The sequence below is a fragment of the Pimephales promelas genome, chromosome 15 (genome assembly GCF_988280905.1).
Source record: "Pimephales promelas chromosome 15, fPimPro1.hap1.1, whole genome shotgun sequence".
Taxonomy (NCBI): Eukaryota; Metazoa; Chordata; class Actinopteri; order Cypriniformes; family Leuciscidae; genus Pimephales; species Pimephales promelas.
This window is the reverse complement of record NC_142783.1, coordinates 30,217,171-30,361,349: the sequence shown is the minus strand read 5'-3', so window position 1 is coordinate 30,361,349 and position 144,179 is coordinate 30,217,171. Positions and strand designations below refer to the sequence as shown.

Genomic DNA, 144,179 nt, shown 5'->3' with positions numbered 1-144,179 from the left:
GTTGACTTATGAATTCGCACATGGTTTGTCTTAAAGGACAAGTTCAGTGTTTTACAATTAAAGCCCTGTTTTAAGATAGTTTCTGATGAAATAGAATGGTTAACAATATTTTTTAGACAGATGTTCCTGTCCTGAGAATTTTCGGATTCTGTGGTAGCACCCCCCCCCCCCCCACACACACACCAACGCATTCTCATCCTTTAACGTCATATAGAGCGCTATATGACAAAACGGCGCTATACTACGCTAAAGGCACCCGTTATCGTTAATATAACACGTGCTGTGAGGGCTAAGTTTAGGTGTGGGGTAGGGTGTACGTGTCATATTCACGCTAAAGGATTTATAACGTCTTGGGTTCGCGTGTTATATTAACGATAACGGGTGCCATGTGCGTAGTATAGCGCCGTTTTGTCATATAGCGCTCTATATGACGTTAAAGGATGAGAACGGGCTGCACACACACACCTCTACAATGGAAGCATACGTGCACAGGCACAATCCTTCATAAAACGCATAAAACTTTAGTTTACAAAGACGTGAAACTCACCGAGTGGTCTGGGGAGTTCACTGATATGCTCACACAAAAATTGCTGCAAAAGGTTGCGCTATCACAGAAACTAAAAATTCTCGGGATAGCAGCATCTGTCTAAAAAACAATCTTAACCATTCTATTTCATCAGAGACGATCTTAAAACAGGGCTTTAATTGTAAAATACCAAACTTGTCCTTTAAAACCAACCCGATCTCACGGGAATTCGTACGAATTTTACGAAGTGGCTAATTCGTAACAATTTGTACGACCTCACTCGTACGAATTAGTAAGAATTAGCTAAATCGTACATATTTTACGAATTAGCCAATTCGTATGAATTCGTACGAATGACCTACCCCTGACCCCGCCCCTAAACATAACCGTCACATGGGTTTAGACAAATCGTACAAATTTGTACGAGTGAGGTCGTATGAATTAGTACGAATTAGCCACTTTTGAATCACTCGTACGAATTCGTACGAATTGGTCGTGAGATAGGGTAGTTTAAAACATATTAAAACACTACATATACATAGACATTCAAACAACATTAAAAGCTTGATTTCCATCCCAGGTTGACTTTAAATAAAAAAATATGTAGTTATCTAGGCAACCAAGAGAGGTAGTGAGAAGGAGAGGTAGTGCAAGTAGTTCCAACTGTAGTGCGCTTCGGTTCTGTGTTTACTTTTCGGTACTTTACAGTATTCTAACCGGAGCAAAGTAAAATTCCTCCGCTGCTGAGAAACTAGTTCCTGTAAATTCAATTCAATTCAATTTTTATTTATATAGCACCATTACAACACCCAGAAAGGTGCACAAAGCACTTTCCATAAAACACATAAAAAGACAACAGTATATACAAATTGAAAGATAAAGCTAATCAAAGCAGTTAACAAAATAACTAACACAACCACTAAAAACAAAGCAAATTCTCGGGAAAAAAAAACAAAGCAAATTCTCAAATTCTCTGTAAATGTACTGTGATAATTGAGATGCAAGAGTAGTTTGACTTTTTACATTATTCTCGTAACGGACATTTACATCGATAGTCTGACGTTATAATTTATTTGCTTTTGGTGTACTGTGGAGTGGGTAAAACTGTTTTTAATGGCAGGCTAGCAGTTACCGTTAGCACCGGCGAACTATGCAACTGGAACGACTGCATGATTTTTTTTTTTAACTGTATCCACTGATAAATAACACTAAGGGTAACTTGGAAATGAGGCCCGATGTCCAAAATCCTGAACTACCCCTTTAATTTGTTTTATTCCTTTTCTGCTGACAAGCTAATAGGGGCCTAGCACCTTTAAAGCACTTTTTTTTTTCTTCAAAAAAGGAAAATCATCCACGTCTCTGTGGTTCACTGGTTTTGGATGCATTGTGTGACTGCATTACTTAGGCCATTTGCTCACTGGACTCAACTGTGCCAGACTAAGATACAATGTTTATTCATGCAGTCACACGTCTTTGGCCTTTCACCTGTGTATATCTGTTGAATATGAAAATGTGCTCACCCTCTGAGCACCCCCGCCGCCACACACACATGTGCAGACACAGGGACACTGAAGGACAGCAAAAAAAAACTGCCCACACACAAACACAGAAATTTACTCTGCTTTTTTGCCCAGCATCAGTGAAATGGAAAAATATGGATTCTTTGGTAGATTTTGGTAGATTGGCATGAAACGGAAGATACAATAGTCTTCTTCCCCTTTGTGACATATACAAGTGAAACGGCTTCTTGTACAAGAAAAAAAAATTGTGGGGGTGAGACTTGATTTAGTCCAGTGGGAATTGACTGGATGGTTGTGGTTTGCTATTGGTTGATCTCATGTGATTGACAGGTTGTTCCGCCCTCTCGCCAGTAAACACATCATCAGAGAAGAGAAAAGATGTCACTGCAATAGGGAGGGGACATATTTTGATTAAAGATTATGAAAAAAAAATGATGTGCCTGGATGTATAATTTATAAAAAAAAAAAAAATAGTGACATATTCCATAAAAAGAGTCAATTTTAATTTCATTGTAACTTTGAAAGAATAGTTCAAAACTACTATCCAAAAATAAAAAAAGGTGAATATTTGAAGTACAGTACACTAAGGGCCAGATTTACCAACAGCTTGCTCCAGCATAAACTCTCTTTTGCCATTAAATTACCTACTGTCAGGATTTACTAAAGACACTCAGTAAAGAATTGGCACTGAAAAGGCATGTACAGGGTTACCTTATTGCGTATGCATTTGTAAGAGTTTCCCTTTCAGATGCAAAATTTATGGGAGGAGAATATTTAAATGAATTGTGCAAGGTGATTTACTAAGGTGTGCGCTATAGTCAGCTTACTGGTATTTGTGGCATTATTTACCGCCCAAAAAAGCATGTCTGAAACCTGTTCAGATTAGGGCTTTGTGTTAAAGGTGGCAGGTGTAGTGAAAAGAGCAGTGTGCACACCTCGCTCTCTGTGTCCCCATGATTGCAGTGATAATATCTGGACTGACTGTTCTAAGCACAGCTGCTGGGTGGTCATCAGAAGCAGCTGCCCTAGTGGATCAAGGGTGCAGGTGGCACTGGGCACCAGTAAGTGCCAATGTCTGGATCCGAGTCCAGCAGGTTTGGGTCAAAAGACAAGCTGATTGTTTTCCAGGGGGAAGAACTACTGGCCATATCTGTACAGCCACATCAAGAACACTAATCCAAAGACTGTGTGGCTTCCAGTAACAGTCTTTCTTCCACGGCATTGAAAAACGAATAGAATTCATCAGTGGTTCTCGGCTGGAGGGTCGTGGCAAGCTAGGGGCCCTCAGCAAACTTCCAAGGGAGCCTTAAGATTAATTAAAATGGTTTAAAATAAGACAAAACAAGCTTAAAAATAGGTAAAGCAACGATAGATATTTCAAGACATTTTTAAATTCACCCTCAGACATTTGGAGACTTTTCAGTCTTTGGAGAGTGGAGGTTTGAAGAGAAAGGCTGCATCCGAAATCACATACTCTCTTGAGTGGGGACTTATTTCGAATAAGTAATTAAGTCACGGCCACTAAAAAAGTATGTCCTATACGAGTGTGTGGAGTATGAATGTAATCTGGACGTATTACATTTGCCATGTTGTAATTATCATGTGACCTACCTGCGCTTCTCTCGCACACACACTTACACACACTAATCACCACCAACCCTTTCAGTAGATTTTCCCAACTGACTTGGAATACTGCATCTTTATATTTGCCTGTCCGTATGTATTTATCTGTCTTTTCGTTTTCCAATAGGTCGGTTATTGTCCAAGCATTAATTTGCTCATTTGTACATCAGTGACCATCTGTCTATTATCTGCATTTGTTTTGGTTTTTTTGGGTTTTTTTTGTTTTGTTTTTTTCTCTTGTTGTCCTGTTCGGTAGTGTCTACCTGTTTATCGTTTGTATATGTCTGTCCTCCTCCTGCCCATCTACGTCCAGTCTAATTCTGTCATTCAAAGCATTATGGTTGGATGTGGTTTTAGCTGAAGTAATCACTGTTTGTACTTAGTACATAATAAAAAATTTTAAAAAAGATGCGTCGCTTCACTGCCATTCACAAGTCCTCTCCCGTGGCCTGATGGGAGAGTAACGTATGCACACTTCAGAATCTCGTCGGAAGTAGTAGGTCATCATGGGTACATTTTGTCTTCTCTTTAGGAGTACTGTGAATTCAGACATCCTTCCTTTGTCACTTATTGTTTTTCGCCTGCTATTTAGTAGGGAAGTATGCGATTTCAGATGCAGCCAAAGTGTTTTAAGTTATGTAGTGAACCAGTATAAATTGGCTAAATGGCTAAAAATGAATTAAATTCCCCACAAAAAAAAAAAAAGTTTTTGTAATGAATATCTTTAAGCGCTTTAGCATCTCAACAGATTTTCTGTCCAATCAAACGCTCTAGATTTGGAAGCGCCCCGCCCCCTAGACTAAAGCTGCGCTTGCGGTCACACAATTACTATTTTCTATGATCCTTTAGAGTCCTTCTTTAACATCAACATCAATTTCCACAATGTTACGCATTTTCTACTGAAACTGGATATTCAGGGGTAAAAATCATCAGTAATTGACTGCCGATGAATTACTCCCAATAAGATCAGGAATGTGTATTAATAAAGATTTAATGCTGATTTTAAAGAAGATGATTACAGGAAAGTAAAGAGAGAATACAAAAGAGTCATTAATTTCCCATAGTAAAGTACATTGGCTATCTCTGCCTCTACAGCTGAGGACATTCAAGGTCATGAGAAACGAGACAAACTCATCTGTATGTGCACGTTTGTGTATACGTTCATATATTTATGCCTCATGGCACGTTAATACCTCAGACATCATCAATTTCCTCCCCAGACACAACTCGTCTCAGGCAAGCCGATTAAATCGAATTCAAATCAAATTATCTCCACCCCCAAAATGATCAAGTGTGTGAAAGTCCAAGCGCTGAGTCAGCCGCTTCCCAGAGCTCCGGACAGGAAGACTTTGATCCAGCGCTTTCACACAGTCTCAGAGAGAAAACAGGGCAAATAATCTCTCTCAAATCAGACAATGACTGCTAATGCATTTAGGGAAACAAGCAAGGAAAGTCATGAGGATATTTAAATTCTTATTTAAAATGCAGCAGCTCCAGATAGATTGAGCTATGTGAATGAAGTTAAGAGGATTACAGGTTGTTTGGTGAAACTCGAGGCTGGCGAGAAGAGATAAAGCAAGAGAAGGGTGGACACAGGTGTTGCTGTTTGGCTCACCGCTCGGAAATCTGTTCATCCAGCTCGGAATTTCACTTTGCACTACGGTTACGGATTGGAAGGTTATTCTTTTCTTATCATTTATTCTTATCACTGTGAACGTTTTTTTTTTTTTTATTCTTGCAGGTTAAGATACAGAATGTTATTCAGAATATAGAATGTAATGTTTCTAAGCATCCATTATGACATCATTCAGCCATTAATTTGGTCATCCACTTTTACATTTATTCATTTAGCTTTTAGCCAAAGCGACTTAAAAATGAGGAATACAGCGAGCGATTCATCGCAGAGAGGCAGTAAACACGAGAAGGCGATACAAAGTTTAAGGAATAGAGAGCGGGGGTTTGTCAGGGATTCTGCATTCTGGATAGAGTTGGGAAGATCATTCCTCCAGTAAGGAACAGTGAACAAAAACGTTCTGGAAAGTGATTGTGTGTCTCTCTGTAAAGGTGCCAGGAGGCGTTGCTTACTGACTCTCTTATACCTCGTTTCCACCAAAAGAGAACTGGTTCGGAACTGGTTCTGGTTTCAACTTGCGAACCTTCTCAGAACCTGTTTGGTTTTCCATTGACTATAAAGTCCAAAGAACAACGTAAGCATGACATGGTAAAAGCATGGTAAATGAACGGTTCTAGTCCAGCAAAGAGTTGGAGCCGCTTTGGAACCAATTTTCCTGGCCGAGAACCGGTTCTTTGGCTGTCAAAACACAAAGAACTAATTCGCGAGTTGCTTGGCAGCGGTTTCGAACCGGCTCTCAAAATGCTTTTGTGGAAAAGGGTGTTACTGACCTCAGGCCTCTAGAGGAGGCGAAGACTCGTGAGAGCGAGTTAGGAGAGCACAGAGCCTGTGGATATGCAAGCATCTAACCATTAACCATTGATCCATCCATTTGTTCATTCTAGCTATCCATTCGTTTGTTCATTTATTCATCTCACCTCCATCTTCCAATTAATTCCAATCCATCTATCCACTCATCCATCAATCCAACCATCCATATACACTTATTCCCTCCAGCTTCAGTTTAATCACTCACTCAAAGAATCAATCCAATCATCCATCCAACTATCCATTCATATTCATTAATAAAATCACCTAAGTTTTGTTTGTTCATTCATTCATTCAACTATCCATTTGTTTGTTTGCTTGTTTCTTCATTAATTTATTCAGCTATTCCGTCAGTTATTCCATCTTCCAATTAGTCAACAACTCAAAATCCATCCATAGTCATCTATCCATCCATACATCCATCCATGGAAGTGAGATTGATTGATCTCTTATTGAATTATTTACATGATTGATCTATTATCTACAGTAATTATATGATTAGCAATCGTATAACATGATGTGAAGTTGTATATTCACACTAGACATTGATCAAGATGTTACTGTGCAAAAATCAGGGAAAATATGATGGATAAAAAGTAAATACAAACTATTAAATGGACATAACAATATATATAAAAAACAATATAATCTTGTTAACTTGCAGCTAAATCTCTCAAACAAAACTTTTATTATAGTATAGTATAGTGTATAGTATAGTATAGTATATATTTCACTGCATGTCAAATCCAGAAAAGGGTTCTTCTAACACCAGTAGCGTGACTGAGATGTAGGAGTCTAATGCCTGTGGATCTTGTCTTGATGGTTAGATGGTTGTCTCCCCCTTGTGGTCATCAGTCTGAAAGGGAAGCATATTTAGGATAATTGCAGAATATTTGAAGAATATCCTTTATTTTGACAGAGTTCAAAAATCCCTTAATTCTGTTCTCTGTTTCTTCAGTCAGTGTCTGTTCTCTTATCGTAAAAAAAATTCTCATTAATTTCAACTCATCTGTCTTGCGTTCTTACACAAATGTTCATTCTCTCTCTCTTTCTCTCTCTCCAAGTTTGTCCTTTTTCTTCAAAGCTGCTGATGTGCGCATAATGAATAACATTCATCAAAGTCATAATCGCTTTCATTTGAGTTAATTCACAGTGCCACGCAATCTCTCTTCCACCAAACTAGAAGTAAAACAGATCAAATCCAAACCAACCATGGCCATACATTACTTCATTTTCACAAAGCAAAATAATAAGTATTTCTGGCTGAGAGCATGTGGTTGCATTTGTATGTTTTTTTTAATAAATAGGAATGTGGAATGTTTGAAGAATATTGGATCTGGGATTTATAAAAAATAGGTTGTGTTAGTGCAATGCCATTCTTCTTTTTTGCCTACCTGCCTGATTATAGGACGTGTTCCCAGTTCCGGTTGACCTCATTTCTGCAGGCTAACAATCTTTTAATGGATGTGAATTATAGAAAAGTGATCATGTGTTATGTGTATGGCATGTGTATTAAAGAGAGTCTAGATTTAAATTGATTTAAAGTGCTTCCTGAACAATGCTAGGAAGACTATTGGGTTTGTGAGAAATAAATCCATCCATACATACATACGTACATACTGTACATCCATCCATCCATCCATCCATACATCCATCCATCCATCCATCCTTCCACCCATGCATCCATCCATCCATCCACCCATCCATACATCCATACACCCATCCACACATCCATCCATCCATACACCCACCCATCCATCCATCCATCCATACATACATACATATATACATACACACACTCATCCATCCATACATCCATCCACCCATCCATACACCCATCCGTACATCCATCCATCCATACACCCACCCATCCATCCATCCATCCATACACCCATCCGTACACCCATCCGTACATCCATCCATCCATACACCCACCCATACATACATACATACATACATAGTTACATACATATACACACACACACACCCGTCTATCCACCCATCCACCCATCCATCCATCCATCCACCCATCCATCCATCCATCCATACAACCATCCATACATCCATACATACATACTGTACATCCATCCATCCATCCATCCATCCAATGTGGAAATGGGCTTCTACAGAAATGTATGAAGGTGTTCCACTTTCCTTATCTCTGTTATTTATTTAGTTTGCAGTCAGAAGGATATATTGACGAGATTGTTTCAAACCTATGGGTTTTTACCCGGGGCCTTCACTCCATTGTGCAAATTCTGTTTGTATACCACCATTAAGTAGACATATTTTTGAGTTTCATTGAGCGAATGCAAGACACTGGTGCTGAGACAGCATCTGGGAGTTGTAAGTAGACCATGATATGGTTTATCACACAATAACCATGTTGCAATTGTTGCCTGACCCGGCCTCATTCCTCGGATCTGTTCCGTCATTGGTGGAATCGAGCGCATTCAATAAAATAATCTCCGCCATCTCAGCACAAAGCTTGGGAGACAATTCGGCAAACATGAATTTTTAATCAAGAGGAGTTCCTTCTCCCAGTTTCTGACCTTCAGCCTGAGCAAATTCTTTTCAATAATTCATCATTTTCAGTGTCCCACCCCCCCCAGCTGAATACATAGGCACGCTTACACACATTCAGTTTTTCACATTTAAACTGGGATAATAGGTGTATTGTTTCATTATTGTTGGAGTGTGTGTGTGTGATTTTTTTTTTTTTTTTTGCAATTATATTTCTGGCTATATTTACACCTATGGTCTTTGTTGCTTTCCTCATTTTATTCAGTGGATTGACTAAGTATTGCAACTTTTTAAAACTAAAACTAAAGTTATAGTATTTTTTTTTTTTTACTTGATGTTCCCCCTTTAATAATTGTGCATTAAACAGTTGTCTAACCAAAATGCCACACTGTATCTGGTGCTTATAACTGCATGTCTGTTTCATCTTCAATTTCACACCTGAGTGGGTCCTTACCCGGGGTGAAACACTCTCTCTACCCATACTGCATCTGTGTATTCTGCCTTTTTACAGATCTACAGAATCCATGGAATGCAGTGAGCAAAAATGTGTGTTTACTTATAAAAAGTCTGACGAGTCACTAAGGTTGAATACAATTACTTAATTTTCTTTTGTAAGGTTTGCACAGAGTTTTTTTAAACCAGTTCAGTGGATAAAATTGGCTTACCAAGAAGTATGAGTCAATGTAACTTGATCGCCTAAAGTTAAATCTATTTTACTCATTTTACATATTTTACTCATTTTAGTACGTTTTACCAAGTTAACAAGTTATTTGGACATACAATAAAGTTCTTTAAATAGGCAATTTTCATTTAAACTCATTAAAGGGTGGTGTTTATCCACTCTGCCTACAATTTATAAACTCAATTTAAAAACTAAATCTTTAATTTTTTAAAAAAGAAAAAGAAATCTTGGCTGAAAAGAAAAGCATGTTCTATCTAGCTGCAGTCAGGGTATTGAATCACAGTCACTAACAGGTCTGTGTGTTGGTTACGCTGTGTGGTTGCTAGGGTATTCTGAGGGGGGGTGGGGGTGGATTTGCTTGGTGATTGATTTCTTAGTGATAGAGTGATGTTCGGGTTGGTCCCTAAATGTAAGTGTCATCCAACAATAAACATAAATCTGATTTGCACAACTTCGCCTAACAAGGTGTGCGATTTCATTTATATGCAGTATGAGCGAGAGTAACCTCTAATAACAGAGATTACATCTTTGATTCATAACCTAGACAATCAGAAAAACGTAACCCAGGAGGCTTCCTGGATCTCGGGATTAATGGCTCAGACGTTGATAATGTCTCTGCATGCTGTGCCGTTTCGAATCTTCTCAGTCCTCTCTGGGATCTGCTGTTTCTGCTCTTTGTTTGTTTAACTCATCTTAATGTGAAGCAAATGAATAATGTACTTTCCTTCAGAGTTCCATTGAATGACAAATGAACCCTTTTATAAAAGTTTTCTGCATTTAAGTCCCTTTTACCTTTACCTTATTCAAGGGGGGAAAGATGGTTAGAGGATGGAGATTTTTCAAATTACATTCAAGCCGATGTCAGACTGTTGTTGAGTGTCTGTCAGCCTGTTTTTTTTTTTTTTTGTTTTGTTTTTTGCGGTGTGTTCTGCACCATTGGCACTTGTCAGTGCCCCATTGGCGGCTTTTCAGCCAGTTGAGCATGTTAAATCGGCGGTGAAATCCGTCCGTGAGAGAGACCACTTTGATTAGTCAACTAGTTCAGGGCGAGAAGAAAAACTGTTGTGAAAGAAAGCTACAAAACGTGGAGGTAAGTAAATACTCCTTCGTTTACAGGTTGCGTCCCAATGACGCACAATACACTGTGCAGTTTACACTATGTACTTATACTCATACGTGTAATCTATGAATTTTGTCATTCAACATCTCAGTCTGATATCCCCTCCCCAGTTGAGCATGAAGCATGAAGTGCCAAACAATTCACACTTTGTTTTTTCAGTTAATTACATGCATCATCTAGATATTTAAAGTGTACTTTTTAATTTAGAATTTTCAGGGAACACACTGTAAAAAATAAAACCGTAACTTTCACAGCAGTGATGAGTCACATGATCAATCAAAGCTCACCACAAGCAGTCTTCATTAAACACCATCATGGTAACACACATGAAATTTAAAAAATGCAATAAATATTAATTTAACAACATTAAATGTAACATAAAACCCTAATGTACATAACTGATTACGTAGAACAAAAAAAAAAAAAGAAAACTATGAGGAACCATAGTTATTTTAACAAAAATACATCAAATGTGAAGTGTCACGCAGGGAATTGTGGGAATGTCAATTTACGTTTTTTCACTGTAAATTATACAATGAGTTGTTCTTTGTCACTTTCAAAAACTGTAAATTTAACGATATTTTACAGTTAAATTATATCACAGTTATTTACCGTATATAGTACGGAAACTTTAACCAATTAACAGTTTTACACTGTAGCATTTTTACCGTTAAAATCACGATTATTTTTTTACAGTGTACTTGCACTTATACAACTAAACATCATAGAATAGTGCATAAGCACGCAAGTTGGGATGCTCTGTATATCTTCGAGTTTCACTTTTTGAATGACAAATGCAGGCTACTGCCACCTGCTGGTATGGAGAGTTATTTCCACAAGCCTTCAGGTGCAAAACCTACATGCTAGTTAGCCGTTGACTGTGGTCTTTATTGTGTTCAAGCTTAACTTTTTTGACCAGATACTTGGTGAACCACAGTTGGCTTTCGTTGCTGCTTTTATTTGATGTCGGTTTGGTTTGTCTGGACCTGTCCCAGAGACACCAATATGTACAAATTTTACATCAAAATATCCAAAAACCACTTGCACAGTGTTATATTTCTTTCAATTGTGTGCTTCCATTATCCTAAGCGTTTGCATGAATTTGTAAATTCAAAGAAATTCACAATTTTAAAAAGTCTTGCCAATAATACTGCCAGCAACACACACATTAAAGTACTCTTCACACAATCCATTATGAAGCAGCTTAGAAACAGATACTTCTGATGGAGCTCCTCATTTGTGATCTTTTCCAATGCTTTTGGCACATAAGGCCACTTGCCACTGGTTCCATTTAATGTGTTCACATCGATGAGTCTTATGCATGCTCTTGTTATTGATGGGAAACAAGATATTTCAATGGCTCTAGCATAATCGCCTCTACGAACATTTTGTGTATTGAAACAAAAGACTTGGCACACTTGTCTATCCATCATTCAGGTCTGCATTTGTGAAATTCATTAATATTGATAAAGAGCTGTCAAACTCATGATTCCTCTTTGAGTAAAGGTTGTGCTCTATGAAATCTCGTCTGTCAGTTATCTTTACCTGGTATAAATGTGGTTTATCCACTAAAGCACATTCCTGTCACAGTTGTCGTGTTTGGGAAGACCTCATGAGCAGTGGTGTGAATGGAATAGTATGGGCCCCCAAAAAATAAAATAAATAAATGAATAAAAACGTAATATTCCCACACACCCTTGTCAGATAGGTGTCATTTGTAAAATGTATCATAAATGTATTCCTATCGTAAACTAATGCAGTAAAATTATGCTACCTTCTATTATACTTAATTTGATTAAATTCTAAATATTTTCTTCAAAATTATGGACAAAAAAGAGGAAATTTCCATTTAAGATATATCCAGCTGCAGACCCGCAGCACCAGCAATCTCAGAACTGAGGGTTATTGTGGAATTATTATTATTATTGCATTATAGTTATTTTTGCATGAATCTAAGGCCTGAGAGTGAGTTCCTCATTTCATACATTGTATAAATGTATACAGGATTGTCATGATAAAATGGGCCTAGGGGTGAATCGGTCATGTTGTATACATTTTTATTGTTTCTTTTAAAACAATGCCGAATTTTCTCTCTCTTTTATAGCTTTTTGACATTATTTTACATAAAGAAAAATGCATCCTGCACATGTTCTTGTGAAATAAAGTATATTTTATATAAAATGCCAATCATTTTCAAGCATTATTTGGACCTACATTAATGACAGTTACAAAAATTCTTGTTAAACAAGTGTTTGAAGCTGCTTTTGGTTTCCACAGATAGCATAGTTGTGTTCGTGAACTAAAGACTGTTATTAGGCCTATATCATTTTAGTGATATTATTATTATTATTATTACATATACGTTCTTTGATACAGCGACAGGTGTGTATGGAAGAGAAAAAACGGAAATGCTTAAACCCGTTTTCCGGTTCGAACGCTGGGCGCTCTGCATAACCCTTATTGATTGCCCCGCCCTCCAGTAATCACGCAATCGGACAAGAGATGAGATGAGCTGCAAGACAGAGAGAAAGTTATTTTGATTAAGATAATAAAGGCACATGAATTAAAAATAATAATGTGCACAGATAAATCATTTATCTTGAGCACCGCAATATTCCATAAAAGATGGGAATTGTCCATTTTGATTTCATGTTGACTTTAAATGATGTCATGCTTTATGGTGTACAGCCTGGAAAATGATACTGTGTACACACTAGTGGTTTGATATAGTGTACAGCAGGACCACCGTTCCAACTCTCTCCTTCAAGACTCGCTCCACACACCACCGTTCAACCGTCTAAATCAAATCATTACGGAAATCTGTACCAGTGGGCAGGCTGGCACTGAATAATTTAACAGGAGTGTTTTCATACACAAACACACAGGGGATGTTGAGCAGAGACAGAAGAGGATGATGTCATCTCCCTCTCACCCGTCGAACAATATCGTAGTACAGTATCTGAAAGCCACCTCGATGCACACACACTCTTCACAACCGTCCGTGGCCTCATTAGTGCTATCACAGGCTCTACTGACCAAAGAATAGAAATACTTCCAGGAGGATGAAAAAAAAACTGAATTAAATGTTACATGACACAATGCTATCTAAAATGAAGTGTGAGAATGTGTGGCAGAGATGAGTGGATACTCTTGAGAAGGAGGTAATGCCACTGGGAGAGCCCGTGATGGAGTTTGCCGCATTAGATAAATGACTGGTTCTAATAATGTCTTTCCTTTATCAGAGGCAGGCAGACAGGGGGTGGCACCATGCCATTTCTGTTACTTTGTCCTTGTCGTTGGTGCTCAGAGGGCACAGGCCTCCAGGGAACGACACTGATAGTTTAGCACAATGAGGACACCAGACTGTAAACCTCCTTTTTTTGTGCAAATAGTGACATGGGGAAGGACTGTAGGGACGTTCATGTGTTTTTTAATTAAATCATTTGAATTAAATCTAAATATTCAAAGCCAATGGAATGTGCAAACTTTTTGTTTTTGGGTGGACCAAGCTCAGATCCTAAAAGTATATGGGGTGGTCCATCCACTATCCCAGTTACACCACTGTTCCTATATATATAAAATAATTTTTGAAATTGTTCGATGGATGATAAAATTTCCTCTGGGATGACTGTCCAGAATATTTACCTATTTTTTCCTTTGAATTTGTGTGCTTGGAAACGAATTTCCCCCTTCATCATATACATACTACTACTAATATGAAATTTACAGTTATTATTTGTTTATTTGTTGATTATGTTTTAATTTAACAATTCACTCATTAGTGCATTAGTGCGAGGTGTAAAATGTAATTACATATTGAATTTTTGTTACTTAATTTTTCCTCATTGTTGTCATTATTTTTAAAAACTTTCATTTGGAAAGTACAAAACAAAACAATGTCAAAATTCAGAGGAAGATTTTTTTTTTTTGTCATTTTACAATTTTTTTTTTCATTTGGTTCTTGTAAACATTGGTAGCAACATTAATATATGATAATTTGTCACACCCATCATCACTAGTGTTACAACCTTTTCTTCATTCATAAAATAAAATGAAAAAGTAAACAAACAGAAATATAGCAAATGTCCACAGACTGATCTTATGTGTAGTGTTTTGTGCCACAGTTAAAGATAAAAAATAAGTAAATTATTTGAAAGACACAATTTAAACAAAAAAAATGCTGTTTATATGAAAATTTGAAAAGATAACTTTTATATACTTTGATATTTGATGATAACCCTGATATCAGTGTTATATATTCAATAAAACCTTCCATTGACAATAAGAAGGAAATCCCCATGTAATTTAGTTCCCAATATTGAATTGACAAAATAAATAAATCATTTTTAAAAGTGAACTTAGACATTTAATACCTAGTTAACATCCTTATTAAAATCAAAATATGTATATTGCACAATATGCATTTTTCATCAACCATATGTGTAAATACACAAATAATATATATATTTTTTTACTTTTGATCCAAAATAAAGAAATTTAAGGCCTGTACACAGCAAGAGCGTTTAGCTATGATGAAAACGATTAAGACGATAGTTCTAAATATATTTGAATGATATAGAGTCCACAACTAAAGAAAACAGTGAAATAATATCGTTTCAGAATGATTTTTTTCTAGCTGATGAACGCTAAAAACATTGAGAGGAGAAGGAAAAAGATCCTCTCCTTTACCCCTTCGTTCCCCCCATCCCAGTATTAGTGATGTCTGTCTGTCTCAACCTTTCCCTCACCCTCACAGTGAACACCCCCTTTAAAACAACATACACCATTCCACTTACTCTGTACCCCTTCATATCACAGAGGAGCATTCATCATCATCCTTGAGCTGATTCAAGCTGACAGGCCAACACTTACAGTAGCTTAAATATTCAGGCCAGCTTGCCATTAGTTGTGTCCAGAGACAAAGGGAAGCTCCCATCCAAGTCTGGCACGTGTTCTAGGGCTGGGTTGAGGTGACATCATCCCACAGTTCACCTTGGTTTGGACAGAAGAACAGACACAAATGCCCTGGGACCACAAATCTCCTCTCCTAATGCATCCGGTTGAGTTTTGTAAGGATGCTTCAGTGGTGATGAAAACAGATGAAGAGATATAATCAGTGAAGATCTGTTGCTTTCTTCTTGTGATTGATGGAATTCCATTACTGGTGAAAGTACTTCCGTCGCCAAGCCATTAGTGTTAGACCCAAAATGACTTTCTGCACAAGTGAAATAACCTTTTGGTCACTTACAAGGAATGGGGCCGTGGTCTTTTGAAACGACAGCTCAGAGGAAAGGCACTTTAACATGTAATTCCCCTGTCGGTTCTTGAGGTTACCACGTCTGTCCTGATTATTTTCACTTGGTTGGTAATAGCTCAGCGTTCCCCCACCTTTTTTTGATCCCTCGTTTTAGGATCTTCTTCTTGCTGTCTCTTTGTCACTCTCGCCTGACTGGCTCTGACTGGACCCTCCACATCTTGTTTGGCTGTCCATCTAATGATTCAAATGTTTCTGGCTGTTATCTTTAAGGTTCATGTGTGACTGGCCATCATTATGAAGCTCTTGAAGTTATTAAATGTACTCATTTATAAACATATTAAATTATTTTTAGCTAAAATAAAGGTTACAAATGGGTTTTTATTTGCAATGATGCCATAGAAGATCCATTTTTGGGGGTTACCCAAAGAATCTTTCATTGAACATTTTCTAAAATAACCTTTTTTGTTCTGTGTGTAACTGAACAAACATAAACTGAAATGTTCAATGGATGTTAAAGGTTCTTCATGGAACCATACACCAATAAAGAACCTTTATTTTTACAGTAAGAGTGAAAAAGTAATAGATATGAGATTATTTTTGGTATAAGTATAATCTAGCTTCCTTTGTGACATTGAATGATGTGAATTTGCATTACTAATTTACGTTATCATTAAATAAACTGTAAAGTAATCAAAGTTTGATCTCTTATACTGTGTTTGTGTGGGGAAAAAAGCAGTGCTTTAAATAGAACAATGTCCATTGTTCTATATAATTGGCTTTATATAGTTTTACTGTATATATTAATGCGATAGATGTTCGTAATTGCACCATTTGATCAGATTTTTGTCTATTTTTTGTTCAATCCAGACTGATCTCATGAAATGGCGTATGTATGACACGCCAATTCGTATTTCCATTTTTAGCGTGCTTTCAACAGGCATAATCGCTTTTCAGCGTGTTTATGAACACCGTTGACTTAACGTTACATTACTGTATATATAAATATATGACCTACCCTAACCCCGTCCCTAAACCTACCTGTCACTGGGGTTAATACCATTTATGAGTCTTCCAGATATCGCTCCCCAGATGTACATCTACATTTTGCTTTGTTTCGCTCGGACATTTAACGGCGTGTACATACACGCGGAATGGCGTAGACCTACAGTACATGCATACACGCGGATAGCTCAAAATGCGTATAGATAACACGCCACTTGACTCGAAAGTATGCAAAAGTCATGATGCCATGTTGTTCAGTCAAAGAAAATAATTTCAAACTAAGGAAAAGAGGATAGATGGTCTTATTTTAAATGAGTTCTTCCATTTATGACTAGCTTTTTGAGCCCATTTTTTCGGTTTAATTAGTTTTTTTAATATTTCTTTTCTTCACAACTGCTCCCTATCCAAACCATCAGGCATTTTTAATCAAATCACGCTGTTTTAGTCACCAGTAAAATGAATGTTTATATTCTCATAAGGAAATTCATACCTTTCCGAGTCCCTTCATGACAAGGGAACAAACAGTAGCTAAAACAGACACTGTATCTCCCAAAAAAAAATGTAATGCTGTCATAGTGCCTCTGAGGTGATTTGCTATTTTATTAGAGAAAGTGTAGCTGGTATGATTTTTTAATGAGAGGGTTACTTTATTCAGGCAATGAGAGTCATTGAGCATCTGCGCTCGACTCCAGGGAGGGCTAATGGCCGCGGCTAAAGGTTAAATGCGCGGAGAACAAGTTGTTTTATTGCTGTTTGTTTATTAAGACGCTCGCTTAGAAATTAAAACAGCAGTGTTAATTTTTATGGCTGCAATAAACCGTGAATTCATTTTGATTTCCTGGTGGTCTAGATTCCAATTGCGTTAAAGCCGTGCTGTATGCGTTAAACCAGCTGTATTTCAGTTAGGACTCTATGCTGACGTGTTTGAGATACTGTAATGTTTAATGAGAGAGTGTTGCAATACACCATAAAGGAGACACTGGCTCAGTCCCACAATCCTCTGATGTTGTTCTCCTTCGCTTCCACAGGGGCCGAATGCACGTTTCATTAATTCATGATGTTTGTGCAGGGAAAGAAATGTGTGTGTGGCTGGCAGTCGCATTGATAGAGTCCTTCTCACATTAGATATTCTGTGGCTGGATGAGAAAATAACATAAGATGGACAGATAGGAAAGTTCTCTGCAGTGTAGCACCTACAGCTCTGCATTAAAGGATCCCAGAGAGTGGCTGAAGTGGATTTTTAACAATATCCTTGATCAGTGGATTGTTCTGTTATTATGTCCCAATGTAATGCAGAGAGGCTGTTATTAAAGGACTGGGCAGTTAAAAATATTGACTTGCTTGTTTAAACGTCCAAGCGGAGCAGCAAACAACAGACCATTTCATTCTAAGAGTCAGTGAAAGGTGGAAAATGGTCTAAAAAATGTAAAAACATACAGCGTGACCCCTTTAAAATTCACTATCAATTTGTACTCCATGGGAAAAACTATTCGTGCTATTCTGACGATTTGTCTCTTAATAATAAATGTACGTAATGACAGATTGACTGGCTAAAGGTTAATGTGCTGCATTCGTTGGTGAAAAGGTTAATGTATGATCTGAATATTTAGTTTTGCAGGACAAGATGCACAGGTTCGATTATCCGCAGCGTACGCCTGTGACATATTGCATGCTATTATTTACCACAAAATCATATGCACAATTTTACCCCCTACTGGAAAATGCAATTTCCCTGTCTTGCATTTGTGTAAGTAATGTGATTATGTAAATATTCTCTTGCTAACTCCCACACAACTAGTGTCAGCATTTACCAATGTGAATATCATATTACTACAATAACATTTTTGAACCATTACTTTAACAGAGGAATATTTCATGTGGATGATGTCACCCTTATTCATCCTTTTCTTGCCGGTGTGTTCCTCGTGTAGGGTTTGCGGAGATGAAGCACCCTGCGTGACAGGCCGGTGACATGAAGAAGAAATGGCCAGCGTGGAGTTGAGTTTTGGCCCATCAAACGGTGATCACTCCTGGTTATGGACAGTGGGTAGAGCGTGAGGAGGTGTCAGAGCAATTGACATCCACAACCCCCATCCTCCTGCTCATGGGCTGTTTCTCCAATGCGATATCAACGGTATGTTTTAGAAAATCCCTTAAAATTACACAGAAGATGTGCTAGGAATCAGAAATTTGGGGCCTTCCTTAGGAATGAATGAGGAAGTCAGTCATTGTGAGAACTACAGGTTATTTTTATGGTATGCCATAAAGAGTTTATTTTTAAATGTGATTATTGGTACATTTTATCAGTATTTAAAATACATAAAATATTTAAAAATAATTAATATGACAAAATATGCATTGTGAAAATAATTTTCTTTATGAAAGCCAATATTTGGTATTCTTATTATCGGCGTCGTCCTATAATCGGAACAGTACGGTATTTGCACGTTTGACGTCTCCGATCGCTGCAATATTAAAGCGATATGTTTTTGGAGCTTGATGAAATTAACACTTTGTTTAACATCAGGAGGATAGTTTTAAACTATGAAACTTGCAAGATGTTTCAATGCCACTTAAAAGACTTCTCATATGTCAATAGATCAAAACAAATTTGATTTATCATGTCATGAGCACTCAATGTTCTTTAATATATATATATATATATATATATATATATATATATATATATGAAGTGTTCAGATGCAAAAGCCTCTAAATGCCATTTGAAATTTTCTTCTAGAATGATCATTTTTATCAAACTTGTATATTTAAGTTCAGTAATTTCACTTAAATGGCAATGATAATTACCTATTAATTGTTATTTAAGTGAAATTACTGAACTTAAATATACAAGTTTGATAAAAATCATCATTAAAGAAGAAAATTTCAAATGGCATTTAGAGGCTTTTGCATCTGAACTCTTCATATATATATATATATATATATATATATATATGAAATATTGTGAAACATACAGTATATACTTCAATATAATGATTTTTTTAACATTAATTCTATTTGAGCTTTTCCTAAAAATATATATTTTTAATAATTGTACTTCTAGTGAACAATAGCAATATTCCCATTGCTGTATGATAACTAACATCTATGCAAAAATCAAAATGAAAAAATAAAAACATACTGTTATTAAAAATTGCAACAACAAAAAATTATTAATCTCATTTTGTTTTAATTCTATTTCCCCTATTTAATTTTAATTTAATTTAATATTTAATTTAATTTGCTACCTCGACTCAGAAAATTCAGAAAATGACGTTACAATCTACAAGACATATTCTGTTCTGAATATTGCAATAACACAGAAACATACAGAACACCCTAGCAACTAAAGCTACACAGGCACCAGTCACATTTTTATCAGAAAATGCAAAAACTAGTGTACAATTCATGCATATTCCCCTTCAGCTCTATTCCAGTCTGTTTAGGTTCTCCATCAGAGTACGTTTCTTCTCCTTAACAGAGTTAGACGATCACTTTTAAATATGAAACTTTCAGCAACAGTTCAATCAGTTTCTCCACATCATTTTCCTGAGCAGTGCGCTTCTGCATGTCCGATCGTCTGTTGCTTCCTCCCTTCCTTAAAGGGGATGTTCATGCATTCTGACTTGTTTACACTGTTGGATTCTCATGCATTCTGTGGTGAATGTTTTATAAACAAGGCCTAGTTCGCTGGATTATCAGAAAGATGGAGCGGTCCTAGTGATAAAAGATCCCAGTCATGAGTCGGAACCGCAGGTAGCAAGTAAAACTGCATCAGATGTCTGTGTTTTTTTGGAATAAGTGCATATAATGTAAACAGTAAATCAAAAGTTATCCAGGGATCATGAGATGATGTATTGTGTGTGTTTAAATACACTTGTTTAGATGACCACCATAAGTGTTCATTTGTTTATCTAAAACCACTCCGTGCTCGTGACTCTTTAGCTCCGCCCACGGCACGCCTCCGGGAGCTCGACTGTTTTCGGAAAGAATCGGAACTTGTAATCATCTTTTATAAATGTGATCAAACTAAAGACACTTTGGAGATATGAAGGATGCAATACTACAGGTACTCAAGAAAGAAACTGTGTGTTGTGTACCCTTTAAGAACAACAGAGTCCTCCATAGTTTGACATGGCCAGTGTCCACAAAGATTAGATTTGAATTTATGAAGATTGCTTCACCTAGGTCGGTGCTGTAATCTATGCTGTTGTAGTATTTCACATGTGGCCCCCTCCTCGCCAAGCCACCCAAGGGCCCCATATTTCACCATGACAACGTAATCACAGCTCTGCATTAAAAAGTCATTATTGTTTAGAATGGGGGCCTCATCCAGAAAACACCAGCTATAAAATCTCTTAGGCTTTGTGTCTCGGGCAGCACGCATGTTTACTCTAGAACACAAGCTCAGGTGATTTAAATGACCGACTCAGAACTCCATTGATCTCACAGAGGTGTTTGCCTTCACAGAAATACACACTTGCCATTGCAGATCCATATGCGTCACAATTTATTAATACACTAACACAATCATCTTTTATTGCAAATATGCAAACTATTTGCCGATATTCAGTCTACAATACGAATGTAGGGGTCATAACAATTAAATATATATTAGCAGCGTATTCAAGGAATTTGAATATACCTCAGTAATTGGCATCAACAGCATCAAAACATAAGCTTGTTGGGGTACGGTGGGTTTGGTATTTTTATAAAGGACCAGGCGTTCATCTGCCAGACAATAAATTGGATGGAAAAAAAATGTCTGTCATTTATACACTGAAGAAGGGACTCAAGCCAGTGTTATTTTACACTCTAAAAAAATGCTGGGTTGTTTTAACCCAATTTTGGGTCAAATATGGACAAACCCAGCCATTGGGTTACATTTTTATATTAAATTTTTAACCCCATATTTGACCCAGAATTGGGTTAAAACAACCCAGCATTATTTAGAGTGTAGTGTTATAGTATTCATTAGCTAATATTTTGAATGAGCTTTGAGTTTTATATTTAGTTTAAATTCCAATCTTTAAAAAAACCCAAAATGTTTGTAATTTGTATTGTTTTTTATATTTCTACTTAATAAGTATTATTATTTTTTAGAGTGCACTATCATATTCATTAGCTAATATTTTGAATGAGCTTTGAGTTTTATATTTAGTTTAAATTAGTTTAAATATCTTATATTATTTTATCTTAAATGTTGCCAGGGCAACATTTCTCATTTTAGTTTAAAATAAAAAAATATATATATTATTATTTTCATGTAACATTTATATTTTATTTTATTTCAGCTTTTTAAACAATTTTTAATAGTTTTACTTTCAGCTAACAGTAGAAACACAGTTTCCAACAGTCTTCAGTTCATTTTCTCCTTAGGGAAATGTGTTTTAAATGCGAACTTACATACCTTAAAGGACAATCCTGCTGTGAGATCTGAGGCTGTTAATGGATAGTTCTGCTGAAGCCGTCAGTCGCCGTTATTTATTTTTCAAATAATTTTTATTTTATTTTATTAAAAATACACATTTCGACAAGAAAAATGTGTCAAAAGAGCTATTTGGAGCAAGTTGATATATTAAACTTTTGCCGTATCCGGTCGTCAAAACTCCGAACACATCTTCCTTTTTTAAGAATAACTTAAAGGAGTAGTTCACTTTTAAAGAAACTTTTGCTGATAATTTACTCACCCCCATATCATCCAAGATGTCATTCTTTCTTCAGACGAAAAGAAATTATGGGGGTTTTTTTCTCCATATAATGGACTTCAGTGGGAACCAAACGGTTCAAGGTCCAAATGACTGTTTCAGTGCAAACTGCAAACTGTTCAAAGGGCTTTAAACGATTCCAGATGATGAATAAGGGTATTATCAAGCGAAACGATAGCTCATTAAAAAAAAAGGTTAAGTTTTATAAGCTCAAGTGGTTGAACTTATAAAACCATTTGAATAATTTTTTTAAGCGGCTTTTATTGTGGCCAGCCTAAAGCACACCTGTGCAATAATCATGCTGTCTAATCAGCATCTTGATATGTCACATCATGAGGTGGATAGATTATCTCGGCAAAGGAGAAGTGCTCACTAACACAGATTTGTGAACAGTATTTGAGAGAAATAGGCCTTTTGTGTACATAGAAAAAGTCTTAGATATTTGAGTTCAGCTCATGAAAAATGGGGGCAAAAACAAAAGTGTTGCGTTTATAATTTTGTTCAGTGTATATTTAGCATTTTACATCGATGTCAAAGCAGACACAAATCTGTGTGCACAAAAACACAAAAACAACAACCTGTTCATAAATCCCATATTGACACAATCATTCTATAAGCTCCTTCCTTAATCAAATTGTAAAGCTTTTGGATGTTACAAAACTGTCAAAAACCAGGTTGTGGTTTGATCCAGTGTTTACTTTCCTGGGATATGTCTGACGTCCATCCTTTGGGAACTCATTCTGACACCTGGGTAATTCTTCAACCAGTTCAATCAGGTATCTCCAGATTCCAGAAAATCCGGGATGAATCGCCTCATTGTAAGGCAGCACCATAGATGTTCACCTAGCGGTCGTTTATTCTTCTCCAGGCGTCTCCGTTAAGAATGGCAAACTCTCTCCAAGCCCCAAGAGGTTTTGAGTATCAGCTTATTGTGTTTTATAGCTTAGCATGATGTTTGGGGTGGCCGTGGAGCTTGACCTCGAAGGTCATTGTCCTTGACTCCCTGGCTTTATTCTTGACACAACAGGCCCAGAAAAGACCACTCTATGGACCCCGCAGTGAATAAAAGTAGATTTATGGGCTGTTGCTGCTGTGTTGACACACAAGATGTAATTATGCATCAAACAACGGCTACTGCACCCTGTTAAGGTTTAGCTGGATTGGTTTCGAGGCAAGAGCTGAAACAAGGAGACAAAGTAGGAACATTGGAGAAAATAAGGACTGTGTATAGATGTGTCAATGTGAACAAAATACTGCCCTCCTCGGATTTAGATCTCTATTTTTCTCTTCCTTTCAGTCTGTTGCTTCATGCACACTGTTTGTAAGTGGATCAATAAAGTCAATTCATGAGTCTGCCACCTTTCATGAATTAGATTTCTCTCCTAATCAATATGTTCCCATCTGACTGCATCATCACTTAGCCTATTCTGTCCAGCTCGTCTCAGCAAGCTTCTTTCTTAGAAAACATAATATAATATGCTATATCCCATATAACAGTATTAGTCGTATTGACCCAGGATTCACTGTCTGTCTGCAAATGGTTCATATCAGCTGCATTAGCAATGTCTTTTTCATATTGTGACTGTCTCAAGTCATAGAAATATTTACAATGGATTCGATTTCATCATGGGTGTTGAGTCATTCTGTTGATGTATGTCACTAAGTTTGTTTTAAGATGTGCTTCGTGAATTTTATGCTGTGAGGTTTCAATAAATATAATTTTAAAAAACTCATCCAAATGAAACATCAAACCAACAAGTCTATCTATTTTCTGCTCAAGATGTGAGTTTTTGTTTTTCGGAACAAAGAAATTGATTCAGTGCCATTAATGTTCACACTGAAATTACTGCCTGGCTTCATCTCCAGTGGGTTTGCTTACAGTATGTTATCCTCGCGCTCTAATTCACCGCTAGATTTATGGCCTTTCGGGAGGACGAGAAACTGAGCCTGTTTGATCACGGGTTAGATTCTGATTTACCATCCACAGCTTAATTAAGTTACACGGCACCATCGTGTTGGCCAGCTGCTGGGAGACGGAGCGCTGTGAGCGCTGGAAAGGATATCTGGTTGCACAGCCTTCCCTGAGCGGTCCCCGGGGAGCTTTGCAGTTGGACAGAAGCCTTTCTGGTACCCATAAGGCCAAGCTTGACTGATGCATGTGTAATTCATATCTCTATGTAGACCTGACATGGCTTCCTAAACGTATGAGCGTGGTGTCAAGTGAACATGAAACTTTAACTTCAGTCTGTCAGGGGAGACATATATTATAGTGGATGTTTTGTTGTACTATGGATCACTTTCAGCCCTTTTGTAAATTGAGACATATGCAGTTTTATACGTTGAAACGCCTTTTCAGGATCACCAAATTATAATAAATAAATAATGGTAACACTTTACAATAAGGTTTCCTGTGTTAGCATTAGAAAACATAAACTAAGAATAACCAATACTTTTACAGCATTTATTCATCTCAGTTAATGTTAATATCAACATTTAGTAATACACGATTAAATCGAACAAATCTTCATTTTCAATCTTCAACAGGAGAGTCACGAACGCTCATCACAGAACAGAGCAAGGCGACCGTTTGAGCTTATAAAACTTTACTTTTTTATTTATTTTTTAAATGGCCGATCGTTTCGCTAGATAAGACCCTTATTCATTATCTGGTGTCGTTTAAAGCCCTTTGAACAGTTTGCAGTTTGCACTGAAACTCTCATTTGGACCTTGAACCTTTTGGTTCACATTGAAGTCCATTATATAGAGAAAATCCTGGAATGTTTTCATCAAAAACCTTAATTTCTTTTAGACTGAAGAAAGAAAGATGTGGACATCTTGGATGACATGGGGTGAGTAAATTATCAGCAAAAGATTGTTTTTTTTAAGTGAACTATTCTTTTAATAACAAATAATATATGAATGGATTGTGTGAGTGAATGATTCAATGATTCAGTGTTTTTGAATGAATAATTTGAAAGGATTATTCAATGACTCATTCATAAAGACTTATTTGTTTTGATTTGGAATGAATCAGCATTTAAATAGAGTGAATGATTCAATGACTCATGCATGAAGAACTTTATTTGTTTTATTTTGGAATGAATCAGGATTTTTTTAACAAACCTGTTGAGTGAATAATTCAGTCTCTCATTAGTATAGACAGTTGCTTATTGCGTTCACCAATGAATCAACATTTTTGAACAAATCTGTTGAGTGAATGATTCAATGGCTCATTTACAAAGACAGTATTTTTTTTTTTTTTGTTAATTAATGACTCAGCATTTTGAACAAATCTGTTTGAGTGAATGATTCAGTGAACACAAGCAGAGTGTTTCTTTCAGTGAAAAGCTCCAGTGCTGTTGAACCTCATATCAGCTTGGCCGATCAAATTTGACGACTGAAACTAATGGTTGTATAACATTATATGTCTTTTGAAGAAGTTCCGCATTTAATCTTTTAATGGTGCTAGAGGACTTTTTTACTTAAAAATATGTTTTGAACATGTTTACCATTTCAAATTGCATTTGTCTAATGAGGAGGGAATCCCATTTCAACAAGTGTGAAGGTTTATGAACTTTTAAATTAAAGTAGTGATTTATCGTCCAATTGAAATGCAATTTGCATTTAAGGTCTAGTTTATGGCCACCGGGGCCCGTCAAGGCCGTTAAATCTTGATAATGAGATTTGCATTATAAAATGAGTAGGATCGAATTCATGATGGCTGATAGGGAGAGATGTGAAATAAAGACCCTCACTCCCCTCTATCATTCCTAATCACATATTCAAGTTATTACAGGACCATTTCCAAAGTCAAAACTGTACAGAGTTAAGATTAAGGAGTCATTACGCCAACAGCTACTCTGTGTATCTGCATGTGGAATTACAAAGATAAAAACACGATTTGTCTTGCTCAGCCATGGATTTTTTTTTTTTTTTTTTTTTTGTCTCCTGTGGCATTCTGTTTTAATACTCATCTATTCCTCTGTCCATTTTGGTTTCCTTTATATAATTTCCTGCTTTATTGGAATACTGCATGGCAGGCTCATGTTCATGACCTGAACCCGTGTCGTTTCTGGCCAGAGTGATCAGTGTTCTTTCATTAATGTAATTTCAGTAATGAATTCTGGGGGTGATCTCACAGTCAGAGCCAATCTAATGCAGATGGTTTTCATGTTCTTTCTCCTTCGTAGCTTTTTAAATCAATATTAGGCCTTAATTCCCCATGTCTCATACTTTTTTCTTCATTAGTAGAATCCCATAGCGTGGATAGAATGAAATGGCCAATGCAAATGTCTCCACTGATGAATTATGTTCAGCATTTAAATATGAAAAACGCTCAACCGAATGCAAAATCAATGAATGGCATTGTTATTTCTGATGAGTTTGTTGAATAAGTACCAAATGTCATCTTATATAGTATATTAGTCACTAATGCCATTGCTCTTGCGTAGGGTTATGGATTTGAACAAACCCTGGAGTCTAAATGTTAGCTATACTGTAGATGTGCTATATGACATAGGAAAAAAAGGTATACTTTCTATTCATTCTATTTCATTTGGTTTTGGAAAATGAAAATTGAATGACTCTAAAAATGTCAGCAAGTAAACTTCAATTCAATTATCAATTATCAATTATTCAATTATCAATTCTTACACATTGATAACAGTACATTTACATCCACACACACACATATATAGTTATAGTTATGAGAAATACCAATAAAATATTATCCTAAACTACTTTTTCGATTATTTTTATTTTTTATAATTTTTTATTTACATTTTTTTTATTTTTTTTAGCAGAACAGTAGTATTACCCAGACATTTTTGACTTGTGTCTCCCAAAAAAATGTCAAATATATAAATAAAAAATGCATCCTTGAATTAATAGTTACCGAAAAATATAGATATATTTTCACCATTGGACAACCAGCATTTGCTTAAGATACCATTGACTTTTTTAATGAATAAAGCTTTGTTTTTGTTTACACATTTGAGGTTAGTTACATAAAACGCATGCTAATATACTGTATCATCAACTCCTTTCTCTTTACCCATGCGGCCAGTTGACCAGACTCTATTTTTTTACCCTGTAAACGAGCTGCTTACTGTTGGTCCTAAACAGAGGAAGCGCAGAACCCTGCGGAGGAAAGTACAAGCTAAGTACTAATTTATAGAGGGGATTGCTTGTGTCCTAGATAATTATTTTTAATGTCACTCATTACAGCGTCGCTGCGGGGGGAGAGCGCTATCAACATTCTTGTTGCTTTGCTTGGACACAATACCATTACAACAATGTCTTTCAATTAACCTTTCCTCTCTTCTATAATCAGCTCTTTCTGCTGGCCAGGCAAGTGCTGGATTAGAGGAGAGTGACTCGGCATTAATGGACTATGACACGGAGACAGAAAGATGGGAAGAGACGGAGATGGAGAGACAACACTTGCTTGCTGAGAGGGTAAGATCCTCTTGGTCCAGGCTTGGCGCCGTTCGAAAACCTTATCCTCTATATCAACCAATTACAGATATCTTGTAGAATCATTTTTAAGAGGGAATAGGAATCTTAAAAACAATACAGTACAAACATTTTTAGCCTATTAGAATGTGAGAATTCCCCTGGATCTGCATAGAGCAATTGCTTACTTCCTCAGAGATAGTGGTTTGGTGCAAACAATTCCATTTCATTTCAAAGCATTTTGCGGTAAAATCCCAAAGTGTCCTTGGAGGGAAATGAAATGAAAAGCGAGTGAAACAGCGTGCTCCCAAATCAGACTAGTGCTGAATCTACTAAATCTGGGACGGGTATTATTCATGGGATGGTTATGAGAATCATGGCATGGCAGTGATGCGGTGAATGTCATAATCAATGTTTCAGAGTGTGTGTCAGTTTTGTTTGCCATGAATCCTGCCAGCATTTCAAACAATCACAGAAAACACATGTCCAAAATGTGTCCACAAATAGTGGCACTGAATTTTAACTCCGTGTTCTCTGGCAAACCTACGGATGTGCATGACTACACATTTTCTATACAAGTTAGATTGCCTGAATGACTAATCGAACTTAAGGAGGGATAATTTACCTTTTTTCCTTCTGTGGATTTTTTTTTTTAAATACTGTTTGGTCACCAAAATTCTTCAAAGTATCTCAACATGTACAAAGTTAATGTGACTTTGTACATGTTGACTATTAAAGTTGAAAATAACGCTAAAGGAAAAGACGAAGAGTAGTCACCATAGATATGTATATAAAGGCTAGATATGTCGTCCACGCTGCTGGCCAATGGAGGTCGACGTCTGCACCTGGCGGCCATCTTGTCACAGGCAGCTCACTCACTCGTAACATTGTGTTAATGGTACATGTACCATTTAAATAACCATAACTTGCTAAATTTTCTACCGATTTTCAAATGGTTTGTTTTGTTATAAACGTCAGAGATGTAGTTATGACACTGCATACTTATGAATAAAAAGTGTGTAAATAAATAATCATCCAGATAATTATAGCCACGTTAATAACGTTTGTAAGAAACCAAACCGTTTGTAAATCCGTCAAGATATCAACGAGATAAGAGTATTTGTGTTCGTGCTGACCACTCATCTTACATCAGCTTGTCTGTGATGGCCGCCGGTGATGACGATGGAAACTCCGCCGTAACACATCTAGCCTTAATATACATATCTATGGTAGTCACCATATAAACTGACTTCTGCAAGCCAGGCTCATTGCAAATACGTGATTGTGTCTACATTTCTGGCAAATCTGAAATGCGTTGCTCCAGATCCAGTTCTCTGCACTTTTCAGGTTGAACAACCACAAGAGGCACTCCATTGTTGATTTGGGTTTATTCAACAGCCCAGTGTCATGAAAAAAACAAGCTTGTCAGTACATAACATAGTATTGTGTGAGAAAGCATGCAAAAAAAAACAAGTCTTTATTAATCGATAATCTGCCCTTTTGTGTGAAAAGGAACAACAGATGTAGGTGTTTTACTGCCTCTAGTGTTCATCTCAGTTAGAAATTGCAGTCAAATGTACTGTATGTATAAGTATGTTTTTGTAGTTCTGCAGAAATGTAGCCAGTCTCAAGTGAGTCTGGGTTGTGTAACAAGAGTAAAGTTTGGGATGTCTTATGTTACTTTACCCAACCGTAGAAGATGTCCTTCCCACAGAGAGATGCAGTCATAGATTTTCGAAAGTTTGCCGTCCTTTTCCTAATCTGATCTGCATGACTCCAGGTCACGAAGGCAAAGACAGCTGGAATCAAATTATAGTCAGTTCCTATAACACAATTGCCCATCAACCACACACACACACACACACACACACACACACACACAGAGATGCCCTCTCTGTCTGTCTCTACATACTCAAACACCCATAGAGCTGCCAAACAAGTATCATACTTTAACTGGTTGGGCCTTCAATAATAATAATAATAATAATAATAATACTCCAGAATACTGTGTTGTTACAAGAGAAAATGACACAGAGGTGGTAAGCTGACAACTCAGTTATGTTTAAAATACCATATTGAAGATGTGTGCATCTGGGCGAACGGTCACCGTGATTTTGCTAAGTATGTTGTCCCTCAAATCTAATTGGCTGATTGGAATTTTTACAGTTTATTCACATATCATTTCCCTCTGATATTAGGGAGAAGTTATGGGTAGGGTTATGTTTAGGCGTTGAGCGTTGATTAGGACTAGATTTTCGGCCCATAAAGTGTTGATCTGCATTTTAGCACAGCTCACACATTTTTCTAGACACCCTAATATTTCTATGAGAAAAAGTGTAAGTAACTAATTTGTGCACTTTTTTTTCATCAACAGTGTAGCTCTAAACTTAAATCCCACATAAAAGTGATGCAGATAAATTCAGCTGTTATGTCCATTGACAGTACTTTACAGTTGTTCAGTGCAATTAAAGAAAACAAATGACAATTGTGGAAGTTTTAAATGTTTTTGTTGTGTGGTCAGGGAAAGTGGTTGAATAATTATCCCACATTGTTTTCCTGGCCACCGTAAAGTTGAGCCTGGTTTCTCACCAAGTTTTGTTGTCGCGATTTCATTTCTGTCACTTGATGAATGCATTTTTGTCTTTGGCTTACTCAGTTTGCGTTTAAAAGACAATTAATATTCAGTAATATTATCGACAAAACTTGAACTGAATTGAGCTGGATGTTATAATTGATGAATTTTGCAACATTTGCACTGTGATTGAACTGATCTCAATGGATTGAACTGACTCCATAGCTGAATTACGACTATTGTCTTCTGTAGAGCCGCTTATAGTTGAATTGATCTAATTTCATAATTGACTAACTTTTGAACTTAATCAACACTGATTTGAGCTCAATAATTACACTATTGTCTTCTCTAGCTAGATTCTACTTAACCTGAACTGAAACCATTAAAAAACATCATTTGTAAACACACACTTCATGACAAAACAAAAGTTGGCTGTATTAATGTGAACATTGTCAGAAATGAACGAAATGAGTGTCTGTTTTTGTATGTGTGGGTTTGTCTGGGAATTAATGATCAACCCGAGTCATCATCCTAATCTGTGTGTGGCGGCACTGGACAGCTGCCTGACTCTTATTAGCAAACTTCTAACAGAGCTGTCTTGGAAAACTGCTATCTTATTTAGGCATGTAATTGATGCAATGTTTTTAAAAGAATTGATTTCACGATTGGCTTCTGTCTGCATCTGTTGTTTGTGCTCTTATGAGTCAGTCTCTGAGAGTCTGCTGAGGCTCCAAAAGCATGTGTGTATCTGATGCAGACTGAAACCCACTGACCTCCAGACCAGGGTTGAAAGCCTATCATTCTTATCTAAACTGACCTGGATTAGTTTGGTTCAGAAAAAAAAAGAGAGCTTGGACAATCAGCAGCTTTGAAGTGTGATACTTTCATAAAGGCCTTTTGCCAGATCTGTATCTTGTTTAACACATGAAGAAATCGTTTTTCTTTCTCTTCTTGATCTTAAATACTGCAGTTACCAGTTAATAACCTTAACACCATTTATGAATTATGATGACTCCCATAGATGACTCTCCTATGGCTTGCCACTCTTCTTTAACTGTTTATCTATCCTCCTGTCAAAGTGCTCCAGCTCACTGATCAAAAAAATGTTATATAAAAAAAAGGACATGATTGTGAATTTGATCTTGTCACTGTGTGTGTGGGTGTGCTACCCAGAATTGTTGTCAGGTGAGTGTGGATTGCATCAATTTGCTCCTGATCTTCAAAGTACAACGGCACAGGCACTTGTTGGTTGAACACTTTTGGTAAAATTGTCAAGCCACTTTGATTTCTTTTGGCCACTGATAAAGGACTGTGCAGAGAAAATTGAAAATGGCTTTAAAAACATGCCCATGTATGTCTCTGTAAAGCCCCGTTCACACTACACGCGACTTTGTCGCTGCAGGTCGCCACTGTTCCCCACTACTGGTTGACAAGTAATGTTTGTGAGTGACATTCACCGATGTTACTCTATGTTAGACAACAAATGTGTTTTATTGCCACTAGAAAACAAATATTTTGGAAGGAAAATTCGAAATATAAATGGAATCAGTACATAAAATGCATAATATTAAAGATGAACGAGAAACAGTGAGTGCTCTTTGCCATCGCGGCTATTTAACTGCAGCAAACGTGCAAATACCCGTCTATCTGGGTTCCCAAAACCATTCAGTCACGTAATCAGTATGGTGAACACCACTGTATGTACACGCAGATATATCATCCATAATAGGACAGTTTCTGACTGCTAAAATGAGCTTCTCGTTCAACTTGCCTCAGTCAGACTCAGCACTGAAGAGTGACGCGCTCCACTGACTTCACTCCTATTGGTTGTCACTCGCGAAAATCGATCCTTATTTGCATAAAGTGAAACATTTCTCAACTTTGTCACATCGCTGGACACGCCCCTTCGGTCACGACCGCGCGTGTCGCCAGAAGTGGCCCGCTCACCACTGAAAATGAATGGTATCTATCGTGACGCTTGGTCGCGTGTAGTGTGAACGGGGCTTAAGTCGTTTATTTACTAGACAAGCTATTTGGCAGTTAAAAAAGAGATGGGTGTTTTTATAGTTTATACGAGTTTAGAGAGAGAGAGAGATTTTTCTGCACTGCAAAACCAAATCCATTTGTATGCACTTCCAAAGGATGAGGATTTGAGCTTGAATTGATACGGTAAAACCGTCGCCATCTTTACTGTTCGTATTACTGTGTATCAAGTGCTGAGTAAGATCCAGAGCTGGAATTCAGATATTTGTTTCTTTTTGCTAGTTGGTAGCACTATGACCACTTCTCACAATAGTCACGTGTAGGGTTGGGTATCGTTTGAATTTGAACGATTCTGATTCCGATTGCGATTCCTTGTTTCGATTCCGGTTCCTAACGATTCTCGATTCCGATTCTTTTAAGAGGCAGGGTCAAAAAAGTTTAGCTAACCTTGCTAACCAACGGCCTTTCTGAAGGAAATACTCCTTCTGTAAAAATACTCCTTTTGTCACAAATTTTGCATTTTGCCGAGATTTCGTTATTTTTAGAAAAGCGAAGCCACACTTTGGACCGCCGACGTAAGCTACTCATGTTTGACTCGCGCGGTTATGCCAACACTTCCGGTAGACGCTTCTTCGTTGGTGTTGTTCAGCTGTTTCTTCTTCCGCTTGGCGGACTGTGAATATCGAAACTAGGAATCGAAATTTTAACTTTTGAACGATTCCGTGAAAAACGAAAAGTTAGTCTCAATTCCAATCGATACTCGATTCTCGATACCCAACCCTAGTCACATGCTCAGTCACCATGACAAAACCAAAGCATTCTCATCCTAGGGCGTCCTTTAGCGTCAACACGCTTTGATTATGGTAGGGTTAGAGTTAGACCACTAGGAGGCCCTTACACATCTGCATCTCATATTGACGCTTTAGGGTGCCATGTGCATTGGATGTATACGAAATGTCAAAAGCGACAGTCTCGACAAAACATATAGCTCAAGTTTGATCTAAATCACAGAAAATAAGAGACACTTTTCACCATCAATATTGCGTCGTCACGGCATAACCAAAAATCATTTTGCAGTTTAGAATCTTCAATCTTGGCACAATGTTGAGTAACATTCTGTTTGGCAGAGGCTGATGAATGCCCAATTGAAAGTTTTTGACTTGATGAGTACAGAGATTTGTACAGATATGAATGTATGTACGAAATATGCACCAAGATTTTGTACACTGCAAAAAGGGCTCTGGCCCTAAAAACATTCCTGCTGAAAGTGTTTTATTGGAAACAGAGTCATTGCCCTTGTATGCGAAATAGAAGGTTTGCACTGATAAATGGCTGATCTTTGAGTCTCTCTCTCTCCTCCAGCTACATTAGTTTAGATAGAATGACCTGTGCCATAATGCAGGGTTTCTCCTTTTATTCCGTCTCATTTGTTTGCGGTCAGGATTTGTGCAGTTAAATAAAAAAATGGCTTTAAGGGGGAGTGAATGTTTTTACTGTGATAGATTCTACTGTGCTGATATCTGCTCTGGGTCTTTACTGGTGCATTCAGGCTGGCTGGGAGGAAATGAATCAAAAGATGGATGCCATGTAAAGAGACATCATATTTACTTCTCAAGGAAAAAGTGGGAGATAGGATGGTGTTTCAGTGTAAAGGATAGGATTATAGGCTGTTTGTAAGGGGAAGGAGTGATTCCACTGATATGTTTCAGACAATTGCATAAATAATATCTCTCTTCCCCCATGGTTCAAGGTTAGTACTATGTGAGTTTAAGAATTGTGTAAATCTGACTAAACCTCTTAAAATGATTAAATGAGTCCAATCAATTATTAATAAATCAGGTTTTCATTAGAAAAAAGTAATGAAATATTCAACAAAACAAAATCTAAAGTGCAGCTTCGTTCAAAAATACCAAGTAAAATGTAAATGTACCAATTCTGAATCCTCTATTGTTACAATGTTGATAGTAAATGTAAATGAACAGTTCTTCTAATAATATATTCTTATAATATTCTTATTAGTCAGCAAATGACTTTTGACAACTCCAGCCCAGATAGCAAATTGGCTTTGGGCCGGATCTGGCTGACCGATTCTTGCAATCATGATAAATGGGAGATACATTTTAACAAGTTGTTAATTACCTGTATGTGCTGTGTATTAAATGATATCAATCCATCCATTCATTCTCCAAAACACTTGTCCTATGTAAGGTCATGGGAATGCTGCAGCCTATAGAACATATATCACAAAGAACATATTTTCTTTTGGTTCCTTTAAATAAGTATGTCTTTAGACAGAAAAACCATTGGCTGTCCCGAGCAGCATTACTGACCCTCCATCATAAAGATAAGACTGTCTTCTGTTTTACTGCACAGCCTTCTATTCAAAACGGGCTTGTGCTTGATTACTCTCAGTTCAAAACTAAACATGAATGATTGGAGCACTTTTATGCCCCATGTCATTTTGACGTACAGTCCTATTCCGGCTCATTATTGCTGCCTGCTGGGAATGCTTTTTAGGCTTTTGTCAGAGCTTTACTGGTATGGTGAATTGTCTAGATGGGACAATAGCTTTCAGGCAGGCAAATGGTATGTTTGCCATATGTAGCATAAAATGTATCACGTGTAAAGGCTAAAAGCAACCCTGCAGAAACAAAGTGCAAATTAATGATCTAAAAAGGTTCCCATTGTTTGTACAAATCTCTCCAATACTGATATAAATCTGATGTTCATGTGGCACAGCGCACTTCTTTTTTTCTTCTTTTATATATTCGACATTGTATAATTTATTGAATCTCATTTGACAAAGAGTTGACAACATCAAGCTTAGTTTGTTTATTTATATTTTTTTATTAAAAATGACTTTTAATAAAAAGAAATGGGACCAGAATCGAACCTGCATTACCCAAGAATCAGAGCTCAGCATATCTCTGTATAGACCATTTCACAAGATGTAAACAACACTGGTCCAGAAGCACTTCCTGTTTCAGTTTTTTAACACTACATAAAAGCTGGGATAAAATACAACCAACAGAACATTTAAAACTGAATCAAAAATTTAAACAAACATCTTTAAGATGTGAAATAAACATGTGAAATAAAGAAAACAGTTACAAACTGAAACAGGAAGTGTTTCTGGACCAGTGTTGTTTACATCTTGTGAAATGGTCTATATGCGTTAATCAGGGTTCTCAATAGAACGTGTTCCTGGATCAACATCTTTGTTGATCCTGGAAAAACATTCCAAGGTTAGAATGTCAAGTTTAGGTTTAAAACCTGGGTTCTGCGGGGCAATCCAGCCATCTTGTTTTATTATTGCTGTTTACACTGTGGCCCGCTCCCTACTGCTCGCGTTGAGGTTGACAGTGCATGCGTCTTCCGGTAAACACGTCACCATCACGTACTGTTAACATACTCTATGTCTCTTAGTTTAAACTCCCTTTAGATGATTACCTAATTTCCTTTTTCTCCATTTTGTCAACAGAAATGGGCAGAGATGACATTTATTTAATTTGTCGTTTCGGCTGTGTTATTCACCTATCACTTCCCTCTGATTTTAGGGATAACTTATGGTTAGGACTACATTTTTGGACAGAAATGTTGTTCCAGGATCGACGTAATATGTTGACCCAGGAACATCTTCCACTTGGCAAGATCATGGTGACCATCTAATAACAAAATATTGATTGTTTAAACACTAATCCTTAGGTGTTTAAAAGTACAGTTTACTTTTAGTTATTTTGTTCTATGTAGGGTTGCATATCTTCGCTGACACACACAGATGTAAATACTTTCACACTCACACTGGACAATTTAGTGTATCCAAATCATCTATGCTGCATCATGGGACTCAAACCTGGGATCTTCTTGCTATGAGGCTATTTCTACATTATGTTCTTTTTAAGGTTGTGAAATCCAGGCCATTTTCTGAATGCCACCACTGAGAATATAAATTGCTTGAAAGTAAATTTTCCATCCTTGGCCACATGCTGTCTCTCAAGGTTCAGACTGCATCATGGCAGTGCACATCTTGCACAAATGAAGCCTCTTCTGCCCTCTTCAGGACTGATGGCAATATTAGAAGTGCTCAAAGAAAATCAATTTTAGCTGAAGGTCCTGCGCTTCCCATCACATTCCATTATACTGGAACTGAGAAGAGCCCATGTCCAGTTACTTCAGAGAGTGAATTATCTGGAAATTTTTACTTCACATCCGTTAAAGGCTTTTTGGATCCACAACTTTGATCTCTCCTGCCAAGTACTAGCAATTACAGTTTTTTTATTTGTCCAATTTTTCCACCAATGCTGCCCATCAACCAGACTCCAGGCCGTTTCTGTTCTGTTAAAAATAGGAAGTTAAAGAAAGAAATGAGTTTCTGACATTCTCTGTCTTCACATTTCAGGAGAATGGCACCACTCCGGTTATTCCCACAGCAGAGGTGCTGGGTTCACATGGGACCTGAGGCAAATTACATTTTTTCCACACTGCCATTACAGTCTCACACGGCTGAAAAAGCTGGATATTTCTATCACCCGACTTCTAACTCTATAGCAGGGTTCAGGAAAATAGTGTGGCTTCTAGTGTGCATGATTTTTTTTCTGCTGAAAGTTGTTTCTATCTATCTGTATTGCCAGAGACCCACATTAATAGTTTAAAAGGTTTTTTTCCTCTAATGCACATTCCACCCAGTAGCTGATAGCCTCAGGTGACCTTAGAAGAGGAATGCAATCATGGGGGAGAGGTAATGCTCTATTGTTTTTGAAGGCTCACTCTGTCTCTCATGCTCTGTGTGAGGTTAAGTTTAGCCACAATATGCTCTTCCATATTACTGTACTGATGTACTCTAGTGACAACACCCTGTAATTCAACATTTTACACAGGAATACATTTAAAATATCTAATACTTGTCCTGTTTTTTGTCCATGCAAAACCTGCTGTGATACTGACGTTCTGGGTGCTTGCAATTCACCATCTGATAGGTTGCTAAGGTAGGTGATTGTTTACAATATTTTGTCCCACTTTATATTAAGTGGCTTTAAGTACTATGTACTTACATGGAACAATAAGTACAATGTATTATTGTGTTCCTGTTGTATTGTAAAACACTTTTGCTGCTGTTGAGGTGTGATACGGGTAAGGTTAGGGACAGGTGTGGTGGTATTGGTCGGTTTAAGGGTGGGTTTAAGTGTAAGGGATGGGTCAACTGTGTAATTACAAATGTAATTACATAAATTAATTATAGCTGTAATTACATGCTTGAATTTTAAAATGTAAGTACAATGTAAAAACATGTATGTACACAATAAGTCCATTGCATCAAATTATTAATTTCAATGTAATTACATAGTACTTAAAGCCAGTTAATATAAAGTGGGACCCGATATTTTTTTGATATTCAAAAAATTAAATACATTTTTTCCTCAGTTTCCCTATGTCCCCTCAGCTTCCTTATGTCTGGTTAGTTGCGTTTTGTTGTCTCAGTGTCTTTTCAGGTTTTTCATGTCCGATTGTGCTCCTCATGTAACAGAGGCCAGCTAGTGAGAGCTGTGCAGATAAACATCACTCCCCTAATCCCAAGAGGTGCACTAGGGATTTGGTAACGCGTATGCCTCCAATGCCGGACACGTGGGTTCGAGATTTCGCGTCTCGCTCAGGGTGAGTATAACCTGTCCTGAGGGGTTGTATTGGTGCTATGACCCGATTGGGAGTGAGGTTTAGAGGGATGAGTGTAACGGAGGGTAGATAGTGAGAGCTGTGCAGGTAAACATCACTTCCCTGATCCCAAGAGGTGGACTATGGATTTGGTAACGTGTGCGCCTCAAATGCCGGAGATTTGGGTTCGAGTCCTGCTCAGGGTGAGGTGAGTAAGACCTGAGGGGTTATATTGGTGCCATGACCCGCATGGGAGTGAGGTTTAGTGGGATCAATGTAATGGAGGGTAAATAGTGAGAGCTGTGCAGGTAAACCTCACTTCCCTGATCCAAAGAGGTGCACTAGCGATTTGGTAATGCGTGTGCCCACCATACTGGGGACGTGGGTTTGAGTCTCACTCAAGGTGAGGTGATTAGGACCTGAGGGGTTGTATTGGTGCCATGACCCGGATGGGAGTGAGGTTTAGGGTGGTGAGTGTAACGGATGGTATGAGAGTTGTGCGGGTAAACCTCACTCCTCTGATCCCAAGATGCGCACTAGAGACTGTGGCCTTTAGCATCCAGAGCGGGTCATGTAGGACCAGAGGGGTTACACTTACCTCACTTACAACTTTATTATGTCTTTTCAGTTTCCTAATGTCCCCTTTTCACGCTTATGTCCTTTTTTGCTTCCTTTGTGTATTCAGAATTCTGTATACTGAATATTCTGCCCAGCTTCCTTAAGCAGCTCTCTACTAGTCGAAACAGTGATGCACCAACTATAACAGAAAGCCCCTTAGTTTCTTCATGTCCTTTCAGCTTCATAATGTCCTCTTAAATTCCTCAAGAATCTTTCAGCTTCATTACGTCAGCGCAGCCTCCCCATGTCCCCTCAACTTCCTTATGTTGTTACAGCTTCATTACATCTCCACAGCTTCCTAATGTCCCGTGCCCCTTCAGCTTTCTATCAGTTTTTTTTGTGCTTTTAGCATCCTTTTGCTTTCTCGTCAGTGGATAAAAGCTGGTAACATGGAGAGCATCGACACTGTAAAAATACAAAGCAGCTGAAAATCTGAGAAGTTACACTTTAGGTTTTCTCTCCTTCCTTCAGTTTCTTTACATTTCCTCAAGTCCCTGCAGCTTCCTTTCAGTCAGCAATGAGAAAAGATGTTACTGTGAGGATGCTATCGGTAGTTCCAGTAAATCACTGGAGGTTTCTTTGGAGGATATTGTTCATTCTAATAAATTGGTTTTGGTTGAAACTGTTTGTTTGAGCCCATCACCAACTAAACTCACTCCACTTTGTCTGCTATCTCATGCGTATTCATTCCAGTCGCCATATGTATATGCTCCCTGAAGACTACAAAGAAGCACAGCCCTGAAATTAGAACAGCAAACAGTACGAGCTTCCCGGAGTGTCCTCCAGTGCTAAACCTAATATTGCAAGATAATTATCATGGATTTTTACAGCATGCCGTGCACATTTGTCCTAAAGGGGAATCTGTCAGCGTTTCTCCAGATGGAATTTATATTTTATTAGCTCATGGTAAAATTGTCATATACAACAGGAGGATTAAAACAATCACCCGGTTTTATAGTTAGAGGAATAGGTCATATAAAAATGAATGCATGAGAAGAGATGCAGATACAGACAGGGAAACAGATTCAGACTTAGCTGATATTTCCTTGTGAGAAATTTTGGATGTAATTCCAAGCAAAGATTTTCCTGATAGAAAAGTGATTCACTTTGTCTCTGAGGGGAAATTTACACCTCTGAGGGTTGGCGATTTTGAACGGTACAGATGGCATTTGGTAAATGGCAAAAGATGGTGCAATTCATTTCTCAGATCACATGCATCGCAAATTCAATTTGAATAGCAGATTTATGGCAACAGATGCGCCAGAACGATAGATGCCGTAGATGATCATAATTCTTTTGCCAGTTGTTTCCACACTGGCATGATCTCTAATTATGGTTATTTTTACAGCATTGTCCATCACATTAGAATTATCCGGTTTCATTTAGAAACATTTAGTCATGGGTTAAAAAGAAAAAAAAGATTGAAAGGATTGTGAGATGTCAGTTTGGGGCAGGATAACTACACCCAGGTGGCCTATAATACTGAGGGGAAGTCGAAAGAAGGGACATCTAAGGTCAGTGCAAGATTTGCAGCAACAAGTTTATCCCTGTAGCAGTAGAGCGAGGCACAGCAACACCAAGGTCATGGGATTGATACATAACCGATAGAATGCATCTTGAATTCAATGTAATATGTTTTGGATAAAAGCCTTCCCCAAATGTGTAGGATTTGAAAGGAAGACAGATGAATTGCTTGCCCTTGACATTTTGACTTGATCCTAAGGCCTTTCCACACTGAGCAAGACGCGATAAAGCGAAACGATTCGTCGACAAAGCTTTCAACTGAACGCGAAACGTTTAATTGCCTTCAGCTGCACGATTCACGCCTGCACGATTGGTGGCGCTGACTGAGAATTCATTTTCCCTCATGATCATACGTTTATGTATCTTTTTGACACCAGTATTATATCACAATACACAATAGACTGCAGTTTGAATTTATTTGATTTGAATCATAAAAACCTTTCACTTGGAGAGCAAATTGATGCATGATGCATCCAATGCAATTATCAATTATATAAACTTTTAGAATTGTGTTCATAAAATATAAATTTTACATATAAATCTGCAAACCGTACCTGTAGATTTAAAGGGATAGTTCACTTTGAAAGTAATTTTTGGTATGTTTTAGCTTACCTCAAGGGCATTCAAGATGTAGGTGTCTTTGTTTTCGCAGTATTTTCAATTTTGATATTTTTAGGTCAAACCGTTTTTGTCAGTCATATAATGCAGGTCTATGGTCACCACCTCAAAGAGCATGCACAGAGACGTCCAAATTAAACATGATTTAATGACTCGTAAATGTACAGTAAGTACACATTGATGGCCTAAGACACGAAACAAGCGGTTTGTGCGAGAAAATGAACAGTATTTATATCGTTTTTACGTCTTATAACCACAGCCATGTCCAAGTGATCTGAGGGTGTGGGTGCTTTGTGGCTGTAGTCACAAGAGGTAAAAACGATATAAATACTGTTTGTTTTTTCTCACAAACCGCTTGTTTTGTGTCTTAGGCCATCAATGTGTACTTACATTTACGAATCATTAAATCATGTTTCATTTGGACTTCTCTGTGCATGCTCTTTGAGGTGGTGACCATAGACCTCCATTACATGACTGATAGACACAAACGGTTTGACCTAAAAACAACAAAATTGAAAATACTGAGAAAACAAAGACACCTATATCTTGGATGCCCTTGAGGTAAGCTAAAACATACCAAAAATGTATTTCAAAGTGAACTATCCCTTTAAGGCAACAACTGCAGTAATGCTTTTGTTTGGTTAAAATAATCTATTGCCATGTGACTATCTTCCCGAGTGTATTCATTAAACAGTGTCCTTTAAACAGATCCGACCTGATCTGTGGGCCCAGTTATAAATCAAATTTAGCCTTAATTAACAGACCCGCCACATCCACCCATTACCTTCCTCCTTAACCGGAGGAAGCTGAGCAGCTGTTGAGGGCCCTGGAAGCTTTTTCACGTAAAACCAAATGACAGAATGAACATAAAGATGGAAGGCATCACCACGAGGTCACGCTAGCCTTTCCCTTGTTTTATTGATAATTGTACATGACTGGAAAAGGTCAATCAAGAGCATGCAAGAGGGGTAACAAAATGTGCAATTTAAATTAAAAGGATGAAAAATAAGCATACTGCACATTGTAGAGCTGATCTATACCAACAAAATGTCAAACACACTGTCTTCTTACTTGAGTAAACAAATGCATAATGCATTTACTGCTTTATCAGCACAATTTATTGGCCCGATGACTTTTCTATGAAGCGGATCTATAAAGTTCTCATCTCATGTGTTCTAAACCATATAAAATGTTGAAGGAAATTAGATGGCAAAGTCTGCAGGATCAATAAAGACATTGTTTGCCACTGTTCAGTGATCTGCTGAGAGCTGTCCTGTAGGGCAGGCCGCGGGGCTAAACTGCTCGCATGTATAATAAGTCAGACCTTTCTAGGCTGTTAAATCCAGAGGACCCGTTTTTGATAGAGAAAGCACTGACCACATTTTCTGCTTAATTAAATTTAACATCCATTCATCCTCACCTGGGGAAAAAAAGACTGAGACATAATGAAAAAGAGACTGGAAAGCAAAAGATGAGAGCTCATGAAAATTTATTGCGTGATACTCCAGCCTATACAGTAGAAGCAAAACGCTACCACTGCGCTCCCCTTGTTGAGTTGTTATAAAGGTTTTAGCGTCAGCAGATTATGTCAGAATGAAGAAATATTTTTGTGTAAATACAATGTTATTTTTTCTCTGTGGACAAATGCAACATGGGATAAAGTTGAGAAATATAATTGTATTGATTCTGATTAATGTTAATTGAATAGGCAGGTGGGTCATTTTGATTAAAGTAAGATTGCTTTAGAATGGCATCCAAAGATTTCCCTCAAGCTAAAGTATCATTATTACAACCCGATTGCAGTGAGAGTTAATTCCCGCTGCAATCGCAAGACTTTCAATGCATGAGCTACTTTAGAGAGATTAAGTTGTTTTAGAGTTATATTTAATTTGTCTTCAATTAAGGATTCATCTATCAAGGCACAAAACCCTCTAAATTAGAGAAAATGTGGGGTGGAGTAATTTCGTTTATTTGATTTAATGCTTTGCACAAGATTTCCCCGTTGAAAACATGATGCTTTGAAGTGCATATAATTCAGTGAACACTGGTTGTTGGCAATATAACCATCCTGAGCATTATTAATTGTTGTTTTTTTTGCCATGTTATGTCTAATTCAGTCATATAGAGCATAAAGTTAAATTGAGGCAATTACAAAAATTAATTGAAATGACTATAGAAATAAAAATAAGAAAATGCATACAGGCAGTGGATGAATGGATGGACAAAAAATGGATGGATGAATGAATGAATGGATGACGAGCAAACAAACAAATTAAGGATGGATGGATGGACAAACAAAAAAATCAAGGATGTATGTATGGATGAATGAACAAAAAAATTAAGTATGGATGGATTGATGGATGGATGGACGAACAAACCAACACAAACAAATAAATTATAACATAAGGATCAATGGATGAAAAAACAAACAAATTAGGATGGATGGATGGATGTACGGACGGATGAACAAACCAACACAAAGAAACAAATTATAAGGATGGATGGATGAAAAACAAACAAATTAAGTATGGATGATGGATTATGGATGGATGGACGGACGAGCAAACAAAAAAAAATAAGGATGGATGGACAAACAAACAAATCAAGGATGTATGGATGGATGAATGAATGAACAAACAAACAAATTAAGTATGGATGGATGATGGATGGATGGACAAACAAACCAACACAAAGAAACAAATTATAAGGATGGATGGATGGATGAAAAAAACAAACAAATTAAGTATGGATGGATGGATGGATGGACAAACAAATTATGGATGGATTGACAGATTGATGAATTGATGGATGGATGGGTTTGTCACAAAGTAATCCTTAACTGGATCCTGTTATGGATGGATGGGGGGATGGATGGATGGACAAATAGAAATGCCTTGAATAAGAATATTCCAAGCAAGAACAATTATGCATAAAAGTATGCAAGAAAATATCAGAAAAGGGCTATTTAACACAGATTTGAAAATAGGAATCCATCTACAGAAATCCTGTTGTTGAAGCTTAAACCCTTGTTGATGAAGCTCATCACATCTCTGGCAGAGTCATATTTGAAACGGTGATGCTGCATTGTGTTTGGAGATGCTTGTTTACAACAGGGACTGGAAAATTCACTGAGATAGAGGGAAAAATTGATGGATGCAGAAAAACCTGCAGGAAACGCTGCAGTCCCCAGAGAACACGCACGTGGAAAACAATTCATCTTCCAGCAGACCAGGACACAGAGCTGAAGCCTGTGGTGTGGCTTCAAATCCAAAAGGCCCTATCTATAGACAAATCCCACACCGCAATCCATTTGAAATATTGTTCACAAATATTCCCCATCCAACCTGCCAAAAGCAATTTTGACAAGAAAAAAAAATGTCAACATGACGATTCACGGCATATACATATACATATACAATACGGATAGACATATACTCAAATAAACATATAGATGCTTCCAAAGGTACACGGGCTAAAGACGTGACGAGGTAAAAGCTGCAGTGTCTTTATTCTCTATATTATGTCAGTTATATTAAAATGTAATCATGCAACAATGAGTTGATCCCAACTGTTGCTGTCTCTATTTAGCACATCTCTGATCCATGATCTTCTTATACTCTCTTCTAAGACTCTGACTGTTGAAGTTTTGTGCTTTCCATGCTGCTTTTTTTCAGCCGAGCAGCTCAACATTTTAATCGGATTATTTTCCCTGGCAATCCATGCGTGTAGTTCACATAATCGGCCTAATGATTTCTTGCAGTTTGGATTGCCTGCCGAAGACACAAAAGACAACTTTAACAAATTGGTGTCAAATAATAATAATAATGTAGTCTCTAAAGTTGTCAGATAAAAATGCAATATGTTTGCAATGCCTTTGAAATTGACCACTGGAAGTTGATGGTGGCAGTGGACATGTGATCCTCTCTGTGCTTTAGTGTCAGAGAGAGACAAAATCCTTGAAATCCTTTCTGCTAGAGGACACCTGTGATAAACATGACCATTTATTGCAGCATGTTTAGCATGGATTATTATAAGTAGGCTATTAATAAAAATTGTAAATGGAAATACATTCAGTTGAGATCTTTATAGGGTTGGATATTTTTATTTTAAATACATTTCCATCTATTTATCCCCATCTCTGGGGGTTGCAACAAATTATTCGTAGAAAAAAAAAAGAGAAAAAAAAAATAGTTTCGAGTTCATTTAAGTGTGTTTTTTAAACAATTCACCAGAGGGTGCCAGAGTGCAGGAAAAGAGCAACCTGTATTTTATGGATCTTGAAGAAGGTCAGAGCATTTACTTTCAAATAAAGTCAAAACAAAACATATATTTTTAGAATAATACAAAAAGAATAGAAATAAACGAACCTTGATTAAAACCATGTTTGCTCTATAGGAAAGACTTAAACACAAAAGATTGTAAGGCGCACTAAAAATGTATTGCTTAGACAAACTAGATTGGATTATTTACTTTAAAGTAATATTTTAAGAATATTATTTAAAAATACATTTAATAGCAAATATTCAATACACAATATTCCTAACTATTCATAACTAAGTCCAACATGATCAAACAGCTTTTAGTGATTAAACAAGAACAAAGGTTAGATCTATAGTGTGTAGTGTGTAAATCTACCCATAACAGTGTGTGTTATATTGACGCTAAAGGGTGCCATGTGCGTAGTATTTCGACGAAATGTCATATGGCGTCATGTATATGTGTTGGTAATGTATGAAACAGAGCCTACAGCAGTGTATCAGGATCACAGCATGAGCAAGTTGTCACAATGGAGACCTAGCAAGGGTGTAAAATGAAGTAGGGATGCTATATCCAGCGGCTATTAAATTGTGGTTTTGATCAAACAATTAAAGTCATCATGAAATAAAAATGGACAGAAGGATTTACTCATGCATATCTTTTTTTATTATTATTATTCAACTGGCATCATAATCTTTAATCAAAATAACCTCCAGTTGACATCTCTTCTGTTCTCTGATGACATGTTTACTGATGGACAACCGGTCAGTCACGATTGCTACGGGTAATCAGAGAGAAATGTAAATCAGAGATTTTTTTTTATTTTATTTTTTTGTTTTTTTGTTTAATACTAGTTCCAGGTAGTTGAGTTATCTGGGTGATGTCATTTTGTTTCTGTCAGAAAGAAAGCAATTATGATTTATGGACACAAGACTAATAATCTGCATTAGTTTTAGAGGACATAATGGCTGAAGCTCAACATTTATAACCAGACCGTGAGAGAAGAGTAAACATTTAAAGTCACCCCCACCCTGCAAATAAATATTAGCTGTCCTTGTTTAGACAGTAAAAGCCAGCATCACCCATGTAAGATACACAGCACATTTAATTGAGCACACTTTATGTGTTATTATGCCTTTTTATCATGCTAGATTTATTTTTCACAACACTTAAAGATTGTATAATGCATTGTTAAGTATCTTTATAAACCTCATAATTATGCTGATATGCTGTCATAAACAATTTTAACTAATGATATGATGGTTGGTATATATTTATCTACCATTCGATTATTGATTATTATTTTTCTTTTGTGTTTAACAGAAGAAAGGAACTTATACAGGTTTGGAACAACATGATGAAAAATGTTTCATTTTTGGGTGAAGTCCGAATCTGAACTTCCGGTTCTGTTGTCAATCCGCGTTCACGAGTCCCCAGTGACGGTGGTGACGTGTGTCTAGTGCGTCCGTATATATGGGTTCAAATAGCCTAAATATGGCTCGGCAAAAAACTACAAGTCTTCCTCTGTGTGGAAATCCTTAGACATATTTTCGAAGATTGTTTTGTTTATAGCGTGTGTCTCCCTCAAAACAAAGCTCGGGCGCACAGATAACACGTCAGCAGCGTCTTACATCACCACCGTCACTGAACGCGGATCCTCAACAGAACCGGAAGACAATACAATTCTGAATAAAGTCATAGTTTTTGTTCATTTTGGACCAAAATGTATTTTCGATGCTTCAAAACATTCTAACCCACTGATGTCACATGGACTACTTTGATGATGTCTTTATTTCCTTTCTGGGCAAGGACAGTAGGCTATACCATACATACATTATCAATGGAGGGACAGAAATCTCTCAGACTAAATCTAAAATATATTATTCCGTATTCCGAGGATGAACGGAGGTCTTACGGTCTTTAATGCACGTAATTGATGACATAATTTTTCATTTTTGGGTGAACTAACCCTTTAAAGAGCCATATTCAACCCCTAATATGTTTTATACAGGTTTGACAATGTTCTGTTCTTAAACTCTGTCTGGAACCGTCATGACCTGTTGCACATCTAATTTTAAAGGTTTGATTTTAAATTTGTATGAAGGTTATCCCAATGAACATACAATTAATCTATCGGAGCCTGCAAAGATTCTCCAGATGATTTCCTTTTAAGACTCCATCATCTGAGCTGTTGCTGTACAACTATTGGCCACGAGCAGCGTCACTCAAGCGGCAAATCCACCAATCCGGATGCAGTGTAGGCGGTCTCTTTTCCTCCCCCCCACAATCCCTCTCTTCCTACCGCCCACGCACATACGTCTCCTGCCCTTGAATGAGGAGTGATCTGTTCGTGTTTTGAATTTGCAGTGTCTGTCTGTGTGTTTCTCCATGCTCGTGCTTCAGCTCAGATGGGACACGGAAGTGCAGCGGCTGTCTGGCACATGAACGCGCGCGGCTGGTCTCTCTGGCGGGACATCCCAGGCACGGGATGCTGAACGGGAGCCGTGAGGGTTTGTTTGAACTGGGCAGGCAGCTCCAGCAGGAAGGAGACTCTCAAGCTGCTCTGCACTGCTTTCTGAGCTGCCTGCTGGGACTCACACATGTGCAGAGCTTCCACTCGCTGCCCAACTGCCTGCATCAGGTGAGCCCTGCAGGACGGAGCTCTGTAATGATGCATTATGGTATAGAACCCTTTCAAATGGGCTTTTAATGTAGGAGATGACTATTTACACGCAAAATTGTTGGTAGGCTATATAGCATGCATATGCAAATAATGCACAGTTGATTGCACATGTAGTTTGCATGCAAAAACTTCTCACATGCATTCCGTGTAATGACTCGATGGCACACTAACCTAAAACTAGCTTTCAGTCAATGCATATTTTAAACTGGCAAATGCATTCTCTGAAACATTAATGCTGTACACTGACAGCATGAGCCGGCACAGCAAAAACACTCTCTCACATGCAAAGATTGTGCACACACACACAGACAGGAGACGTGTTTGACGCGTGTAGCAAGGTTTGTTTGTTGTGTTGCAAGCTATTGCAATAGCTATTCCGTATCCATCATGTGTTTACATGAAACATCAGGGAAATTTATCGAATAATGTCTGCAGTTTATTACACATAATACATGTTTATTTATGTGTTCACTTCCCTTCAGTAATTATAGAATCTGTTCATGACAGTCCGTCAGATAAAAACACTCATCCCTGGTTTCTCTGCTCACTCTGTGTTTCTCTCACAAGGGTCCCAAGTAGGCTAATGTCCAGAATATAAACAGTGGCACTTACACAAGAGTACTGGAATGTGTGTTATGACATTGGCCAGACAGAGTCTCTTCTGACCGTAAGAAAAATACATATTTAGAATTTGCTAAAATTTATCCCTAACATTGACTATAATATTTCATCTGAGGTATTTTGACATGTTGAAAGTTATAATAACTAGAATGTTACATGTTGAGTGAATCTGATAATCCATCGTGTTGTTTTAGTCTAAATTCAAAAGGAAGAAAAATAACATTTTATATATAACAAAAAAAAAGATTTATTTTAAAATTATTTTAATTTTAAGAACATTCATTTTTTTGCATTTTGTCATCATTTCCATGACATTTAAGCAGTTTTTTAAAGCAATTTAAGCACATAAACCAGATTATTGCTAAAAAGTGCATTACTGTCCATATATATATATATATATATATATATATATATATATATATATGTATGTATGTATGTATGTATATAGATAGATAGATAGATAGATAGATAGATAGATAGATAGATAGATAGATAGATAGATAGATAGATAGATAGATAGATCATGACAACTCTCAGAGAATTGAAAATAATTTTATTGCTAAAAATGGAATGTACATATTCTTTGTCTTGACGGACTAGATTTGCTGCTGCTGGCATGAGTGAAGGCTACTTCCAAAAAATGCACATACACATAGGATACAAGCAGCTGTAAGGAAAGTAGGAAGAACCCCCTGCACGACTAGGCAGGTGGTGCTGGGGAAGGTGGTGGGCTAGGAAGATTCCCATTTTACTTTGCAGCCAGTTCAGGACAGAAATAAATAGGTTACGTAGATAGAAAAAAATAACGGTTGGTCCATGCAGCCGACTCTAAGAGAAATTATATATATATATATATATATATATATATACGTGTGTATATATATATATATATATATATATATATATAATTTTTAAATTGTTATTACTGCTTCTCCTAAAGCCAGCTGCATAGCCAATCAATCTTTATAATTACTACTGTTTTATATATGTATTTATGTTTATATATCTATGTTTATGATGCATTATGGTAATAAGCGATAGAGATTAATTCTCATGAAAAAAATAATTCAAAATGTGAAAATTTTTCCTTCATTCTAAAATGTGTTTATTTATTTCTCTCTGGTCTTGCTTTTTCTCTTTTATTTGAAGAAGTTTTGAATTTTACAGACAATATTCTCTCTTAATTCCTTCATACAGATTGCTGAACTCTACATTGATGAGAAGAATTGTATCCTTTTTAAACAAGTATCAACCCTCACTCCACATTGTGTAACAGAACAAGTTATAAATCCTTTTTATCAGCACAACAAACATGTAATGAAACGCTGTATGTTTTATGCTGTTTGGTAATACAACTGTAGCTTCTTCAGTGTGGTCTTTTCCCTAAGAGGATTTGTGGACACTTATCGAATCTCAGCTGAAAGAGCATCACAGCTAATTAACCTGCTTAGACCCAGCATGAGCTCCCTTGTCATTATTCATCCACGGTCTGCCATTAACAACAAGGCTAGTGTTACGTGACATACATTCCCTCTTAAACCCATGGCCTCTCAATTACTAAAGCATAGAGTTTAAACGGGTTCAAGACTGGTAGTTTCAGCTCAAATGGGGTCATTTACAAGTCATTAACCAAGATCATTCATAACCTCTTTTCCAATTAAAATCCAATTACATGTGAATTGGTTTCAACGTATTTTCTATGATCTGAAGCAGTAAATAGTGGTGGGACTTGGTGAAAAATGTGTTCTCTGTGTAATTACATAAAAGAGAAATAATTGATGTAGATGTTATCATTTAATTGAATAAGCTGTTTAATTACATGCAAAACATTAGTCTGTTCAATCAATGCACAACGGGGGACTTTGGAATAGGTGATTTGAGGAGCTGGGGTGAATTGGGTGTGGTTACACAGAGATGTTATCTTGTTCTGCCATTCTATTATCCTCATATGGACCAGTATATATCAGTAAAAGGCAGAATGGTGAATTAGGGTGTAAAACACGTATATTTGCTTGCAATGGCAATTGTTTCAGTCCACATTATTTTGACAGAACTGCCCACATACACACACTGGACCTGAGCGTTTGACTGACACGTGAACACAGTCCAGTACAGAAAATGTTAGTGTCAGTAAGATTTGTTTTTAAAAGAATAAGGATATTAACTAAGTGACATTGACACTGTAGACATGTATAATCTGATACATTTTTGTATTTAAAATGCTTTCTGATTTTTTTTTACTTTACTTTTTACCAAAAAAAATGGATCATAGTTGTATCGGAGTAATGGCTGCTGAAATTTATATATTCAAAAAATAAAATATATTCAAATAGAAAGAAAGTTATTTTAAATTGTAATAATATTTCAAAATGTTACTGTTTTATTTAATCAAATAAATTTAGGCTTGGAGAGCCTAAGAGACTAAAACAAATCCCAATCTTACCAATCCATTACTTTTGGTAGTGCAAAAGGAAAGCTTTTATGCCACAAATCTTGCAAACGTATAAATGAAGTAAAGGTTTTTCTTCCAAAACACTCATTGTAGAAAACAGTAAATTTAGTTTTTGTGTCCTCAAAGAAAAAGTGAGGGTACTAGCCCACTTCAAGCTCTACTTATAAAAGGTTTGTCAGGGTAAGACAAAAACACGTTTTGGAAAAATGATTTACAATTTTGTTCATTTTAAACAAAAATAAATGTTATACCTTTACCTAAAACTAAAACTGTAAAAAAAAAAAAAAACATTTTTATATATTATTATCTCAATGATACTAAAATAACACTGACTGATTATATATTGTATGCTAAGCAATATTTCTAAAAATATGAAGCATGAGGACACGGGCCTTTAATCAAATGGAGAGGAAGGCAATGCTAAATGAACGACTAAAATCCACACAGAATAAATTGTTCCTGGTCTCACCTCCACAGCTATTTCAACAGTTAGCGTCACGTTCACCACAAATAGATTTATCACTTTCAAACTGATCCCCATGTGGTTAGTCAGCAAATTCAGATGTTCCTCAGCCAGCTGGGATCTAAAAATATGTCCGGGACACCTGGGAATATGCTGCCCATTCTTGGAAAAGATCATTTTAAGAGGGACAACATAACTTAGCACTGCTTATAATGAGACGCACACATTGTCATCAGTAAATAAAATAAAAAAAACTTAGAATTTTTCCAAGTTTATTGCTAGAGCATGTAAACTAAAAGTTTGGGGTTGGTAAAAAGTTTAAATGTTTTTGAAAGAAGTCTCTAATGCTCACAAATCATGCGTTTATTTGATGTAGTAAAACAGCAATACTGTGAAACATCATTACAATTTAAAATAACTGTTCTATTTGAATATATCTTAACATTAATTTACATTTATTTATGTGATCATGTTATCATTACTCTGTTCAGTGTCATTTGATCCTTTATAAATCATTCTATTTGGTGCTAAAGAAAACATTTATTTTTATCAAGTCAATACACCTCTATTTATATAGCACTTTATAAAATACAGATGGTTTCAAAGCATCTTTACAATGAAAATAATTTAATGATTTAAACAGTTCATTTTGGCTGTAGAGCAGCTCTAAAAGAAAATAGTGTCATTGTTCAGCTGAAGTCAGTTATTCAGTTCTGTTATAAAGATCATCAATTATTACGTTAGTTCATTTCTTCTATAAAGCAGTTCAGTAGAAAAACAGTGATGTCATCATCAAGCACAGTTCACTTCTCTTCCAATAGAGTCGGTGCAGTCAGATCAGTGATATTGCTGAATATTAAGTGATGTAATATTATTTTGTTTAATTATCATTTTTTTATAAAAATAAAACGTAATTATTTGTGGAACCTGTGATATACAGACATACTGTTTGTTTATGTATATATATATATATATATATATATATATATATATATATATATGAAGAGTTCAGATGCAAAAGCCTCTAAATGCCATTTGAAAATTTCTTCTTTAATGATGATTTTTATCAAACTTGTATATTTAAGTTCAGTAATTTCACTTAAATGGCAATGATAATTACCTATTAATTGTTATTTAAGTGAAATTACTGAACTTAAATATACAAGTTTGATAAAAATTATCATTGAAGAAGAAAATTTCAAATGGCATTTAGAGGCTTTTGCATCTGAACTCTTCATATATATAATGTCTAATTTCCTTAAAAAAAATCTTACTAACCTTTTGAATGATAGTGTATACAGTACTTGTTTGACTTTTTTAGTTTGTTTATTTGATATAATTAATACTGTAGCTAAAGCAAACGTTTAAGTTACTGCACATACAAATAAGAAATACTTCTAATATCTAGGTCATTCATGGCTATTTTAAGAACATTTTCCTTTCTGGCTGTATTTTTGTAATGACACCTGAGGGCAAATACGATGATCTTACAAAGAGATGGTAATGACAAGCCTTTGAAAACATTGAACAAACTCTTTAGTGACTATTTATAGAACCGCTGCAAGCTTTGTGTCTTTCTATAGAGCTGAAATGAGTAGGTGACACAAACACTAACCAATCAAATATCAAACAGGCCTTGAGCTAGAATAGGGATTGTATGTTTGACTGTTTTTCTGTTTATGCAATGCATCAAATTTTCAGTAAACACCAGTGTTTTTTTATTGTCTTAGGTGATGCTAGCAGCTGAACAAATCAGGATTTCACTGAGCTGGAGTAATTGGGCGTGTGTGTGTGTGACCATAACAAAAGTCTATTTCATGGTGACAAGCATGTCTAATCCTTGACCTGTATAAAATCAGATGGGAAAGCTCTGCAGTTCATTCAGGCGGAGAAGATGTTTTACGAAGTGGCATTGATCGAGCTCACCTCGCTGCAGGCCAGCACAGGCAGGTCCACTTTTTATGGCTTTACGTAAATATATTTTTATGATGCTGTTGAATGGACATGTGTTTGTGAATAGACATTAAGCAATACCTCACAAACAAGATGTTCAAGTCAGCAGCATGATTGGGATAGTGTGCACAACTGTTCAACATACAAACTTTGTATATTTTTGCTCCATCAACAAAAATAGTTCCAAACAAAGTCAAAGCTTTCCTTCTAGAATGAATCTGTGTATCAACTAATTGGTTCAGTGAATTATTCAATAGCTTACTTGCAAAGATATTAGGTGCATTCCGATCGACCGCAAGTGCCCTGCGAAGTACACTTCGATGGGTATTGTGTCATCGTAAGTGAAATTCCAATTCAAAGGGAATATGCACTCTTAAAATGAAAGGTCCCAAAAGGGAATTTTCACACTGAAGGCCATAAAAGAACCATTGGTTCATTTTTTTAAACTTTTTCTACTGTAAAGAACCTTCTGGGAAATGCAAAGGTTGTATGGATGTTAAAGGTTCTTCTTGGAGCCATCAATGGAAATCAATAACCTTTTTATTTTTAAGAGTGCACATGTTCAGTTTAAAGGGCACTGCAAAAGGCATGAAAAGAATATGGTGTTTATAAGAATATATTGGTTTTTACTAGGGCTGTCAAACGATTATTCGCGATTAATCGCATCCAAAATAAAAGTTTGTGTTTACATAATATTTGTGGGTGCACTGTGTATAATTATTTTATATATATATATATATATATATATATATATATATATAAATACACACGCATGCTTGTATATATTTAAGATTTTTTTTATGTATATACAGTATATAGATTTATATATAAATAATATTATACATAAATATACATATGTTATATATAAATAATTATATAATATAATATATATAATTAAATATATAATAATATTTTTTTCTTAAATATACATGCATGTGTGTGTATTTTTATATATATATATATATACAAAATAATTATACACAGTGCACCCACATATATTATGTAAACACAAACTTTTATTTTGGATGCGATTAATCGTTTGACAGCCCTAGTTTTTACACATTTGTTCACCGGTAAAAAGTCCACAAGATGCGACGGTTACAATACAGTGATCATTATTAAGGGTCATATAAGATAAGAAGACATATCTTATATAACCAAATTACATTTTTCATATTTTGCTTGTTTCGTTCCTGAATGAATCAGTATTTTGAGTAAATGATTCATTAGCTTTACATTTACATACACCCAAATAATAGGATTGATGGCTCAAGCGGACTGAAAAGCCTTCATTTTAGACTCCAGTCGATTCGATTGAGCTTCGTGATAGCCTACATGTAATGCAGCGAATTTGTGAATCAGAGTGCAACGTTTAGGGTTGATATAAACTGAATCTGGAATCGAACTGGGTTCATTCGTTTTGGCGAAAACGAGTGTATGTAGACCTATTTACCATCCAAGTACCGTATATTCAATAAATGACAGAAAATAATCATCTCTGTCCCTTTCAAACCTTCTTCTGACAAACATTGCCATAAATTTGCCACAGATTGATCACAATTTTGCAGCAAATAAATCGTAATGGTTCAAGTCCGCAAGTCTGCTTCCACAAAACACTGAACATTGACCCAACAACCAAACCTGTCCCCAAGGTCCTGTCAGAGAGCAGTAATGTACTTAACAGAGGAGGTTCATCTGCTGTGAGATGAACCAGTATTTATGGATGAAGGAGACCCATTGATCTCCTCCCATGGTGGACATCTAGCTTTCCTCTGGCTCTCTGCTTGCTGCTGAGACAGCATAGAGGTCTAGCATGGGCAGAGAGTATAGGAGCCTAGAGAGATTTATGACCACGCTATACATTACCTCATTAAAGAGCTGTTGAGTACCATGGAGACGCTGCCTGAGTCAGCACTTTGTGTGATTTCTACCCTCTGGCCTTACTCCGTTCCCATCATGCGTTCTCGATACACCAAAAGATTTCTGTGTAGAGCAATAATGTGTCTGCAACATTTAATAAGTGTGTTAATCCAGTAAAATTAAGTTTGAATACAGAAGTGCATTTCTTTGGGGCCGTTTGCATGGAACAAGTTTTGCAGTCCACTTATGCGAGTAATGCAACGTACTTCTGATATTTACGCTACGCCATGGCGAACTACGCTACTTCCGACGTCACAAGTTGCGTAAGTTGCTCTTTAGGTGCAAATAGACTGCAAGTTAGATTTTTACTTTGTAATGTGTTGAATGTAAATATTTTTCTTACACGAACGCATCGCTTCGCTTCACAAGGGCTTTATTAAACCCCCGGAGTCGTGTGGATCACATTTATGATGGACAGTAAGTAATTAGTTACTGTAATTTAATTACTTTTCCCTTGAAAATGTAAAGTAAGGGGTTACTCTTCATTTATCTGTAATTTAATTACAGTTACTTCTGATGTAATTGAGGTAAATACTGTGTATAGATCAATCCGATCTCACAGCGATTCGTATGCGTTTTATGAGGTGTCTAAATCGTACCACCGCACTCGTACAAATTCTTATGAATTATTGTAAAATATGTATGAAAAATGTGAGAAATGTCATGAGATCAGACATAAAACAATAGTGGGTTTAACGTCAAAATGTATTTTATAGTATTTATTTGAAAGAATTAAAACAGGTTCATGTCTATCCTTTTATTATTCAGCTGTTTGAGATTGATATGGGATTTTGAAGGCAATTGATTAGTGATAAAATACTTTTTAGAGAGACTAATTAGTACAGTAATCTAATTACACTGTTGAAGAGGTAATTAGTAACTAATTAATTACTTTTTTACTTTTTTAACTTACCCAACACTGATGATGGATAGATGCACTTTTATGGTCTTTAAAACAGAAACAACCATTCACTGGCATAAAGCTTGGAAGAGCCAGGACATTTTTTTAACTCTGATTGTATTTGTCTGAAAGAAGAATGGATAGTGTCAGGGAGTAAATCATGCGCTAATTTTCATTTTTTTGGGTGAACTATCCTATTAAACTGTCAGCTTAAAGGAGAACTCCGGCGCAAAATAAACCTTTGGTCTAATAAAACTTTGGTACCTAGTTAACCGTTCTCTTAGATTTGTTTTCATGATAATCAAATGTAAATAGTTTTATCTCTAAAACTGTTTAGCATTTAACGCTAGTAATATGGGGGCATATAATAAGTAAAAAGTAATTGCTAGTTAATACCACTAACAAGGCTCAAAATAGCCCAGCACTAACATAGTAACATAATGAGGGTCCCTACATGCAAAACGAAGCATTGAGAACTTTATAAGTGTACAGACCGTTTAATAAGAAGATACTTTATAAGGACAGTCCACTTCGTGTATACACAGCAGGAGCCATCTTTAGAAAACAGTCTCGACACCACGAAACAGTCGAAACTAAGTGAACTGAACTGTTCAGCGAACTTCTGAGCTGTATGAACGGCCATCGTGGTTTTCTCCTGCCTGTATACACAATGTACACAATCGTTTTGCATATAGGGACCCTCTTTATGTTACTGTGTTAGTGTGGGGCTATTTTGAGCCTTGTTAGTGGAATTAACTAGCAATTACTTTTTACTTATTATATGCCCCCATATTACTAGCGTTAAATGCTAAACAGTTTTAGAGATAAAACTATTTACATTTGAATATCATGAAAACAAATCTCTTGGGTGGAAGTTATCCCGCACAAAATAGGGGTTTTTAAAGACTCTGTTGTTGTTTCTTATTGAATGATATGAAATGTCACACGAGTAGGAGTGTGATATGGCTCTGTTTCAGCGCGTCTGTGATCGCCTCCTGTACTCGGCCTGTGGCCTTGTGTCTATGGCCCAATCACAGCCGTGCTGATATAGAGCCATATCACACTCCTACTCCTGTGATATTGCTCATGTATTGCCAGAACATTAATCTTACAATCAGGTCTTCATTTTAATATTGATTCCCAGGCAGAAAATATAATTTAGTAATCTTCTTGGCATTGCCAGTTGGTCTCTCTAAGCTTCTGTTTTCCATATGTTTTCATTTCCTTGTAAGAGCATTTGAATCTGTGGGTGTGGTGAGATCGGCCATCGCTCTCTCTCTCTCTCTCTCTCTCTCTCTCATCCTCCCTCCCTCCCTCTCTGTCTTTTTCAGTCTTGTCACTGTCTTGTCGTCTCTGTACATGCGAGTTTTTTTGCATCGTCTGTGAGGTTTCTGACAGACTTTGTGTGAATCAGGGTCTCAGGAAGACGGGACATTGGGAAACTCAGGATGTCTGTCTCAAGAGGAGTTATCAGAACAGGCTTCTCAGGCCCAGAATCTTGAGAGACTGGCTCAGCTCAGCATCATGAGCAAGAGGTAGGAGAGTCAACTCACTGCATACATACAGCATGCTATATATATATTTTAAATGTAAAGTCAATGTGTATTGATAGAGGGCTTTTCATGAGCACTTGATGCAGGATTTTGGCCGATGCATTCAATCATTCTTACTTAATTTGACCCAGTTTTACTCCAGATCATTTGTCCACACTACATTTCTTGTTTATGTCTCATCTAAGAAATACTCGACTGCTGTTCTAGTAACTTTTCTTAGTAACAAATTCAAAGAGTGAACTGTTTCATATGGCAACATTCAGCTTTACCGGTTTTATTAAAGAGAAAATGTAAATGATTTAAAATATTTCAAATGATGGGCAGCATTTATACAGCATGTCTTCTGATTTGGTTAATATTTTGGAAGTGCAGTTAATGTTCTGGGATGTACGCAAGTTTTTATTTATGCTGCATTAGGAATCCCTTACTATACTGGCTCAAGTGTGCGCTCGTACGGAGAGAGGAAGAGAAAGGTGACTTGTGTTATGTGAGTCTCAAGGTTTCAGATGTTACTAGGACACTCTGAGAGAGGTGTCCGCTTTCCTCCAGGGGCTTAAAATGATGAGGCGGTCTTTTGTAAGTCACTACCACATACACTTGAGGACATTTATGACTACCAGTTGGCCCTTGTTGGGGACTTAAAGCATTTAACCTGATTGTCTCCGGGAAGGAGATGGGTAGGTTGTTGATGCCACAGGAGAGAGGATGGCATTAAACTTGAATGAGAACGAGATTGTTTTATTGCCTCTCCAATAAGATAATGTTTCGCAGGACAAAGAAATGTGGGGGTATCCACACCATTTGTATGTAATCCCTTAAACTCTTTGGCTCAGGTAACTCTTGAAACCGGAACAGGATAGATCTTCAAGATCTGTTGGTAAACTAGGACAGCAGACATGGTTGAAGTTGTTGCTATTTCAGCAAAAAACAAATGTGACCCCTTTAATAATATCAGTTTAGGGGGTAATGTCCGGACACTCATTTTTGACCTTATAATTAAATTATGATTCATACAAAAACACAATTATTTAACAACGGCTGCGTCCGAAAGCTTAGACTTGCTTTCTTCACTGGCATCGTTTGCACACAAAGTGTAACTATTTAATGATCAACAGCAAAATAGATAATAAAGAAATAAAACTCATTTATAGAATGAAATTCTTAAACAGAAAAAACTAAGTAGTTTGGCTTAATATTATATTTCTTCGAACATTTTTAAAAAAAAGTCATGCTGTGCAACATGCACAAAATAATAATAATAACAACAGACAAGGCAAAGTTACTTCAAGTTGTAAATTTTCATGTGCTGTAGATATATATATATATATACACACTTTTAAACAATTTTCTTCCATTTCTTAACAATGTGGACATTCTTATATTATTGACCCTCAAATCAATATTTCATGTCCATTTATTTATTTGACTCCCCTCTGATACCCCAAAAATGAGCTTGTATTACTTTTTCAGGTAACAAATAAATATACTAGAATGTCTGATAGTTTTGACACAAAATGTAGCTCAAGTCTTATTGAGTGAATAGGAAGTGGTTCTGCCTCTTGAATCTTTCAGTGTTGGGGCAGGAAGTGCTCTTGTAGCTGAGAGCTTTGCCATGTTGTTGTGTCCGATCAGATGTCCTTTGAGGACAATCCAAAACAGTGCAAACCCAACACCTAGTCATGATTAATTAAAGCAAGACCATAATAACCACACTGACATATGTATTGGGTTTTAAAAACATACTCTACATAGAAGTGAGAAGTACAGAAGAGTATTAAAAATGTGACATTCAAAGCGCACGTGAAGGATTCAATATTGAATTACTGACCTATATGCAAAAAAAAAAGCTAATTAAAGTCATCTTACCAAACAATAGTGCTGCAATATGGACTGCGTAGTGCTAAATGACCACATGAAGAAAAATTTCCATGTGAAATCCCTTTGGGAAATTCTCATACACCTTGAGGGCAAAGCAGCGCCTATCTAAACAGCACCATTCTTCACACACATGCCAAGAGTTCCAGTTGAAAAGAATAGAGTGGCATATCTCTGGCACGGGCCGCACATTTCCACTACCTCCTTCAGGAATCATAGCACAAGTGTTCCCAGATTTGTTGTGACGGGTGCTGTAATGGATCCGCATGCCTCACCGAGCCTGACTGAGGTGGGCTATTGCTGTGGTATTCTGAAACTGTCTGTATCTGTGCTTAAATTAAGCAAAGGTGCCAGGCCTGTGGGATCAATAGAGCTTTATGCCTATGTGCTCTACTTTTTTTGCCACCGCTTCCCAATAGTAAATGTAAATATAGACAGAATTAATATGGTGTATATATATATATATATATATATGAGTCAGAGGATTTAGATAAAGGATGCACATTGTTATCGTTGGTGCCAACATAATTCATCATACATGTCTTTGTAATTTAAAACTCTTGTGTATTTACTTTTTACAGGCTAAGGCTCCTGTACCAAATGTTCAAGTGTACCAAACCTTATGAATCATCTTTACCATCAGATAAGCGTACTGCCGCATTACTCATGCTATTTATACAGGATGTGCTGTGCACATTTTCTGGATGCACAACTGTCTGGATAAAAAAAGTGCAATTTATACTTTTAAAAAGTGTATTTATTACAGGTGCAACTTTAATGAAAAGGTATTAAACTTAGCTTAAGTTTGGAGTGCTTTTTGACACACCTTAAAATATATTTACTTGTAATATTGTAATTTAATATTACCACTACAGTTACTACAATTATTACCAAGTACTTGTTAAATGTTGGTCAACAACACATCAAAATAAGTGTACTTCTTTAAAGCATAAACAAAAACAATTTAAAATGTAATATAAAGTGAACTTTAACTTGACAATTACAAAGTATATGTTTTAAAAGTGTATTTATGTGTGTTAAGAAACATAAAAGTGCTCTGTTTACACTTGTGGGATTTTATTTGAAGTATATTTCTTTAAATAGTATAGTTAATGTAAATGTATGTAGTAGTATGTATATATATTTATGTATATTAGGGCTGTCAAACGATTAATCACGATTAATTGCATCCAAAATAAAATTTTGTGTTTACATAATATATGTGGGTGCACTATGTATAATTATTTTATATATATAAATACACATATGCTTGTATATATTTAAGAAATATTTTCATGTATATACTGTATATAGATTTAAATATATTTTATTTTATAAATATTTTATATCTATATAATAGTTTTTTTCTTGAATATACATGCATGTGTGTGTGTGTGTGTATATATATATATATATATATATATATATACACACACATGCAATTATATAATTATACAATTATATAATTGTATAATTATTTTGTATATATATATATATATATATATATATATACACAAAATAATTATACACAGTGCATCCACATATATTATGTAAACACACACTTTTATTTTGGAAGTGATTAATCGCAATTAATAGTTTGACAGCCCTAGTAAATATATATATATATACATATTTAAAGTGCACTAGAAGTGCACATTATTTACAATTAAGTGCACTTCTTTTCACAAGGGTAGTACGCTACATTAGCCAAATTGTAAAGTATAGAATCAGGGTGCACTGCATCCCACATGGCAATGTACACAACAACTTGACCTTTCAATTTAGTATTTTTAGAACAGTAGGCACCATTTCATATATACTGCACAGTAAGCAGTGTGCTATTCCACAATGTTCTCTGTCAAGAGTTTCTCCTGTGCCAGGAGAATAGTTAAAGAAGGTTTTATAGAAGGTGAGAGATCCAGTGAGTGTCAAGTGTTTGCCTGACAGTCTCGCTTTATTCACACTCTTCTTTATGATTATAAATATACTGACCTGCTGTAATCTGTTTTTGATAAGCAAATAAACTTGATACCAAGTCGATAGTTCTGTCATAACATGCTTTACTGTACTGACTCATGTACAGCAAGTATTATGGGTTTTGCTGGATCTCCTCTGATGTATTCTATTAGATGGATTGTTCTTGCTGTTGCTCACAGAAAACATATCAATATTAATGATCCATCTAGTATAATATGTTGCAATATGTGATATTATACTGGACCCTGTCTGTAAATGAACTGAGACTCTCTCCCTCTTTATGGCTGAGGTAATAGAAAAGGGTCAACCGAGTCCCCAAGGTGTAATCAATTATATAGATTTGCTGATCGATAATATACAACATGTGCATGCATCTCTCTCACACGTGCTGTAACTAGGCAGACACATGTTCGGTGATGTTCAGACTGCATGTTTCCATGCATGTACACTGCAGTGTTGGGGGGGTAACGCATTACTTGAAAAAGTAACCTTACTGTAACGTAAAGTCATGCTTATTTACTTATTCTTTATGCAAATGATTTGTTTTCCCATTTATGAACTGGCAGCTTTTTGAGCTAGTTTGAGCCTCGTCCTCCATATAAAGCAACTAAGTAACGCAATTATTATTTTTTAGGGATTAATGCGCTATTGTTATGCCTTACTTTTCAAAGTAACTTTCCCCAACACTGGTAAATTTTTTGTATACATTGTATGCATGGACACCCTGAAAAGAATATGGTATCTCTTATTGTATATTGTATATTTTCTAATGTGTAAAAAATTACAATAAATAATTTTTTTTTTAAATAGCATTTTTCTTGAATTTTATTTCAATAACTATTTTACATACACACACATACACAAATTTTGGACCATAATTTTTAACATTTTTGTCACTCTTCATTGTTTTCAGACCCCATCTTGCTTTGGAATACAGTGGCAAGGTACGTACATTGTTTTAGTATACATTCAAAATGACAGGCTTTTAAAGAGGAGAAATGTTGAAGTAATTGTGATTTCTGCATCTTTTTTTCCATTTAGGCCACTAAAATCCACCAGCGGGCTTTTGGTAATGACCACCCAATCACAGCCCGGAGTCTGGAGCTGCTAGCCACCGTCTATGCTGAGATTGGCAAAACAGAATATACAAGTAACTTAACTATTTGATTACACATGTTGTGTCTTCAGTTTCCATTCAGACATGCCACTAAAACATTGTCAACATTGCATAAATAATTAGAAAGTTAATTGCCCTAACAAAAATGTACCATGATATGCATACACAAGGGAAAAAAAAGGTTTACTCAGAAATTGATAGTAAATTTTACAAGTAATTAGAAAGAATCGGTAAGCAACACGTTGAATAAAATGTGAAATTGAAGTAGAAAACTGGTACAGTATGTAGGGCGGGACTTGATTTAGTCCATAGAGAATTGATTGTATGGTTGTGGTTTGCTATTGGTGGATCTCTTGTGATTGACAGGTTGCCCCGCCCTCGCGCCAGTAAACACATCATCACATCACATCACACATTTTTTATTTATAATACATACTGCAATATTCCATATAAAACAATATTTGTCAATTTTGAGTTCATGGTGACTTTCAAATGAAAGCTTTCTGTATTTTAGTTTGATTTGTTTTTATCATTTTAATAGTGAGAGTGGTGGCTATAACCAACTTACCTGGATAGTTTGCTGTATGTTAAATTTGTATAAAACTGCAATTAATCACATCTACTTTACAACTTTGGTCCATTACATCCCATTTACACAATGGTTGCATAGGTGTACTGGAACAATCCTTCATAAAATGCATTAAACTTTTAGGTTAGTTTTATCGTAGTTTTCGACAAAAACTACGATAAAACCTGGCTTTAGGGGTGTAAAATACCGAACTTGTCCTTTAAGAACTTGCATAAAGGCTCATTTACTATTTCCACTCAGTGAGGAAGCAAGGAAATTGCACTGCACTTACAGTTCTGTACGATTAAAAAAACTGCGAAAGGTAAATGAACCGAATGAGTAAACATGTATTCCAAGCATGCACTTTCTGTCAGTCGCTGATGGCGTTGTAGATCTCTGGCTGAAAAGCTGGGTCATGTCTTTGACAGTTTGAGGCCAGGGTGTTTTTGTAAGCAGAAATGCTTTGCTAGTTTTCTGGAGGGACGGGTCGCTCTGTGTCTTCCCTATTGCCTTTTTCTTGGACTATGAAAAATGTATTGTATAGGGCAGCAATGTGTCGCGTACGTCAAACTCAGCTGCCAAGTCAGCTTTTTGAGAGAAAATGCTTCCCCCACAACATATCACCAGTCATAGTTTCAATGCTAAATTATTCTCTTCTAAACTAATTTCATCATACAGACTGTACCGACTAGAAACAAATGTGTGTTGCTTATTTTGCAGATTAATTGCCAAATATGTTGTTTTGCAGTTTGTAATGCGCTCTTATGATGAATCAATCTCCATCAAGTGCGCTCGCAATTAGAGTTTGGCTTTTTCCGGCAGATGCCGGATGACGGCACCCAGAAGACTGTGCTCTTTCTGTAACATCATCTCTGACAGTCAATTCGGCATAAAACCTCTTTTCTTGATTAATTTCTCAAGTAATATTTACAATCACATAAATACGTCTTTGACTTCACATTGGGGGCTCGTCCGGGATATGTATAAATGCTTAGTCAACCACGGCCACAGGAATCATCTCAAAAATGGCTTTTACTTTCACTCTTCATTAAAGTTGTTACAATCTTGACTTGCAGTCTTTTACTTTCCATTCATGTCACAATACATTGGAACAGATGGACTTGATTTGCAGTTAGATTTTCTTCAGTAAATTTGTGTTCATTTTTCCAGATTCGCTGGGAGAGTGTGTGTCAACTCTTTCCAAGAGGTTCTCAGCCAGCGAGTCATTTAGCGACGCTCTGAGTGGCATTTCTCATAGCCATAAGGACAGACACTCTGAGCTACGACACCGAAAACAGCCATATATACAACAGGAAACTCTTAAAACTAAGGTAATCCAATGATTCAAACGACTTCATATTATGTCTATCGAACCTACTAGAAGTCAATAGATTTGTCTTTTCTGATTTCAGGTCATAAATGAAAAACTGCCCACCTCTATCCTGAAAAGGTCCAACGTGAGCAATGTAGAGTCAGACTCTTCGCGCAGGAGAAAAAACGAGAGGCGAGTTCGCTTCAGAGAGCCAGAGATCACTGTTCATGGTAAGAGAGTTCAAATAAACCTGCTCTAGCAGTCCCTACAATCTCCAGTCTTTTTCAACTGTTCTGTAAAGTGAAACATTGTAAAATAGTCAAAAGTAGGTTAGTGAAAGATTTGTCTTACTTAGAGCTGAGGTAAATGAATCCCCTCATTCTGAAAAAAAGAAAAGACGGGATGCACAAACATGCCCAAGTGAATTACTTTCTAATTTGCATGCAAATGAGGCAGTGTGCAATCTGTGCCAACAAGACTGTTATGTTAATGAAACAAAGAATCTAATTTAAAGAATTACGCTTTAGTGCAGTTTGTCTCTCTCAAGAGCTCTAGTCTTGTCGAAAGGCCTTGTTGAAAATTGACCGTCATGCTTCCTTTTGTTCATACACTAGAGTCAAGTGAAGTCACCTATTATTTATATAGCGCATTATACAATACAGATTGTTTCAAAGCATCTTTACTCATTTTAGCTCTACGAAAATAGCGTCATTATTCAGCTGAAGTCAGTTCAGTGTAAAGATAATCAATTATTACATTAGTTAATTTAATCTATTTTCATCTAAAGCAGTTGTGCAGAAAACAGTGATGTCGTCATCCAACTCAGTTCAGTTCTCATCCAATAGTGTCAGTGCAGTCAGATCAATAATATTGTTGAATGTCAAGTGTCCCCAACTAAGTAAGCCAGAGGCGACAGTGGCAAGGAACCCAAACTCCATCAGGTGACAGAATGGAGAGAAAAACCTTGGGAGAAACCAGGCTCAGTGAAGGTGCCATTTCTCCTCTGGCCAACGAACGAACACAGTTTGATTATGATTCAGGCTGCATCAAGTAGAATTAAGGTGCAGTCACATTACCAAAATTTCACGAGCAAATATCCAATGTCTATTGTCAATAGTGTAGCAATGAATCGTATAGAAATCACTATCAAAACAAGCAGCTTTCTGTTGGTCAATGCAGCAAATTTCAAGTTACTATTAAAATGAGTGGAATTCGTCTGCAGAGCAGTGGTAAATGTGACCGCACCTTTAGTTATATGAATGTTTATGAGCTTTACAAAGACCTCGACTAACTTGAACTCAAACCTAAAAACTCATTATTACTTTTTATGTTGGCTTTCCAGACATTCCGTACTATGACTGTTTAGGAGGTAAGAATACTAGATAAATGTGTTGTTGAACAGTGTCGTAGATCTCAAAAATGCATGAAAACATGCATGACATTTACTTGCATGCAATCTGAGACTCAGAACAGCCTTAAAGTTTACTAGTAACTCTTTGCTGTGGTTTAAAAATGTAGATGAATTTTACTTCAATTTGTTTGCCTTTGCCAAAAATGTGACATTTGTGCATGCTAAACCCAAAGAAAGAGAGATTTTTCTTAATTTTCTTTGCTAGCCAGGGAATAATGCTCCCCACATGCTTTCAGAAAATTCCTACTTCCCATTTCTGAAATCATAATTACGTGTTACTAATCATGGGGGACACTAGGTTAATTTGTGTGTATGGATTAGAATAGTAATCAAGTGGCTATTTTGATACGTAAATATTCACTGATAAGACACAACATTAAAAACACTTGCCTAATATTGTGCACATCCCCCTTGTGATGCCAAAACAGCGGCAAAAACTCATAAAAAGTTTTACGTTTTTAATTGAAAACAGTGCCGTGTAAAAGACCCCTTAAGAAACGTTAGCAAAATAGCCTTTAAGACAAGCTAACTGCTAACTACCTAAAAAAATTATAATAATTTAAGCACATTTAAAGAATGACAAATGTAGCATTTCACACCAAATCTTTATGAATTTTTGTGCTGCAGTGTACGACACCCCCCAGAGCCATTTGCACCTGGCCTTGCTCACCTGCCTGTTCCTGCTGCTGTCTGCGCTGGGTCTAGCCCTGTACTGCACGGACCGCCGAAGACCCCAGCGTGCCTGCGAGGAGCTGCAGACGGCACTGGCTGTGTACCTGCTTCAATTCAAACAGATTGTTTGGGCCTGCTGGATCTGGCTGACCATGCAATGACCATAACCGACCACAGAGGGCAGCAACGAGCAGGAGAAAAAACACGAAAGGTCAGAAAGGACTGTGGAGGAAATAAAAGGGTCCTTGTTTTTTTTTTTTATTGCTTTATTTTCACTGTTATATATTCAGACTGGTCACCAGTTAAAGCTTTTGAGGATGTTCAACATCCGCCTCTTTTATTTTGTAGTTGACTGAAGGCCACGCCATTAAGTGATGGTGTGCTTTTTTGCCCTTTATGGTGGCATATCCATTGCCACAACCTCATTATACTGAGTCGTATATAATCAGAAATCTGTATATGTAGCTATTTGTCCTTGTATAGCTTTTCTGGTGTTTTAAAGCATCTGTTACTCCTTTTCCAAGTAATACTTGTGCAGCAATAGTAATTTAACCCTTTATCAATCAGGACTGTCAAAACAGAACACGAATGAATGATTTCCGTCTATAACACTTAGAGCCCGACTGATATATTGGTACTGTAGGTCAATATTATCATGCACGATATACCGAGAACCTGTATTGGACTTTAATAAGCAATATTGAAAAGAACTACATGTAACGTTGAGTAGGCCTACATGCATTTACTGTCACAAATAGTATATTTCATAAATATATATTTTAACCCTTAAATGCTTGAATGTTTAATCAATCTTTATTAGCGGGTCTTTAGCAACCCGAAACTATATCTGACACGGATAGATCTCCAACTGCTGAAATCGCATAAAACTCTCCTGATATTTTAATAACAATTACAAAATAATTGTTTTCTCATTTCCCGAATACATTCAGCATCTGTGCCTTTTTCATGAACATATTCTTATAACTATCATTTTCAACATTTTCAAAATCAATATTTTGATTGCTGACAGCTTCTTCCACCATCAAGTAAGACTAATACTTGATTGGAGAATTTTAATTATCCGTGGTAATTACGAGTGAAACATCATACCATCATTGTCCCCTTGAGGAATAAAGATGAATTGCACTGATTGAGTCATAAGAGATTTAATTATTGCCGCGCAGAAGAAAATTCTTACACTATTACATACCTCGGGTCACTAGCGACCCTATAAACTTTTTACAAAAAAATTAATTAGAAAACAGACATTTTTTATAACGTTTTTTTCTTGTTATATTGATTGAGGAACTCTAAGAAGGTTGATGTCTAACTTTAAAAAATGAAGGAGGGGTAGGGTAGGGAATGCTGTCCCGGGGCGATAAAGACCCGAGGTGCATTTAAGGGTTAATGCCGATGACACTTTTAGACACACACACATCGAATGTGCTAACAGAATTAAATGCATTTTAAATGCATGGCTGGATCAATTCCTGCTAGTGTCGCACTTTGCATTCTTTGCATAAAATATTTACCTCACTATTTTGTCATAAGATACAAATATCAATATGAGGGCTTTCTGATTCAAAGGGTGAATTTTGAAACCCGTTGCACTTAATTTCTTGTATTAAACTAATAAAGACAGGATTATATTCTAGATCTATTTATATGGATTTTAAATTAAATTAAAACACATTAACATATTATGAATGCAGTTAATACATATTGACTTGAATATATAATTTTGTTGTTGGTTAAGTTTGTACAATATCATGTTGTACAACTCCCTTAATATTTACTGAATGAATACTTCATTGGAATTAAAAAACGAACACTATATTTAAAAGCTTTTTTTTTTTAAAGTAATGATTAAAATGTTGTACACTCGTCTGAGGAAAATGTTTTGTTACTTTTTACGTGATGGTTACGCCACATGATCATTTTATTGTCGGTCAATATAAACTTTTCTTGTAAATGTTAAAAAAGTTGAAACCAACCATATGAAACCAACATGAACACAAAGAGTACATTTCTAGATATTTTTTTATCATGAACACACTTAAGCCATTGGATCAAACCCAAAATCAGTCGGGCTCTACAGAATGCGCACACTGTGTTCTCTATGAATCAATGCATCACAGCTTTTTAATGTCAGGAATTATTTCATTTATTTAATTCTTTTATTTCGAATGCACTTGCTGTACATAATGTGGTTGAATGTGTCTGTGGAATGCAAGACAATGCTATTTATTTTACTAATAATCAAATATGTTTAGAGTACAAATATGCGTTTTATGCATTATCAACATGTATAAACAGAATGACACTAATCATTGTTAAAGAATATATTATATGTAATGTACATGTGAAAAGAGAAGAACTGGCACAATGACGACACCTTTAGCATTACTTTACTTGACGAGTTGAAACGAAGGGCAAAGTTGTTAAGCACAAACGCTTCCATCCGACACAAATTCTCCCCGAAAAGAGATACAAGACGCACATCCAAGGATGTGTTGGCCATATTTTGTCTCATGCACTGCCAGATTTAACTGGCAAATGCAAGAATGCCATTTTAGAGATGCTTTATGACACCCGCAACATTTGAGTTTATATTTTACATGAACCTGTACCAGCATCTTGGCCTAAGCCTATGGTGCATTTATTTGTTTTACTTTGTTTTGTATCAGAATTTTCTTTTTCTGTCTTTTTTTTTTTTTTTACTATTCCATTTAAATTTTACACTTTTAGTCTTTTAATATTCCATTATAGCAGCAGCTTTTCAGTCTCTACTTTCTAGTTTTTGGGTGAGCATTTGTGAAAAAAATCTAATTACATTATTCTTTGGATTCTGCTGTCAAAAATAAGTTTTCACTTAATATGTTCTCCATTAGCAACCAATTTGGCATGTATTGCTGTAGTAAATAAGGAGATGCATACACACACAACCATTCAAAAGTTTGGGGTCAGTAAGATTTTTTTTAAATACTTTTTTCACTATGGATGCATCAAATTGATCAAAAGTGACACTAAAGACGCTTTCCACAGAAATATTAAGCAGCACAAGTTACTGTTTGATAATAATAAGAAATGTTACTTAAGCATCAAATCAGAATATTAGAATGATTTCTGAAGGATCACGTGACACTAATGATGCTGAAAATTCAGCTTTTTATCACAGGAATAAATTACATTCTAAAATATATTAAAATAGAAAACCTTGATATTAAATTGTAATAATAATTCACATTTTTTCAGTATTCTTGATCAAATAAATGCATCTTTGGTGCAAATGAGAGCTTTCTTTCAAAAACATTAAAAAAAACAACTTACCAAACCCAAGTATTAGATTTTGCGTCATGTTGATTGAAAATACAATTGGATTAAATTCATCAGAGTTAAAAGGTGTACAAATCATCTGTGAACTGCATCAAATCACTGTGAGTTACTTGGATTGAAGCATCTGACATTGTCAGACACAAAACAAATGTTTTATTATATGGGTGTCATTTGCATTATGTATTTGCTATTTATATGTGCATTGTGCACTGATTATTAAATGTATGCAACAGACAGTTATTTAGCACACTTACTTAATGTACCCGTTTGAGGGGTATTCAGACGACAGAAGGGAAATCAACTAAATATGTTGTACTGTTGGGCCAGCCAATCACTGAAGCAATACAATTGTAATGTGTACTTCAATAGAGGTGCTTTTTGGCAGTATATTCACTGCTTTTCTTTTTACTTTCTTTACTTTCAAAAATGAAAATATTAAAAACCAAACAGAGCTTTAAATGGTCTTTAGTTTAAAGACTGAATTTTATTTTCATGATCAGAAAAATCACAAATTAATTTGTATTTTCATCATCATTGCTGTTAATACTGCTATCATTGCTTTTATTAAATAAAAGCCCTAAAACAAATATAGGCCTATAATGTCGAAGAGATGTGTTCACACTATGACACAATAAATAAAAAGGATGCACAAAACAATGTCTGCATAATTTTTTGTGGGCCTGAGAGTGTTGCAGAATCACAGCGAATCACGACTCATGCTCACATGCCATTAACTAGCAAAAGTAAAATAATCCTTTTATAAGATGCTTTAACCGAAAATAAAAGGCATACATCAAAATTGATTCCAGCATGCGCAATAATACTTCAAAACATAGTGAACTATATGGAGCGTAATAGCATAAACTTTGTAGATTCTAGGAAAGTAAGTAAACTGAATGAAGCAAATCATTAAATAGTCCCTCCGAATGTCATGTCCCGAAGACAGATTAGTCACTTCAATATCTTTATAGAGCCTTCCTCTTCACCTGTGTATTTTTATAGCATATATGTACATGCAAGCATGTTTTGAATCCCTTTACATAGGAAAGATACTATCACAGTCATATACATGAATATATATGTCTTACACATGGAGGAAGTAGTGGAAGGGAATGATCTTTAAAAAAAAAAGAAAACCAGAAATGGATCACACACACTTTAAATAGTGTTAAATCTAGTATTGCCTGAGCTACAATGTATGTACTGAATCCAACTCCGCTGACGGAATAGAGACTGACTGGAAGCTGTCGCTTATATCTAAAACCGATTTAAGGGAAGCATTTGGTTGAGGACAAAAACATAATTGTTAATAAGACTTTGATTGTATGTCACACGGGATTTATAAGAACATTTATTTAAGTACACTTCCTTAAAGGAGTAGTTCACTTTTAAAATTAAACTTATGCTGATAGTTTACTCACCCCCATGTCATCCAAGATGTCCACGTCTTTCTTTCTTCAGTCGAAAAGAAATTAAGGTTTTTGATGAAAACATTCCAGGATTTTTCTCCATATAATGGACTTCAATGGGAACCAAACGGTTCAAGGTCCAAATGAGTTTCAGTGCAGCTTCAAATGGCTTTAAACGACGGCAGACGATGAATAAGGGTCTCATCTAGGACCCTTCGAGTCATGACTCAAAAAGATTTGTTCATTTTGATGAACGAGTTTGAACAGGAGAGTCACTTGGACCTTGAACCGTTTGGTTCCCATTGAAGTCCATTATATGGAGAAAATCCTGGAATGTTTTCATCAAAAACCTTAATTTCTTTTCGACTGAAGAAAGAAAGACATGGACATCTTGGATGACATGGGGGTGAGTAAATTATCAGCAAAAGTTTTTCTTTTTAAAAGTTAACTACTCCTTTAAAGGGATAGTTCATCCAAGAAAAAGAAAAGAAAATTGTCATAATTTACTTACCCTCACGTCATTCTAAACCCATATCACTTTTGTTAATTTTGAAACACAAATAAAGAGATTTCTGTCCCTCTACTAAAACGTTCATAAAGACACAAAAAAAAGTAATCCATATGATTGCTTTATATCCTTTAGGTGTTTATTTAAATAGAAATTGACCAATAGACGTACAATACATAAATCACATCAAATATGGTAAACGGAAACTCCCAAGGAGAGACCAATGAGGTTTGCTTCTATTGATCATTTTTGATGTGCTATGTGCATTGATCAGTGTTTATAAAGGGATTATGTCTCTTTAAGAGACTTGGATTAATCTCTTAATTCATATGGATTACTTTTATACTGTTGTCATTAACTTTCTGAAGTTTTCACAGGACAGACAGGTTTCATTCAACATCTTTTGGAAAGGCTTATGGATTCAGAACAACCTGATGGCAAGTAAATGACAGATTTTTCCTTTTTGAGTGAACTATCCTTTTACATTATTCATGCTCACTGTTCATTTTGTTCAGGGTCTAGTCTAGTGTTTTAAGCTCAACATCAGAAATCGCTGACCTCAGTCCAAACAATCGAGTGCACATGAATGTCTATTCTCAGTCATCGTCCAAAGTCAAATAAAATGTTATTCAGAAGCATCTGGCTCAATTAAGCTCAACTGAGGTCAATCATTAGTTGTCAATACACCAACTAATAAGCCATATTTAGAAGCTTATGAATACATTTTACTTGACGGTACATTGACGGAAATGTTCTATAATAGTTGCGTTGCAAAATGTTGAGTTTATCATATCATGCCACTTTTCTCATCTACCACATCTGAGCACCGGCGTGATGAGCGTCCGAGTAGGAACTCTTTCTCGTGGATCAAGCTGTCGACCAGATCCTCTTGACGGTAGTTATGGTAGACCTTCAGAAAGGCCATGACTGTGATACCCAGCCAAGTCAGCCAGGCCGCCCACAACCCAAACTAGAGGAAAGCAGAAGAGGCCTGACGGTTATATTCATGATAAAAATAGGTGTGAAAGCAGTGTGAAAACACAATATTACTCAAAAAAACGTAGCAAGTTGCCTAATCTAGAAGTCTACAACAGTTTTAACAATGCTATCTTACTACGAATTCGTACGATTGATTAAAAAATGGCTAATTCGTACTAATTCATACGACCTCACTCGTACGAATTCGTACGATTTGTCTAAACCCACGTGATGGGTAGGTTCAGGGGCGGGGTCAGGGGTAGGTCATTCGTACGAATTCATACAAATTGGCCAATTCGTAAAATGTGTATGATTTCGTAAAAATCACTCTTAATTCGTACGTGTGAGGTCGTACGAATTGTTACAAATTATCCATCTCGTAAAATTTGTACGAATTGCCGTGAGATCGGGTTGGTTTTAGGGTTAATAGAGAAACTTTCGGTTCCATCATTCAAGTCAATGGGTTTTTTAATGGGATTTTGGTTAAATACCTGAAATAAGGTCTGTGGTCAAAACACCCTCAATATATTTTATTTTAAGACGTAAAAATTGTCGTTTTAAAAAAAAAACAAAAAAAAAACATTTTACTTGTCTTTAACTTTTTCCCGGCCATTGACGGAATTTTTCGCTTTCCGTGTTATCACTGTTATACGGCCTTATAGTTAAAATATTTGAAAAGTTAAATTTTTGACAGAATGTCAGCTTTTATAGGAGGTTGCAAAAGTGTCTTAATTTGTTACTAGGTTGTTGTGAAAATGTTCTAGTGTTTGCAGATATCTGACTACAGGTACGTTTACATGACAACAATTAACTAAAAACGTAAAAAAAAAAATCCTTTGCATTATTCGTGTACAGACGACATTGTTGTCAAAACGATCCCGTTCACATGGATCCATGAAAACAATAAAAGACGCTGTATTATTAATTCCAGGCCAGTAGATGGCGATATAACTTTGTAAAGAAACACTACATGCCTATAAACTGAACACGTTATACATATGCGCATGACGTCACCATTCCACAAATCCACGTTTTGTAGTTTACATAGATCCTGAGAATCATAGAATCCTGTTAACAGAAATTTGCGTTTTCAGGCCACCAAAACGGCATTGTAAATAAACCGCCAAAACGCATAGAGTTTTACGTTTTTAAGTGTACTACGTACATTTTTTAAAAAGTTTGCTTCACAAAAAATTAACATTCTGTTATATTTGCTCTCATTTCATTCTAAATTTGTATGACTATTTCAGTGGAACACACACACACACACACACAAAAAAATGATTTTGATAAATTAGTGTATCTCTAGTTCTATCTACAATGGAAATCAATCTTCAAAGTATCTTTTGTGCTCCGCAGAAGAACAAAAGTCACACAAGTGATTAAGTGTAATTATAATAGATTGAGTCATTTTTTTAGATGAACTATCCCCCTAAGACAACATAATGAACCCTGTTGATATAAAGCACTCATGTTTGTATTCTTAACTGACCAACCTGTGCTATGGCAAACTGGTCATAAAAAGCAGAGTTGTCCAACCCTAGTTCAAGATCAGTGTCCTGGAGATCCTCACAGCTAGAAATGAACAGTAGTCATTGTTAGAAATGATTTAAAGATTCTTCAAGAAGCAACATTTATTGAGAGGAATCTGTTCATAAAAACTTGAAAAACAAACCTGCTTGATATACAAACTCAGGGTTTATATTCAAATACTGTAGCAGTTTATGGACACTGAAACGTGACTGAACTTGAACAGTCACTGAAGTGGACTGAGAGCCAAAAAGCCCTTGGCTAATTTCAATGTCACTAAAACCTCCTCTGACAGAGAAAAAAAGGCCCGCACAATTAATTGGGGCTCTTTCCACGCTATAAAGGCAGTCTGAAAACAAATCTCACATTGTTTAGTGTTTTTTTATTAACTGAACATCATGCTTACCTGCTGGGCATACTGCCTCCTTCTGTGACGGCATCACACCATAGGTTGAAACCCACACTTACTATTGTGCTGGACAGGAATACAGCAAACACTACGAATGTGCTGATGAGCAGGTTTAGGAAGGCATTGAAGATTGAGCTATATATATAGAAAAAGAGATAGTTTAGTCATTGTTTACACACTCCAGCCATTCTAAAAATGAAGCCTACTATTTTTTTTCTTCTGTGGAACACAAAAGAGGATATTTTGCAGAATGTTGAGTTGATCTTTTACATAAAATGAAAGGACAGGACAGTTTCCTTAAAACCACATGGCATTTGATGCCAGACTAGAGACTAAATCAGATTGTAATAATTAATCAATATAATCTCAATTAGTATGCAAATATAGGTACATTCAATGACTTTTTAACTTTTCTGTGACTAAATCATTCAAATGTATTATACCAGCTCATTAAACCTACATTAAAAACTCCATAATCACAGATAGTATCAGTTTGTTATGATATTGAACAATTGTCCCATATAATAAAATATTTAACTAATGCCGCTGACTGACATCTCATTATAACTGCATCCACGCTTCCCAATCACCGCACTGGCACGGGTTTAACAGCTACGTGAGACATCAAATCACAAGTTAAACGATTAAATGAAGAATCGCTCACTCATCGTGGCCTTTGCAGATGAAGAGCAGAAGCCTCCAGGCTTGCACGGCGGCCAGGATGAGGGACGCGATGGCGACAGCGGTGATGAAGCTGCAGGAGGACTGAGGTCCCCATTCCTCAATGATGAAGCGCTGCTTAGACACCGTGATGTTCTCATTCTGCCACATACCCCGCGTAAAAAGCAGACATTTTCCACGAAAATCTTCCGTGTTTTCCGACAGAGGTACTATGGCTATAAAGCCAAAGACGAAGGCTAAAAAATAAAGGATGCATTGCGCAAATATTAAATTATCCATTCGGATTTTGTCTGAGCTGTGTTGGTGCGGCTCGAGCTCTCTCTCGCGCTACTGCGGCTGCGCAGTCCGACTCTGCAGCACAGGCGAGCAGAGATACAGCTGAGGGCATTTTTGGATGAAAACGAATCCGAACCCCACAACACTTAGTAGCTAGTAGTAGTTTTTATGGAAGTCTAATCAATACAAAATGCAAAAAAATCGGGTAACGCGTTCAATACACGTACTTTACTAAATTACCAAATCCTAAGTCAGACAGTTTTATCGTGTGTAGGCTTTTAACAGTAGGCTATTATAGGCTTACTTATTGTTTCAAGAATAGGCAGCTTTATAGTAGTTTAATAGCAACATTCTACTTATTTTTAAATAACATTGAAAGGTTAAGTCAAATGTAAGCCTTTTTGTGATATATTATGGCAGTCTAGACACAGATACTAAACTAGACACTATTTATTAAATAGCCTATATTATATTACATTATATTATTCGCACATAAAAATACAAAACCAGTTTACAAAGCTTGACAGAGCAAAAATTTGCCAATGTGCAGTTCTGAATCAGAACAGATGTCATCCTTTTGACATGACAAATGTTAACTCCATTAACAGTCTTCTGGCTTCCGACTTCAAGAATACTACACAATACTACTGTAACTCAATGAAAGGTCTGAAAATGTTCAAATAGTTCATTTTAGAAATATGGTGGACGCATGAATCTTTGTGTTCCACACAAGGTAAAAAAGAATAAATGCTGAATAGCTGATGTGATTTTATCATATTAGTTAATTAATTCATATAAATTAATAAAACCGTGTTGTAGGTGATATATATATATATATATATATATATATATATATTTTTTTTTTTTTTTTCTGACCCCATGACTCAACTCATTTATACAATTCCATGTGACCCTTTGTAAATTTGATAAAAGATGCCTGTGAAAATAAATCTTCATTATTTATCTTTTTGATCTTTCATTCATGAAAAAATATAACATTTCATTGAAGTAAAAGAATTGAAAATGTGGGGGAAACCCTTGTGGTTATGGACCTTGAACACTTTTCAAAAGACAAAAGAATGGTCTTAAATATTTCAATTAGAAAATGGAAAACAGTTTTGATTTATTTCTAAATAAATTTTCTTTTCTTTTTCATTTGTTGTTAGACGTTGTGGAATGAATGTTAATTGTTATATTGTGAGAAAAGAAAAAATATGATTGTACTTGCCTGTACTATATAGTTAATATTTTATCCGACATGAAAATGTACTGCATAACAGTAGCTACATACATAAAGCAAATTTCTTAAGGCTCAGAAGGACGTCCAGTGAGGTGCTTTCTCAACTCGGCCCCACATACTGTACTGTACACGCTTCAGCTGTTTAATACAAAGTGGATTTGTGAGGCGCAGAGCAGCCAAGAAACCATTCTTGCAGAACGGCAACAAGCAGAGGAAATTACAGTATGTGGGTCCATTTACCTTTGAGTAACAACCAGTGCCAGAAAGTCCATTGAAGCAAGGAGTGCAAATAAGTGTAACGGTTGGTTACAAAGAGGCCTTCTGTAAAGTGCAGTGAAAGCACTGTCACGGCCTGTACAGTGAGAGTATCATAACATAAACAATATTGTGTTGTCACTTGGACAGGACAATAAGAAAACATTATCTAGGCTATTCAGCAACTCAAACACACTAAACCAACAATTACTAAAAACAGATTCTGCACGGGCATTTCACTCAGTTAAATGAGAGAACGCTTTTTCAAGGCACAGTATTTACACAATATTATTCAAAGGTATTTGGACACCAAAGGAATTCACGTTTATTGCTAATATTATTTGTAGCGATACAAAGCAATAAATTATTAATTAATTCTTTTTTTTTTAATATACAGCAAGTTATACGAGATTCAATTAAAATTTAAGTTGAAATTACTTTTAGTGTGGGTTCAAATGATAAACGCAGAACAATTCTAGTTGGAGAAAACTAGAATAGGCTATTTTACATTTGCTAGAAGTGAACTGAAGCTGCCAGTCCCTATACATTGAAAGTATTGAAATAAAGAGTTATTGTCAAAAATCAAATGATTTGTGTAGCCTATGTGACACTGCATTAAACTAAAGAATAGTGTAATTGTTAAATTAGGCTATACTTCATCAAGACCTACAACATGCACTTCACTCCAAAGCATCTCCCCAATAAAATATAAATGACTATGAAATAGGCAGAAGCAGTTTCAAGGCTTATAGCGCCTCCTTTAGGAAGCATAGTGATTTAAATACATTTGTAAAACTGCAGATCTATATCATACAATTGTGAATATAATTTTTAATAGAAAATTAAATTCAATATTAATTTCTTGTAAATTTGGAATTAAGGCTGGTCCTGGTGCTATGTGTTTTATGGATAAAGATTTACTTCAGAAATTAACTCGTTAAATAAAACGCAATAACGAAACAAAGAAAGACAACGTAAGCTAAAATGTTTTTACAAACCTGTTTGTTTTACAAAAATATGCGAGGAATTTACAGCATCAGTGATCCTTCACGCACTGAAAGCGAAAGATGCAAACGAAAATGCCCGGAACCATTGTTTCTGGGTCTCGTGTTACCCGTGTCATTCTGCTGCTGCACTCTTACAGCAAAGCAGGCGGCGCTGAGCAGTCGTGAAGTAGTTTGATGCTTGAAGTGTGACAGGGCCATTACGAGAAGACCAAGAGGAACGGCATGGCACTAAACTTGACTATCAACAGTAGCAATCCACCTCTAGGTAAGTACAAATGCGATGTGTTCAATATGTTACAAGCTACATTGCATTTTGCCGCTGAGCTCGCGCACCGGTTCAATGGATTGACACGCAGAACATCCTCGTGCCGTCGTGGCATAATCTAAAATTAACAGTCTGCCATTCCCAATGTTCACTAGGCTTTTCTTGTCTTTCACCGCTTTAAATTTGATTAGATTCAAAGCTACATATTTTACAGTAGTGCCTCCTTAAAAGTGATTCAGAAGTATGGCTAATTTGTGCCTGTTTGTTTTGGTTTCATTATTATGATGAGTTATTGCAGTCCCATACAGAACAAAAACAAGGTTTTCTTGGTTTTAGAACCTTTCCACCATATAGCTAAAATACAACAATGTTGGTATAACTGCAGAATGGTATTTATTAGTTAGTAAATGAATTGAAGTGGGCCATTCAGTGCTTGGGGAAGCTGTGTCACTGGCTGATGCAAGTCATTTGAAAGAGCTGTCTGAATCTGTTTACTTTACTCCACACCTGTCTTTGAGGATCATCTAACTCCTTCTGTTATAAATCTTTGATTGTATATGTGTAGTAAGGGGAACTCTTTTTAATGGTCTCATATGATGGATTCAAATTAGAAATGTTGAATCTTTGCAAAACCAGGGGGAAATGTTGGTTTGACTGGTTTTATTAATGACAGTAAATGGGTGTGTCAGACATTTGTTAACAAACAAAATTTTTCATCATAATTGAGATTGAGAGAATGAACACGCCTAAAAAGCAGGAAATGCCATGCATAAAATGTTTGCATTAATGCAGATAATTTGCAAGTCCTGTACTGAGGCAATAGTATCCAGCTGCAGACCTGCAGCGCCAGCAGTTTCAGGTTCAAGTTTTAAAAAAAAATTAATTTTTAAATATCAAGCAATGCTGTAAACAGTGTTATTGATAGTAATTGTATCTATTTTATATTTAACTAATGTAACCCTGATTTAAAATGCTTTCCATTTACTATTATTATGTGATATTATTTCCTTCGTGCTCAAAATGTTACAAGCAGTAGACTATAAAAATACAGAGTATAATGTATTTAATAATGCCAAATTCAAATAAATATTTAATACAAAGCCTTGAAGAAGTTTAGTGTGCATTTGAAAACAAAACCAAAAAAAAAAAAACAAACAACAAAACATTTAGGCCTAAAAAAAAAAAAAAACTAACAATAATTCATCTGTCAATCTGCATTTGTGTGTGTGTGTGTGTGTATGTGTGTGTGCATTTATGTGCAGAATGATATTACAGGATTTGGAAATAATTTCAGCTTAGATTTGTGTTTGAATATACAGTAGGGACAGTAGTAGATATCCACTGCTTCTGCATTTCTCTGTAATTCACCTCTCTGCCTGTAGGGGCACTGTTGGCTGCTGAACATGTGAAGGGCAGCGTCAATGTCTCTGTCAAGGAGGGCAAAGACACCATGCTCCATGTCTCTGAGTGAGTATATGGCCTCTATGAGTACATACTTTATGTATAATATATTAGTTATAGTGTTTTACGGACACATTAAGAGGATACACATGCACAAATTCTCTTGTATTTATATTTATATATATATATATATATACACACACACACACACGCATCATTTTGTCTAATTTTCCATTTCTCTCATTCGGTGCATCTCCTTCAGCGAGGTGCAGTTCAGTGACGTGAACTCCATCAGCCGTTATCTTGCCCGAGTGGCTCCGGCATTGGGACTGTATGGTTCTAACATGATGGAGCAAACTGAGGTTCGATTTGGGAGTCATATACTACATTCTACTGGCTCTCTATAGCATGTTACAATCATTTCATTGGTTAGCAATGTTGTTTATTATTATGTTCTGTCTTTTTCAGGTTGATCACTGGCTGGAGTTCAGTGCCCGTCGTCTCTGTGGTCAGTCGGATCTGACCTCTGCTCTGGCTGATCTGGATAAAGCTCTGGCACTGAGAACATTCCTGGTGGGTCACAGTGTGACACTGTCTGACCTCTGCATCTGGGCTGCTCTCAAAGGTCAGTCATTTGACTATATATATATTATTCACTTAAGTTTCAAGTCCAAAATCAAGACATCTCTACATATTTTTTGATCATTCTCAAAAGGAAATGGCGAGTCACAGATCAATCCAAGCTCTTATCCGCATCTGTGCCGCTGGTTTTCGTTCCTGAGCTCTCAGGTGCCATTCAGCTCTGTGGGCAGTAAATGGGCCAGCAAGATTTCCAACAGCAAAGCCACAGTGAGTTTCGGATATGTTTTTGGCTTTCTGAAAGACTACTGCAGTTTTATCTGTTCTTTTAAACAAAACAAAAAGTTTAAAACAAGTCACCTTTATGTTTTCAGCTAAAATGTACTTTGAACAGGGAACATACCTTTAAATGTTAATAAAGCTGTTAATTTGAATGATTATTTTTCAAACTATGTTTTTAGCCTGTGGAGAAGGAAAAAAAACAGGATCTGGGAAAGTTTGTGGAGCTCCCTGGTGCTGAGATGGGCAAAGTAGTTGTGCGGTTTCCCCCTGAGGCTAGTGGGTAAGTAGCGTTAAAGAGCCCCATCATAGCATTTGAAATGTTCCTATTTTTGTTTTCGGATAAGCAAACTTAAGACGCTGCTGAGACATTACATGTCACACAGATATCACGTCTGTACGGGATTTGTACTGGTGGTGTGTAAACGCACTCTCTGATTCCAGAAAATCACTGGCAGAGTAAATGAACCAAAATCAAACAAACCCGGGTCAAATCCCTGGTCACTTTATCCGCGTATTTTCAAGAATCTCTGTGTGAAAGGGGCGTTACAGAGAATTTCTTTCAACAACAAAAAAGTACTTGTTCTAAATCTTTGAAAGGTAGTGTAGATTAGTGTCTCTAAATTATCTTTCCATCTCCTCAGATACCTGCACATCGGTCATGCCAAGGCAGCTCTCCTCAACCAGCACTACCAGGTCAATTTCAAGGGCAAGCTCATCATGCGTTTTGATGACACAAACCCTGAGAAGGAGAAAGAGGACTTTGAGAAGGTATTTTGTCTCGTTTCATACACTATTTTTGCCCATATCCTTCCCTCCTCTGAACCTGCATGTTTGGCATGGGCACCAAGGCTCAATACGTGTCTATATATGCAACTTTACACTATAAATGTAATGCATTATTATTATTAACTTTAAAATAATTATTTTTAGACACCCCTGGCTAAGCTAACACCTTTCTTTTTCTACAGGTCATCTTGGAAGACGTGGCCATGCTACAGATCAAACCAGACCAGTTCACCTACACCAGCGATCACTTTCCCACTATCATGCGTATGGGGGAGAAACTTCTACAGGAGGGCAAGGCCTACATAGATGACACTCCTCCAGACGTCATGAAACAAGAAAGGGAGCAAAGGGTCGAGTCTCGCAACCGCAACAACTGTGAGCATCACCAGTACTGGTCTTATCATATGTCTTCATCACAGGAAATGTAATTTGAGGTGTTATAATGAACATGTTGTGTCCGTCTGTCCTCAGCTGTGGAGAAGAACATGCAGATGTGGGAGGAGATGAAGAAAGGCACAGAGTTTGGCCAGACCTGCTGCATGAGAGCGAAGATTGACATGAGTTCCAACAACGGCTGCATGCGTGACCCCACACTCTACCGCTGCAAGAACGCTCCTCATCCTCGCACCGGCTCCACTTACAAGTGAGTGGACATCATACTCCTTGTACATCTTGGTCTAAATTCATCAAATTACATTTTTAGTGTAGTTTTTTTTAATTTTTTATATTTAGTTCAATTAGGGCATACAAGTCAAGATGCACATTTCCGGTGTGCATCTTGAGACAAAACAATGGCACTTTATAAACATATTTTAAGATGTATCAGTGCAAGTTGCTTAAAGTTAAAACAGTTCAAAGACGCATTTAAGCCTTATCTGTGAAACCGGTTGTAAAGTTCTTAGAATTTAAGTCTAGTTTAAGTCAATGAGGACAATGGTTAAACTGATATTCACTTATTGTAATTGTGATTACTAATCATGATTGTTATCATTTAAGTAATGTTTTTTCATCAAAATTATTCCACTCACTCCTGTAGACCATTTAAAGGACAATTTTTAAATCTCAGATCTGTGAAACCAAGCGTGTACCTTTTAAGTCTAGCGAAAAGGCAACAGTTAAAGTATTTCCAAAAGCTGAAAATAAACGATGATTGGAATTACCGGACCTTTTAAATAAGACTTGTAAACTTTTCAAGTCTTCGACGAATCATTATCTGATTGCGATAAAAGCATATCGCAGTCTGGATGCTTACAATTATTTTCTTAGTGGAAAGGTTGGAAACATTTATTTGTACAATGTGTATGTTTTGTTTTTGGTCCAGATGAAGCAAGTCAAATAGCGTCAAAAACATACTTCTGGTTTGTCCGGAGAGGTTACGAGTAGGCATCTCACTGTCATTGCTGTGGAGTCTGTATATATATGCAGATATTCATATATATTTGTACAGCACTATTCAAAATACATATCGTTTCAGAGCAGCTTTACAGAACATGCGTGTATATTGCAATGCTAAATGTACGCTAGTAAACCAATCGCTATATGCCATTACCTTTCCAAATATGTGTGTTTAGTTTGGTGAAGTTTGTTTTGTAGTTATTTTGATATTTTAAATAGCAGGAATAAATAAATGAGATCACAATCCCTCTGTACATCAAGCAGCTGCTAACGCACAAGCTCTTGAAACCCCGCCCTCTGCAGCAGCTTATTTGCATTTAAAGGGCCAGGCACAAAAGGTGTTTTTTGCAAACCCTCAAAAAGTGACAACTTTAACATTCTATATAAAAATTTCTGTGGGGTATTTTTTTGCTAAAACTTCACACACACACACACACACATACACTCTTGGGACATCAGAGGTTTATTTTACAACTTGTAAAAATCACATTTTACCACCCCTTTAATGAACTGACACGCTTCCTCACTGATGTTCCTCTGATATTTTCTTTTTCTCTCCTTCCATCCAGAGTGTACCCCACATATGATTTTGCGTGCCCTATTGTGGACAGTGTTGAGGGGGTGACTCATGCCTTGCGTACCACTGAGTACCATGACAGAGACGAGCAGTTCTACTGGGTAATAAATGCTGTTGGTCTGCGTAAACCATACATCTGGGAGTACGCCAGACTCAATCTTAACAACACTGTGCTCTCCAAAAGGAAGCTTACCTGGTTTGTCGACCAGGGCTATGTGGATGGCTGGTGAGTTCTCACTGTCTTTACTTTATAGAAAAAAACTTTCTATGGTAAAATGTTGTATGATTGTATGGTAAAATGTTTCTCTTGCTCTCCCCATCTTCCCTTTCTGTAGGGATGACCCTCGTTTCCCCACAGTCAGAGGTGTGCTACGTAGAGGAATGACTGTGGAGGGACTCAAACAATTCATTGCTGCTCAGGTATGTGTATTTCTTTCTCAAATAATACTAATGCCACATAGTTGTTGAATCAGTGAATCAAAAGAATCAAAGCAATGACTGTTCTTTGCTGTGGCACTGGTAAAATCACACTTTATAAAATGGCACAGACAGCAATTTTATAAAAGACATCAATGGTCCATAAATGTAGCTAGTATAGCTCTTAAAACTTTACTAGTTATAGTGTTTTCCCACATCTGCAGTCTTTACAATTCAGATGTAATTCCTTAACCAATTTGATTCACCTTCTTTTTTCTTTTCTGTCCATTCCACTGTGTTAAAGGGAGGCTCAAGATCTGTAGTCAATATGGAGTGGGACAAGATCTGGGCGTTCAACAAGAAGGTAAATATTAAAATCACGTGCTGGGTCCATCATGGCTGCTAATCTCCAGCTGGTCCTTGTCATCCCATTCATTCACTAGTTAAATACCCTGAGCAGCTGGCTAACATCTCTACATTGTTTCAGCAATATTTTGTCAAGCAAAACTTTAATTTGAAACTAATTTTCAATACATTAGCCTCTAATCTCTCCAGTCCCTCGGTAGGCACCAGATATTCCGTTCACCTTTTGTGCTTCACTCTCGCTTTTTATGTTTGCATGTCACCCTCCCTCCCACTTTCTCATTCTCTGTGACTAACTTAAATGCACTTGCATTTATTTGTTTATTAAAATAAAAAACAGTTAGTGTAATTTCTTAATATTAATTTGTAATCATTAAAACAGGAGTTACTTGTTCTGTGTTGCTTTTAATTGTGATTTCATGTTTTTATTTCAAGTCTTTTTGCCACCATCTTTCAAAAGCTGCACACGTTTGTAATTCTGCATCTGACCCGTTATCTACAATTCATTTCCTGCATCAAGCATGACCTGTGCTCTTTAACACTCTGCTTATTAGCTGTAAGCTTTACTCTTTACTTATTTTCTTGGTTTGGCATCATTAATTTTTTCACCCATTTTTATTTTTTAATTGAATACTTTATCCAAAAATGCTAATTATCATCATCTACATTAGTTTTTATACTTATGTGAATTATTTATTTTAAAGGTCTAATTCACTCAAATGAAAGTTCTGTCATCAATTACTAGCCCACATATAATTCCAAACCCAACCTGAGTACTTTCATTCAGTTTCAAAACACAAATTAAGTTGTTTTTTTTTTTTAATGAAACCTGTGTCCGAAAGTGAAAAATGTGTTTTTTGAACAATCAAGCATGAAACTATATTCTAGTACACCCCAAAAACAAAATCAAGGCTTTGTGAAAGGTCATAATAGGACCCCTTTAACTTGTCCAGAGAAATTTTAGCCATTGCCTTTTGTGGGTCAACTTCTGGTTAGAGTTCCCTAATTTAGGCTGGCACAGGAGCAATAATCGAGTGCTTGTGATATCATATCACATTGAAACACTTCCCGTTGTGTCTGTCTCTGAGCTCTTCTACAATAAAGTGCATCTCACTCTTCTGTTTACAAGCTGCCAGTTAGCTGTAAAAAGGTACTCCTACACCTCTTCCTCCTTCCTCATGTTCCTCTTCCTCGTGTTTACCCTGTCTGCTCCTCTTCTCCATCTAACTTTTTATTTCCTGATCTATGGCTTTGCAAAAGGCCGGATTATTCATCTGGTGGATGGATTCTTCACTCAAAACTGAAAAATCTTTCATCATTTAGTCGTTCCAAACCTTATGATTTTCTTTCTTCCATTAAAGGCAAATATTTTGCAGTTTCCTGGCTGCTCTTTTAACATATAACAAAAGTTTGACCTTACAATCTGACAAACCTGCTGTCTATTATGAAGTCAACATGAATATGAGAAATCAGATCACATCTCCTTTCTTTCTTTTTTGTCTGACTAGAATAATTACATGGGGTGCAAAAATTGGCCAATATATCTGCCTTGTCGATATATTGGTTAACCACTATTTACGTGCTGTTATCATTGTTGATCGTTATGACCACGATCTAGGTCTTGGGACCACAATGGTAATAAGTTTAAAGAATTTAAGTGGTCGAAAAAAAGAACTAAAATATTAGTGGTATTGTGTTGCCTTCTGAAATAATTAGTATTTTGGACAACCCTGGTCTGTAATCTTGCACCTCGGATTCATTGAAGGCACAGATTTCTGACTTTCTCTCATGTGCTGCAGCTTTTACCTGTGTTTATCGCTCATTTCCACCCCTCATACAGCTTCTGGCAGATTCTATAGAAAGTGAAAATTAAATTAATTTTGAGAGATTCACGGTGTTCAAACTTATTTAGGTTTAGTGTTCCCCAATGACTCCTTTCTTACTTTTTGCTCTTGATTTCAACTCTTGTTTTTAACTCCCCCATTTCCCAGTCAGAGAACATTGATAGTTACATATGAATTACTTTTCATGTTATAAACCTTCTTGAATAAAGGCTCCAAGCAGTTTTGGGCAGTAATTATTCACGTGTGCAGCTACAGTCTGTTTGGTACAAAGTTTGGCTTGCCCTGCTCTTCATATCACCCTTCTCTACCTGTCCTTGCTCATCCTGTTTCATTCAGAGCAATGTGAGAGCAAAGAAGCTTTGGATGTACCTAAAGAATCATTTCTCTCTCTCTCTTTTCTCTTTCCTCTTCCCTTCCTCTTATAGGTCATTGACCCAGTAGCCCCAAGATATACCGCCCTACTAAGCTCGCAGGTTGTGCCAGTCTTCATTTCTGAAGCCAAGGAGGAAATGAAAGAGATTGCCAAACATCCCAAGGTAATAGATTCTGCATGCACGCACCCCTAAAAAACTTGTCAGTACCATAGAAAAATATTTTCATTCATTCATATCTAGGTAGGTAATATATAAAGAAAGACCGGTATATCACGTCCTATTTTGTGGGGATTTGCAGAATGCAGATGTGGGAATGAAGCAGGTGTGGTACGGGCCAAAGGTCTTTATCGAGGGTGCTGACGCAGAAACTTTCACAGAGGGTGAGACCGTGACCTTCATCAACTGGGGAAATATCATCATCACCAAAATTCACAGGTAAAACTTTTTTTTAAATTTTTTTTAAATGTGTCCTTACTTTTGTGTGCTCGGGCGCCAGCTCTTGTTACAATTTAACGTGATGGTTTTCTATTTTAGTACATTTTAAAATGTAATTAATTTTTCTGGTAACAAGGCTACATTTTCAGCATCATCCTTCATTTACATGATCCTTCAGAAATCATTCTAATACCGTAAAACTTTGAACAATAGCCGAGTCCCAAATAGACGCTTGTCTCTTTTACACGCCTGGTGTGTCTACAGGGTTGGGTAAATAAAAGCCGATCTCAAATAGAGGTCGGGTATGTTCTTTTAGCTTTGGGTTGTATTTAATCTTCTAAAACCCGTTAGATCGTCTGCTTTTAAGCGTCGAAGTGTTTAAGTTAAGGGGTTAAGTGTCTTGGTCAGGGACACATTGGTGTCTCGCGGTGGATTCGAACCCGGGTCTCTCACACCAAAGGACTTGTGTCTTATCCACTGCGCCATCACCAACCCCTGTCTCAAATATAAGCCGGTGCAATTCGACGATTTGGGAAAATAAAATCCCGGGCTATTATTTGAAGTTTTACCGGTAACACTTTACAATAAGGTTCATTAGTTAACATTAGTTACCTACATTAGTTAACATGTACTAAGACTGAACAATACCTCTTCAGCATTTATTAATCTTAGTTAATCTTAATTCCAACATTTACTAATACGTCATTAAAATCAAAGGTTGTATTAGTTAACATTAGTTAATGCACTGTGAACTAACATGAACGCACAATGAACAGCTGTATTTGTATTAACTAACATTAACAAAGATTAATAAACACTGTAACTAATGCATTGCTCATCATTAGTTCATGTTAGTTATTGCATTTACCAATGTTAACTAATGAACCTTATTGTAAAGTGTTACCGTTTTACCGGTATGCTGATTTGGTCATCAATAAACATTCCTTATCATTAACTGTGTCTAAAGCAGTTATTTCAATGGATCATTTTATGTGTCATTGCTCAGTAAAATATTTCAAGGGCTGCCCCCCAATAGTCGACGAGAAGAGACGTGGTTGACCAAATGTTAATTAATCAGGTAGTCGCAGAAAACTAAAAGTGGCAAAGTCACACAGTGCATTATGGACTGATCATTAACACCACTTGTCCATGTGGTTTTATTTCGGTCAGTAAATCCAAATGTTCACCTATCATTAATCAACCTCAAACATGGCTTATCATTTGAAACACCTTTAGTAGTAGCCTAATGTTAGCCGCACGGCTGCTCGCTCTAAAGGTAATGGTAACAGATAAATGTACGCTAATATTAATGTGCATGTCTCTCAATTGGCACGCTATACTGAGATGATGAGTCAACTTCATCTTTGCAGTTGACAGAACCAGAAAGTCTTCATTCTGTTTTTACCTTCATAATCACCACAAGTTTTATGCTCGAGCTTAATTTATTTTTTAAAGGCTCATTAATGTAGTTTAGTGTTTCACTGTCATGTGGAGCTACTAGTATGTAAGCAATGGTAAACAAGCCTGTAATATTCTTTCTCAGCCCTATGCATGCGTGTTTACATGTAGATTTACTGCTGATGTCTTCTGTCTTGGTTGGTGCCTGCAGAGATGGCAGTGGAGCGATCTCGTCTCTAGATGGTCGTCTGAACCTGGAGAACACTGATTATAAAAAGACCACCAAGATCACCTGGCTCGCTGAATCCAGCCGTGCCCCCCTCATGCCTGCTGTGTGCGTCAACTACCAGCACCTCATTACCAAACCAGTCTTGGGCAAGGATGATGATTTCAAGGATTACATCAACAAGAACAGCAAGGTGTGGTACTCAAGTCTGTTGGGGTGTTGTTTGTGTTGGTTGCATTTGTACCAGAGTTGAGCATCAAAAGTTCAGTTCTTTTGAATTATTATTTGAATAGAGTTCAAAAGGACAGTATTTATTTGAAATACAATTTTTGTAGCATTATAAATGTCTTTACTGTGACTTTTGATCAATGTAATGTGTCCTAGCAGAATGAAAGTATTAAATTCTTTAAAAAGCCCGCTCACTTTTAACATTAGTGTATAAAATGTTTAAAATCTGCTGTGTATTATTATTTATTCATTTATTTTTCAGGTAGAGGAGAAGATGATAGGAGACCCTTGCCTGAAGGACTTAAAGAAAGGTGACATCATACAGCTGCAGAGACGGGGTTTCTATATCTGTGATCAGCCGTATGAGCCAATCAGGTTGCACCTCTAACCTGTTTAACACAGTATTATGAATCTTTTGTAACTTTAAACATTTAAATATATTTTTTCTGTTATGTTTTATTCATTTAGCCCCCACAGCTGCAAGGAGAGTCCCTGTGTCCTGCTCTATATCCCAGACGGACACACAAAAGAGATGCCCACTGCTGGCTCCAAGGACAAAAGCAAGAGCCAGACAGCCGCTAAACCTGTGAGCACTGAATTGGATCCATTTGTTCTCCTAACAAGTCAAACATTGAACAAAATGATCACTCTTTTCATATTGTTCTTCCTCCAGGTGAAGGCTGCTCCTCTGAGTAAAGCCAAGCTGGCTCCTGTCTCCAGCCCTGCTCCATCGGCAGCAGGAGACGCTTCCTCTCTATTCTCCAGCATTGTGGCTCAGGGAGAGCTGGTCAGACAGCTCAAGACAGACAAGGCCCCTAAAGAGCAAGTGGACGCGGCAGTAAAGCAGCTCTTGGCCTTGAAGTCTGAGTTTAAACAACTGACCGGGCAGGAGTACAAACCTGGTATGGCCCCACCTACTTCCACCCCAGGACCGAAGAGCTCTGCCCCCGCCCCTGCGGAAGAAAGCACGAGGCCGGCCTCCACCGGTTGTCCGTTCACTCGTGTTGCTGAGCAGGGCGAGGTGGTCAGAAAACTGAAGGCTGAAAAAGCACCCAAGGTCTGTTGGTCATTCAGTTGCTTATTTAGGGTGCTATCTTAAGATCGGGTCAGGTGTGAACTTTTACAGGCCAAAAAGTCCATTGTTATTGTCACCATGAAATCACAATTGACAGTTCTTTTTTGTGTGTGTGTGTGTGTGTGTGTGTGTGGATTATTGCAGTATATGTCAAAGTATTTATTCATATACCCTCATAATCTTTAATCAAAATGACTTCCCCCTCCGTCTTGCAATGACATCTCTTTTCTGGGTTTGTGTTTTTTGGTGCAAGGGTGTAAAAAACCTAACAGCAATAGCAAACAACAATGATCCAACTATCTAATCAATTCACAATGGACAAAATCAAGTCCGCCCCACATTTGTTTCACTCAAATATGTCTCAGTACGGAAGAAAAGAATATCGCAACTTCCATTTAATGCTGACTTTAACAGTGTATTGTCTCAGAAGTCACTTTCAAATGAAGCAGATTTCTCTTCTATTTCTCTTGCTAATTCGCATCACCATCTTGAACCTGTGAATAGTTCTCCGCCCTCACGTCCTTATTGCACAGATTCCCATTGAAATTTCCTATTGGATTTTACCCATGTTATTTTGCAGAGCAGAGATAAATGTGCCTGCATCTTAACATGGTAACTGCCTCTCTAAGAAGTCTTTTGGTTATGGTTGGGTTTTCACTGTTGACCATGTCATTTTCATTTTACAGGAGCAAATAGATGCTGCAGTAAAACAGCTCTTGGCTGTCAAAGCTGAGTTCAAACAGCTCACTGGTCAAGACTACAAACCAGGCATGGCTCCTCCCACATCATCTCCTCCACAGCCCGCCCCTTCACCTGACTCCTCCCCTGCTGCCATATACGGGCTTGTGACTGAACAGGGGGAAGTGGTCAGAAAGCTGAAAGCTGAGAAAGCATCAAAAGTGAGACTATAACTACATCTTTGCTTTAGATAATGGTGTAAATAATATTTCCTTCAGAATTTAGTTTTTGCACTGGGACCACCCTATACAGTACTCAATACTTTATTTTCCTAAAATACTTTTTATGTGTTATAGTACTCTATCTATCTCAAGTAATTGCTTTATATTATATATAATTATATATATATATATATATATATATATATATATATTTATTTATATATATATATATATATATATATATATATATTATTCTGTTATGTTTATATTTATTCTATATATATATATATATATATATATATATATATATATATACTAGACATTATCTCACAAAATTGAGTACACCACTTACATTTCAGCAACCATTTTAGTATATCTTCTCCGCAAGACAATACTATAGAAATGAAACTTGGATATATATTTTAGAGTAGTCAATGTGCTGCTTGTTTATATTACTGTCCTCTGAAAATAACTCAACATACAGCCATTATTGTCAAAATACCTGTCAACAAAACTGAGTGCACCCTAAGTGATAATAGCAGTATGTCGTTTAATCTTGCAAAGCCACATGTCCAATTCATCAACTTCATGTTTTTGTCTGCTTGGCGATTTCAGGAAACATTGTGTTTAATTTGTAATTTACTTGTTGGTAAAGCACTATGATTTCTTTCCCCTCCTCAGGAACAGGTTGATGCAGCAGTGAAGCAGCTTTTGGCTCTGAAAGCAGAATATAAGCAGGTGACAGGGCAGGACTACAAACCTGGAGTTCCCCCCGCTTGTGCTTCTCCATCAGCTCCAGCTCAGCCGGCCGCCACCACCCTTACGGCGTCTGGCTCCTCTGACAGCTCTCCCAAGTCTATTTATGATCAAGTCACTCAACAAGGAGAACTTGTGAGGAAACTGAAATCAGACAAGGCACCCAAGGTTTTTGACTTATCTCAGATTTGGTCATAGTGTTTTAAATATCACATTTTTATTTAGTAGTATTCAACAATTGTTCATATTTTTACAGGATCAGGTAGATGTGGCTGTGAAGCAGTTGCTGAGTCTTAAAGCTGAGTACAAGCAGCAAACTGGACAGGAATACAAACCAGGTGTGCCTCCTTCCTCTGGTCCCGCCCCTGCGCAGTCTAGCACCACCCCACCTCAGTCCAGCTCCTCCCCTCAGGCTCAAGCTCTGTTTGCAGACATAGCCCAGCAGGGTGAGCAACTGAGACGGCTTAAAGCAGAGAAAGCTCCTAAGGTTTGTTTGAATTTGTTTGCTAACAAGTTTAATAAATATAGCATTTTTGAAGTGATTTGATTTTAGCTCTCCTGATATTCTAATGAATTTTTTAGGATCAAATTGATAAAGCGGTGAAAACTCTGCTTGAGCTGAAGGGTCAGTATAAAGCCCTCACTGGAGAGGAGTACAAGCCTGTGACTACCCCTGGAGGCTCTGGGAACACAGGGGGGGAAGACAAGAACCGCAAGGAGCGGGAGAACAAGTCTGAGAAGCAGGGTGGAGGAGGAGGAGGAGGAGGAGGACGTAAACAGCAGAAGGGAGGAGAGAAACCTCAACAAGGTCAAGACTCTGGAGCCGGTGGAGCAGGAGAAGGCCAAGGGCCAAAGAAACAGACACGGTGAGAGGCAAAGACGCAAAGTAATCCATACAGTGTCAAATGCCCTTTATTTATTTTCTTGAGACATGGATGAATTCTTAAATGGAGGCTTGAGAAAGTTCTGCAGTTGTTTTAGTACTGCCACAACTGGTTTTGTCCTCCAAGACTAAACCCAGAATACAGTCTCTTTTGTCTGAATTACTTTTTCAGACCACAACCTGTGTTTATGGACACTTCACTAAAGGCTATTCAGTTTTTCCATTTGCTAGCAGGATCTATAGATTTACTCTCTTATTTTGTGTTTCTTAAATGTAGGCTGGGACTGGAGGCAAAGAAAGAGGAAAACTTGGCTGATTGGTACTCACAGGTACACTGTGCTCACATGATTTTGTAAACTGTTGAAGAACTATCTTTACAAAGTTCTTGTTGTTCAGCTGTTTGAAAGCTCTTTGTATTTGCGGTTTTCAGGTGATCATTAAGGCTGAGATGATCGAATACTACGATGTCAGCGGTTGTTACGTGTTGAGGCCCTGGTCTTACGCTATCTGGGATGCCATCAAAGATTTCTTTGATCGGGAGATCAAGAAGTTGGGTGTGGAGAACTGCTACTTCCCCATGTTTATCTCTCAAGCTGCCCTTGAGAAAGAGAAAAACCACATTGCAGATTTCGCTCCAGAGGTGAGAAGCTGGGAAGAATGTAAGATTTGGAGCTTAGGGTCAGTTAATTCAGCAAGGATGCATTAAATAGTCACAGTAAAAACATTTATAATGGATAATCTATCACTTTATCCACAAAAAATATTAAGAACCACAACTATTTTCAACATTCAAGTGACGGCCAACAATGGTAACCCGTACTCAGAATTTGTCCTCTGCATTTAACCCATCCAAGTTAGTGCACAGACATTAGGAGTAGTGAGTAGTGAACACACACACACTGCAAACTGTGGACACACACATGGAGCAGTGGGCAGCCATTTTTGCTGTGGCGCCCAGGGAGCGATTGGGGGTAAGGTGCTTTGCTCAAAGGTATTGAGAATTTAATTCACAACCTTCGAGTTTCCAGTCTGACTCTCTAAACATTAGGCCACGACTACCCCCTAAAAATAAAAATATGAAATTTTACTTGAGAATTAATGATTTAAGTCTTAAGAATTTCAGAGGGATCATGTGACACTGAGGACTTGAGTGATGGCTGCTTGAAATTTAGCTTTGCCATTACGGAAATAAAATTTTGTGTGAGCAAAAAGTTATTTTCAATTATTTTCTTTTTAATTGTGTTTTTAATCCAATAAGTGCTTATTTTTTAAAATAATAATAATGGATGATTGGAACAAGATCATGTTGTGGTGGATTGTAATTGGGGCTTTTCAGTGTGTGGAAAATCAATATGTATAAACAAAATGAATGTCTTTAGGTTGCTTGGGTGACAAGATCAGGAAAGACCGAGCTGGCGGAGCCCATCGCTGTACGTCCCACTAGTGAGACAGGTGAGCGACTGCAGCTGTATCTGAAATGGACTGGATTCTTATGTTTGTATGATATTTTTAATACATTTGCATTCTTCTTACATTGATGCAGTGATGTATCCTGCCTATGCCAAGTGGGTCCAGTCTCACAGAGATCTGCCAATCAAACTCAACCAGTGGTGCAATGTTGTGGTCAGTTCCAGCCTCAGTCATACACTTTTACAAACACGTCTCAATAAAAGGCCTGTGCATTCATTCAGTTTCTTGCTGTTCTCAGCGTTGGGAGTTTAAACACCCCCAGCCCTTCCTGAGGACCAGAGAGTTTCTATGGCAGGAGGGACACACAGCGTTTGCCACCAAAGAAGAAGCTGCCGAGGAGGTTGGTTAAGTGTGATCAGTTACACCTCACTCACAATATGCCTTATTCACGGCAGCGCCATGTTTGATTTTTAATGAGAATGAAAGCGAGGCTGTGAGGGATAGTCATGCATCTCTTCAATGGGCTGTACTGTTATTTAATGTGTTTTCGGATTGTTCTGCTCATAAAACACTGGAAAAATATCTTTCCAAGAAATGTCAGTTGACAAAAAACTCCCGACAACGTAAGCTGTGGAAAATTGTAAGTAATCTAGGCGCTTTATTCAGCTTTTTACAGCGGATGCCATTGGAAACACGGCAAGTCTATCCCTCACAGACTCACTTTCATACCCGTCATGGCACTGCTCTGAATAAGGTCTATTCAATATTTCCATGCCAATCCTGAAATAATTGTTGCATGTTTCTGACCCTGCCACTCTTTTATCCATCATGTGTGCAGGTGTTGCAGATTTTGGACCTGTATACTCGGGTGTACGAGGAGCTGTTGGCCATCCCTGTGGTCAAGGGCAGGAAAACAGAGAAGGAGAAGTTTGCAGGTGGAGATTACACTACCACTGTGGAGGCTTACATCTCAGCAAGCGGCAGAGCAATTCAGGTCAGCGTATATCACAATTATATTACTCCAGAGTAAAGAACTACAAAGAACTTTGCCGTGAGCATATCAGGGCCTTTATTTTACAGTCATTGTTTAGTAGGACTGAGAATTGCCATAGACCTTCCTATTCAGTATTATAACTATATTTAGCTCCCATTACAAAATGTAGTGCAATAAATTTATGGAAAAAAAATGTTTGGTAACACTATACAATAAGGTTCATTAGTTAACTACATTAGTTAACATTAACTAAGGATGAACAATACTACTTCAGCATTTGTTAATCTTTGTTAATGTCAGTTTCAACATTTACTAATACTTTATTACAATCGTGTTAAAGTCCCCATGAACCGGAAGTTGCAAACGATTTTTCTCCAGTGCTGTGACGTATTTCCAAGTGAAACGGACTATTGAACAGAGGGCAGGGTTTTACTCTAGCGCTCCTCCTCTCCATCTCTCGCTCATAGCAAACTAACGGTTTGAGGGGAGTGGTTAAGCGTTTCCCCACCCAAACTGTGAAACCTACATCATCAGAAAAAGAAACCGTTCTAGACCGGAAGTAACTTTTCAGATTTTGATTAAAGATTACCAAGGTAAAACATTTTTTAAATATATTTTTACTTGCACGGATTAATTGTTCACCACAAGACTAGTAATATGCGCTAACAAAGTAAATAGGTTCAATTTTGATTTCACGGGGACTTTAACATTAGTTAATGCACTGTGAACTAACATGAACAAACAATGAACAGCTGGATTTGTATTAACTAACATTAACAAAGATGAACAAAAACAGTAACAAATGTATTGCTCATCATTAGTTCATGTTAATTAATACATTAATGTTTAATAAAAGAACCGTATTGTAAAGTGATACCAAATATTTTTATGGATTTTGGCTCTTGATTGGTTCCATATAATTGTTTAATTATAAACAAAATGTAATTATAAAAGTACTGTTTAAAATAATAATAAAAAAATGGATGATACATTTTGTGCATGATAAAGTATTTTTTCCAAATATGAAAAAAAAGACAAGGAGCAAATAACAAAGAAACATTCCCCTCTGTTTACAGTCCCTTAAGACAGAATGGACTTTACATATAAACGTTTCTTTTTTTTTAAAAAAAATGCTTGTATAATGCGCAAAAGGTCAATACATACTATAGCATGTGTCTGAGACTTGAATTTTTCAATTCAAACTTATTTAGCATACAATGTCAATCTTAAAAACACATATGTGGGGTGTTTAACTCCCCACTTTCAAGATTTACTTTGATCATCAGAATTGAAACCTTGTTAGATGTACGGGCTGATAAAAACATAAAAAAGCTGACATTTTGTCAAACCTGAAAACGAGGGGATTCACAATCATTTGTTCTCATTTTGATTCATAAAACAAAACCAAAGGTTCAAAACAAGAAGAACAAATGTGAAGCGAGCCAAACATCACGATTACGCGCCAGCTGCAGCTTGATGACGCAAGCATACCGTGCTTCAGATACAAACAATATAATGCGAACACAGTCCATTGAGGGCAGGGGGAGCTCTGGTTCTGAACAGGTAATCAAACCAAGTGTGTAAGCGCCCTAAAACTCCTTATTGCTCTCTCAGGGCGCCACATCCCATCACCTGGGCCAAAACTTCTCCAGGATGTTTGAGATTGTTTTTGAGGACCCTAAGAGACCAGGCGAGAAGCAGCTGGCCTTCCAGAACTCATGGGGAATCACCACTCGCACCATCGGAGTCTTGACGATGGTTCATGGAGACAACATGGGCCTGGTGCTGCCACCCAGAGTAGCATGTCTACAGGTGTGCTGGAGATCCATCATTTCTTGTTTATAATGGATCATAGCATTGCATGCAAACTTACACTCTGATTTGCAGGTCGTCATCATTCCTTGTGGCATCACAGCCACTCTACCCGAAGCAGAGAAAGACCTTCTGTTGGCCCAGTGCTCCAAGTATCTTTCCAGACTACAGGAGGCCAATGTCAGAGTCAAGGCCGACCTGCGGGATAATTACTCACCTGGCTGGAAGTTCAATCATTGGGAGCTGAAGGTATGTAGGTTCTTCATCTCAGTTAGGGCTGCTTAATTATGGCAAAAATCATAATCACGATTGTAATAATGATTAACCCGATTAGGAGTGGGGACCAAAATAAACTGAAATTTTTGTTTGTGATTTATATCAAGTATATTTTGCTGGAAATAAGGTTGCTATATCAACAATTTGGATACCAGTGAAATTTCACAATTCTTGATATCAATTTTGATACCTTAGAAATTGATGCTAGGCTAAAGTTAACAATGCTTTAAGTATTTCATGTAAATCTATCGAACATTATTGAACTAAGAGCTGAATAAACAATCAAATGTAAGTAAAACACTGCATAGTCTTCACTGTATTAATGAATTAAACAGTTTTTTAATGAAGCAATTAAAGTTATAAATAGATGTTGTTGTTTTTTTTTTCTTTTGTAACATTGGCACAGACAGCAGCAAGTATATTAGGCCTAATTCACGAATCCTGTATACTGACTTCAGGTCAACTGTTTATGCTCATTTAACACATCACTACCCAAGTATATTTCACTTGTCTGTGTTCCGCTCTATCTTTCACAGCTTAAAATGCTTGTAATAGCTCTCTTTTTAATGTCAAATGTCCTGACTGTATCTTACTATAGTCACATTACATGATTTGACTAATTTGGATGAAACATTTGATATCAGTACCAGTGGTACTAAAAACCAGGGATATTGGGTACCTGCTGGGATATTGGGATAAAGGCGGCTGCTTTCAAACGCTCCCGTGTGTATCTCTGTGAAGAGGTTTCTTTTTACAAGGTGTTTTTGAAATGTTGATCAGTGTAGCCATAGCCAATCACAGACATATCTGTTAAGCGTGTGAACGCAATGGCCCGTGTAGAAAGCTTTTCTAGTTTATAGTGTTTTTGTATATCTCAGTGCTGAATATAGCCTGAATGATTGATACTGATTATAAAGAGAGCGCTCTTTGCTTGCTTTCTGTTTACAACCCATATACATTTTGGATAAAAGTTTTGTTTCTCATGCTCCTCAATACACTGCAAAGTTTCTGGATTTGCTACTTAATTCCAACTGTTTTTGCTATGATACCGAAATTGGTACAGAGAACCGTGAAATTTTAATGGTATTGCTGGTATTGAAATTTTACTGGTATTGGTATTTTACTGCTTATGGTGTTTTCATCATTTAAATTGAAACAGCCACACCACCAATGCACAAAAGCTTTGTTTGATGTCGTTTTCTGAATGCAGGGTGTGCCCATAAGGTTTGAGGTTGGGCCGAAGGACTTAAAACATGGCCAGTTTGTAGCAGTAAGGAGAGACACGGGACAGAAAATCGTCGTACCAGAGGCTGATGCCGTGAAGAGGATCCCAATCCTTCTGGAAGAGATCCAGAACAATCTCTTTAAACGGTACAAACAAACTCCTGCTTTCTAGTTCTTCACCTAGTATCACTACATTTGAGATCTGCCATTTCCATCATGGCAGAATGATTTACTATTTTCAACATGTCACAGGGCCTCTGATGATTTGAACAAACACATGGTGTTGGCCGATACGATGGAACAATTCCAGAAAGATCTGGACCAGGGAAGGGTAAGTCAACTGTGTGGATCCAGAGCTCTTTGGATACTATTTGTTTTCAGTTAAAACCAGAAATGTGTTAACCTAATGTATGTCATCTCTTACAGATTGTACAGATTCCCTTCTGTGGAGGCATTGAGTGTGAGGACTGGATTAAGAAGACAACAGCCAAGTAAGAGACTAATCTATGCTTTTGGGCTGTTTTTCCTAGATAACCAGTCTTTCGTTATTTAAATACTTAAACATTTCAATGCCAAAATCTCAAATGCATTTCAATGAAAAAATATTTGCTATCAATAAATACTACACAATTTGTTGATTATAATCTACTGTTGCTAAGTCATGTTTACTATGCCATTTATATCTCTTAAACAAAGGTTTAAAGACTGAAATGTTAGGTTTTATTGAACATTTTATCAGGGTATTTATTACGTTAAACGTTTAATTTGTATTAGACTATTTGAACTGAAGTTAAGTCATAGTTTTTAGTCTATTTATGGTTTAATACGCGACCATAGATCTTGCTCTACCTCGCCTAAATGGCATTCATTTTATTTGTGCAGGTCTTAAAAACCCTTAAAATATTGGAAGTTCATAGCATTCAGAGTTTATAGACAGTTATTGTTTATTTCTTAATATCAAATTCTGTTTTTGTGTCAATTTATACGCTAATGCATTAACCAAAGATACGTACACACTTTTTTTTTTCCATTGAACCCCAGAAACCTTTGGCCTTGAACACTAGAATATATTTATATCAATTCAAAGAAAAAAGATCAGATAGAAGTGGGTAGTCTTAACACACTTTTTCCTGTGTCTTCAGGGATCAGGACCTGGAGGCTGGTGCCCCTTCAATGGGAGCCAAGAGTCTGTGTATCCCCTTCAACCCCTTGAAGACCCTGCAAGACGGCCAGATGTGCGTCAGCGGCAAAGAGCCTGCTCAGTACTACACGTTGTTCGGTCGCAGTTACTGAAACCGTCTGTCATCCCAAAATAGTGATTCCCCTTCTCATCAAATGCACTAGTAGGATAACTGTAAGACATCTGTCATCTCTAACCACTCTAAATACTCTGCTTTTTACTATATTTTGGAGGAACCCTCTATTTTTCTGGTCACAGATTTACTAGCTAACAGGTAGAGTTTTAGGCTGGGATTTGATGTTCTATGCGACCATATTAAACCTTTGCACATCTTAAATAAATTTCTGACAATTATAAACAAAACATTATCTGTAATAAAGGGATTCTTAATTTCTATCGTTTTTGTGCTCTTTTTGACTCGCCTGGTATGTTTACATGAGGATCAGAAATTAAGCTGTTTTCCTAAATCATTATGTAACACTCCATAAACCAAGGGATTTAACTCTTCTTGATAAACATTTACTACACTAGGCCAAAAGTGATGTCAGGAGGGGATCGTTTTTAATGTCCCTACAAGTTTAATTAAACCATCAAAATATATAAATAAATTAAATATATATAATATACACTTAAAATATGAAGGAAGAACAAAACACTAAACTTCGTTTTTTAAATATTTCAGCCTCATTGTGTAAGAAACATGGGGGAACGGAAACTGATGACAAACAATCAGCTGCTGGAATCTGTTCCCCCACCCCCATAATGAGAGATGATGATGTAGTGGTTTAAAATAGGCTGATTTTATTCTGTGTGTGGATGGAGCTTAACCAGCATCAATTTGATAAAATTCTGCCTTAAACTTCCACATCATAACCCTCTCCAAACACTTCATAACAATACAGATTAAGTTAACTGGGTGAGTCGTAATACTCTTCAAGACTGTTTTTTTTATTTTTCTATGGAAGTGGTATGATAATGTGTGCATCAATAGATTTCTGAAAAATGGGGCCACAAGCTAAATTATAGTCAGGAAGCAATTCACCACATGTAAAGAATCCACAAAATGCACCACAAGTGCATTTTTATGAATATTTTTTTTACATTTTTACAAGTGCATTTTTATAAATATATATTATATAAACACAGGTTATTTATAAAAAGCATTATTTAATTATTCTTGGTTGAATAAAACATTATTTATTATACATGCTTTTTTCACTCAAATGCAAATACTGAACATACAACGAGAGAGAAAAGCAACTACCAAAATAAAAAAAGTGTCAGTTTAATATAAAAAAAGGCATGCAAATAGTAAATCAAACTTTTCAAAGGTCACAAACTCTCACAAAATAGTTATATAGTGACTCTACTATACTTCAGTCAACAAAATCATTAAGTTGTGTTTTTATTTGTAAAATTGCATTGATTTATGAATGTGAAATTGGTTTAAAAATACAAGTAATGTAGGGTATGAGAAAAATCTAATAATGAGCTGAGAACTTAGGTTACCGTGAATCTCGCGAGACTTTTGCACCTAGTTCTAGAAACGAGCACGTGCTGGGCGTGTTGTCAAACGTACAGGTGCGCACTTGGCTCTCTCCGCCTGTTCGCGTGACGTCAGAATTGAGGAAGAAAATTGCGGAAATGCTACGTGGATAAACAATTATAGGTAGTCGGCGTTTTATTACACCTATTGCTGTTTACGAGGGTAAGTGTGATTGTCGTTTTATTGGCGTATAAGTCAGTTTCACCACAAGACGGTTGTTTACTATTTAGAGAGTGTATCATACAAAAGGTTTATTTGCTGTTAATCTGTTTACTGTTTGTCTGGTAATCTCTACATTGTAAAAAAACAACAACGTATGTATATGTGGACCTCTACAGTGTTAAAAAAGCAATGTATGTGTAATAAAAATTACGATAAAGTGATAACTGACTAATGTAAAAAAAAAAAAAGCAACTTTTTGTAATGCACTATGTAGGGTATAATGGTTTTAAGTGTTTCTCAGCTTTCTGCCCTCCTTTCAGACAGTAACATTCTCTATAGCGCTTAACAGATGAAATTAATATTTAAATGTAAAAAAATGTACAAAATTTTTATACATAACATAACATAGTTATTGCTGTAAAAGATTGTAAAACTGGAAAGTTAGAAAGTACATAATAGTTTATATCTTTAAGGTGTTTATAACACATGGAGTATACATCAACAAATCAATTCAATGCACTTTATTGTTCCCAATGGGGAAATTTGTCTTGGAAAAATGTGTGTGTGTGTTAATGTAAAATGTAATATTTTACTCCACAGACATTTCTTTCTCCCTGTCTTCAGATTCCTAGGTCCTCTTCTTGGAAATCGAAGCAAAGCAACTGAGGAAATGTCTTTGGAAGGAAGCATGTGTCCTCTAACCTGCCTCTGAAATACAATGGGAACTCCCTGCCTCCTGCGGGACACCGGAGAACAAACTGCACGCTGCCAAAAGCGAAGCTACAAAGACGACAACAACAGAAATTAGGTCAATATAGAGGCAACCCCTGCTGATCCTGCTACAGCTTAATAGAACAACTAGATGTAGACAGAACTGTAATAGTGTCACGGGTGTTATTGGATTACATTGTTATCGTGTGTAATGGGGGAATGTGTGTTGGACCTCCACGGTAAAGATGATTTTCAAACTGGTGAAGGGTTTGACGAATGGTCCACGTTCAGTTCTGCGGACTGGGCACAACCCCAGCAAGATGACAAAGGGTTTTCAGACTTGGCCGGATTACAGGACAAAACCAGGAAAGAGGAATTATCAGCCACACCTGTGACAGAAACAGGAACTTTCGAGTTTCCTGAAAACGTACGTTCTGATGTTTTGCTACATAATACTAAAATCATATAGAGATGACATACTTTCAAACCGTTTTATTGTGATATTTAACGCTGTTGTTTTACAGGCTGAAAATGGTGACAAGGGAAATCCCTGGTTCATTTTTAACGACTGCTTTCAAGTTGAGATGGCAGAGAAAAACCTTATGATGATGGAAATCCCTACATTGTCCCAGCTACATCAGAGCACATTACAGATGCCCTCTCAGTCTGCAGCAATATCAAGGTACAAGTCTATTGCTGTTGCGACTGTTAACCATGAGATCATGAAAGCCTGTTGTGGTGAGATCCTTTGCAATTAACCAGTCATTACAGCAGCCATCTTTACTTTTTTTTGTTGTTTTAGTCCTCAGATCTATTCATTTATTCACAAAATCAATTATAAATGCACATAATACACAAATAGTAACTTGAATATTACTCTTCTATGACTTGCCATAATCTTTAGATCACAGTTAAGTCATAGTTAATAGTCCAGTTCTCACTATTAACTATGACTTTACTGCTTATTGATAGTTAGTAAGGTACAGTAGTTGTTTAGTTTAGGAATTAAGGAATGTAGATTATGGTCATGCAGAATAAGGCATTAATATGCGTTTAAAAGTACTAATAAAAAGCCAATATCCTAGTAATATGCATTCTAATAAGCAAGTAGTTAATCGTGAGAATTGGACCTTTAACGGAAGTGTTACCTATTTTATTATTATGAATATGTTTTATAAAAAATACAGAAGGCGTTAGAAATATTTAAAAACTTTTATCTGGTGTATAAGATCACATGGTGCAAGCAAAAAATAAAAACATAAAAAAAACATAAAGCTGGAAATTATATCGTAAAGAGATTCAGATTGTAAAACTTTATGAATCTTTACAAAGTCCTGATATTTGTATAAAAAAAATGTTTTATCTTAAATGATAATGATATTATTATTATTATTATCATTATTATATTATTCATACAGATATTACACTCATTAACCTTTTATTCAAGCTGCATGGAAAATATAATTTTTACTTTTCATTTCTCAAAAACATTTCTCACTTCTGTTTAATTCAACCTGAAATACTAAAATAACTAAAACTAACAATAAATTTCAAATAAAAATGGACTTGCTCCCCATTATTTATCTGAACTTCTGCACTATTAATTATTTCCATTATTAAAAATGACAAAAAAACAAAGCCACATTACAAAAATTTGAACTAAAATTGAAGTAAAATGTAAGATTTAAATCTAATAGTATGTGTGTACATTGTCATCATTTGCCCTGATTGGAATGTGCACAAACTATTTTTGCACAGTAAAATATTGTGATTTATTACTCTGCGCACAAGCCTGTTTTAAATTATGGAATGTCATTGTCAAAAGTCTCTCTCTCTCTCTTTCCCATCAAGCCAAGCTGCAGATTTCTGGTGTCATCTACAGTCGGGGTCAAAAACTCTGAGACTGTCAGGTCCCAAACCTAAACTACACTCCCGTGAAGGACTGCTTAAATCCCTGCAGCTCACACACCCGGATGCAAGCGCTGACACACAGGTGGGCAGACACTGACATGGATGTGGACTGAGTATTCAGATTTGGCGCATTACTTGACCTGCATCCTTTGTGCTAAAGACATGATTGATTCGTCATGTGGCTTGTTGAGGGGAGAGGTTGCGCTGTTACATATTCCGACTTTTGTGGTGCTAATAAAAAAAAGCGAATTAAATTTTTTATTTTCAGACCACAACTCTGTCTGATCTTGAACTAGAACATCCAGAAAACCCTCCTGGAGCTCTTATTCAAACCAAGGTTGGTGACATCAGTTTGATTTCTGTACAATAAATTTTACAACAGATTTTTTTTTTTTTTTCATTTCTAATATATATTTTTAGATAACTGGTATCAAAATAGTTTAATAGTTTGCCAGGTCTTCTCAGGTAAATGTCAAAGCTACATTGTGTAACTCTTTTAGTTTATTCTTAGCTAAAAACACTTAGTTCTTTCAAAAATATATGTGCTCATTGATGTATATTTACTTCATTCAAGTAATAAAGTATTGTCGTGAGTGTATAATATGCCATTGAAAATGCATACGGGTAAGGGGTTCTAATGTCAGTCGCCATGAAAGTACATTAGCCAAAGAGGGACATACCCGTTAATTCAAGCTTCGCCTTTCGCGTTTACGTTTGAGTTAATACTCATGGACGAGGTCGAACTGGAAGCCATGTTAATCTTGGACTACATTGGCCACCGTAGGAGTTAAAACGAAATCAGAATTGAGAGGAACAGAAACTGATATTCACTTGATGGTCATATACCTTTTCACCACTAGATGGGGGTAAAAATCACACAGTGTAGCTTTAAAGAGTTTGTTTCACATTATAAGTCACAGACATCATGCAATATGGGGAGGAAGTGAGATCTTTCTGAAGATGAAAAGGGTGAAATGTCTTGCAAAAGGCATAAAAACAACTAATATTTGGCAAAAACTGAATAGAGACTGTCATATTAAGAGATTTAATCAGAATAAGATGGCAGTCTACCAAAATTATGGACTGGTAAAAATAAAGATATTTTAATATGTACAGTAGGATATAAACACAAAATATATTTTGAGACATTGTTTGGACATTCAATAGTCAAAATATTTTGGTTACCAACTTTCTTTAGAATATATTTTCTATTCCACAAAAGAAAGAAAAAAAATCATGCATGTTTGGAATTACATGAGGGTGAGTATGGTAATTGATAACATCATTTTTATTTATTTTATTTGTATTTTATTTTTATTTTTATTTGGGGTGTTAGGTGGTCTATGATTTTTTTAATTAAAGGGAAAAAATGAACAGGTTCATTGACCTTTAAACTTTTTTTTTGTAGCTGATGCCATCATCACACTGTCAAAATTCTCCAGGATTCTTCTACCAGATCTCACGCCAGTGGCTCAGCCAGTATAGCATGAACCTGCGGCCTAACCAGCACTAGAAAGATCCTCTACAATAAACATCACATGCATACACACACAAATATATCCCAGAAAAGCCAGCATATTGTATTTATAGATACACAAATAGATCCTGGAAAAGCCAGCTTGACAAAAGCACAGGAATGTTTTACTATGCACACAGCTCAGGAAGAATATCCTAACTTACTTGACATACACACTTACTACTAATGTAAATAAGAGGCTGTTAACATAAGCATTAGAACAGAACTAACAAGTGCCTAATAAGAACAAAATCACTGTAAACCTCAAGTATAGGCTGTTAACAGCCATATCATTATTTATATATTCAATTTTCTGTTGCTGCCTAAGCTGATTGCTTACTGCTCTTAAATCTGTTATATTTATTGTGATCTTAAATATTTGAATGTATTTGGTATATTTATATTGGAAATATTTAAACAGGAATAAATGAACACACAGCTCTAATAGTTTGTCCTGCACTAGATCAATTTGCCTTTTATTATAATCTTATGGGTTTTTTTTGTTGTTTTTTTTTTTAAAAAGACTGAAAAATTTAACACAAATAAAAAAGAGAAGTTTAAAATCTTAAGGAATATATATATATATATATATATATATATATATATAGTGTCAATGAGTCTTAAAAATAAATTATAACATTTTCTGGAAGTCATAGTGGCTTCTGGAGTAAAAAAATGCAATTATGTATATTTTTAGACTCAATATATCAGTAGTAAACAGATTAAAACATTTTTGTCAGTCACAATTTTTACATATGCTTTAACAAAAGTATCTTCTAACTCAGTCAGGGTTTTCTCATGCGTCAGTGGAGGCACAGAGTACGGTTGGGTGCTATGACACATCGATAGAGATTTTTCTATATTTTCTGTATGTAAATATATCCGTGCAGCACAGGACTGCTTAAAAATGATAGAGCAGTAAATAAACATGGATGCATGAAAAGAACAGCAGGATATGCATGATGATTTATTAAAAAGTACAATAAATACTGTACAGTACTGAATTCGGTTCTGACAGGCAATGACAACGTGGCTTGAACACTTAAATACACACATATATCAAAATGGCCGTCTTGTTGAGTATTCACCTAAACACAGTCAGTCAGTCATGTCAAAAGTGAAAGTAAACCGTTAGGTGAAATTTGTATTATCCAATCTTGGATTCATACATAAGGTCTTAAAGTGACAGCAGCCTCATATAGGCCTACCTGCTACGGTCCTCAATGTTAATCGAACAACAAAAGAAAAGAAAACCATTCACTGCTCTTGACTGAATAACTTACATAGCTTTATTAGGAATCTATATGTAATTAATAAAATGTAAAAGAGCTTCCTGTATGTTATGTTAGAAGGGATGTCTTTGACTTTGTAAACTCCTGTGACTTACTATACAGTAGCTAGTTTCAGTTTAGGGCTAATTTGATAGCTTATTAACTATAATGTCAACAAAATTTATCACCAAATAAGTCAAGTTTAATGTTTATCAGTTTGAACAGTTTGCCTGATTTAGTCGACGGATTACATTTAGCTTTATGTGGCATTCCTGGGTTATGTGAAGTTGATTCTGTCACACTTCCTGTCATTGTGCTTGTGTTCTACTTCAAACTAAAAACAGAACTACACTTAAAACCTAGCATATAGGAAGTTCACAAAAGGTCGGACAAAGTATAATTAAACAGATTTGATCTGAGCCTCCATCCTCACTGAAACACAAAGTTTAAAGCATCAAGAACTACTCAGGGAGAACTGATGGTATTCAGTCTCACCATCTCTTCATTTCTTGTATTTTATAAAAAATTGGCCTTTTATCAGCCACATGCGTTTGATTGTGTAACTAACTACGTGCCTTCCTGCAGGCACAGTCTACTGTATGTGTCAAGAAGATTCTCACCTGCAAGCGGACAAAACATCCTCTTTTTAGCACATCAGCACCTTGCTCAAACCATTTCCTCTACTAATGTTTGTGGCTTCTTGCTTCATTTCACACCAATTGCATGTTCTTCTGAATACACACTTTGGCATTGCTAAGATACGTTTGGGACAGTGACAATAGAAATCTTTCCAAAATCTAATTGCCAAGTTTTAAGAAAGGTCTCTTTGTTTATGACAGATTCATACGACTACGTCACCTCAAAATAAAGTGTAACCAAATTCGAAATTCTATTCATTCTTTAACCCGGCCTAAAACCGTATTCTGGACAAATGTGGGCAAAATAGTTTTAATTTATTTAAATAAAATAAAAAAAAAAATACGTCCCTTGATCTGAGCGGTACAAGACTTGGCTACTTTTCCTAAATTTGCCTCCTGAATTTTTTGACTCAATTCTACAATGTTAAGTGGGTGGAAAAAAACCCTCCTTAATCTTGTATTTGGGTCAAAAATGGGAAAAACTGTAATTTAGAGCATTCTAAAATAAGCCAAAATAAGACACCAGGTGACAGCAAAGTCACTTCATCTTTAGGTTTTAGAACTTATTGGAATGATATTTTAATGTAGTTAAAAAATAAGCATAATTTACATAGAAAATATGGTACTTTTTGAAGTAAATAAATTCAAAAATACCCCCAAAATAAGAAAATACACCATAATTGGATAGACAAAACTTTATCGAAGACAGTGATATAACATTTATAATAAATAAAAATTAGGATCACACCTGAGTCCTCTGTGCCCACATTTGTCCACAATTATAGGATTAAGGGCTATACGGTTTGAGGGCTACATATTATACGCTTCAGGAAAAGGAAAATAAAGTCCCAGTTGAGAAAAAAAAAAAGAAAATCACACTAAAGAAGAAGATCTTGAGCTGCTTCGTAACCCTTGCAGGCCTTTGTGGATCCTCTTAAGAACACTGTCGCTGGTAAGAACATAGAAAACTGGATTTATGGCACTGTTGATGGTGGACAAACCCAGAGAGATCGTATAGGGTGTGTAGACGCTTATTTCAAAGTCACATTTCCCCTTCGAAAAGTGATAATTGATGGCTCGGAGCAAAAGGATCACATGGTACGGCGTGAAGCAGACCAGAAAGAACAAGACGACAGCCACGGCCAGGTTACGAACTTTGACTTTGGTCTGTAGCTTCAGGCCCGTGCTAGCTTGCACGTTAACAAGGATGGCCAAGTTGGTGACTATTAAAATGCACAGCGGGATGAAGAAACCGACGAAGAAGCGTGCATAGTTGAGTGCCGTCACAACATCAGAGGGGTTGCTTGGCTCGAAGCACCGTTTCGCCTCCATTTTCTCCGAGTTGCCCTCTGTCATGGTGAAAACCGGCACGTGTCCCACAGCGACGACTACCACAATCACAATGGTGATGATCACGGCATGCCTCATCTTTCTCAGGCCTCGAGACTCCACGGCGTAGACCACCCCGACGAAGCGGTCCATGGAAATGCAGCACATCAAGAAGATGCTGATGTACATGTTGTTGAAGAACACATATCCGGTGACCTTACAGGCCATAGAGCCCCATTCCCAGCGATGGCCTCTGTTGATGTAAACGGCCCAGAGCGGAAGTGTGCCTAGATACATCAGGTCACACACTGACAGGCTGAAGAGGTAGATTCCTAGAACGTTCTTTCGCCACACCTCGATGAGTGTGAAGAAGACTGTGACCAGGTTAGCAGGCAGACCTACTGTGATAACTATACTGTAGAGAGCCACAAGTGGAAGTGGGTTTTCTTCATCGTATGGCGGTTCACAACCCTTTGTGAGGTTTTGGACTATTAATGTTGTATTGGTTGAGTTCATGATCACTGGGGGGCTCACACTATCCAAAAAGATAGAAAAAAGAATTGGTTAAGTTTCATTTAAAGAAACATGGGGTTAGCAGTAGTATCTTAAATAGTACTTTCATTATTTCCCACAGCAAAGGCAAATATTATAAAATACTACAGTATATGCACTGTAAAAAAATATTGATGGTTTAACTTAAAAAGTAAGTAAGATGGTTGCCTTAACATTTTAAGTTCATTGAACTGGAAAAAGTGAGTTAATACAATGAAGGAGATTAATTTAATCATCAGAAACTCAAAATTATAGGCTATGTTATCTGAATTAAATAAATTATTTAAGTTGATTTGACAAAAGAAAAAATGTTGTGATTACTAAACTGTAAAAAAAAATATTGTTGGTTTAACTTAAAAAAAGTAAGTAACCTGGGTTGCCTTAAAAATTTAAGTTGATTGAACTGGAAAAAGTGAGTTAATACAATGGAGATTCATTTAATCATCAGAAACTCAAAATTATATGTTATCTCAACTAAATAAAGTATTTAAGTTTATTTGACAAAAGAAAAAATGTTGTGATTACTAAACTGTAAAAAAAAATATTGTTGGTTTAACTTAAAAAAAGTAAGTAACCTGGGTTGCCTTAAAAATTTAAGTTGATTGAACTGGAAAAAGTGAGTTAATACAATGAAGGAGATTAATTTAATCATCAGAAACTCAAAATAATAAGTTATCTCAACTAAATAAATTATTATAAAGTTAATTTGACAAAAGAAAATATGTTGTGATAACAAATCTTGAAAATATTTTTTACTGTGTGGACTATTTCTATTCTACAGGACATTTTTATGTTAATCGGTTTATTAATATATTGGGCAAACTGAACTCAACATTTTTGATAAGGCTATTTTAACCAGAGTTAAGGTGAGGTCACATTGTTCAGGGGATTTTTGCAGTCAAAATCCAGTCATTTTAATAGAGAATCACGCAATTGTGAAATTTAAGTGAGGGGAAAAGAAGATTTCCTCTCACAGATTCTGCAACAGGTCTTTGTACAGGAGATTCACCGCATTACTAGCAGAAAGCTGCTTGGTTTGAAACAGAGACTGCGAGTTGTGTGACATGTTACACTATTGACAATGGACAACAGATCTTTTATGACTGCACAATTTTGCTCAAATTTCCCTCATGGGACCACACCATTTAGTTGAACTTATACAGAAATGAATTCTAAAGCATGTGACCTACTGAACACATGGCGACCACCATGGAGGACCCACACCATGGTAAATAAGACAGATTATTAGCTACTGATAAATGATTTTAAACATTTTAAGTACTATTCATTTCTCGATGTGTAGCTTTTAATGAGGAAACAAAACAAATCACTACACCCACCTTTAAAAAATGCTGACTATTATCAGTATTTTTATCAATTTAATATCAAAATCATAAATATTCTATCCTGATAGAGAAAAGAATAGACATTTAATATCAATATAATATAATATTTTGACATTATAACAAAAGTATGATGTCAAAATGTTCAAAAAGTAGCTCTTAAAAGATGATATGCTGCATTAGCGTTCTTTTGTAGTATTTTTCAGCCACCAGTAGGCTAGTTCTATCAAATTTCTCTTGCAGAGGTAAGTTGAATCCACACCTTTTTTGCATAACGAATAAAACAGTTACCTCTTCCAGCGGATGGCGGAAACTCTACTCAGTATCAGTGTTCATTTCATCAATCTCTTTTCCTATATGTCAAATTATAATTTTTTTTAATACAACAAGCCCGAACGCTCTCGTTTCATCTCCACGAATGCGATAGATGCGTCCAGCAACACAGCTAAAAGGAAATGAAGTGATAAGTTCAGTTTAGTGTGAGGTGCTGTCAACCACGTACGGTGCTGACGGGGGGGAAATAGTCTGCAAAATAGTATGCGTTTTGATATTTTTTTTTTTTTACAGTCTATGGTTTTGACACGTTTGATACAGCAAGACGTCTTAATTTAGTAATTTAATTTAGAGAGAACCAATTTTTTTTATTTATTTTACATTTCCTTAAAAAGTTGACGTCATTTGTGGATATTATTATTATTATTGTTGTTTTTTCTTCACATTATTTTATCTTTAAATACATGATAGCTGAACTTACCTAGCTTTTCCTTACTGTAAGTTCTTATTTTGTTGCATTTAACCTGAGCGTGCTGAAAGGTGGTCCTTAAAACACATTATGGTGTCATATTTGAATAAGGCAATCTCTGATTATAAACATGAGATAAACAACCAAAACATTTTTCTCGTCACTAGCGTTAATAATGTTCAATCATACAGAACGTAAGTCAAAACGTTACTGCAGAGGGCGCTGCAGGGATACAAATGTTTATCTTTTTTTCCCCTTCTCTTTTCTTTTTTCTTTTTGTGGAAATGGATATTTTACAAAGAATTAAAATTCTTTAATAATTTATTTATAAAGGTCCAAACCCGTATGACTTTGTTTCGTCCGTGGAACACAACATTATTATCACATTATTATTCCTTGCGATTCAATGAAATTTGGACTAAAAATGGAGCGGGAAATTAATATCTTGTTATTAATCATTTGATTGAATCTTCCAGTAGACGGATACTCTAAAATAATAAAAAGGCACACATTCAACAATTACTTTTATATAATGTTATAATATATAATGATTATAACATTGTATATTGTTGTGTTATGTAACTTGCATGTAAAACCACATGCTTTAAATTTTATTAAAATCTGTGATAAAATTTCAATGTAGCCTATATTTAACATTTGTGTTATATTAAATAATTAAATCCATCAAGACTTTTAAACTGTTGCAAATCCGTGGATGTGTTGCTGTGGTGACGCTTTACGGCACTTGAATCATGGCGGAGTCGCTGAACGGTGTACAGTTGAGCACGGTAAATATTTGATTTCAACCACTTCAGACACAAATGCAATCCCATGTCACGAGTTTTTCAATAGATTGTGCTTTTAACAGGGACAGATATATGCTGAATCTGCGTGGTAAACCTGTAGATTAGGTTTTATTTACGATTTAATGATTAACATTTTGGTCAGATACTAGATTTTGTTGACATGATTGTTGTTGTTTATCATCTAGCATGTAAACTAGCAGATTTAACAGCGCTCTATTCTTCACTATCGCGTATTTTATGGCATTTAATACGTTTTTTTGTCTTTTTAAATTTGTAACATGAGCTGTTAATATTTTGTGTTTAATGTTTGGTCGAAAATTACTGCAGAAACAAGCTGTTTTTTTACTTACATTTTCGGGCTGATGCTTTAAAAGCTTAATTTATTTAAATAAAGAGTCACACTTTCACTTAAATTGGGTTGAATAGACATTTTGAGAGATAAAAATGTTACCAGGTCTTCGGCCTTGTTCAACTTTTTTCACATTTTAATGCAGCCTTTTTTATAAATATATTTCCATTATTTAAATTATAATCATAATAGCAGTTTTTTTTATTTGATATTTGCTAGTACAGTATGTAGCCTTGCATATTCTAACCATATTTAATATGTGGTAAACTAACTTATACTTCTTCAAAATGATCCCCACCTCCCTCATAAATAACACTTATAAGTTTGGTTTTGAATGTTGAGCAAGACCCTTGGTTTTCCTTGTGAGGTTAACTCAATCATCAATTTATATTATAATTAAAATATATGAAGAGTTCAGATGCAAAAGCCTCTAAATGCCATTTGAAAATTTCTTCTAAAATGATCATTTTTATCAAGCTTGTATATTTAAGTTCAGTAATTTCACTTAAATGGCAATGAAGATTACCTATTAACTGTAATTTAAGTGAAATTACTGAACTTAAATATACAAGCTTGATAAAAATGGTCATTTTAGAAGAAAATTTCAAATGGCATTTAGAGGCTTTTGCATCTGAACTCTTCATATTTCTTCCTGGTCTAAAAACAATAATATATTTTTGATTGGAAAGACTGTGATCAGACTCATCATAATTGTAAGATTGAGCCAACAATAAAGAAAATCTTTAAACTCTTTGTCAAGCTTGACTTTAACCGTTTTACAAAGAATTTATTTTGAAACTTTTGCTTCTCCATAGAAAACAAAAGGACATTTTTTGATTAATGTACTAGTCACTCTTTTGGACCTAAAGCTTTCTTTTTTACTACTCTTTTGTTTCAATAAATTTTTTTTTTTTTTTTGGAATGAGGAGAATGTTTTCATAGCTAAAATGTCATTTTTGAACACCCATTGTTAAAAATATAAAATTCCATATTTCATCATATGATCATTTAAAGTATTTCGTTAATTAATTATACTGTTTATGCTCTTTCTCTTTTGCCACCAGAAATGGCAGGAGTCTTCAAACAGAGGGGCTGCTATACTCCGCTATTTGGGGGAGCAGGTCCCCCTTATTTACTGCCTAGAGAGAGAGCCACAACAAGGAGAGGAGGAGCAAAAGGTTGAGGAACGCCTCCTGTATCCTCTGGAGTGCTTTCTTTTTGGGGAGGACCCCTGTGTTGGCTTGGAGAAGCTACAGCAACACAACAGCAGCTCATCAGCTCAGCAGTGTGGACGCGTCTTCAAAGAGGGCGAGACCGTTTACTCCTGCAGGTTAGAATGGAGACCGTTTAATAAAATACTTCACAGTTTATGCAGTCATCCGCTGAAAGTGACTTGTGAAGGCCAAGTTTGGGAACCCATACACGGAATTTGTATTTAACTTATCCAAGTTAGTGCACACACATTAGGAACATGCTCACTGCAAACTTTGGGACACACACCAGGAGCAGTAGGCAGCCATTTTGCTGTGTCGCCCGGGTAACATACTCCTATGTATGTTTGTGAGGAGTACATCAGCAAGATTGTATTTCTGTATTTGGGCATTGTTTCGATGTGCATTGTTCATCGGACAGCCTTCGTCAATGGAGAATGCACACTTTGCTTGTTCAAGTTAGTGGCGAGGCCACAAGTGAGTGGACCTTGGTGAAATAAGGTGGACCTCAATGCCTACTCTCAAATTACATCATTTTACAATTCATGGGATCAAATTACTAGACAATGAATATGATTTAAAGGAGTAGTTAACTTTTTTTTTTTTAAAAACGTTTGCTGATAATTTACTCACCCCCATGTCATCATCTTCAGTCGAAAAAAAAATAAGGTTTTTGATGAAAACATTTCAGGATTTTCTCCATATAATGGACTTCAAGGTCCAAATGAGATTTTCAGTGCTGCTTGAAAGGGCCTCAAACGATGCCAGACGATGAACATTTTTCTGCTTCTAGCTGATATTCTTCAGGTCAATCTTATATTCATAATCATAAAATCGGTTTGAATGTCTGTTGAGGAAACAGATTTCACAGTTTTAAACCTAACAGTTAAGGGGATTTCACATGACAGCGCTAGTCAATGCATTTGTAAGCTGTGTGTTATTGTTTACAACCTTTTTTCAGTCCCTTTCAATACAAAAGTCTTTACTACTGACTTCCTCATTGAGAGTCTTTACCACCATCTAATGTTGTAATGTAACTTTCACTGAAGTCGAACAGACCCTTTCTCAATATAAATTGCATATTTGAGGTATAAATAACTACATTCTCGCCTAAAAAACTCTTAAAACTAGGCCTACATTCCATGGTTGTTTGCTCGTCCGCCATGACCCTCTCTGTGAGAAATGCTGCGGAGTGATGCGAACGGTTCCAGCCAATAAGAATCGAGAACCAGAATGAGCTATCAATCACAAACAATAATTGATATATATAGATATATTTATGTTTTATTATTATATATAATTTAACAATGATTTTTTTATGATGGGTTTATGAGGAGCCCTGTTTAATGTAATAGGCTGCATTTGACACTATTGCTTTCCTTCCCTTGAATCATCCTTATATGTATTTCCAGGGACTGTGCAATAGATCCGACCTGTGTTCTCTGCATAGAATGCTTCCAGAAGAGTGTGCACAAAAGTCATCGCTACAAGGTACATGCACTCATTATTATTATTATTTATATTTTTAATCTTTATTATATATATATAGTTTTTAAATGTAATTGCTTTTTTTTTATTGATTTAAACAATTTTCTTTGTACAATTATATTATATTATATGATGTATTTGTTATTCTAACTATTATTCTTAACATTGCAACTGCAGATGCATGCCTCAGCAGGAGGAGGTTTTTGCGATTGTGGAGACTTGGAGGCTTGGAAGACGGGACCCTGTTGCTCTCAACACGACCCTGGCACTTCAGTTGCTATGGAAACGGTACAGTTCATTCTCCAGAAGCTTATCGATGTTAAGATTGTTGTGTTTTTTTTTTACCGTGAACATTATTGTTGAACTAACTTCCTGCCTCGAGGTCAGAGGAGCTGTTCTGCCCCAGCGTTTGTTGACCCCCACAACCCTCCTTCCCCCTGTGGGAAAACAGAGTGTGTGGGAAAGTGACACACAGGAGGGCTGTGATGCAAAACCAGCTGGAAAAAAACAAACAGACTACAGGGGACCGTGAGAGGGTTTATTGTACAAGTGAATAAATGTGTTTTAAAATAGACTTGCCGTTTAAGGGTTTAAACATGTATTTAAATCCCAGTATTCCATCAAAAGCTAGGATGTACTGATAATGAGATGTAATCATGACTGATTTCTAGCTGTGTGTCTGGATTCTGGTCTGGAAAGCAGATGGTCTGTTTCAGTGGTCAGATAATTCAATAGATCCTCTGTGATCAGATCAGGGTCTAGATCCACACTCACCGCATACTCACCTTTGTCGGAAAACAGCAGGTGCCTTTTTGTCTTTGACACCCTCAGGCGAGATCTAAACATGTACACAATGAACATGACAGATGGGCATTAAACCAAAACAACAAACACCATATCCTGCTCAAAGGGTCTGCCATGTTTTTTGTGTCCTATCGTTTGCCGCTTACACAGCAGTCTCATAAATGACTTTGCATAGGTGCTGCAAAGTAGATGTGTGTTGTAAGTGTACCTCTTTGGAATTGTAATTTGATTTATGTTGATAAGGGGCAGATATTATAAGTTTGTCTTCTTTTTGCTCCTTTTCATCTCTTTTGCAAAGAATGAAATAAATATATACATGAATATATATACTGTATGAATGAGCACTTTCGGGACCTTCACTCTATTATTAGAGGGACTGGCTTTTAGGAGATGTGACAGGTTGTGATCTTCTGGTGGTGTTCAGAAAATTGAGGACTGTTAGAAGGCTATTGCCACTTGACTTCTTGCCAGATATTAGACATATCTGAAATATACAAATCAGACATATCTGAAATGTACAAATGAGAATAAACAATAGTGATGTTATTTTTGTGAGCCTGCTGGCCCAGTATTTAGCAGAATGTCCAAGCTGTTCTGTTCCACACCGTGAAAGGGAATCGGGGCTAGAGCTATCAAGCTGCATAAACAAATTAAAGGCATTATCAAAGTAGTACATCTACTAAGGTCTACTATGTGTGGGACAAAGGCCACAGTTTAAATCATTCAACTTCTCATCCACTCGAGCTCTGAAATTCAAATTGACAGGCAAGGGTGTTAGACTCGATACAAAGCACTGGATATCGCCAAAGACCTGAACATACCCACTAGCGAGGAAACTCATTTCTTATTTCTGACACACTTGCCTGTCAGTTTCTTCGAACCGGCCGATTTGATGCGGCGTAAGAATGATGCCGTCTCGCCCTCTGACTTCAGGCAGAAACTGCTGTCTTTCAGTGATATGTGATCGGGTTAAGTAAAAAACATTCATGGGTAATTTTTTTAACATGCTAATGTTTTTAGTGTACATAAAAGGCGAGAAATCAGTCATTGTAAAATCTACTGGAAATGACTACAGGTTATTTTTAATGGTGCAAAGTGTTTATTTTTTAATGTGTTTGTTTTATTTTACTAGTATTTGCCATAGTTTCAATACAAAAATTAAAATGCGAAAAATATGCAATATGAAAATTAGGTCACACTTTAGATTCGGGTCTAATTCTCACTTTTGCCTCAATACATTTCTAATTAATGCTTATTAATAGTTAGTAAGGTAGTTGTTAAGTTTAGGTATTAGGTATCAGTGTTGGGTAAGTTACTCTAAAAAAGTAATTAATTACTAGTTACTAATTACCTCTTCAACAGTGTAATTAGTTTACTGTACTAATTACTCTCTCTAAAAAGTGTTTAAGTACTTTCAAAATCCTATATCAATCTCAAACAGCTGAATAATAAAAGGATAGACATGAATCTGTTTTAATTCTTTCAAATAAATACTATAAAAATGCATGAATTATCCTTAAACTGACCAAGGTGGAGAAGGTTACATTATAAAAACATACTTTTTAACATCAGACAATACATTTTGATGTTAAACCCACTGTCTGATCTCATGATATTTCACACTTTTTTCATACATTTTTTTTGCAATAATTCATACGAATTTGTACGAGTGCAGTCGTACGATTCAGACACCTCATAAAATGCATCGGATTGATTTATACACAGTATTTACCTCAATTACATCAGAAGTAACTGTAATTAAATTCCAGATAAATGAAGAGTAATCCTTTACATTACATTTTCAAGGGAAAAGTAATTAAATTACAGTAAATAATTATTTAGTAATTAGTTACACCCAACACTGGGTAGGATTAAGGCATATAGACTATGGTAATGCAGAATCTGTAAGTACTAGTAAATAGCCAATATCCTGGTATGCTAATAGCAACTAGTTAATAGTGTGAATTAGGCCTTAAACTAAAGGGTTACGGAAAATTATTATTATTTTTTTTTTTTTAGATAAAAGCATTTTCTTTATAAAAGACAGGATTTGGTCTTCCAAAAGGTAAAAAAAGATGGGTTGGGGACATCTTATAATCAGGGTCGTCTTATATTTGGAACAATATGGTAATAGATTTTTGTAGGTGAGAACATAACCAATTGTATACAACCATTCTGTGAACAACTAAAATGAAAGGACTCTCAGTGACAGTTGGCGTTATGTGTGTCCCAGGATGAGTGTGTGATGGATCCAGGTCTTCAAGGAAGGGCTCAGACGCTGTTCCACCTGCTGCTGCGGTACACGGCAGACATGCTGGTTTGGGAAGAGAACAATGAACTATCAGAAGAGCTGAAGCCAAAGTGAGATATGCACTTACATGCTCCAACTTTAGCAAAAAAGCTTCAAGGTTAATGTTGTTTAATATTGTGTTTAGAGTGAAAGAAGACGGCTACTACTGTGTGCTCTACAACGATGAACATCACTCATATGACCACGTCATCTACACGCTTCAGCGAGCAATCGCCTGTGACCAGAATCAGGCTCAAATCTACACTGCACTCATTGACAAGGAAGTGAGTTTTCTCAGCATCCGCTTTTCACATAGTCTTACGTTGTCAATGTGCAGACTTGTCAATAGTGCCGTTATTGTGATGTCAGGGGCGGAAAGCGGTGAAGAGAGGTACCCTCAGATCCTGTCAAGACGCCAGGGATAATATCAAGGTAAACACAATCTTTATGTACACTAATTTTTAAACGGCTGTTTGTAGATGTAATCAATATTTCAAATTTGTTAACCCGCATTTGTGTTTCCTCTGCAGCGTAACTCGGAGCACATCATCCAGAGACCTTTGCGGGTGGAGATTCTTCACACTGCTGTTATGGCTCACCAGACATTCGCCCTCAGACTTGGCGCATGGTTCCAGAAGATCATCGGCTACTCGGGTAGACCATTTAGACTGGTTCTTATTCATAAATGTTGCGTTTTAAAACAATACGATACTTCAGTTACATTTAACAAACATTTCCTGCTTCTGAATCTATAGTGCAAACATCGATTCAGCCCTTGTGAGGGTGTGTCACACTTGGCACACTCTGGTGCGGTTCGACTGAAATATGAGACATGTAAACGAAACAACAACATGACATGTCGTCACAAGATGCCACCCTGAAAAGGACAGAATTCTCAAGCATAGAGTAGTTTTTCCTCTTCATAGTTGGGATTTGGCCATTACAGTTCAGTAGAGGTGTCAGAACCGCGTCTCCTTGCTGCGGATCTTCGTTTGTGTGTGTATAATGGAGGAATTCCTAATTATACTTTTCAAATATCATTTTTATCTGTGAATTTTCATCAGCCGTTATTCTTCAGTGTCTTCATTACTCTTCGGTCTTCAGTATTACATGATCTGTCAGAAATCATTTTCAGCATTTTCATGAATAAAAAGTTACAAAGAATTGTAGCATTTTTTTCCAACAGTATAAATATTTACTATTATTTTCTATTTTAAATAAGTGCTGTTCTTTTTATTAATCTAATAATACTGAAAAAATTGTATCATAAGAGGAATATATTAGGCAGCACAACTGTTTCCAATGTTGAGTATCAAATCAGCATATTGAAATGATTTCTGAAGGATCATGTGACTGAAGACTGGAGTAATGATGCTGAAAAATCATAGAAAGAAATTCTTTATTAAAGTATATTAAAATATGAAACCATTATTTTTAAAATCACAATATTTTTGTTCAAATAAATGCAGGCTTGATGAGCATAAGAGACTTCTTTCAAAAACATTACAAACAGTTTTGTTTCCCAACTTTTGACTGGTGCTGTATAACAATAATCTGTATCTATTTATACATTTTAATATATTTTTTTCCTTAAGAGAAATGTTACCAGGGTTTTGAGACCGGCTTCTATGTTACTTATTTTTATAAAAATTGAGGTTTTGTCTGTGTCGTTGGTTCTGTAGTTGGCCTCAGGGAGGTGTTCTGCCAGGTGGCTTTGGAGCCGTCCGCAGACAACGATAAACTCTGCTTGATCAGTCGACTCATGCTGCATGATGCCAAACTTTATAAAGGTAAACATTGCAATCTCTACAACAGGGGAGTCGCGATATACCGGTATTGATGATAATCATGATTTATATTGTTACGTTAATACGGGTTGCCCCAAAATGCTGGTATTGGTGATAATTAATTTTTAAAATGAATAGTGCACATATGATGATATGATCTGTTAACTCTCCTCAGGAGCCCGCAAGGTCGTCCATGAGTTAATTTTCACTAGTTTACTGATGGACACCGAATACAAGAGGCAGTTTGCCATGAAATTCACAGAGGTATAATTTTATATTTTTTATATTTAAATAGTAAAGTAATATTGTAGTTGTTGTTTTACACTTGTCACATGCTTGGCATTGATAAAAACAGCTGAGAGGACGTTTAACGTGTGTACATCATGTTTCAGCATTACAAGCAGCTTCAGGAAGACTTCATCAGTGATGACCATCAGAGGAACATCTCCATCACAGCATTGTCTGTGCAAATCTACACTGTTCCCACATTGGTATGATGAACGTCGAGCAGAAATTACAGCGGTCACGTGTCTTAAATGTGCAGCATTTTTCTGTATCTAGAGATCCATTGTGTTCATTGCTTTTATGAGTTTCCTGCTCTAAATGTAATTAATTAGAAGTCTACACAATTAACACAGTAGTTACGTAGTAATTAGTAGGAGTGTAACAATATACCGTGCCACAATATATCACAATACAAAAATTCAACAATATAGTGACAATATGTATCGTGGATTGTCCCCCAAAATAAAATTTACTGTGTGAGGAAAAAATTCTCACAAAAGTTTTAGTGTCGGTACTACATTAAACTACTAAATTTAGTAAATATTATTAAATACTATTAATTTAGTAAATATATATATTATTATTTAATAAATATTGATTGTAATGTATAATAATGCAATGGGTCCTGTGGGTACTGATAATGCCAAATGACTTGTGTAACTTGACCAGTAAAAAGTGTCCAACATTATTTTAAATATATTAAATATATCTAGTCAGAAAAAGTGCTAGAATATTCGTCTAAAATAACTCTGTATTTTCATCTTCCGAATCATGAATATTTTTATTCTTGTGTCACCATTGTCCTTGGGTTACAACCACCAAGTCCAAGCCTTTTTGTTTAAACCCACGATATTATATCAAAGTTAGCATTTTAATCAGCAGTACATTTTTTGTTAACTTTTTATCATGTCAATAATATTGTATCGTGATATGTATCGAATCGTGACACGAGGGTATCGTTACAACCCTAGTAATTGGTTATTATAACTTAGTAATTACAAGGAAACTCAATTTTGTTTGTGTTGGCTAGTATACAGAATGTGAGAATGCAGTCTGATCAGAAGTGATCTTGTTCAACTATTGCACACAGGTTTTATGGATTAATAGATTTTCGAATCTGAAACTTTTTTTCACTGTAAAGAACCGTTTGTGCATTGAAAAAGTTCCTCGGATGTTAAGGGTTTGTCATGAAACCGATGCTAATAATAATGATCTTCTATTTTTAACAGTGTGCTGTAAGTAAACGAAAGAGCATTCATTTTTTAGGGAGCTAACCAATAAAGTCCATTTAAGGTTAAATGTATTTAACATTTTCCTCTTGTTTTTCAGGCTAGGCAGTTGATAGAGGAGGGCAACGTCATCAAGGTCATTATAGACACTGTAATGGATATGATGCAGGAACACCTGGACAACAACCACCGCTTCCACTTCCAGGGCCACAACCCCGACAAGTTCTTCCGGGTTCAAGTTATCTTCCATGACCTCAGGTCCACACACAATGCTTGAATAATGGAAAATAAAAACAGTTGTGTTTTATTTTGATCATTTGGCTCAATTCAGTTGTTGACATTATCAGGTACATCCTAATCAGTAAGCCCTCTGTGTGGACTGAGGCGATGAGGGGGAAGTTCCTCCAAGGTCTATCCGTCTTCCTCCGCTTCCTTTGCTGTATGCAGGTGATGCTTTCTCCCATCAGAAGGTTATTGGCCCGAAAGTGTGTTGTTGGATCTGTAGCTAAATTGAATCTCATTGTTTGATGGCAGGGGATGGAGGAGGTGAAAAGGCAGTTTGGTCAGCATGTTGAAGTGGAGCCGGAGTGGGAGGCGGGGTTTACCCTCCAGATGCAGCTACGCCACATTCTTGCCATGTTTCAGGACTGGTGTTCATCTGACGTGAGTCACAGATTGTCAGAGATCTTTGCTTTCCTGTGGTGCTTTTTAGAAAAAGATACATTAAAGTAATTGATGATAGGGAATATTACTAAAATAACATGATTATATAGTATGAATATATTAAATAAATACACTGCTAATTAAAACTTTGGGGTCAATAATATTTTTAAGGTTTTTGAAAGAGGACACAACATTTTTAGGATTCTTTGATAAATAAAATATTAATTTGAAAATGTTTTAGTTGTTGTTGTAAAGAACTAGTGGCCTGTTACAGATATAATAACCATCATTTTCAAGATAACATACATTAAAATAAAATAAACCTAACCATCTGGACAGTTTCATATGTTAAAAAAAAGAAAGCCAATCACAACCAATTGCCCACCAAAATTAGACAAGATTTCTCTCTAGATTTGAGTTTGCAAAGCAAACTGGTGGTTGACATCATGAAAATCCAACCTTAATCACTTCAGACTCTATGGCCAACAAAGTAAGTGCTCTTTTTTTTTTTTAAGTCTTCAGCACATTCACTTTTTCAAGTCAAACTATTTCTACTTTTCTCAGTAACAAAAAACACTATGGTAAAAAAGATTGTGCTCTATTGCCATTTAATATGTTTTATAATCATACTCATGGAAAAAACATTTCTCAAAATCATGGAAAAAATCAACTTCAGGTCACCAATTGACTACCTGTAATGCTGAGACCATGTGCTTGAATTCTCCACTAAGCTGTGTGTCCACCAAAGCATTTTTCCATGCGCCTGGCGTATGTTTTCAATTGTTTGCAATGGGAGTGCCACGTTTTTAGAATGCCTTGAGCGTAAACGAGGCGCTGAACGTTTTTTTTTTTTACGCTGAAGCGCAGAGCACCCACCGTTTTTTACTGGTCGCCGAAGGTTGAAAAATTGTAAACTTTGGATAAAACGCAGTCACTTTTTACCCAGCCGTCCAATCACAGTGGAGGATGGGCGGGGCTAATACCACACCGACCAACTGTCACAACATTCTTTCTGTACAACGACATCAACCAGCAGAGCTAACCGAACAAAATGGATGAAAAATATTTTTTAGTAAGAAACTAATTATCTTGGAAATCAGTTTCAAGTAAACTGTGCTGCGGATATTCTGTATCATAGCAACAAAACGTGAAAAAACAACGGAAAAAACGCTGCGCTGCCAAAACATCCCAAGTGCCCACAGCTAGGCGTTTTCAGCAGAGCGTCACACGGCCTTACTATTGCTTGCTTGACTGATTATCTTACAAATTGTTTATCCACTAGTTAATGAATGACCTGAAAATGTGACACTGTTTGTGCGTGTGTATTTGTGTGGTCCTGGTAAACCTTACCAAAATGTCCCCAGAAGGACTTCAATACTATTAATCTTTGACCTTGTGTGGACATTTTTGGTCCCCATGAGGAAAACTGCTTATAAATCTTACTAAATAATGTTTTTTGAAAATAGTACAGAAAGATTTTGTGAGAGTTGTGTTTAGAGGATCAAATTCAGTTTGTACAGTATTTAAATCATTATGTCTATGGAAAGTCCCCATAAAACATGGGCGTGTGTGTTCTTCTTCCACAGGAGCGGGTTCTGCTTTTGGCGTTTCAGGAGTGTCACAGAGCTCTAATGTCCTGCAACAACCAGCCCTTCCGCAGCGAGCCGACGGACAGCTACATGTGCAAGCAGATCCTCCACTCGCGGCCATACAAAGTCTCCCAGGAGCCCGTGTCCATCCACCTGCCCATCTCCAGACTCCTGGCTGGTTAGCAGAATTGTTGAATATCTGCATCAGAAGGTTGCGGGGTTTCTCGCTGGTTTCAAAACAACACCATTTATTTAATATAGAAATATTTAGAAATCTTTTTCTTCAATTATTTTATTTATTTATTTTGTCTTATTTATTTGTAAGGCTTTACTGTCACTTTTGATCAAGTTATTTTACTTGCAACTTGCTAAATAAAATGATCAGTTTCTTTTAAAATGTAGAGAACCCAAACTTTTTAATGGTAGTGTATTTCCATCTATTATTTGAACTCATTGATCAGTTTGTTATTTGAAACTTTTGTGTTACTTCAGTAATCTCTGGCTGTTATTTAACCCCAGTCTGTATCTGCTCTCAGGTCTATATGTGCTGTTGTGCCAGACTGGAGCAATCCAGTACCTCCCTGACTTTGTGGATCCTGTGAGTATAGCATTCATGATGAATAAAATAAACCTGTAATGTGTGTATTTCTAGCACTGTGGTTTATTGGTGTGTGTGTGTGTTTCAGGTGCAGCTGAATTTCACTGAGCTGGCGGATCAGCCCCTGCGCTGTGTTGTGTTGGCGGCTCAGGTCGGTGCCGACATGTGGCGCAGAAACGGCCTGTCACTCGTCAGCCAGGTGAGACCGACACTAATTCCAGTTTTTTCAAAGCTCTGTCACACATCAGATGGCACTAAAAACATAAAAGTAGACAATAGGGATGGGCAATGATTAATCGCGATTAATCGCGATTAATCGCATCCAAAATAAAAGTTTGTGTTTACATAATATATGTGTTTGTAGTGCGTATAATTAATTTTTTATATATAAATACCCACACATGCATGTATATATTTAAGAAATATTTGCATGTATATACTTTATATATATTTATACATACTTAATATTATATATAAATATAAATATTTGATATATTAATAACACATTTTCTTAAATATATACATTCATGTGTGGGTATTTATATATATACAAATTAATTATACACACACATATATTATGTAAACACAAACTTTTATTTTGGATGTGATTAATCGTTGCCCATCCCTAGTAGACAATATTTGTAAGTACAATAGTTACAACCCTGAATAATCTGAACATAAAAAAGTCTCCAAATAAAAACTGTTGAATCATCAACTAATATTTCAAACACATCCATAGTTTTAACATCTAAATTTAGATGTGGTGTGAAATGGCTCTAAATGATTTTTGGATGCTGTCGATATTGTATTTAATTAAGAAAATATACATTGAAATGGACAAAAAAAAAACATGCTATGTAACATAATTCAAGTTTACACAAGTTTAAAGGGGTCATATGATGTTAATTAATGTTTTCCTTTTCCTTTAGTGTGTAATGTATCTGTTTGTGCATGTCTGCAAAGTTATAAAGCTCATAGACTCCTACAAAGAGATTTATTCTATCTAACAGAGAACACTGATCCAGATCCACTGTGAAACATTCTGCTCAAGTCATGCTTACAAAGTTCGTTTCGATCTAACTCAGGGCCTGAACTGATACTTTAAAAACGATGACATTATTAACTGTGTGTTTACAGTTGCTTAAAGCTGAAGCTCGCGATTATGGTAAGGGGGGCGTTATATTTCCGACATATGCTTGAGTTGTTTGACCAATCACAACGTACAAGGTCAGCTGGCCAGTCAGAGCGCACTGAGGATTTTCGGAAGATTTGGCTTTGTAGAAATAGAGGAGCTGCAATAATGTAGTTTGTCAAAAATAATAATTTTTTTAACATTAAAGCATCGTAACCTATCCTATTACTCCCAATAATCTAAAATAATGAACTTTTTAAAAATAGCTTCATATAACCCCTTTAAATACACAGGTTGTGTCATGTCATTAATGTATTCTAACTTTGTCTGATGTTTGTTGGCTCTGTTGTTAGGTGTATTACTATCAGGATGTTAAGTGCAGGGATGAAATGTTTGATAAGGATGTTCTGATGCTGCAGGTATGTGCACAAAATCATAAATATGGAGATTATAAAAATAATCAAATAAAAAATATAATATAATATAATGACATTTTCTGTCCCACCACAGATTGCTGCTTCCAAAATGGACCCCAATCATTTCCTCATGCTTGTTCTTTTGAGATTTGAACTTTTCGATATTTTTAATGGCAACTGCTCCAGTAAAGATCAGGTGAGTTGAGATCAAAAATTCGATTTTTTTTTTTTTTTTTTTTTTTTTTTTTACTTTTGATTGATTTTGATTGGTTTCTGTGCCCTTTCATCACACAGGAAGTAATGAAACAGTGGAATAGGTTAACAGAGCAGATGCTCTACCTGATAATCGTCATTGTTGGTAAGATCTCATAACTTGTCCTTTTATTCCCACCATAGTTAGTTATGGACATTTTTACAATTTGCTGCCTCTAGTTGATCTAGTGTTATCAGTTGTTTTATGTAAATGGTTTGATTGGAGACACTGCCTTTATTGTTTTACCTCATATATATTTTACATGCAAAATATGCAGGTGAGCGGTACGTACCTGGAATAAGTCACGTGACTAAGGAGGACGTGACTATGAGGGAGGTTATCCATCTGCTCTGTATTGAACCCATGGCTCATAGCAGCCTGGTCAAAAACCTGCCTGATAATGTAAGACATTTAGTGCATATATTTCATGTTATTATTTTAATTTATGTATTCATTTATTGGTAACATTTTACAAAAAGGCCCAATTAGTTAACAATTTTTAATGCAGTAACTAACTATAAAAATTGTTACAGTTTTTATTAGACTCATGTTAGTTAATATAAAGTACAACTGTTCAATAGCTGTTTCCATCCAAAGTTGCAAATTTAACGTGCAAACATTTTTGAAACTTTTCCACTTCTTGGGAAATTGGTGCCAAATATCTATAACGAAAATGGAAGTAGCTGCAGTCGGGGAAACCACTCTCTTTTTTTGTACATCATTGATGACTTGCACCTCAGAGCACAGACGAAACACAAAATAATCTGTCATGTTTGAAAATGCAATCATGTGAGACATTTCTGTGGAGGAGTTAAACCAAACCATTCTGAGACACTTTAGCTCAGCCGTTTCAGAACGATCAAAGCAATATTTGAGAATGAAATTGGTCTGCTGATTGGTCCAGTTTTCCAATCACATCCCAAAATGTGTTTCCATCATAGTTTATGCACGTGTTCTTATCGGATAAAACATTTACAGGGTTCATGCACAAAAAAAAAAAAAGTTTGTTTGAACCGTTGTGCTTTTCAATGTCTAAAATATGCTTGAATTTTGAATATCATCCTTGACAATGCTTTTTTTTTTCTTATAAAGCCTCATAAAAAAAAAAGAAGAAAATAATTACTTTTAAAAATATAGTTGTGGATCAATTGCGCATCATTGCATTGATATCACATGAGCATTTGCGTCAGATGTAGTGTTGGACGATGTGTTCTATAGTCAAGTCGTCCTATCGTCACCCTGTGAGATCGGCGACACAATATTATCGTCGTCTGTTTTTGTTATTCTTATTAACTAAAACAGTTAACTTAACTAAGTTAATGATCAAACCTTATTGTAAACTGTTACCTACTTAGCTAAGATATTTATTCAATTATTCATTATTACAGTAAAATTATGGTAGCCAGTTCTGACTGAGATTTACGTAAATTAACTAACTAAATTACATTTTCTGAATGTGTGTGACTAAACTATAAACAGTTATAAAATTGGATCTGTTCTAACTAAATGAATCATTTTTTAATGCATCACAGGAAAGCCACGAAACAGTGCTTGAAACGGTTATTTCCAAGGTTGCCACTTTCAAGTGAGTACATTTCACCAAATGTTTAGTCGGTTGTTACACTGACATCGCCAAGAAAGGCAAAGTATATTCCAAACAGCACAGTCTAACATTTAACTCTTTGTTAAATGCTGTTTAGAAAACCAGGAGTGTCAGGCCATGGCTTGTATGAGCTGAAGAAGGAATATCTGAAAGAGTTTAACCCTTTCTTCTATCATTATTCCAGACCACAGCATAGTAAGGTATATGATGCACCTGTTATCTCATTGTCTCATTCAGTAAAGCATATTAGTCTTAGGATATTTATTTGTTCATGTTAGGCAGAAGAAGCTCAGAAGAAGAGAAGGAATGGAGAGGGCAATAATAAAGGTATGTAGATCTGTTTTGTACTGTAGTGCTGAATAAGTGCTAAACAAAAATGATACATTTGTTTACATACAAATAAGAAAACAATGTATTATCAATTATATGTTAATGAATATGAGCAGATCTTTTGAGTCATTGTTTTTACTATAATTGTGAATTTTTGCACCTGAATGCTGCGTTGACCAATCAGAAGCCAGGACCCCGAACTGTCCATTTATGTTTGCTTGTTTTTTTCAATAAGAGTTTTCAATGGAAAATTTCACTTGTCGTTGATGCCTGACGTTCCTCTTTTTTAGCCCTCTGCCCCCCAGTGCCCCCTCAGTTTTGTCCAGCGTTCTCAAAAATCGTGCATCTCCTCTGCTGTGACGTCTTCATCCATGTGCTGAGGAGAATTCTCCAGAAAGCAGTGGAGGACCGTTCCAACCGATGGACTGAACCCATGATCCAGAGGGTACGACTCTTTTTCTAAGAACATTGTTCGATAACCTGGAATATGATTGGCTGTTGCTGTTTTGATATGGGGGTGTTTAACATGCATGTATGACTTTAGGCGCTGCACCTTGTAGGCCAGGCTCTGCTGGAGGAAAAAACGCAGTTGGAAAGCAGCGGTGCTGAAGAAGTGACCTTTGACTTTAGTTTAAAAGCACAAAGTAAGATGTTACTCTTCATCTTGGCCTAGCCACAAAATATACTCACGGCGAAGTTATTTCAGGATATATTTAAGAAATATTTGCATGTGTGTATATATATATATTTTTTACTTAATGTATATTAAATATAAATATTAATATTTTATGTATTAATGACACATTTTTCTAAAATATATACATGCATCTGTGTGATTTTTTTTAATATATATATATAAAATAATTATACACAGTACACACACATATGTAAACTCAAACTTTTATTTTGCATACGATTAATCGTTGCCCAGCCCTATGTTGCTATAGACTGAACACGTCATGCGCATGATGTCACCGTTTTCACAAATTTGCGTTTTTGTTATTTACATAGAAACTATAACAGCATAGTTTTAAAAAACTTGCACTTTGAAACCAGTTTTCAAAAGCTTTTGTTTTCAGGCCCCCAAAACACCATTGTAGTGTAAATGAACAACCAAAACGCACAACAAGTTTTCCGTTTTTTTTATTTAATTAAATAGCAGCCATTGTTCTTTGATAATCACACTAAGCCAAATCACAGATTTTCTGTATGATTTTATTTCAGTATATTAATTGTTAGCCTTACAATTAATGCCTTGCTGTGTGTATTTGCTGATTGATACACATGTGTTTGTATTTTCAGAAACTGGTTCTGAACATGGCAAATCTTTGTTCCACTTCCTGAACAAAATGAAGTCTTTACCTTCTCTGGAAGCTCAGACTGACATGATCGCATGGAACCTGCAGGTATGAAGATGATTATTTAATGTGTATTTGATTGTTTGATTCATCGAGTCGAAATTAAGGACCCGAATGTCTCTACTGCAAGATGTTTGAGGTGGTGAAGTGTCTTCGGGAGAAATCCGGTCCTGTAGCTTCATTTTCCGTGGATCACAGCAAGTCAGAAGAGGTACTGCGATTCACACAGATTCATATAAGGCTCTCAGTGGAAATGCTTCGGTGTCTTTGAGAGGTTTGAAGTGTGTGTTCTCTGCTCAGAGCGTTCAGGATAAGGAGAAAGTGGAGCGGAAGAGAAAGGCTGAAGCTGCTAAAGCACACAGGCAGAAGATCATGGCTCAGATGTCGGCCATGCAGAAGAACTTCATAGAGTCCCACAAGATGCTTTATGACAACGTTCCTGAGAGCTCGAGTCAGAGTGACACCACCACGTCTGTGGAGAGGTCAACACTTTCGGGATCACTTTCTCTTGTACTTTGTTTTTCTTTTTCGCTTTTTCACTTTCTTTTTGTTGTTATTCATTATTGCACCTTTCACTTTTGTTTATTATTTTGAGAAGAGTTTATATTAAGGTTCCATTTATTAACATTAGTTAACTACATTAATACATACTGTAACAAATATATTCCTCATTATTAATGTTAGTTATCCATTGTAAAAAAGGTCCCATTACTTTACATTAGTTAATGTTAGTTCACTAATGGGACCTTCTTGTAAATATTTAACATTATCATAAGTTCTATTATCATAAAAAAGAAAAAAAATGTATAAATTTACTCTCTCTTTTATGTTTCTATTTTTGTTTCTTTCATTTTTTACTTTTGCTTTTTAGTTTTTTTCACTTTCTTTTGCAGCCTTTTTCATTAGTGTGGTATTTAATCATTCTTTTATTTACTTTTTCCCCTTGTTCGTTCTTTCTTTCTTTGCTGCTTTTCTACCAATGACTTGGATTTTCTCCCCTTTACTCATTCTATTTTGACTCTTTAGTTTGTTTCACTTTCTCTTCTATTTTTCTCTTTCACTTTTTTTACTTTCACTTTCTTTTGTCCTTTTTTGCACTCATTGCACTTACATTGTTTTTGTTTTTATTAAATATTTCATGATCATTTCACTCTTCAACTCATTTTAATTTTTTCATTTGTTCTTGCTTTGCTTTTATTTTACTTTGCAATCTTTCTTTTTCTTTTTTCATTATGTTGCTCTTTTTCACAGTCTTTCCTTCTTTTTCATACTTTTATTCAATTTTGTTCTGTTTTGCTGTAGCCTTTTAATTATTTCATTCGAAGCTTTCTTGTGATCTTTTAACAGTTTTGTTACAGTATTTTGCTCTTTCATTTTTATTTCTTATTCATTCTGCTTTTTTTGTATTCTTGCTCTGTCTTTTACTTATTTTTTTCCATTGTTCTTCCCTGTCATTCTTTCAGGATTTACTATTTTACTTATTTCATTCTTTCTCTTTCTTTAGTGTCTTTTGCTTTCTCTTAAACTTTTTACTTTCACTTTCCTTTTATTCATTTTTGCACCATTCACTTTTTTTCTTATTATTTTTACATTATTATATTTTCATTATTCACTTTTACTCTTTTCTCGTTTTTTTTTTTTTCCATTATTTTTCCTTTCGCTTTTTGGTTCCTTTCACATTTCTTTCTTTTGCTTTTTAACATTTTACCCTTTTATTTTTATGTATTTTAATTTTTTCCCTTATTATTATTTTATTCAGTATTTTCTTTCATTCTTTTGCTCTTTTGTCCCCTAAAGCCTGCCTATCACTATAGCCAATGCCTATTTCATTTCTGTGAACACAAATGTCTAAATGAACTCCACGGTGTGTGTGCAGCTATGGGATGGATGTGGATGAGAGCAGAGTGGCTGTGGGTCCTCAGCAGGGCTTTTGTTCCTCAGACTGGGAGGCTTTGACCTGTATCCTGTGTCAGGAGGAGCAGGAGGTTCAGGCTCAGGCAGCAGCCATGGTCCTCACAGCATGTGTGCAGAGATCTACAGTTCTCACCCAGAACCGTGCAAAGACGCTCACCACCAAAGGTACCTCTATTGCTATGAAGCTGCAAGCGTTGACACAATGCCTGTACAGTGTAAATGCCATGACATGTTATGGTGATTTAATGACACAATGATAAGCATTATGAAAGTAAACATGCAAACATTTCTAATGTACTGTGATGCTGAATCAGACTGATTTCTCTTCTTTCTTTCTTTTGTCCAACAGAAGGCTGCTACCCCCTGTTTATGCCCGCTGATCTGGCTGTGGGCACACACACTGGCAGCTGTGGACATGTGATGCATGCCACCTGCTGGCAAAAGTGAGTCAGTGCTTAAATAGTTACTTAAAGGTGCTGTATGTAACTTTTTCACTCTATTAAAGCATAAAAATACCGTAATATCTTTACAGATATTTAGGAATCATGCTGAACATGCACATATTTGTTTCCCTGAAAAACACCCCGGGGATGCCAGTTGGCAGAAAACACAGCGTATTGCAGCCAGCAAACAAACTGGGTCAGAGATTGTAGATTCCACCCAACCTAAAAAGCCTCGATATCCATCGAAAAATCTCTATAAATGATAGAATATTAAAACGCGGATAAATCAACTCATCTACTTACGTGTAAGTCTCCTCGGCTTTCGTTGTCTCATTGCGCTCATTCCTGTTGCATGTCCTCAAACTGCAACCCGCGTGAGCGTTGAGTCTGAGGAGAAGGGGGCGGGGGAAACGATGATCTCCGATATTCTGAATTTGGACTGCAGTACCATTTTTCATTTACTATTGTCATTCTTACAGACTGCATCTTTAAAGTGTAACTTTGCCGATTTTCAAAAAGCCTTAAATTTTTGATTTTAAAGGGCCTTCAGATGTTGAAGGAGTTTCACCGCACTCAAGATAAACAAGGTGCCAGACAGACAAGACTAGAAATCTCAAAAAATAAATAAAATAAATAAACTGTCCCATACTTGAATCCTTAAAGCAAATTTAATCGCCAAGCTTTTAGTCAAAAGACCATCCTCAGGGCATACCAAAGGGCCTTCAGATACCATGTAAAAAGGTCATTAACTTTTTTAATATATGTATTTTGAATAAACTTAAACCTTATCCATATTTCATTCAATTGCAAAACTCATGTATATAAAAGTCTCTCTATATTTTAATGTTTTTAATCAAGTAATGATTCATAAAAAGGAAAACTAATACTTGCTCACTCTCTCTAAAATTTGATTATAGTTGTCCGTATATACCTTAACATTACTACAGTAATGATAGACACAGGTACAGTAGGTCTTTGTTATTGTCCAGATTGGCAGTACCAAACCCACCTTTATTGTCTTAATAGACTACTTGCACAACCACTTCCACATTTTACTTTTTACAAATCGAGAGTTTCTGGTAACAGCGTTCAGCTCACCTACATACATGAGAACGCACATTATTTTTCTATGTTTTATGGCTGTCAGTTGATTAAAACAATGAATCATTCTCTCTGCTTTAACATGAATTATCTTGAACTTGCTGAAATGTTCCTATAAATATACATAGTTCCCATAAACATGTAAATTACATAGAGCCAAATGATTGACAACAGAATTTTTTTTTTTTTTGGTTCATTAGTTAACATTAGTAAATGCATTAACTAACATGAACTAACGATGAGCAATGCATTAGTTACAGTGTTTATTAATCTTTGTTAATGTTAGTTAACATAAATACAGCTGTTCATTGTGCGTTCATGTTTGTTCACAGTGCATTAACTAATGTTAACTAATACAACCTTTGATTTTAATAACGTATTAGTAAATGTTGGAATTAATATTAACTAAGATTAATAAATGCTGAAGAAGTATTGTTCACATATTGTACATGTTAACTAATGTAGTTAACTAATGTTAACTAATGAACCTTATTGTAAAGTGTTACCTTTTTTTAATTATAAGAAATAAATGTTCGGACTGGCGTATATTTAACAGCCGCTTCTCAGATTGGCTGGTTGGATTAAAAGTTAATTTTCCATTGAGTTTGGAAAATTCTTTAAACATTAATCATCAGAAAATCTCTTCTCCTGTCTCTGAAAATGTCCAGATTTTTAAATCTTCCTGCAGACAACCATTTTAGGTGGCGTTTAGTCAACTAGGCGACTACAGCACATTGAAAATATACATAACCAGAAATAAATGAGTTGTACTATTTCAAAACATATAGTACACCTTACATCTTCATGGCTTTTTGTCTGTTTGCAGGTACTTTGAGGCTGTGCAGAACACCACTCGGAATCGTCTGCATGCGGAGCTGATCATAGACCTGGAGAACGGCGAGTACATGTGCCCGCTCTGCAAGTCCCTGTGTAACACGGTCATCCCGCTGATCCCTGTGGAGCCCAGCAGGATTAACTAGTACAGCACCTTTATTAACCTGATTATATTCAATATATGGTGTTGATGAGTTGAGTTGAGTTGAAATGTTCTCTGTTTTCTCTCTGTCAGTGAGAATGCCGAGTTAGTTGGTCAGCATCTCACTCTTGAGCGCTGGGTTCAGATTATTTCTTCTCGGATCAGAGGGCTGAGAGCCACATGGGAAGCGGGTGAGAGTCAACACTGATATGTCTTTTCAATTTCTTAATGTCATTAACAGTTTCTTTTTAATTTGGATGGATTTGTGTGTTGGTGTGTTTACAGACAATAACAGTGAGGCAGCGGCGGAGGAAGCAACAGCACTTTTTGACGAGTGTCAAGCTGATTTCAGATCCATTCTCAGTTTTGGAGTTCAAGAGCCGTGAGTCTCTAGTCTAAACAGACTGATATGGCATAAAAAAGTACCATATTTACTTAACCCTCCTGTTATCCTCAAATCTGATAACACTTTTTACCCTCTGGGGTCAATTTGACCCCAGTAATTTAAACCTCCACAATATGTTTATTTTTTTTACAAAGGTTTGTCTCAGTTAATGTATGTCTTTGTTGATTACTTAAGTAACGTTTTAAGTTGACATCCACCCACCACCCCCCTCCCCACCCCACCTAACCCCACCTAACCCCTTATACATCCAGAATACCCATTGCACGACTATGGAAAAATTTACAAATCAACATAAAATCTTACTGATTTGACCTAAAATTGGAAAAGTATAAATACATCTGGGGTTTTATTTGTTTTATAATGTTTCTAAGTATAGATTTATGCAATCTATGACATTTGGAAAGAAAAACTATTTATTTTATCAAGGATAGTAACACGAGTTATGTTTGGGGTCAATCTCACAAAAATTATGTTTTCTCCTCCTCCATGGCATGGGAAACATCAAATTTCTCACAAAAATGATGTTTTCCCCTCCCCAATACACAGGAAAGAATTATTAGTTATCTTGAGAATTATGTCACATGTCATGTGAACTACTAGTAGTTCTCGCAATATTACAGATATGGTTATGTTTGGTTAGAGCCCTAAAACAGAGGGACGTTTTTTGAAAATGACATTGAATATGTAAAATTACAATGAACATTATAAATTCAAATTATAACATGTTATAATGACCTCAATATAACAACCAAAACAAATGTGTGTGAAATTTTAATATTTCTTCTGTTTTATTATACAACTAAAAGAGCCTGGGGTCAAATTGACCCCAAGGAACACCGATGCTACAAAATTTGTACAGGACTTTGAAAAAAATATTAGCAGGTTAATTTTATGTTTACAGAGTTGTCCCCATTAAATTAGGAAAAGTCATTCAATTTGAAGCAAAAAAATAAAAAATAAATTATGTTTTTACAGACGTTAAACATTGAATGGGGTCAAATTGACCCCAAGGATAAGAGGAGGGTTAATATATGCTTCTGATCCTTCATTTATTTATTTAACTTAATGAGAAATATACTATTTTGTTGGTTTTATATACTATGTTGGTCATATACAGTCAGAAGAGGCTACAATTTGCTAGAGCTCACCAAAATTGGACAGTTTAAGACTGGTTAAATGTTGCCTGGTCTGATGATGATGCTGGTGGTGGCGGTGTAATGGTGTGGGGGATGTTTTCTTGGCACACTTTTGTCAGAATAATTGGCATGGTAGATATTGGATAAATAAATCTGCATTGTGAATCAATTGAATTTGTGGGGAAATCACATTATAGTACAATGTAGATGTATTTTTAACAGCTTTCTCAAACAAACAAACACTAATATACATAAATTTAAAAAATAATATAATGTATAAATTATTGATTTCTGAAGAATCATGCGACACTGAGGATTGAGTAATGGCTGATGAAAATTAAGCTTTGCATCACAGAAATAAATAGAAAACCATCAATTAATTTTTTTCTAATATTTCACAATATTCATGTTTTTTTGTTGTTGTTTAAATAAATAAATATTTATTAACATTTACATATGACAAATTAATGTTGTCACTAAATGTGATCTTCTGAAATCCCCATTTGTGATTAGGCCGAAGTTCTCTCGCAGTATCACAGAGATGTTGGGGGTGTGTGCGACGACAGTACACAGGGTGGGTCTGCAGACGGCTCCCAATGACCTGTGCCCGTACGTGCCTGTCATGTCCTGGAACACTTGTGCCTACACCATCCAGGCCATCGGTAATGCTCTCCTCCTTTAACTTAATCAGCTTTGATAGGCATTGTTGTTTGTAAAGCTGCGTAAAAACAGTGGCAACATTCACACAGTCAGCCATATTTAAGTTTCACTCTCAAATGATCCATGTGAATGACTCTTCCAACTGTATTCTGCTGTTTTGTGAATGTATTGTAATATACAAGTAAATTTGACCTAACTCCATAGATAAATGAGATAATTTTAACTTGTGTGTCTAATCTGATTTGTTTCTGTCTCTTCAGAGAACATGTTACAGGAAGAGGGAAAGGCTCTTTTTGGATCGCTCCAGAACAGACAGGTCTGGTTTGGCTGTACTACTATTGATCATTGTATGCACCATTTAATGTGGGATTCATTTGTAAAACGATGTTGTTCTTCAGCTCTCTGGACTCAAAGCACTGGTGCAGTTTTCAGCAGCTCAGAGACTGAGAAGCAGTCAAACTGTCATACAGAAGCATTTTGCTGATATGTTAGCAGGTATGTTATGTTTATGAGAGGATGGATATGTTTGTTGATATGTTTTGTTCATACAATAATTCTCTTTGCCTCTTTCTAGTCCTGGTACCTGTTCCAAATGTAGAAAACATGCCATCAATATTAGAAGTGGATTTCTTTCATCTACTGGTGGGTGTTTTTTTTTTTTTTTTTTTTTTTGTGGTTGTTTTTTTAACTGGACCTTACAAATAGCCAATATAAATATCCATCTGCTAAATAAATAAAATGCTAAATGACTGAAAGGCTTTTTTTATGTTTATATATTGTTTATTTTTAAAAAGTGTCGATAAAAGCATCTGCTAAATGTATAAAATGCTAAAAGAAAGGCTAAATTATTTTTGCCGATAGATAGATAGATAGATAGATAGATAGATAGATAGATAGATAGATAGATAGATAGATAGATAGATAGATAGATAGATAGATAGATAGATAGATAGATAGATAGATAGTGAACTTGTATTTAATTGTACATTGTTTATTGATTTATATGATTGTGTATTTATATTAATTTTACAAAAGTGCAAATCCATCCATCGTCTAGATCTAAATAAATAAAATGCTAAAAAACTGAAAAGTTTTTGCCTGGAAGATGATTAACAAGCACAAAAATAAGTCCCGTAGACTTGCATTGACCAAAACCATATCTAGAGACTCAGGGAATGTCTCTTTTGCTCTTAGCCAGAAAATAACCAGGCAAAATACCCTAGCATCCACATACCAACATGCTAGCAACCACATGTCAACGCCCAGGCATTATGGAGGCGACTTCTGCACGGGCATATCCCATTGACAATTTTAGAAAAAAAATGCTCTTTTATGCACTTAGACTTCAAGCAATAATTCAGAGCAGCTAGTTATGTTAGTTGTAAGCGGTTGAACATTGCTATTGAGTTGTTGGACTGTATGTTGTGATGTTCTCCTCAGGTGGGGCTGGTTCTGTCCATCCCGGCGTTGTACCAGGAAGAGGCTGTAGACCTGCAGCCTTCGGCAGTCAGCACAGCGTTCAATCACCTCTACCTGCTGCACTTGGTCACTATGGCACACATGCTGCAGATCATGCTGGCCTCACATGGTAAACACACACACACACACACACACTACTGGATGCCTTTTTTGCAAACTCGTTTGCACAGCACTATTTCAGGAATATTGTGTGTATGTGTGTAGATTGTGCTGTGATAGGAATGGTGGAGGAGGGCGACGAGGCCCAGGCTGCGGCAGAACTCTTCTCTGTTGTGTTTCAACACACAGACGGGTGAGTTTATACACGTCATGTTGGGGAAGACGCCCACTTTCTCTCTCGCTGTCTCTCATCATCTCTCTTTTTCTCAGGTTGAGGCCTGGTGTTTCTGGCTTCACTGTAGAGAGTGTAAAGAGATGTGTCATTCCCTTCCTGCGCTGCGCTGCGCTGTTCTTTAATTGCCTTACAGGAGTGCCCCCTCCAGAGGACCTGTCCAGTACTGCAGGTCACTACACTTCATTAGTTGGATTTAAAGGAATACTCCACTTTTTTTTTTTTTTTTTTTTTCATTTTACAACTCCCTCAGAGTTAAACAGATGAGTTTTACCATTTTCTAATCCATTCAGCCGATTTTCTGATATTTAGAAGAATATCAGTAACCAGACAGTTGAGTTTCTGGTCCCATTGTCCACTATGGAAGTCAATGAGACCAGAAAGTGTCTGGTTATTGATATTCTTCTAAATATCAGAAAATCGTCTGAATGGATTCGAAAACTGTAAAACTCAACTGTTTAACTCTGAGGGAGTTGTAAAATGAGCCTGTTTCCTAAAAGAAGTGGAGTATCCCTTTAAACATTTCCCTGAAAACACTTAAAGGTGCAATACGCGATTTGTGAGAAACCTTGTTTAAAGTGGATCAGACCTGTGCCTAAACACATTTGTAGCTAATCAGCAGTAAGGGGTGTGGTTACTCATGAGGGGGGAGGTGCCTCTCGTGAATTCGGGGCGGAGCTATCAAGATGAGGGTGTGATCCTTTTGAGTAAGGGCGTGTTTGTTTCTGGTGATTTCAAATATAAAACAGTATTTTTCAGAAATCGCTTGCTGCACATTAGTATATCATCCAGGATATCATTCAGTGAATGAATTGGGTAGTGTGCAATATTGTTGATAGTGTGTGTGTGTGTGTGTGTATTCTGGATTGATTTATATCAATATGTAATTTTATGTCACTGTGCACACAGCAGCAAACTCCACAGTGCGGTAACAGTATAAAACAATTATTAATCATAATTCATCTTTGCAGAATCACCTGATAGTCAGCTCGCTCTGCTGTGCAGTTACCTCTCTTTACCATCCAACCTGTTTCAACTGTTTCAAGACTACAGGGATGTCGTAACTACCTTGTTAAAGAGGTAAAGATTAGATGATGCAAGCTCACAATTTATTTTAAATATGTGTATTAATGTCTACATATCTAAAATATCACCTACATTTTTATTAATGAACTTCATTACTTGGTATAATAATAATTATTATACAAATAAATGTATAATAATAATAATAATAATAATAAACAAAACAACAATAATAATATATTATTGTTGCTGTTGTTTTTTATTATTATTATCATCAAAATCAACATGATATTTTTATTGTTGCTGCTGCTTTATTGATAATCATAAATAATAGTTTATAATATTTTAAAACTTATTGTAATAAAAACAAACCAAAGTAATGCAAGTGGGTTTATTATGGGTTTATCGTTGCATTAATAAATTATTATAGTACAAATAAAAAATGATTTTATATATATAATAATTTAAAATGTTCTTTGGTTTATTATACGCAAATAATAATTATAATTACAACAAATTGTTAAATTTTAAATGTACATTGCACAATTAAAATTGTGATTATTGCCATTTAGTTTTTGGCGATAATTAAAATAAGAATGATGATAATAATAGTTAATAATTGACAGCAATGAACATTCCTAATTTCATATATTTATCCATTTGTGTCTCAGGTGGTGTGGGAATACAGCCATATCCAAAGCCCTCAAAGGAGAAATGCACATCGTCAGGTTTGATGACACTCAAGTTCTCTGACGGATAGTAAACTCCCTTCCTCTTTATCAAAACACTCATTTATTTGAATTTCTCAACTGTTATTCAGGTATCCTCACAAGAGAAATAGACTCATAGATCTTCCAGAGGACTATAGTGTGTTGCTCAACCAAGCTAGTCACTTTAAGTAAGTACAATTAATAGAGGATTGCCTTGAATGTCTATTGAGGGAATTGAATATTTTCGGCAGATTTAATAGGATGTTTCCTGTGGTGACTATTCTATCTTCCGTAGATGCCCAAACTCATCAGATGACGAGCGAAAGCACCCGACTCTGTGTCTGCTGTGTGGGGTCATGCTGTGTGCACAGAGCTCCTGCTGTCAGGTACAGCTCAACGGGGAGGAAGTGGGAGCGTGTACGGCCCACGCCGCAGTCTGTGGTGCTGGAGTGGGAATGTTTCTCAGGTGAGAGGAAGCCTGTGACATTTACTGTGTCTATCTTATTTTACAAAACAAATGTCTGTTAAGTTGGGAAGTAACAGTACACAGAAGTCACGCTTCGGTATGCACCTCGGTTTAAAGGGTCACGGTTCGATACCTGGACACGCATCACTGGACTAGAAGTAGTGAGACTTCCATGAGTCATGGCACAATGCCAAATTATTTTGTCTCATAATAGCAGAAAACACTTTAAATACTCCATTTATTAAGACATCATTCGAAACTGTAAAGTTTCTGTGTACACTTACTATAAAAACAAATTACAGAAACTAGTTCATTTTAAAATTTGTTAACTGAACATTGAACTAGTTCATGTAGAAAGTGAACTTTCTCAACACTGGTTACACCCCTACTATTAAGGCAAGGGCTTTTAGGTAAAAAAAAAATACAAATAACTATTGCTAATAATTCTGTTTGTGTCTTTCTGAACAGGGTTAGAGAGTGTGAGATTGTCTTGATGGCCAGTAAGACACGGGGCAGTCCCTATCCAGCACCTTACCTAGACGATTATGGAGAAACAGACCCTCAGCTTGGGTAAAGTTCATTGTAGTGAATATGTAGTTGACGCATAAGATGTTTTCTATAATGTGACTTCTTTTTTTTAATCAATATTAAGATATTTCATTAGCATTTAAGTCAGAAATATTCATATCAGTGCAGAAATATTATAATTAGCATTTAACATTTATTTAGATAAATATTGTTTCTTGCTATATTTGATTAATGTACATATAATATACATATTAATGTTCATATACTACCTTTAAAAAATACAATATCATTTAGCATGTGCTTTGTCTTGTTTATTGTTTATTAGCACCAATGCTAATCTGCATTTCTGATATAATTCTTCCCCAAGCTTTACACACAATGTCATCATGTGCTTTCTGTTTATTCTGTATTAGCACTAATGCTAATCTGTATTTCTGATAAAAATCTTTAGTTACGCAATATCTTCATTTAGCGTGTGCTTTCTGTTTATTCTGTATTAGCATTAATGCTAATCTGTATTTCTGATATAAATCTTTAGTTACGCAATATCTTCTTTTAGCGTGTGCTTTCGGTTTATTCTGTATTAGCATTAATGCTAATCTGTATTTCTGATATAAATCTTTAGTTACGCAATAGCTGTGTCTGAAACCGCTCACTCGTTCACTCATTCACTAATCCATATATAGTGTATGGCATTTGAGTGCACTATATCTGCAAGGAGTGAACGAGATGAAGTGAGTGAATTCGGACGCTGACGTTTACACTGTGCGTCGGAGAGTTGGAGCTGTCGCAGAAAAGGCTTTGTCACGCGTACTGATAAAACTCCTTTTATCTTACATTACCTACTTTATAAAATAATATTAACAACAATAACAATCATAATGACTTTATTTTGTAATTATACCTCCGTGCCAGCTTTGTAGTTTCATCGACTGAAATTGTCTGTTAACTCTCACGTTCACAGATGACGTGTCGTCGAGCGCCCTCCGGCGACCGTTATTATATTCAAAACGACGATTAACGGATATTTTTCAAATCCTCCACTGGATGTAATGTAATCTCAGTTCTCTCCGCATTGGATTGTGGGAAATAGGGCTTCAGCAAGTGTACATCGAATGTACACTCGAATTCAGAGAGGATTGTGGGTAAAAGTAGTGAATGAATGTAGGGAATGATGTTGTTCACTCAGAATTCGGACACCACTACAAAATGGCCGACACCCGATATAGTGCACTATATAGTGGATAGGGAGCGATTTCAGACACAGCTAATATCTTCTTTTAATGTGTGCTTTCTGTTTATTAACATTAATGCTAATTTGTATTTCTGATATAAATCTTTAGTTACGCAATATCTTCTTTTAATGTGTGCTTTCTGTTTATTCTGTATTAGCATTAATGCTAATCTGTATTTCTGATATAAATATTTAGTTACGCAATATCTTCTTTTAGCGTTTGCTTTCTGTTTTTTCTGTATTAGCAATAATGCTAATCTGTATTTCTGATATAAATCTTTAGTTACGCGATATCTTCATTTAGCGTGTGCTTTCTGTTTATTCTGTTTTAGCATTAATGCTAATCTGTATTTCTGATATAAATCTTTAGTTACGCAATATCTTCATTTAGCGTGTGCTTTCTGTTTATTCTGTTTTAGCATTAATGCTAATCTGTATTTCTGATATAAATCTTTAGTTACACAGTATCTTCATTTAGCGTGTGCTTTCTGTTTATTCTGTATTAGCAATAATGCTAATCTGTCTTTATGATATAAATCTTTAGTTACGCAATATCTTCTTTTAGCGTGTGTTTTCTGTTTATTCTGTATTAGCATTAATGCTAATCTGTATTTCTGATATAAATCTTTAGTTACGCAATATCTTCTGTTAGCACGTGGTTTGTCTGTTTATTCTTTATTAGCATGAGTGCTAACGCATATTTGTTTGGACTTTGCTAGGCGTGGGAACCCACTCCACTTGTGTCCAGAGCGCTACCACAAGCTCCTTCATATGTGGCATCAGCACTGTGTCCTGGAGGAAATCGCCCGAAGTCTGGAGGTCCTCAACGTCATGTTCCCCTTTGAGTGGCAGATGCTTTGAGCTCCGAGGCGGACAGAGGAAGTGCAAACTGCGAGTAGCAAGACACGCCACTTTCAGTTAGCCTGCGCATGACATCAGCCTCACTGCAGGGAGTAATAAACACCCTCACATCTCTTAATGTCAGTGCATTATGGGTAGCCACACTTAACAGACCCATACAAGATACTTACAAAGTAAATTTGCTTTCTCAGCTCTTTATTTATTTGGCTTCGGTTGCGGATCTACACTCATTATAGCACTGCATCTTTTTCTTTTTTCATTCGTCGTGGTGTTTTGGCATTTTGTTTTCAGGTTGTAAAGATTAATCAAGGGCCTTGTGTCACTATGAAACTCAAACGTGCTTTTATACCTCTGTGAATTCTAGTCCTCTCACCATGCCACCGCTGTTTGCTCTTTCATCTGTGTGAGAAACGTATTCATGTGAATGTAATACATCTCTATACTGCTTTATTAAGCAAAGATGCCCTCAAAGTTAAAAAATAATATTCGGTGTTTCTGAGCAAGACGCTGTTTTGTAACTTATGTTCTCAGGTGAATCTCACAAAAACATGTCTGGGTCACATGCCACCCTGAAGTCAGAAGAAATTTTTTTTTTTTTTTTTTTTTTTTTTTTGCATAAAGGCGAATGTGTTTAAGGCAACTACTATTTTTCTAATTACTACAGACTTTTTTTATTTTTAATTCCAATTATTGTCATTAGTGTAAAAATGACTAAAATGCATATTATTCAGTATACCGGTGAATGAAATATGATTGAATAAGAATTTAGAAAGTGAATACTAATAATATACAGCTACAGTTAATATACAATTTTTACAGTAATGAGATTTGTTACAGTAATAATCTAGATGCAAATGATTTTAATGGTCCTAAAAATAGGCATTATTTAATTTAAGCACATTTCTCTTGATTTTGGGGTGAATTATGAGCCAGGCATATTCTTGACGGATTTCATGAGATTCACTCATGCTATGGATGTCACATTGAACATGTATATAAAACAATGTATAATTAGATTATGCTATTTTACTATAAGAATGCATCTGTGAATTAATGAATAAATAAAAAGGTCAATAATCACACGTAACGATGCCTATTGGGTAAATTCAAATATATCACTTGTCGATATGTATTAAATCAAACACGTGTTTTTCTTGAGTGTCAGTCAGCGTTTTTTTTGTTTTTTCCCACACTCATCGGTTGTTTCAAGCTGTAAGGTGCTTTTAAACTTCTTACTTCCATGAAATAAACTACTGAGTGACATCATGTCCATGCTGACTGATCTCTTACCTTTACTTCACATTCTGTCCTTCTTATTCTTAACGCCACCATTTTAACTCGATTGTGTCGAGGTTTCCCGTCTCATCCGCTTCTAGTTATTTTTGCTGTACACAAACTTTTAGTTGTACTTTTTATATTGAAAACTTATTATCATATCATTTTTATTTATTATCGTAATCATAAACACTGGTTTGTGTAGTGCAAATTATTTTACCATTTTGTTATAGCAGCTATTAAATCGTATGTCTCGTACATTCACATAAAAAATAGCTTACAAGGTGTAACATAAGTTTTAAGGTGAATAGACTTGTTTATTCAGGTTTTAAAATTCACTAATAGTGATGATGTGGGTATATCTATCAGATATTAAAAACACAAGCTAAATGTTTCTTTGGTGCATGCTTTGAGATTTCCTAAAGGCAAAAAAAGTCTGCTTTTAAGTTTTGAAATAATCTG

At 36.2% G+C, this 144,179-nt stretch overlaps 6 protein-coding genes and 1 non-coding gene across 10 annotated transcripts; 5 read left to right on the top strand and 2 right to left on the bottom strand.

Annotated features, from left to right (window-relative positions):
• The first annotated feature begins 27,538 nt into the window (after window positions 1–27,538).
• Window positions 27,539–71,174, top strand: c15h14orf180 (chromosome 15 C14orf180 homolog). Of its 2 annotated transcripts, XM_089120518.1 has the most exons (13): window positions 27,539–27,858; window positions 36,810–37,395; window positions 37,889–38,062; window positions 47,480–47,717; window positions 49,578–49,608; window positions 53,155–53,241; window positions 57,484–57,604; window positions 62,388–62,418; window positions 62,516–62,624; window positions 64,330–64,490; window positions 64,572–64,701; window positions 65,814–65,840; window positions 66,510–71,174. In XM_089120518.1, exons 3-13 carry the CDS (start codon window positions 38,013–38,015, stop codon window positions 66,713–66,715), a joined length of 1,191 nt encoding a protein of 396 aa, XP_088976644.1. In that variant the 5' UTR covers window positions 27,539–27,858; window positions 36,810–37,395; window positions 37,889–38,012; the 3' UTR covers window positions 66,716–71,174. The 2 variants fall into 2 exon arrangements, with proteins under 2 accessions (XP_088976644.1, XP_088976645.1); XM_089120519.1 differs by lacking the exon at window positions 65,814–65,840 and having other exon boundaries at window positions 27,540–27,858.
• tmem179ab (transmembrane protein 179a, genome duplicate B) lies at window positions 70,355–75,752 on the bottom strand. Its single transcript, XM_039667057.2, has 4 exons — window positions 75,389–75,752; window positions 74,722–74,859; window positions 74,282–74,360; window positions 70,355–72,777 (listed from the first exon to the last, which is right to left on the bottom strand). Exons 1-4 carry the CDS (start codon window positions 75,682–75,684, stop codon window positions 72,595–72,597), a joined length of 696 nt encoding a protein of 231 aa, XP_039522991.1. The 5' UTR covers window positions 75,685–75,752; the 3' UTR covers window positions 70,355–72,594.
• A 2,538-nt stretch (window positions 75,753–78,290) lies between these two features.
• Window positions 78,291–99,658, top strand: eprs1 (glutamyl-prolyl-tRNA synthetase 1). Of its 2 annotated transcripts, XM_039667065.2 has the most exons (35): window positions 78,291–78,448; window positions 79,831–79,915; window positions 80,112–80,211; window positions 80,318–80,474; window positions 80,565–80,698; window positions 80,890–80,990; window positions 81,352–81,478; window positions 81,679–81,871; window positions 81,968–82,139; window positions 83,461–83,694; window positions 83,804–83,888; window positions 84,190–84,249; window positions 85,378–85,398; window positions 86,518–86,628; window positions 86,765–86,901; window positions 88,511–88,718; window positions 89,016–89,128; window positions 89,222–89,339; window positions 89,427–89,810; window positions 90,515–90,727; window positions 91,409–91,651; window positions 91,740–91,970; window positions 92,066–92,349; window positions 92,644–92,695; window positions 92,797–93,006; window positions 93,746–93,818; window positions 93,910–93,989; window positions 94,075–94,176; window positions 94,615–94,770; window positions 96,385–96,582; window positions 96,658–96,831; window positions 98,069–98,229; window positions 98,335–98,413; window positions 98,509–98,573; window positions 99,225–99,658. In XM_039667065.2, exons 1-35 carry the CDS (start codon window positions 78,406–78,408, stop codon window positions 99,373–99,375), a joined length of 5,055 nt encoding a protein of 1,684 aa, XP_039522999.2. In that variant the 5' UTR covers window positions 78,291–78,405; the 3' UTR covers window positions 99,376–99,658. The 2 variants fall into 2 exon arrangements, with proteins under 2 accessions (XP_039522999.2, XP_039523008.2); XM_039667074.2 differs by lacking the exon at window positions 85,378–85,398.
• Window positions 92,432–92,565, top strand: LOC120487041 (small nucleolar RNA SNORA47). The gene has a single exon (XR_005624363.2). It is a non-coding gene; the product is annotated as a small nucleolar RNA SNORA47 (small nucleolar RNA).
• Window positions 99,659–100,647: 989 nt separating the features above from the next.
• Window positions 100,648–105,553, top strand: LOC120476120 (uncharacterized). The gene is made up of 6 exons (XM_039667082.2): window positions 100,648–100,970; window positions 101,571–102,108; window positions 102,206–102,363; window positions 103,533–103,674; window positions 103,861–103,929; window positions 105,001–105,553. The coding sequence occupies exons 2-6, from the start codon at window positions 101,893–101,895 to the stop codon at window positions 105,103–105,105; spliced, it is 690 nt and encodes a 229-aa protein (XP_039523016.2). The 5' UTR covers window positions 100,648–100,970; window positions 101,571–101,892; the 3' UTR covers window positions 105,106–105,553.
• Window positions 105,554–106,062: 509 nt separating this feature from the next.
• Window positions 106,063–110,686, bottom strand: gpr132a (G protein-coupled receptor 132a). The gene is made up of 2 exons (XM_039667103.2): window positions 110,533–110,686; window positions 106,063–108,881 (listed from the first exon to the last, which is right to left on the bottom strand). Exon 2 carries the CDS (start codon window positions 108,860–108,862, stop codon window positions 107,891–107,893), a length of 972 nt encoding a protein of 323 aa, XP_039523037.2. The 5' UTR covers window positions 108,863–108,881; window positions 110,533–110,686; the 3' UTR covers window positions 106,063–107,890.
• Window positions 110,687–111,688: 1,002 nt separating this feature from the next.
• On the top strand, window positions 111,689–143,710 carry ubr1 (ubiquitin protein ligase E3 component n-recognin 1). 2 transcript variants are annotated; one of them, XM_039667111.2, is made up of 47 exons: window positions 111,689–111,771; window positions 113,203–113,468; window positions 114,762–114,840; window positions 115,015–115,125; window positions 117,875–118,002; window positions 118,077–118,215; window positions 118,301–118,363; window positions 118,462–118,585; window positions 119,614–119,721; window positions 119,894–119,982; window positions 120,111–120,209; window positions 121,333–121,490; window positions 121,580–121,679; window positions 121,767–121,895; window positions 123,482–123,662; window positions 124,021–124,082; window positions 124,171–124,281; window positions 125,568–125,633; window positions 125,725–125,826; window positions 125,925–125,988; window positions 126,161–126,285; window positions 127,416–127,468; window positions 127,584–127,686; window positions 127,765–127,813; window positions 128,107–128,261; window positions 128,361–128,460; window positions 129,119–129,222; window positions 129,305–129,385; window positions 129,475–129,656; window positions 131,051–131,253; window positions 131,438–131,531; window positions 133,459–133,611; window positions 133,702–133,799; window positions 133,894–133,990; window positions 135,664–135,812; window positions 136,071–136,126; window positions 136,209–136,305; window positions 136,385–136,452; window positions 137,251–137,398; window positions 137,494–137,581; window positions 137,659–137,792; window positions 138,592–138,700; window positions 139,315–139,371; window positions 139,464–139,541; window positions 139,649–139,819; window positions 140,288–140,389; window positions 142,301–143,710. In XM_039667111.2, the coding sequence occupies exons 1-47, from the start codon at window positions 111,736–111,738 to the stop codon at window positions 142,440–142,442; spliced, it is 5,211 nt and encodes a 1,736-aa protein (XP_039523045.2). In that variant the 5' UTR covers window positions 111,689–111,735; the 3' UTR covers window positions 142,443–143,710. The 2 variants fall into 2 exon arrangements, 1 of the variants encoding a protein (XP_039523045.2); XR_016146715.1 differs by lacking the exons at window positions 137,659–137,792; window positions 139,464–139,541; window positions 139,649–139,819; window positions 140,288–140,389; window positions 142,301–143,710 and having other exon boundaries at window positions 139,315–139,347.
• Window positions 143,711–144,179: the final 469 nt, after the last annotated feature.

Coding starts and splice junctions, on each gene's coding strand:
- c15h14orf180 (XM_089120518.1), top strand. CDS start 38,013: ATGCCTCCAATGCCGGACACGTGGGTTCGAGATTTCGCGTCTCGCTCA. Junction 53,242..57,483: donor CTCGCTGCAGGCCAGCACAG/GCAGGTCCACTT, acceptor TGTGTGAATCAG/GGTCTCAGGAAGACGGGACA. Junction 64,491..64,571: donor AGGAAACTCTTAAAACTAAG/GTAATCCAATGA, acceptor TTCTGATTTCAG/GTCATAAATGAAAAACTGCC.
- tmem179ab (XM_039667057.2), bottom strand. CDS start 75,684: ATGGATAATTTAATATTTGCGCAATGCATCCTTTATTTTTTAGCCTTC. Junction 74,860..75,388: donor ATCTGCAAAGGCCACGATGA/GTGAGCGATTCT, acceptor CTATATATATAG/CTCAATCTTCAATGCCTTCC. Junction 72,778..74,281: donor ACCAGTTTGCCATAGCACAG/GTTGGTCAGTTA, acceptor GCTTTCCTCTAG/TTTGGGTTGTGGGCGGCCTG.
- eprs1 (XM_039667065.2), top strand. CDS start 78,406: ATGGCACTAAACTTGACTATCAACAGTAGCAATCCACCTCTAG. Junction 81,872..81,967: donor GTCTCGCAACCGCAACAACT/GTGAGCATCACC, acceptor GTCTGTCCTCAG/CTGTGGAGAAGAACATGCAG. Junction 85,399..86,517: donor TGCCAGTTAGCTGTAAAAAG/GTACTCCTACAC, acceptor TTCCTCTTATAG/GTCATTGACCCAGTAGCCCC.
- LOC120476120 (XM_039667082.2), top strand. CDS start 101,893: ATGGGGGAATGTGTGTTGGACCTCCACGGTAAAGATGATTTTCAAACT. Junction 102,364..103,532: donor CAGTCTGCAGCAATATCAAG/GTACAAGTCTAT, acceptor TTTCCCATCAAG/CCAAGCTGCAGATTTCTGGT. Junction 103,930..105,000: donor GAGCTCTTATTCAAACCAAG/GTTGGTGACATC, acceptor TTTTTTTTGTAG/CTGATGCCATCATCACACTG.
- gpr132a (XM_039667103.2), bottom strand. CDS start 108,862: ATGAACTCAACCAATACAACATTAATAGTCCAAAACCTCACAAAGGGT.
- ubr1 (XM_039667111.2), top strand. CDS start 111,736: ATGGCGGAGTCGCTGAACGGTGTACAGTTGAGCACG. Junction 118,586..119,613: donor GAAGATCATCGGCTACTCGG/GTAGACCATTTA, acceptor TTGGTTCTGTAG/TTGGCCTCAGGGAGGTGTTC. Junction 125,634..125,724: donor AGGATGTTCTGATGCTGCAG/GTATGTGCACAA, acceptor GTCCCACCACAG/ATTGCTGCTTCCAAAATGGA.